This window comes from Achroia grisella, unplaced genomic scaffold, assembly GCF_030625045.1.
Source record: "Achroia grisella isolate CSIRO2021 unplaced genomic scaffold, CSIRO_AGI_Agris_v1 utg109, whole genome shotgun sequence".
Taxonomy (NCBI): Eukaryota; Metazoa; Arthropoda; class Insecta; order Lepidoptera; family Pyralidae; genus Achroia; species Achroia grisella.
The window spans coordinates 2,230,175-2,353,939 of NW_026712573.1; the positions used below are offsets into that span (position 1 = coordinate 2,230,175).

General features: G+C 31.5%; 7 protein-coding genes across 9 annotated transcripts; 3 read left to right on the top strand and 4 right to left on the bottom strand.

The window, feature by feature from the left end:
- Nucleotides 1-23,321: 23,321 nt before the first annotated feature.
- On the bottom strand, nt 23,322-39,042 carry LOC131845177 (protein hairy). Its single transcript, XM_059194213.1, has 4 exons — nt 38,768-39,042; nt 26,538-26,633; nt 25,525-25,813; nt 23,322-24,541 (listed from the first exon to the last, which is right to left on the bottom strand). Exons 1-4 carry the CDS (start codon nt 38,888-38,890, stop codon nt 24,249-24,251), a joined length of 801 nt encoding a protein of 266 aa, XP_059050196.1. The 5' UTR covers nt 38,891-39,042; the 3' UTR covers nt 23,322-24,248.
- Nucleotides 39,043-46,531: 7,489 nt separating this feature from the next.
- Nucleotides 46,532-58,240, bottom strand: LOC131844340 (putative inorganic phosphate cotransporter). Its single transcript, XM_059193202.1, has 11 exons — nt 57,921-58,240; nt 57,322-57,524; nt 56,524-56,604; nt 55,834-56,077; nt 54,535-54,749; nt 53,504-53,662; nt 52,856-52,988; nt 52,297-52,410; nt 51,711-51,841; nt 50,702-50,800; nt 46,532-49,608 (listed from the first exon to the last, which is right to left on the bottom strand). The coding sequence occupies exons 1-11, from the start codon at nt 58,015-58,017 to the stop codon at nt 49,534-49,536; spliced, it is 1,551 nt and encodes a 516-aa protein (XP_059049185.1). The 5' UTR covers nt 58,018-58,240; the 3' UTR covers nt 46,532-49,533.
- A 2,811-nt stretch (nt 58,241-61,051) lies between these two features.
- On the bottom strand, nt 61,052-63,250 carry LOC131844443 (transmembrane protein 19). 3 transcript variants are annotated; one of them, XM_059193357.1, is made up of 5 exons: nt 62,743-63,250; nt 62,411-62,659; nt 61,932-62,081; nt 61,521-61,841; nt 61,052-61,212 (listed from the first exon to the last, which is right to left on the bottom strand). In XM_059193357.1, the coding sequence occupies exons 1-5, from the start codon at nt 62,906-62,908 to the stop codon at nt 61,052-61,054; spliced, it is 1,047 nt and encodes a 348-aa protein (XP_059049340.1). In that variant the 5' UTR covers nt 62,909-63,250. The 3 variants fall into 3 exon arrangements, with proteins under 3 accessions (XP_059049340.1, XP_059049323.1, XP_059049331.1); XM_059193340.1 differs by having other exon boundaries at nt 62,519-62,674; XM_059193348.1 differs by having other exon boundaries at nt 62,519-62,659; nt 62,743-63,249.
- Nucleotides 63,251-63,452: 202 nt separating this feature from the next.
- LOC131844465 (transcription elongation factor SPT4) lies at nt 63,453-64,678 on the top strand. Its single transcript, XM_059193369.1, has 4 exons — nt 63,453-63,569; nt 63,884-63,990; nt 64,165-64,220; nt 64,549-64,678. The coding sequence occupies exons 1-4, from the start codon at nt 63,501-63,503 to the stop codon at nt 64,665-64,667; spliced, it is 351 nt and encodes a 116-aa protein (XP_059049352.1). The 5' UTR covers nt 63,453-63,500; the 3' UTR covers nt 64,668-64,678.
- A 485-nt stretch (nt 64,679-65,163) lies between these two features.
- On the bottom strand, nt 65,164-66,090 carry LOC131844472 (TP53-regulated inhibitor of apoptosis 1-B-like). Its single transcript, XM_059193381.1, has 2 exons — nt 65,556-66,090; nt 65,164-65,267 (listed from the first exon to the last, which is right to left on the bottom strand). Exons 1-2 carry the CDS (start codon nt 65,700-65,702, stop codon nt 65,166-65,168), a joined length of 249 nt encoding a protein of 82 aa, XP_059049364.1. The 5' UTR covers nt 65,703-66,090; the 3' UTR covers nt 65,164-65,165.
- A 32,316-nt stretch (nt 66,091-98,406) lies between these two features.
- On the top strand, nt 98,407-107,819 carry LOC131845681 (uncharacterized). Its single transcript, XM_059194775.1, has 3 exons — nt 98,407-98,547; nt 105,433-105,572; nt 106,415-107,819. The coding sequence occupies exons 1-3, from the start codon at nt 98,476-98,478 to the stop codon at nt 106,530-106,532; spliced, it is 330 nt and encodes a 109-aa protein (XP_059050758.1). The 5' UTR covers nt 98,407-98,475; the 3' UTR covers nt 106,533-107,819.
- A 2,579-nt stretch (nt 107,820-110,398) lies between these two features.
- LOC131848008 (uncharacterized) lies at nt 110,399-116,440 on the top strand. Its single transcript, XM_059197749.1, has 7 exons — nt 110,399-110,458; nt 111,181-111,325; nt 112,013-112,108; nt 112,904-113,020; nt 113,679-113,827; nt 114,722-114,899; nt 115,651-116,440. Exons 1-7 carry the CDS (start codon nt 110,399-110,401, stop codon nt 115,848-115,850), a joined length of 945 nt encoding a protein of 314 aa, XP_059053732.1. The 3' UTR covers nt 115,851-116,440.
- The last annotated feature ends 7,325 nt before the right edge of the window (nt 116,441-123,765 follow it).

The window sequence follows — 123,765 nt, forward strand, 5'->3', positions numbered from 1 at the left end:
CTACTATCACGTACCAAATAATGTAAATTGAAATTAAAATTTCATAACTAGAGATACTTTGATGTATGAGAATCTTCTAGTGATAGCTGATTGGTCCTACCTCGGTTTCTATAAAATGTGTTTAATGTAATACACACGAATTTATGCGTAGGCTACGCAGCGTGCTACTTACTGACTTGTATGTCTGAACCATTCATCACTGCCGCACAATCCAAAACAATTTACTTTAACCAGACCGTGAAAATAGTACGCGACTAGCTTTTTGTTAAAAACCGACATATCGCTTGCTTTTTAAAAAAACTAAATGTTTGAATAATTGAGAGTAGATAAAGCTTTATTCATACTGACAGACGAAATGTTCGTATACATTTCGTCGCACCTTATGTAAATAATAATAAGATAAGAACTTAAATATCAATAATAGGTAATTAATGAGAGTTGCAACGCATATGCAATAATAGGAATAATAATAATACAAGTAAATAATAGTAGATAATAAGTACAATTATAAGATATTACGACAAGGAACAATTTTAGTTAATAATTTTTTTTTTCATTTCATTTTCATTCATTTCATTTCATTTTAGAAAAAAAAGTAAGTAACACTAATTATAATATCGACTTTTATTTCGATACATTAGTGTTTCATTACTATATATAAGTGTATGTTGTATATGATTGAAATATGTGTCTAATGCGAAAAATGTTACTAAAACTTTGTATCAGAGATTATCCAGAGATTACATAATCATCGAATCAGCACAGAATTACATATACTTTATACTTGAAAGCTGTTTCATAATAATGTCATCATCTAATATCATCATCAAGTCAAGATTCTGTATTGATTTTAATGTACAATGTTGGCTAAGTGGATACCCTTGTATTTCTGAAAAATAGCATAAATTTATACGCACCATCATAAAACGTACATTTAAAAGACAAATATATTAACGTGTACCATTTGTTTAATGTGAATAGGCCTGAAGGATTGTATTACTTACTACGTACGTGACGCGTCTCGCCCGCGCGCCGACGTTCCACCAATTCGAAATGTATTTGACCGCTGAGGGATACGTCCATTTGGCGGGTGTTTATACCCATTTAAAAGTCAATCATTGTCGTAAACGTACCTTGTTTGAAAAGTTGAATTTACATACCCATATAGAGGAGATGCACGATTTCAGCCACTTACCGTGTCATTATATGGGAGTCCTTTTATAACTTCCACAAACAAACGGCTCGGCGACGGCCGCTACCCGATACTTGAGCTCCATAAATATTGAATTTCTTAAACTTACGTATACCCAATACTGTTTATTATTAAATATATTTTTTATAATTTATTTATATGCCTATTTACATTTACGGGCACTGACGTTACCTAAATATTTTATTCAAATGATGTTTTAATTTGAACTATTCGACAAGGGACTATAGTAGATAAAAGAAAATAATTTTAAATATCTTCTAAATGAATAGTGTATTCCAAAACAGTATGGTGAATTAGCATTGTAGGGGCTGATAGCGTGTTCAAAAGCGCAAATTGAATTACCATCTATTTTGCATAAATGGTAGAAGCCACCGGGCGAACGAGACAGGTCGGTGCAGTGCGATGGCGGGCGCGCGCCTCTCCACAAGTTATGATCCGTAGTATGCCATCAATTAAATTTTAATTTTCGATCGCCAATGTATGGATCGGCAGCAGCGTAATTGGTCAAATCATCCCAGTGATTACTTTATTGGTCGCACGAACTTCGAGCCATAATTTAACAAGACGTGCGACATCGAACGTGACACAGATGACATTGAGATCATAACTGACACACAGATTTCTTTTGTAGACTCTACATATGATAAACAAATTTTTTTCAGAGACGATCGGTCTCCCCCGAGAACGACTTGACTAAAGCTAATAACTAAACAAATTTAAATAACTCGTTGCGGCCTTCCATTGCCTTTGACATAACCCTTACGCAGGATAGGATTTTGCTTTTCATTCCATCACAAAAGCGGCTGTATAATTTATCTCTTTCATTTGTTAGTTGACGCTTCTGAATTCATCATCTTGCTTGGATGCACAAGGCGGTGTCTTTATAATGCGGCCCTAAAATGACGAGATGCGCAGGTAGCATGTTTTTGCGGGCTCCACTCACTTAATTTCAAGTCGGCTGTTATTCTTTTGTTTATTTTGTGACCTCGCACGAGCCGGACACGTGACTTACATAAAGTTACTTACTCGTATATGTTAAGTTGCGGGGATAATGAGCGTTTTATGTATCGTCAGATCTTTATGCAAAGGTTGGAGGCAGTTAAGCCGGACGCATGCACGATACCGTGCATTATTGCACAAGATGTCAGCTAAATTAAGGGAGATGCAGTGATTCGTACGACGTAGATGAAGTCGGTGAGGTGGAGGCTGTACGTGCCTCGACTGTCGCTTGTTTATGGCGACTTATTGTTCCCTGCGTCGCGCTGTCACAAACTTTATTTATGTTTATGTAAATCCTACTTTAGCTCCAATGTCTTTAGACATTTTTAAGACTGAATATTTAAGTGGTAGCTTCAGTATATGTTACGAAGAATCAATAAATAAACAAATAATCAATTGCTCATAAATGTATATATGTCGTAAGAACCATCTAAATCCAGTTATCTTACAAATACATAAAAAAATCTTTAAGGAGAAATGATACCAAAAAACACCGATAAACAAGTTAATTTATAACGCCCCAAGCATTTTTTTGGTAGAGGTTAAAAACGAAACCAACAATCCTTTTATGAAATTCCATCAAGTATTCTAAGTTAAACGTTGCGGTAATTCGGAAATATATTACATAGTACTAGAACATAAAACTTGCCGGCTAGCAAAACATAAAGCAAACTGATTGCATCTTGAGTGCGTCGCGGTACGTGCCGCCTCAACTATTGTATACCTATAGCAATAATTCTTGGACTACTATAAAACTAAATAGGACAACCATATATTACATTTATCAAAGCGACTTTATTAGTTTTAGACTTTATGTAAGTAGAATTATGTAAGCACTTTATTACTTTTCTTTTTATTCTGTATTTTTAATAGTAAATGTGTAAGAATAAGAATAATGACATAAACAAAAATTATAGAATAATTGATTTAAAAAAATAAGCTTGTTTAAAAATAATATAATTGTTGATAGAATGACTATCTTTATTTTAGTAAAAAATAAGACTTTAGTTAAAACTTACTCTAAATTACCGTAATATGACACAGTCATAGCTATCATTTTTCCTCTATCTTCTGCACAATTCTGTCAATCGGATCTTATCCTACATACTGTTATTGACACCATGCATCAGTTAGTTGATGTCGAGTATCAGATAGGTAAAATTTTGCTATTGAAAGTTATTATTTTTGTCAATAGTAACTCGTAAGTAAATAGATTCAAATGTTTATGGACAGTCAAATTTTGTTTGTACATATTTTACCAAATGTCCGATATTTAATTATAATACATGGTAACACTACTATTGAATAAGATGCGGGGTATGCAATTGTACACTTTGATATCTGAAACCGCGGCATCCGATTATTGTTATGCAATTAAATAGTAAAAGCGGCATGTTTTAACTTGCAGATGAGAAATGTTTTATTTCTATAAAACTTGAAATACACTTAGTAAATTAAAAATACACTATTACTATAGTAGTTTTAAATTATAACACCAAGGTACTTTGTACAAAATTATCAGACGTCAAATAAATAGTTTTGTAAGATATCTTTCAGTTGATATGTGAGGTAGTGAAATAATAGGATATGTGGACTTCGTATCTTCTGAGTACTTTATCCTCATCTCGTCATCACACACACTGATGCTCAACATCGTATACCGTCAACCAACATTACACCACTCCATTATCATCCTTTAAAAAAATTGTACCTAAATTTATATATCTTATAATCTGTTTATAAATATTTAAATAAAGAACATTCTACAAATTTCATTTTGAAACTGCTGTAGTTTATAGCCAGTGCCATAACATCAATACGTAATAATTAGGGCTACAAATAAAAAGGAAAAGTTCGAATAACACGAGAGTGCCTTGTAGTTATTAACTCTTACTGCGAGCCCGTGGGAAAGTCCATAAAATTCTTTATGGAGTACGGAGGATGTCTATAAACTGTTTTGAAGTATAAAAAATATGAAAACCCTTCACTTATTACGAAGGAACTCAAGCAGGAGGAGAACTTGTACAGTTGATAGCAGTTGATTATGTGTAGGTATCTTTTGTTGCGTTCAGTACGAATTTCTCAAGTTCCATCAAAGTGTATTATAACTACCAGTAAGCCCATTTTGTCAGTAATGATGGTTATAATAACGTAAAAAGTTAAAACACAGCGCATTATTCTTATGGTATTTTATATAGCTACACTGAACACTCGTAATGTTTTGTGTGTTGCTAGACGTAACATATACTTGTAATATATACAGATTGAGTAAAGGGAGAGACTACTTATATGAAATTATAGTGATCGTTTAAAAATAAACAAAGCTGCATACCAATGTTTACAAAAACTTTTATAGATATGAAATTATGTTCATAGGACGCTAAGTTTGTTGATATAATTATACATAAGCGTTAAACTTAAAAAATTTGATAAATATTTAACATTAAATTATTATTTGACGGCCTCGGTGGTCTATCGGTTTAGCACGCCTCTATACTTCCGATGGTCGCGGGTTCGCACGGTGCAGTGCGAGGAATCGAACCCACCTCATCGTCCGCATTTGTATTCATGAATATGATTGTTTGTATTAATCTGGGTGGTTATGTATATATATTAGGTACGTATTTACAATAATCGAAGTATTTATATCAGTTTACTATAGTACCAATAACACAAGCTGTGGTTACCGTGGGACTAGATGGCGCTGTGTTAATTATCCAGGGTTATTATTATTATAATTAAAGTGTAGTCACTTAATAATGAAAATCGTACCCATATATTCAGTCCGACGAAATTTCTAAAGTCAGAAATGGAACAGTATTATTACCCACATAAGGGTATTCAGGTAGCAAATAGTAACAACACTATTTTGGCTTCGGCATATCCTTTACTAATAACCCAAGCCTGTAAAAAAAGGAATTAAAAATTTACTCCGAGACTTAAGTAGGAATAACTTTCAAGTCACCGCCAACTATATACAACTAATCGCGTAACTCAAACAGCCGTATTAGAGCTAGCATTGACGATGCCTTAAAACTGATCCGATTATTATTGAATAATCTATCTTTTGACTTCGTTTATTGTGATTGACTCTAATATACATATAATACATATGAACCTTAACGTTGTTTCAAATTAATTTTAAAATGCCTAAAAGTATGTCTCTTCCCTCATACCCAGGCAATAGATTAACAATTTTTATTTATTTATACTTAAGACATGCATCATTCATTAAATTTAGATCTCCATCTCATTCCTCCAGTAATAAATAATGCTATCAAAATCACTCTGTTAACGATTTAGTACGTATTACGTATAATTTGGGTGTATCCATGCATCGTCGATAACAGGCTTTTGAGGAAGTGTCTGAAGTATTGCCGTGAGAGGAGTAGGAAAGCAGTGTCGGTGCGGCACGACATGGTGCGGAGGTGTGGTGTGCCCGGCGGGGGGCGGAGGCGGCGGCGGGGAGGGCGTGTGGTGCAGGTCAAAGGGGCCGTGAGAACGCGCGCGCGCCGCCGGTTCCCAGCCACGCGCCGCCCGCGCGAGCTGCGCGCGACCACGCGCATACACGCTGCTGGTGCTTGGTCGTGGTCGTTAAAAAAGATGCTACTTTATAAATTTTATAAAAGAACTATCCCAATGGCAAAAAAATGCTGTTACCCTTCGCGAGAATTCGCTTGACATTTAATATTCTATATTTATATATAATTTAATTGTAATCCACTAATAATTATAATTTGCATGCCTCTTGAATATGAGGCGAACATTTGTACCTAACATTGATGGCGAAAGGAGATGGTCACTCCAAACTTACGGAAGGCCTTATGTACTCATGGATCTGCTTGAAAGCCAACTACTGCATGAAGCATACGACTTTAGTGCGAGGATTTCGAGGGGTTCGAGCCTCGTAACCTCAGGAATTTAATGGGGGATATTTACTAACATGTGCGAATATACAGATAAACCATAATCTACTCGCAAACTATCACAGTAAATCCGCCATTCATAACTGGATAACTAAGTAGGAAAATTACTATTGTTTACTTGTCTGTTTTATATTATTTGTTGTACATTACATAAGGAGAAATTAAATTTATACAAAGATAAATAATGAAAGCAATGTATGTATATTTAATTTTCTTTGCTGTGATAGACGTATCCTAACTAGAATTATTACAATATCGTCCAGTCAGCCTTCAATATTTAAAGGAAGCCTATGACTAAAAGTTCATATTACGTTGATTATGTAAACGATCAGAGACACTTATTTAATATATGTATATATGACTATATGTACCCATAGCAAACTCACCGGACTGTTTTGAAAAGATTTATGTTAATGACCATCATAGCTGCAAACCTATACACTAATATCTCGAAGGCAAAAGATATAATTGTCGGTCCTTAAATCGCTGATTATTCCATCTAAAAACATTATATTTAATGTTGATCAATGTGCATATTCAAACTCAAAAATAAATTATAGGTAAACGGTTTGACTTTCATAAATTAATGATGTAAAAAATCTACGTTGAAAAATAAATATTAATTCAAGTAAAACGGATAAGGTTTAGAAATGAGTGTCGGCAGCGGGTGTACTTATATACAGCGTCAGCGACCGGCATTAGCAGGCGAGGTCGCCGCGGTCGCGTCTCCGCGCCGCGCTCGCACCACCATACTCGTATACTCCGATACTGCACACACAAATGGAATTATGATGAATATTACAAACTACTGTGGCATTACATTCCTACGATGTAATTTTGTATAATAAAAAATATTAGTAGGTACTGACCGTAGATATGATGTACGAAATGTTGACCTATTAAAAGTCCAATAGAATTATACAATTTGTGGAGGTTTAAGCCCACAGTTCCGATTAGCGATAACATTAACGATGGCGATTGATTGATGAATGATTTTGTTAAAAAAAATTTAATTTGGAGAAGAAGAGAGAGAAATTGAAGTCTTGGTTGAATGCTATTCGTACAATTATTTTATTGCTAAAGAAATGTAATGAAGTGAAATGCATTAAGAGGTGAAATTGCATGTTTTGGCAATTGTGTAATGTACAGTAAGCAGATATGTGCGGTTGCCCGCACAAAATTATTTGAAACGCTGCAAGGATGTAGCATGGGAGATCTAGATTGACCTATACATGATCTGATAGGTCATCACTTATGTAATAATCAAGTATTAAAAAGTTTTGTACAATAAAAGACTCCTGGTAATGATACTTACGCTTTAAAATCAAGTAGATAAATTTACTCCAGTTAATTCAAACTTTAATACAAGTAAATGATATCTTGAATTGAACGAAGATATTATTAATTGAAGTAAATTTCTTGTTTAAAGGAAACGGTTTTTAGTTTAGATACTATGTACGGTCATCAGGATGGTTCGGCTATTATATAGTTTAGCATTCCCAAATTACGATTCCTTGGTGTTAGACATAAAATAGTTTCAGCTAGGTATTAGAATTTGTATTTGTTCAAATATAAATATTCTAGATAATAGGTTTCTCTAAGTCTAGTCATCTTGAGGGTCACTCAATCTTCTGTATCGCCGTGATGTCTCTGACGTTTCTTTGTTAGTCAAAATACTAATGTTCCAATAAAATTATGAATGATAAGAAATGTTATCTTCATTTACCTAAATGTAGTATACATTTAGGTAAATGAAGATAACAAAAATATAATACGTTTAATTTATTCAATTATTTTTATTTACTTAGATTAACTGTAATATTTAATTTTAATTATTTGAAGTCGCCGTTAATCAAAGGCAACTAAAAATACTCGCAAGATGTCTATCACATGCCTATGCAAATTATTTCCTCAATTTATGTGTATAAATATTACTTTACCAGTACTGTGCATTTGTGCATAGTACAACTGCGACGGGTATCATTTATAATTTATGCGCGGTCGTGCTTACCTCGCCTACCGCCCGCGCCGCTAGCCGTGCGCCGTACTACGCTTCTGTGATGCCAAATTAGGAGTTCCCCCCCCAAATTTGGGGGAATTTTGTAGCGATGGGGCTAATTTGGTCGCCACAAATGTTTCGTAGGATTTATGGGAGATTATCAGCACATTCATTATGTAGGTTTAAAAAATAAGAACAGTTGTCCTAATAAATGTTCGCCAGTGTTGCAAAAGGTGAGATTGCTAATAATAGACTTCTTTATTGGTAGCAGATTTTTATTCAAACCATACATTTCAAGGGATCTTCAACAAAATTTAGGTGGAAAGTTAGATAGTCAACTAGCAACACTGCTCCGCTGATGAGTCGTGACGCTCGTAGTCGACCGAGAATTGGATCCTGCTGCGACTGGATTCACCCAACCGACCAAAACTCGTTGACCCTTTAACATCTACCTCTCACCAAACACGACTTGAAGGTTCTCGGACCAGCGTTAACAGGTTATTACAGGGAAGAGATCGCCGCACGTGTGGCAATGCGTGAGGACTTCTCAGTCACGCTGTACAAATAAAGCAAAACTGAGCGGAGGCATTCTCAATGCAATGCTACAAGCGACGTACCTACGTCAGCCGTTACTGATTGATTTGTCTGTGCACTGTGTAACAATATAATAAAAAAATATTATTTTGACTTCCAGCACTCTATTGTTATCCTACATTTGCGCTGACTGATATATTTATGTGCCTACCGCACATAAATATTTTAGTGAGTATATTGATCATGAAGTATAAATTGATAATGATAGTACATGTCTCAATATGTACCCAAATCTAAAATTAGCCTTTTGCTTGATTTCATATTACTTACTTCACGTATTCGCCAGTAATTTTTTAAATATATTTCTGAGGATATTGTAGATATATTTTATAATTATTATTGAGATATATATCTGATGGGTTAGAAAATTTCTGTTACGAAATAATTGCTGTGGGTCTTGTACTTATCCATTTCAGGAGGCTTTCAATTCGACTGTATTTTAAAAAATATATGTAGGTAGGTATCTACACATTTTACGCGATACTTTGCTGTTTCTACCCAATTTCTATTAAAATTTGAAATCAAAATTCTTCTTTTTCATGATTTAGTAAATTTTTTGTAAATTTTAAATCTCAGACGAATATATCTTCTTAGTTAGTATAATTAGTGCTGTATGTGGTTATGGAGAGTAGTTAACACCAGTAGCATTGCGCAATACAACTCCTCAAATGGAATAGATGACAGTCCAGGAACAAAGTTTGCACCCACTCATTACGTTTGAGATGATTATGCTGCAGACCTTTGACTGTACGCCGTACAATTGAGAGAATTATCTCCATCGAGAGATAATGACGCGATTTACTTGTTATTTTCAGTGACTGCGCTTTATTTATTTTTTTTTACTTTTTTTTACAAAGTTATTGTTCTTTCAAAATGAAATAGCAACAGAAGATTACATTAATATTTGAAATTACTTTTAAAAGTCACATATTATAGATTTAAATAAGTTTTTTAACCGGCTTCAATAATAGGGTTTTCAGTCACTATTCGGTTATATTTTTTTACGCGTTATCTCGATGAAGCTAACTTTATATCTATTATTATTATTTTTGTTAGGATATATACAATAATATACTTTTAGTAGGGTACTGGAATTGTAAATAAATTAACAGCCCACCTTATAGAAAGTGGTAACTATCGCTTATAAACGTAATCAGCACGAGAGGTATCACAAAGTACTTACATAGTTACCACACTACAGAATATACACTTGTATACAGTACTTACTTGTAGTAGAGTGTTGACTAACCGTATCGAAAAGACAAATTTATCCGATATTTTATTTCAAGATTATGTTTAGTCTAGCAGACTAAGTATCTAATGTAATTAGTCATTGCCACCGGCTACGAGAATGTTTAACTTAAGCTAGAGGCAATGTAATCGCATCATTACGAAATTATTATTTCAAAATAATCACATCAAATTACATACCTATAAAGCTACTGAATGCGCAATGAGTGTTTATATAAATGGCTGCCCATTTATGCATGTAAACAGCGCTCATCTTGGTGAAAGGACTCATCAAAGTACCCCAAGGACACAATGGTCATAAAGATATGCATTAACTTAGACGTACTCATATTAAAAACAACTGGCTGACATCGCATATTGGCGAGAACAATATATCTAGTTCTAACGATAATCAAGGATTAATTAGCTTAATTTGCTGTAAATGTGGACGTAGCTTGTTTTAGTTAATATCAATTTTTTACATTTTTAAACTATTTTAATTTATTATCGAGACTTAAAGGGTTAGTGCATATGCATGTGCTTATTAGATATTGCTTATGTCATGAAAATAAATTTCAATAGTGTGCATATATTAAACTGTTTAAATAGAAACGTGTAAATAGATATATAATTTTATTAAATAAGCAATGCTATTTTCAGTGCTACTTATCAATGATTAGCTTTGATGATTAGATTATTTGTTAATTTATCGCCTTAGAGGTGGAATTTACCATAATCCTTGGGGATGCCCACGTCATAGTAGCTTTATGCATGCAAAGTCTCAGCCCGATCGGTTTAAAATTGACAAAGTTTCATATAAACTTTCTTCCCCTATTTTATCTCTTTGGATGTAGAATTAATTAAAATCCTTTCTTAGCGGATATGGAGGCGGAGCCTACGTCATAACATTTACCTGCATGCCAAATTTCAGCCCGATCCGTCCAGTGGTTTGGGCTGTGCGTTGATAGATCACTACGTCAGTCACCTTTGAGTTATATATATTTAGATAATGCATTATGCATGATTATATCGTATTCTTTACAAATTAACGCAAATATCAAGTCATACTTCCAATTTATCGAGTTATGTATATGAATACATGTATAAACTATATGTTTTAATTGTTTCTGTCTAAAAGTTTTCAAAAAGATGTAGAAGTGAAGACAAGGTTCGTTATTTTAATATGCCTTATTAAATAAAAAGCTATATCTAGGTCATTCTGATTCCTTAAACCTGTCATTTTAAATTCACATTGAAAGGTATTCATGTATTCCCTAAGGGAAAAACGATTCTGATAAAAAATGTTTCTCAGAGTGGTTCTATAATTTGTTGAGGCCTCGAGCACATAATAACTGTAATAAGACATACTGCGGGATCCATAAGTCACTGGACCCGCAGTAAAACCGTGGCCTCATTAAAAAAATACGCGAATTAACTGACAATATTAAAAGTTTTATAGCTCACAGCACAATATGCCGATAACAATGTAGCGAATGTAAAGTTCATGTTCAGTTTCTTATATAATTATCATTTATTTTATAGTGTTCACTTCCAGATTGGAATTACGATTTTGGTAGTAAATTGGTTGAAAGTATATTGGAAACTGAATTATAGATTAATTGTTTCTATTAAAATTTAATAGCCGATATCATGACGTGATTTAATATGGAATTATTCGAATATGTAATATATCTTATCTGTGTAAATTTTAGCGAATTAATCTGTATAAATTTTATTCGTTTAGGTAAAATATTTTTTCCATAAGCACTTTTTTATAATAAATATAAGAATATATTTTCGAACCCTGTAATTTCACTGGCGTATCTGTCTTTAAATCAGACTTATTTCTTAAAACCGAGAAGTTTTAAGAAATAGGTCTGATTTAAAGACAAAAAGAGAGTAAGAAGTACCTACTTCTTTTAAAAGTCAGCTACGTATCTACTCATGAAGATGAAGACTTTCTACAAAGTCAACCTCAGTAAAATACATACTGTTGAGTAAAACATAAAAATTTCCGTATGTCATACAGAGGTGCAGCTGGTCACGTTCTGCGATATTCCGCAGCTCTCCCACAATACTAGTCACGAACTTATACTTCACTTAATTAACGTAAATAAGACAGTTTTGCGAATGAAAAAACAAACGGAGAGTCGTAGGAAGGCCGACGTTTCACAAAACCGGATTTATGGAGTTAAGTGAGGCCCTCAGTCGGCGTCTTAGCTTACACTTTATGTCACTTTTTATTTTTAATTAAACTTTTTTATGTGACACTAATAATCGCAATTTAATCAAGCATAATTATTTTACAGTAGGACACGCGGTATTTGCACAAAGTGCAAGCGGCTAGAAATACAATTTTTATAATGGTGTAAATGGTTGAAATGAAGGCGTCGCAGACGGATAGATACCCGACTAAATGAATGTATTGTAATAAAAAGAGAGTGCGAATCTCCTGAGTTTGTACATACATAAGTGATAATCCACATTTGTATATATAACATTTAAACCTTTATAATTAATTTAAAATCCAATTAAAGGATACGATGTTACAGATTCTCTTGCACCTGACATTTAAAAAACTAAATAACCGTACCGATTTAGTATTTTATCTAAAATTTATATAGTTAGGTATGTATACAGTGAGATAATTGTTAGCTAATATCATTATTATTTTGCCTAAAATGGTCTTGACTAAAAAGTTAATAATAACGATTGTTATAGAGATCACGAATTATTTTGAAAAAGAAGTATGTCGTAAGTTTTAATTACTTAAAAAATACTTAAGTAATTTAAGATGTATATATTACATACATACAAACGAAACATCAATTGTTTCGTCTTTATAATATTAGTATTATCTAGATACAGTCAGATGAGATATAATATTAAATAATCGGTGTGTATTTGATTGAAAGCATGGGTGGAGCCATAACACTATAGGATCTATCTCGGGCGACGGAGGCGCTCGCACTACCGTAGCACCTGCCGCCGGCACACGCCGATCAGCTCGTGCTACGTGCAATATACCTACACATACTCGTATTACACTGGGAGTCAGCTACCTTCACTATACTTGTCTGTTTTACAATAGTATGCCCGAGATAGGCTACAACTATACTCATCTATAGAATGTTTTTGTTATAGAGCTAGCTTAGTCACAATCTAAAATTTATTATTAATATTGTCATTTAATCCACACAGTTACCTATAATAGATATACCTTACTATAAAGTTCAATAAAGTTAAATCCGAAATATCAATAGAGATTGAACTCTATAATCATTTTATAGAATTTTAATTATTCTTTAATATTGAAATATATTGCAAAAGTTTCAACACATTAATACATCAAATTTTCAATTCAATTAAAAATTTTAAAGTACTACTTATATGATATCCAGAAGTCATGAATGTTTCTTAATTAATTCTGAAGAAAATCCATTCAATATTGCTTTATATAAATTACATAAGGACTTAAGTCGATATATAACTATGAACTCGATTATAAATCATCATGTCGGCAGTATCAGTCAATATGAAAATGAATAGCATATTTTGAGCAAGAAATTTATCAAAAAATATAAATGTTCAGTAGGCGAGCGCACTTTGCTGTCTTCGTCCAGTGCCAGCGCAGATAAGCCGGGATGTGTGCATTTTATTTATTTTAACATTTTTAAGGCGGCGCGCGGCGGCGGCTCGGCGGCCGTATGCATGCGCGCCTTTAATATTTCTTTTTGTGCGCGCACGCCGGTAAGTCACGAAGTGGCCCGTACCACCTTGAGGGCTAAATAGCACCTATGCGACCTCATTCTTATTTACTGCCTACTGAAATAGAGTGCATCGGATAATAAGAAATCAAGAAACAAAATATGAAACAGATGCCATGCTTGCCGTGCATTATCTACAGTCTACAACAATCAATTTCATTTATCTTTTGCTCTCTATATAGTTTAATATAATTTATAAGAAGTAATACTTTGAAATATTATGATCTAGCTGTATCCGCGGTTTTACCCGGTGAAATTTATTGCCTATGTGTTATTCTGATGTAGGTATCGCTACATTATTGTAAAGTTTCGTTAAAGTCCATTTAGTAATTATCCATCCATTGACTCTCATTAATTTCCAAGCTTATAATATTAGTAAGAGTATACAGTTGATTTTTACTTATTTTTAAGATAGATTTTTTTTATGACACAGGGGACAAACTAGCATGCGGCTGACCTGATGGTAAGTGATTACCACCGCCCATGAGCACCCGCAATACTAGGGGAATTGCAAGTACGTTGTCGGCCTTTAAATTTATATTATATGAGTTAACAACAATACTTTTACATATAGTAGGTATATATACTAATTCATATTTATCACAGTATTAATAGCAATATGTTTTAACGAAACGAAATATCTAAATATAATCTGTATTCTGAAATTAAAAGTAATTAAATTAAATGAGAAATAATCGACATTTGTAATGGAAATGCTCTATAATGCAAGTAAAGATGAAATAAAAATCATCCCACAGTTCGATCGACTTAACTTTATATTGGCATATGAGCTAACTTATTGCCTCGAATCGACAGTTGTATGTAATGTAACTAGTATTTTTTTCTATAATTTAGCTATAACAATAAAAGCTTGAACAACTTATGAATCCATCTCCAGATTAGTTAAACTAAGTTATTAAGTTTATACCTACTTATTTATTTGGTCATTGACAAAATTATATCTACATTTAACTTCGAGTAGGTATACTGGTTATAATCTCTAAACTATGTAATATTATGTTATCTGTGCTCTAAACTATTGATGTAGTTAACTTACCAAAGTTAATTGCTATTGCAGTACTACACGAAAGAGTTAACTAGGCAAATTACAAATATTAGTAATTTAAGATAAATCCGTATAGGTGTTAATAGGTATTACTATACGCAATGTTCTAAATCTCTAATTATATAGGTATCTAATCAGTTTAAAATCATTAGAAATTTATTTCTAAGGCGTACATAAGACATATATAGTAGTTTTTTATTTTGATTATGAAAGTTATATTATGCGTCAAAGTTTCAACTCAAAATTTATACATACATATTTCAAAATAAATCAATGTAATCGCATTTTAGAAACCAACGTTAAGTACGGCTATGAAAATCACAGCGGGGCATGCGCAATTAATATTTACTAAGTACATTAAAGCGAACTACTTTATCCCAATAATAATTAGCATCACATAAATTTAGAATTTTATTAACTCATAAAATTTACTATAAAACAATTGTGGCCAGAATAAATCCAGCCAAAAGCCTTAATACACATTTGACATTTAGCACATTGTCACTATTTTTATACGATGTAATTTTATGCAAAATATATTTGGTCATATTTATAGTTTTAATGTGGCAATTATTAATGTTACAAAGTATACTCACCTTGTTTATACAATGTGCTAAATGACCAAGTCAGTGGTGTTCAAATATTCTTGCCATGGTTTTATTGCAAATCATATATTAATACGTAGTTTTATGTAATTGGAATGGCTAGCAAGTTGAATATCCACCGAATGATAATATTATAATAGGTCTTTTGTGTTGCAACTTATGTGTTGCCGTTCCGGAGGGTTAAGATGTCATGCCTCGTATCCTGTAATTTTATACATATTGTTATTCTTACTGGTCTTACTGGCAAATAAATGATAAATATCTTTATACTTTTAAGTTCATTTATAAGATATTTTGTTCAAACTATTAAATAAAAGTGATCGCCTTTTTACTTTTGTGTGTAACGAGCAATACAGGAACGTCTACAAATTATCTTATTTGTATATTAAAGTTAAAAATTTGAGTTGGATTGTAATTCTATTTCTTACCTAAGAAAGTACCTACCCAATTAAAAAACATTTTTTTGCCGAAAACTTTGAGGAGCACATGCTTTTGAAGAGTGTAGCTGGAACTCAACGAACCTCGATAAAATTCCCGTCTGGCCGTTTTATTTTAAGGCGCGCATTAACAGCGACGGTAATTAAGCATCGCCGCCATTCTGTACACAGGCGTCGCCCTAAGTAATGACTTCTGCAACACGCCCTATTAACGATACATATACAACCTTTACCATAAAAACAAAATTTTCTTCATGTTAACCATAATTATAATAAAATAGAACATTATATATATATTCCTTCACCTCTCTTATGCCAAATGAGGCGAGACAGAAAGTGTCGACTATTATCGACGAACAACACTTGATATGCCCACATTACTTCCCGTAGTCTATCGTCGTCTCTTGGAATAGTTGGGTTAGGTATTAGTGTTTTTATTATTTTACTAGCTATGCCCGCGGGTTCACCCGCATGAAATTTATAGCCTAAGTGTTATTTTGATATATAAGCTATATCACTATAAAGTTTCAACAAAATCCGTTCAGTAAAAGAGTGAAAGAGTAAGAAACATCCATATTCACAAACTTTTGCATTTATATTAATGTAACATTATGTTATCTGTGATAATAATAAGATATACATTATCCTAAGATATGACTTTAGATATGACAAAGAATATTAAGTTTCCAGATATCCTTGTTCTGTAACTTATAATGACATTGCCCATGATAAAGTATCGAAGACCAAGCATTCGTAGGTTGATTGAAGACTTTTAAATATGAATATTCTAAGTATAAGAATCGGATATGAAAACCACGCCAACTACGATAGCTTAAATTAGGAGAAAACTACTGAAAACAATTGACGCATAAGAAATAGATGTAAAAGGGATCACTTATGCTATAGAGCGATAATCCCAATAAAATATAAATCAACTGCCTTATCCCTTACAAGGAAAATGTAAAGATTTATCTTATCTATTTATCGCCATCTATTAATCGAAAATTGGTGCGCGTGGTTAAGCTTCTTTTTATTAAAATAAACAAATTTTATAAAATAAAAATACCCTAAGTTATTCCTTATAAAATTAGCTACAAAGGTTAGATCCGAAAGAGATTAGCAAGAACAAAATACAGACAGATAATTTTTTAAAATATGTAAGTTATGTTTCTGATGTATAAGTTATAGGTATACCTTATAGGTACATCATTACTATAAAATTTCATTAAATCCGTTCATAAGTAGTATCATTCACCTATCCATCACAAACTTTCGTCTTTATATTTATTAGTTTTATTTTATTGTTATGAATGAAATTATATGCTAGGTACTTTCACTAATTCTAAATTAATATAAATTCTCCTAAGTTTTATTTTTTATAATAGTCGTCAGCTGTTAAATTTTCACTGAAATTTCCACCTTCCCGCGTCCAATCTAAACGGAGCAGAGCCGAGGTTCGAACACCCAGCGTTGCTCTCAGACTAAAGTCATATGCGTCAGGAAGGAGTTGGCTTTCAGCCGCTCCATAAGTCCTTCTGTGGATTTGGAATGCCATCTATACTCATCCTCTATCGTCCGGTGAAACTGTAAATGCTAGCTGCGGAAAACAGCATTAGAGTAGCCCGAAAAAAAAATTGACGGAAATTGATGAAATTTGACGGGAACTGTCTAATGCAAAGATTTAAAATAAAATAAATGATTCTTAATTAAGCAATAAAAGGTGTCTTGTTAAACATAAATTTCTGTTTCCATTATCATTGCTGCATGGTACGATGTGAGCAAAAACCGAATTGCACCAATCTCAATTGGCTTATAAATTCAATTAATTTAAAAGGATTCGTACCTTTCGATCGACGCGGCGGCGTGCCTCTGTAATTGGACGACGCGATTAAAAGCTGGCATTGAAATCGATTCTTTCTTTGTGATCGTATATGTTAACAGCATGTTCGGAATGCTTCCAATAGAAAATACTACTCTATAGTTTTAAGATCTTCATCCCTGTTAAGGCGGTGCAAAACGTAGCTTCAAATACGACAAATAAGTACAAAGTCATATCATAACGGTGGCATGTTGTGATCTTTGAGATTTGGTAATGTAATAGTGGCTACTTAGTGCATATGTATTTTTTTAATCAATTAAAATTCAAATACGTACCCCTACTTACGTAGCAAGATCCTCTGACGCAAAACAGAATGCAGTGAGTACCTACACATTAGGAAACACATGTATAAGGAGATTAATTATGTGAAACATTTTTTGAGTTTATCTTACATTATGCATTATAAGATATATTAAAAAAATGGTTTAATTAATTGTTACGGACATAAATACTGTACCTATATGATTAATATAAAATTGTTTGTCATTAGTTACCAAACAATTAGTAAAAGTAGGTAATATTCTCTATTCTCCGATACTCAAGAAATTTCAGTGTTTCTTGTAATCTTTAATTAAAATATCTTTGTTTGTTACTCACTGATATACTCGTAATAATAATGTCGTAAATAAGCTTAGAAGTATAATGATAATTAACTCTAGAATAATTAAAAAATCGACAGGAATATCTCCTGAAGCGTTCAATATTTATTTTCGTTTATTACGTTTTGCAATGTGCTTCAAGGTCTAAAATATGGGTTACAGCTTGTCAAATCGCATCGTACTGACCACACGTGCGGGATCCGCCCGACGTGGGTGGTTTTTTGATTTTGCTTATTTTTTTATTTTAATACAGAAATGCTTACTATGTTAGAATCTGTATTTAGTTATAATACTAACGACAATCATCGTCATTCGTTAGACACCAAAAATCGCTAACTAAAACTAACTATTACTTACATATAATGTAGATATTAATAAATCCATAAATATAGGTCCCTATAGCAAACCGTTAACCTCCCACTGCTACACACGTATCTCCGTTCATAATAAACCAATATTAACCTATTATTACCGCACTTCTCAGGCGGTTTGGATGGCCTATTTTTTCTAATTCTTATGTTGGTCTTTTCGTCTTTGTTATCCTTGTGGCCTTTTATGATTCACTATATATGAATGGAAGCTAGGAACGGCGGTGGTACCTACTCTTTTCCCAACACGATATATCTACGACAATAAGCTCCAAATTATTCAAATTCAAACAAATACAAAATAATTTCGGAAGAATATTTTGAGAATATCAAAATATTCTTCCGAAATTATTTTGTACCTAATTGATATCTCAGAACTCAGTCATTAAGCTGATGTAATGTAAATGTCGATTCAAAATTAAAGATAATCAATTTTAAAATGACTTAATTAAAATGTCTTACCATAATAACTAAATTTTCTCAGCGCATGAATCGTTCGACAGTTCCTGTAGAAATTATAAGTTTGGTGCCGGAGGTTGTCGATTTTGGCTCACTGGTTCAAATTGCCATTATTAAAAGCCCCAATTGAAGACCACCCGGGTTCCTTAATATGATATTATTTCTTTCAAATTTAAAAGTGCAATCCAATATGTTCCATCTGGGAAGATTCATTCTTTCCCGATAAATGCGTAGATAAGTTTCTCCGTATGCTTATTACAATTTCAAGACACCAAAAGGATTGTATTGATTGTAAAAGGAATGTAAATAGATTATGGTTGAATGTACGTTATATATATAGTATATAAAAAACCAGTCGCGAACTATGGTTAGTAATATATAAAATCTTATATTCTGCAATATATAAAGTTACACTTCTTGTGACATCATGATTTATTGTTTCTGGAAATTTATTTAAGATTCAACAACAAATTACTGGATACCAAAAATTACTGAATCCTGACTGTCGGCTATGATTGCAATTCGAAGTATAAGGACCACAAGAGGGCCTCCTTTTGTTTTTTTTTATTTTACGATACTATTGTGGGCTGAGATAAATATGAATAGAATAGAATAGAATAGAAAATCATTTATTCAAATAAACTTACATTGAAGCACTTTTGAATAGTCATTACATTTTTTTTAATCTACCGCTCGTTCGGAAGCTGTCTCATCACTTTATTCTCATTTTATTATTATTTTACATTTTTAAGTTTAAGAATACAAACCACCAATTAGCACTAATTCAATTAAATACTCAAATAGAAAAAATATTGAATATATAACCAACTGGTTAAACAATTAATAAGAGGAAATCAGTGATTTAAGAATATCAAACTATGTAATATTAACTATGTAATATTATGTTATCTGTGCTTTAACGAAACGACGCGACAATGTTATACAAATGCTAAATACATTGTCATGAAATCTCGAAATTATATCCTTGTTAATTCGATCCATCCATCTTAGTTAGCAACATTTGCATTTATTGTTAAGAATACACTTGCACTTTTGTTATAGGACATGATATTTTACTCATGTCTATCTAATGAGTGTTTTTTTATTTATTTAATTTTAGAAGAATTTTACATACCTAATATTCTTTGTTACAGATTTCAATAAAAACATTATTAATATTTTTTCTGAAGTTGTCTTTTTTTGCTTACATAATGAAAAATTCGTTGCTTTTATTTTCCCTTCAGTTGTTTCAGCTCTATAAAATGACTAGTGCCGGGTATCTCAATCCACGTGATCATAAATGTAATTAGCATCTATATCTGCAAAACTGAAAAAAAATATCCACCATTTTTGGTAGAGGCAAATTGGACGCGCGGCGCTATTCTCAATATTATATCGTGTCACATGTCATAATACTGATTAATTGCCTCTCATTGCAATGATATGGATAAAAAGAAAGAACAGCAACTCGTAAGCAACGACCTTTCGGTAACGAGATGCCGTCACTCAGCCCGCCAACCGTGCAATCCAATGCAACGAGTAGGTGTAGAGTAGATAACCTTTATGTTTTCTCTATTAATTATTCCAAATTGAATTGTGTGGGTACAAAAAATAACTATATTGTATTTTCAAATGGCATTAATAGAAAATACGTACGTAAATACGTACTATGTACCTACTGGGTACTAACTTGAGTATTCTTGGGATTACAGGGTATAAGAAATTAAACCGTGGCAGATTGCTGTCGTCCGTGGCACATTGATAATTTATTATATAATAATGGTATACATCTATGTATGTTAGTCTATAAGGTATATATAATATGGGCTATTAGTCACCTGAAATAAATACATAACAAATAATTCACTGGTCTCATTTTATAGCTTTAAGCAGCTAACAAGCTTTAATTGCTTAAAACAACGAACGATATGTAAAATTACAAATATAGTCTCAATAAACTACTTTAAAACTCTTTAATTTGTGTTTCACAAGTTAGATACTTACGTCTCTGAATTGTGTCCGAAGTCCCTGTCTACCTGGGTGGTTGAGCAGATGTTGTTCAAATTAATAAAAATCACTTTTCGATTACACTTGGTCGTTAGAGGCCGATACCAAATGTGTGTTCACGTCATCTCATGAATTTTAATGAAGATCGCGAAAACATGCGATTTGCAATAATTACAGCGAGTTGGTTAAATTATACTGCTCTTCTTATTGACTTCGCCGTGCTCGAAACATCGCTAGAGTTTAAAAATCTCCATTGCTGTGGTTTACGGCTACTCAACAAGCAGGCTGTATGTTTCCTAGCTACATGTAATTTAAAATCCATAGCCATAAAATAACATTTTACACCTTGAAGTGTATACTATAAAAATCTCCCAAAGTAGGTAATTAATATATATCTATTTTAAATTATTAAAATCATCTTTATTGTGATAATAAAAATAATAACCTAAAACAATTGACACAGCGCCATCTAGTCCCAAGATAAACAGAGCTTGTATTATGGGTACTAAACGATAGATAGATTACTTAAAAATTCTATTAAATACATACGTAATATACACAGAAAATACCCTGACCAATAGAAACAATTATGCTTACGTGGGAGGAATCGAACCCGCTGTGAATTATCATCAGTACAATAAAATATTAATATATATAGGTATATATACAATTTAAAATATTTTCAATTTAATATAACTTTATATATTATTGTATTAGTAAATAATTGGGTGATATCTACCTATATAAACGGAGGACGCAAAAATTAATTAAGTAAGAGAAAAGATTTTTTCGGTTTGATTGAGTATTTTATTCAAAAGTTTGTTGTAATGGGAGACAACGCCACCAGATAATTTTATGTATTTTTATTTATAATAATCAGATAAACACCTTAATATTTTTGCAAAATATATAAGCATATAGTACAATTTAAAATTATTACTGTGTGTGTGCCAATTACTGTGTTCGACATACATATAATACCCACAAACAATTACTCTTTATTATTAATAGCCAAATTATAAATAGATACTTAAGGGACTAATCGTTCAAGAATTTATGAAAGTATAAGACTACCAACGGGCAAGGACTTGCAGTCTAATAATAAAATTAGTTCTGGTGTGTGCTGTGGGCCTACTAATTAACATTACTTGAGAGATTTATTTATTTTATAAGTAAGTTTATTTTATATAAAATAACTAGCTGTTAACCGCGATATCGTCTGTGTGAAAATTAACTTTTTTTATTGAAATAAATAAAATTTCTAAATAAAAGTAGCCTAAGTTACATCTTATGACATTTGTTATCTACGAGTGAAACTGCCTGCAAGATCGGTCCAACTATTTTAGATATTAGCAAGAACAGCAGACAGACAAAAATTTGTGAATTATTTTTTTAATGTAAGTGCCGTATATACATTCATATACATTTGGTGAAATTAAATTAGAAAAATATAAATTCCTGGACATCGCACCAGGTTTGACTGAAATAATTACTACATATTGCCTAATAAACCTAACTTATTATTTTAGTACTCTTATCTAAATAAATTATAAGAATAAGGATCGGTAAAAATAATATTGAAACCAACCAATAATAATTTACTCAAAGGTATATTTGTTTTTACATTAATGGCGTATTTTAGGTACATACATCAAATAATTCTATATTTCACAATAGGCGCTCTTATAATAATATCACGTTATTTCTCTTAAACATATATGCAGACGGCAAATTAATATAACTGTTTAGAATTAAATATAATTAATGTTAGTCATACAACATTGCAATAATAAAATATATAATGCGATACAAAATAATCCTATGAATAGAATTTAAGTGTATGAATAATAGCTGGTGCTAATATACATATCTTTCTAAATGTTTTATAGAACAAAATTACACGCTCAGAGCAAACTAATATCTATATTATATCTAATAAAAAAGAACTGAATGCCCAAACGGTAACTGGCAAAGGAAGACTATTACGACTACTTACTGGGTTTTATAGGTAACACTATTTTAGATATTATTGCTTTTTACGTCGAAATAAAATATTTTTATAATGAATTTGAATTTCGCGCATGATCAAATTAAATCAAAATAGTATTCATAAACACACTCGCTTCAAATTCTAATGTTACGATAATATAAATTAATACAGAAATGTAAATGTACCTCCAGTAATGCATGTAAGTGGGAATACCATTGATTTCATGTTATCTGAGATGAGGTTTTGTTTAGATTCCATTTGAAGCTTTCATTGTATCGGAATTAAGCATGCAAATCGAAACACGGATAACAGAATGTGTAATTTCAACTATAATTTAAGAATATTAAACCTTATATTCAAATGTACACTGCTTTTGACACTCCTTTTAATTAGTATCAGTGTGAGTACTTACACCAATATCTGTTCCGTAACTAAGCTAGGACTATTTATTTGTACAAGAAATTGTAAAAACTAATGTATTAGCTATTAAAATAAGAATATCTTTGTATTTAGCCTTATTAAACGAAGTGAAAAACTAAGAGATATCTATACTATATGGAAGACTACACGATTTTGCTGTATAAGGCACACAGAATTCTTCTATGTGCTATTAAAATTATTATAATATCGGTTAATACATAAATATACCTATGCATTTAATATCTTAATACACAAAAATAAAATCTGACAACTAAGTATAAAAATAATTATAATAGTGGTTTGCTAAATAAACATGGCACTAAGTTCTAAACGAATAATCATAATGTAATACAATAACAACATAAGTGTCTGCTCTCTTATTACATACATAAAATACTGCGTCAGATGTCTTCCATAAATGTACACGTAGTAATCTACTTTCACTTATAATATAATGTAATTATCTCACTCATAAAATCTAAAGTATCACTCAAGAACTGACCATACAAGTAACTTTAATAAAATCGACTAATATTTTATATTTTCTTCTAGGTAAAATAATATTATGTATACCTATATGCTAGGAACTTTAATACTCTCTTCTTATCTTAATATACACTCTTGGCATTATGTACAATAGCTGAATTTAAAACTATATCACAGAATGCAATAAATGGAATGGAAGAAGTGTCACCATGGTCGCCAGGGTTTCTCTTCTGGCGGTGGTTTTCTCGTTACAAGAGCTAAAGGTGCACGCTGGGGGTCCTCGTTGGGGGGAGGTGGTGAGCCCCAGCCTGAACTAGCGGGGGAAAAGCATCTCGGTTCGGATGAAGCTGACGATGATGAGGCGTCTCTCGGTGACAAGGGTACTAATGTTGGAACAGCGCCGAGTGTACTGGCGCTGACACCAGCAGGTAAGACGAGGGCGATATCACCGTTTGCTAATCTTGTTGGTACGACACGAACGCCTGAACCAGGGCCAGCTGTAAATGAATTATCTATTTAGGATCTGCCAGTATTTTATGCTTATAATAATTATGATATGAGAGGCTAACTGCGGAAAACAGAGTCCAATATACAATGTATAATAAATTTTCAATTCTATAAACCAACTTAAATCTCTAGATTAGATAGATTCTTAATTCGACTGTATTTTATATTATATTGTGTTATTTCACCATATTTTCAGTTTTGTCCATTCAAAACAAGCTTACTTAATAAAACTTTGCCTTGCAATAATATGTCTATAATCATTATTTATATTATAATCTTAAACCCTTAACCTTATTTATTTATTTATTTACATCGTACTAAGTGAGCTTTACAGTCTCCCAATATGCCCACTTAGGCAGATAATATACAAATATACACAATTATAAACACTAATTACACGAGGAAACAAAAGAGAAAAAAAAACAATAATAATAATAATACCAAATCTCCATTTAACATACTACCTAAATAATCTACTGCCATCCTACAAAACTCCAGCAAATTACAAGTAAATATATCTAGATATGGAAAGCGACTAACTACACCGTTGAGTAGACTTAATGCCAGAGAAATAGGAGCCTGTTTGGCCAGCTCTGTTCTTCTCCATGGAACATCAAACAAGTTTCGTCTTCTTGCTTGTACGCAATTATTGGGCGCTCTTATGGATACTGATGCTAATACCGCCTAGTTACATTTTTCACCTCTCATGACTGACTACATATTCCATTAATGCAATCTTCCGTCTCACAGTGTGTCATATCCCACCATCCCCAACAAAAACATAGTAGGATATATATTAGGGTATGTGACTCTATAACCATACTGCCTTTGATATACATATGGATACATATTTAATTAAACTACATATTTAATTAAATATTTGATATCAAATTATTATATGTAATAATAATTTGATATCAAATATTAATAATAAAGTATCTGATTAAAATTTAAATTCAACTAGAATATTTACCAGAAATGAATATAGTAGAATGACTTGAAGTGGTAACATCTTCAGGATCAGAAGGTGGTGTCGGTGCTCTCACTGACCTTGCACCAGAGGCACAAGTCTCAAGATGTTTCACCAGGCGTTTCTTTAGCCCAGTGTCTAAGCCTGTGAATTTGGCAACCTCAGATACACAGTGTCTGTAACCCGCTCGAAATCGATCTGGCGACCCAGCGCTCTCGGAGCGAAGTCCTTCCAAATGTTTCACTGTCATTTCTAAGATGTCGGCTTTTTCTAACTTTGAATGTCGGGCTGGCTGCAACAATATATATGTAATATTATATACATTATTATCAACATAAAACATAATAAATGTAAATTCATTAATCATCATTAAGAACTGGTGTCCGTTGGTGTGCAACAGCGAACTTGTCAACTGTAGTTGAAACTGCATGTTTGATATCTTTTAACTGTTACTGTGTCTCTCAATCTTTATATATAAAAATTAAGTATCACGTTGTTTGTCCGTGATGGACTCCTAAACCGATTGCAAATTTGATTTGCACATTGTGTGCAATTTCATCTTGAAAGATAGGATAGCCCCAGCAACGCGTGGCCGGGTCTGCTAGTTAGTAATAAAACATAAGTAATAACAATAGATAATAATGTGATTGTACTGTTTATTTTTTTTTTATATACGTCTTCTAATATAGCTCAAATGTATAGATTATTATACCTAATATATAAGCTTTCTAACGTATAAAAGTATTACATAATTTTAAGCAGTAGTAATAAAAGCTACATTAGAGAATAACTTAGAAGATTAATTCTCGTTGCTTAATAATCGGCTTACTTCGATGTTTATTTAAAAGTATTCGACGCTTATTGCACTCAGACTTATTCTGATTAAATATATAATATTTATTCATAAATAAATGGCATTACATAGCAGTTCTTTGAAAATTAACTATAACCACCATATCCATGTATGCAAATATACAAATAGAAGAGCATAATTGTAATTATTACGGAATACTCACGTCTTTTTTCATGGCATCTAGAATGAGTGCTTTCAACTCGTTGAGACAGTTGTTAATGCGCGCGCGCCTTCGCTTCTCCATAATAGGCTTGTTACTCTGCAACAATAAATGAAAATAAATTAGTCAATGCAATCCGCTACAAATACATGTATACATATAATAAAAATGTAACTGACCGCTGTCAGTACATGACATATATAAGAAAACCTATTATTGAAGGACTTTCGCAACCAAAACAATGATTGTTAGAATTTTTGTTTGTACGTTAATGCACGCTACCCAAACGTCGGAAATGACTGAAACGCTTTGGGTGCGATGCTCACTAATTTATGTATTTATGTATACTAATTTATGTATAATATTATAATAATATAAATACACTATTTATGTGGTAATATTCATTTAAATTCAATTTTTGTTTTATACCAATTAAATTACACACTAGTAAGTTTTACCTGTAAGAAGACGGAAAATCATCTAGTTAGAAATATCAGAAAACATATTACCAACTAGCTGAGTCTAGAATATCAAGTCAAACAAATTCTTCCTCAGTGAAAGCCTATTGTATGGTATCAATCAATCACGCCAATGCTTGTGACATTCAAATAACTTCTTCAACCACATGACAATTGATAAGAATACAAAAGAATGCAAATAAAGTTAACCCACAGCTGTAAGAATCTGTTCGAAGGCAGATTGCTCACGTCGTTGCGTCGGATTTAATTTGCATCCGCTTACCTATGTTTAAAATCAAGTGGCTAGTGGCAAGGTCTTATTGAGCATTATCTAAGTTATATAGATTTAGTCTTAAGAATGTAAAAGAATGTAGAATAAATTTGTTTCCTACGTAGTCGAGTGCAAGCAGCCACCAGACTCTTTTCTAATGAGATTTATACGAGCAACACAGTATATCAATGGTATTTTTTCTACAGACCACAGTAACAATCTTGTTTCTTATCCCCATAAGAATAAGAAAAAACATGTTTCATAATTCAACTTCTAACATGAGGAGATCCAATGTCTTCAATAATGCAATATATCTACGATACTGAAAGAATTTCTCTTTTGTAATCGTGTATACTCCATATAATATATATTATTATGGAGTTTATATCTACGATAATTACATGATACATATTACACGATATTTTACACGCCTCCTGATCACGTTTCTACTGATCAGAACGTTGGTAACAGCACCGAAATATCGGGAGCCTATAAATAATATTATTATGGTAAATAATAAATATCACTTATATGTATACTATGTGTACGTAAACGTGTGTGTAAGTATTTAATATATTAACAGCAGTAACCCTTATTAACACATCTTAAAAATAAATTTGTAAATCTTGAAAATCTATTATGTCAAAATTAATAGTAAATTTATGTTAAAATTTACTGTCATCACGAGTGATGATAACAATACAAGTAACCATTAATCTCTCGTTACATGACGATGATGCCGCGTGGAGTTGGAGTGTGACAACTTCCAAGGTGAAGGTCACGGGTGGTCGTGATCGGCGCGGCGTAAGCCGTGACGGGGCGTCACGCGTATTCTAACCGCGTGATGTATACCGCAGGATAGCCTCCAATCTACTATATTTGCGGTGTTATTTTTGCATAACTATTGGGTTTTGTGTCTTATAAGATTTAATATAGACATTGAGGGTGTCGTGCGGTTTAATACTCCGACTTAAGTAACAAAAATCCACGAGTTCGAATCTGACCTAAAAATAATTTGTCTGTATATTTTTAAGTACAGAGACTATATTAAACCTAGAGACAGTGGTAGATAGCTTGCACCAATGTTGGATTCAAATATATCAAGCTAAATGTTTTATCATTAAAGTTGAGTACGTACGTTAAAGAGACCACAGTCGACAATGGTGGAAGACTCTCCTCTCCTTTTTAGATATTTGATATTGCGCTACTTCCGAATTATTTAAATACAAAGGTTACTTTTTCATTTTCCTGAATTTATGATGTCGGACTAAATTTGCTAATAATAATAAACAAGTATCATACCAATCTTAAAAGTAATGCCATATTCTTAGGAATAATAGTACCCTGAATATCTACTAACTGTTCTAGCTTATTCATCTTAGTAGATGTACTAACAGTAGTTTACTTGCCCGTTATATTCAGGTATAAATGGATGGTTTGGATAGGATGGTAGGTACCTATGTACAGTGAAAATAGTCTATACCTACTGTTATAGAAGTCCTTTCACCACACGCAGCGACAGTAAGTGAGTATTTATTATCTACTGAGTTCCCAAGTTTTTGTGACATCACTTCAAGCGTTGTTGTAACAAAATTTGAGAACTCGTTTAATAAAAACGTCGCATTACAAATATTTAACCTCACATGAACTGTCTAAAACTTACGAATAAATGCGATGTCTGTAAAAAGAATGACGAGACTTTTTTATTGCATATCGTTTTTATTTATAACGCATAAACACTAGGAACTAAACTATCCCAGACAAAACTCACCAACGTGACAGCTTACGTAACGATTTGGCGAGTCACGCTGCAGCAGTGGGCACGGGCAGATTGGATTTAGAATTACTGTCAGTGTTGCTATTTTAGTGGTTTCACCACTAAATCTAGTTTATTTGACCCCCTTTTGTTTCTCGTGGTTTGTAAATTTTTAGTGGTCAAATATTGGGCAAATAAGCATTTTCAAATTCTCATATTCCATTTTCTGCGAATAATTAACATCGTTTTGACAATATATCTCTTATGACACTAAACTTTAGTAACTTTTCAGAGGATTCCATATTAGGTATTGATTAATTTTGATAGAAAAATACCCTTTCAACTTTTCTGATATAAAATAACTTTTGAATAATAATTAACGTGTTAAATATTCTAAAATAAACGTGTATCTACTAACAAAATTTAATTTTGCGGATTTTCTAGTCCTTATTGGCGTTCTGCCCAGTGGGCTCGCCCAAACATCGCTGGCAACACTATGCTGTCAATGAGATACTGGCTGCCGTAACGTACGTAACGCGAGGCGCCGCCGAACGACGGGCGTCGGGGTCACCGGTCGTCACGTCACCGTCTGCCGCGAGCCGAGACCACGCGCCACTTTTCCGACGGAAATATATCGCGTGTTGACATTGTTTTTGTAATCGACTACAGGGTGACAGAGGTTGACTGTCTCATTTATTTCAGCCGGCATTTCTGCATGTAGGGTGCAGATTAGCCAGTGAAATTACAGACTAGGAGGCATGACAGCTTTATGCTCTGGAATGGCAACGCATGATTGGTATCCTGGCTACGGGATATCCGTATTGCAGTTCATCTATACAGACGACGGTTATGGTTTACCACTTGCCAACTAATTCGCCATTACAATTACAAAAAAATGGCATAAATGACGGCCAGCTTCATAGACAATTGTAACTGTCACTATAGAATAGAATTGTAAATGGATACCGCCGAATGTAGTTTAGAAGCTTGTGTTGCCATTCCTAAGTACTATACCCCTGTACTCGACAATTCTATTCTCGTATCTCATATTTTCGAACTGAAATGCAACGAAACAAGCTGTTTGACGACAGAAGTAGGAAACACTAAGATTCTAATTACGCAGACTATTTCGTAGATACTTTTACTCTTCTAGATACAATAATTAAGTACGTGTTTGTCACTTAATTCATAAAAGGATGGCACGGTTTAGGTGAATTTTTTGGTTTTAATAATGATCTTCAAACCATCCAATGGTTTGAAGATTATTAAACCCAGTATGTGGCTCTGTTTTTCTGGGCAGAGCATTGTCTGCCGGGTCCGTAAGTATATTTTTCATATACTGCTTTGATTATAATCTTTTTATAAACTGACGTCCAGACACCAATGGATTATAGCCATGTACATTGCATAACTTTAGATTATCTAATGAAAAATCAAGATGCTTTAACTGTCAATGTCATCCATCTTTATCCATCACGAAGATTATGATTATTGTTTACTAAATGAGTACAACGGAGTTAACGAGCAAATAAAATGATTGCGTAGTAACACCACGTGAACACGCGCAATATCAACGTGATTTGTTGACATAATGCTCACACACACACACACACACACACACACATATTAATAGGTACATCTCTATATAACATAATGACAGCATCGAGTAAGCAGAAGGTACCTACAATATAATTGTGCATTGATGTCATAATATTTTTTAAACTTTTTAGTTATAATTTTAAAACCAACATAGGCATATTGCGAAAAAAAGGTTACAGCCAGTATCTGATGGCATATTCGTATATAAAGACAGCAATATGAACATCACAGAATACATTACATCTCGCGTAGCATAACTTACCTAACGTCAACAAATAGGTAATTTGGCCATAACCCTGTGCCTTATGAGCGAAACTGACGTATGATCCAATAAGTAGGCATGTAGTCGACTGCACATTATTTCTCTGGTAGTGAGACATCCGCTGTCATTTAGATAATTTATTGTAATTTAATGCACTTGCAAAAGAATAAAAATGAGATTATGTTTACCAGCAACGTTATCATTTCAGTGTTCAAAGTTCCCAAAATGTTTCATTTCAAATATTTTAGGAACTTTGCAAACTATTTATATCGTTTACAAACTAGATAGGTTTTAAGAACAATTGGGAATTTGTCTGGAAATCGTATGGCATAGAATAATGTTTATTATCATACACATGGCACTAACGCGTATTTTAATTTTGCTACTAAGCATTTTTAAATTCATCTACAATTTTGAAGATATACAGAGGTAGAGTCACTCACAGAATATAAATTGAAATAATAATAAAAATATGTACGAGCATGCAATGCATATATAGAGGTATGAGAAGTAGAGAAGGTTCTAAGTTCGTCAGTATTATTAATTTTTTTATTTAATCATCAGTCTCTAGCAATAATAGGTACTTATAATAGGTTTATTAACTCATTTTTCAATTCGTTTTAACAATAAACTTTAGTATACCTCTAGCCAACCCAGTGTATCTTTATTGTGAAATTTGAACATTTAGTTCATATCCATAGCAGATACCGAGGAATTAATGAAAAAGAAAAGAACAATTGTTCATGTATAAACAATATTTGTATGCATTTATATTTTATTTACAGTGATTTTTCTTTTTTTTAATGATCTCATTAGGTGGTAGTGTGTGTTACAATGTTGAGCTGCTGTTTTTAACATTTTGATGATCGCAATTGGCACGACTGCGTGCGGTCTGGTAGTGCGCAGCGCACTATCAGTGTACCGGCACGTCGCGTCTCGTCGCGCGTCGCGTGCCAAGGCGTGGGAGCGGACGCCGCGCTTCCGGCACGCGCGCTGCACGCACGATTTGAAAATTAGCAATGATAAAATGGATACGGCATAGCGATAGATAAAGGACTTTCAATAGAATATAATAGCGAACTTTATATAAATACTATCGGCACGCTCAGTGTCGGCATTTTACAGGGGTGCTATTATTATAGGTATCTTTTTTTTTTAATAATATAAATCTATACCCGCTCGTACATAATTTTTATAGGTATTTAATTTTAAAGTTGTAAACGTACCACTCTGGTCTTCTATTTTCTTAAAATAACTAAATTATATTTAAAACGGCTATTTAAGCGATTCATAATTAATGATTAATCAATAAATTATATCAAGAACGCTCTAATTTATTTTTGCCCACCTTCAATCTGCAAAGCTATAAACTATACGTATACAATCACGGAGAGATTAAATCATTACGCTTATCCGTCTACATTTATAGTTCAGAAGAGCAGTTGAAAAGGGTACTGACCATATATAAAATAACTACTACGACATCTGTAACGAAGTTGCCTTGTCATTACTTCGGAATTTTTGTAGTTATTAGTTATTGTAATCACATAGTGACTGTAGTTGTTAAGGTACTGTAGTAGGTACCTAGTTACTCTTAATTATTATAATTAGTAGTACTGCATGTATTTATTCATTTATTGCACTTGTCTAGTATAAAGGAAATCTACAATAGTATAAACGCGACTGATTTTTTTGTTCATATCGCAAATTGCTACGCCCAATTTGCGATATAAACAAAAAAAACAACATAATATACTTGCAACCTAAAAATAACATACACACTCACAGACCTAGAAGTCAGTCTTTGGAAGACACCATCAAGTGCATACAGAGTGCTAAGTGTATCAAACATAACTAGTAACGACACTGCAGTAACGAGTACTCATTGGTATAGAAAGTGGCGTGTACAAGTACTGCAGTTATTACTTTTACAGCTCTATAGTTGAGCGAAGGCGGCGTGGGTGCGCTTAACTGCGCATTGCGGCGCGCCAACAGCCAGAGGCGGCCACCGCGGCACGAGCTAATCTCACGGCACCGATGATGTTTATCATTCGATGATGGATCGTCTACACCGTAATAGCTTCCTCCAGTCACATGCGTGTTACATCGCAGCCAAGCCGTAGTAATTATGTATTCATAACTGACGATCGTATCAAAAGATTATATCGTTTGAATACTGCTTCTCGTTTTGTTATCGTTGTTTATGTACTCCAATGAGTGAAAACTATTTTATAAATTGTAGAATACAATTGTGATATATACAGATAAAATTTACAGTATAATACATATGGCCTCATAATAGTTATTAATCACGAAGGAGACAATCACGCAATATTATAGATGAGAGCGGAGCCTATAGCCTAGTGGTTTGCTACACGGACTCAGGTCGAAAGACCGTGTGTTCGAATCTGACTAGCACCAAAATGTTAATTTAGATTTCTGACTGACTCTTCAGTGATGGCAATGCCGAACTATCCCCATCGAAAGTAACAATAGTTAAAGGGAAAGTAACAAAATGTTGGTATATTATAATTTATTATACTGGTTCTAATTATACGAGTACATGTGTAAGCACTATCATCAACAACGACGCGACGCCAGACCATCATGAATAAAGATAATTTTTCTGTGCTATAATCAAAACTACTCACTTTTGTCCACCACTAGCATTCAACGAAGCAAGTACAAAAGATATTTTGTTAGTTTAGAGTAGTATTATAGTATATAAGCGAAGGCAACAAGTAGCAACATTTTTTTAGAATGCACGTTTATTTCCAGCATTGATAGCTCATCGTGACATCGTGCATTACCTATTATGTGTTGGCTGGAGTGGAGCGTGGGCGTGGGGGCGCGTTCCCACGACAATTAGCCCACGGCGCGGCGCCCACGGCTGCCGCTGTGGTTTCGCCCACGCTGGCCAGCACCGCGCACCGCCGACGCCGTCTGACTCACATTGCCACGTTCCGTCTATACTTCTATATTGTCTACCGAGTTCAGGGCTGGCTAATTTTATTTATAAACAGTGAAATGTCCCGATTTCGCGCAGCTGCAACTAGGTACAGTTGGAAATTCTATTTTTTTTATTAAAATTGAACTCTTTATGGGAATACATTAAAAGCAGAAAGATTTGTTCATTCATAATATTCCTCTTTATAAAATTATAATATAAAAACTTTAGATCAATTTAATTATTGTTAACTTTAAAAATATTGTTGTGTACTTCCTAAATTACACTTGCATTTGGTTTACCCCCGTGGTCGTCCTATATTAATGTTAAAGTTCTGTTTCCTTTTAGAATCGTTTTCATGCACATTTACGTGTTCCTTACAAAATGTTTTTATCTTAACCTTTATGTTTTAACCCACACACTTGGCTAACCGAGTGCAAAATATCTCATTAAAATTATATTCAAAACTGCTTTATTAAACAGACTTAACTTTAAAATATATTACATTAAACAAAATAAGCATTAGAGCTGCGTAGAATTCAGAATGCTTTATTACGACTAATCGAATTTAAAATTAAACATCAATGTAGCAAAAAATAATTGAATCAAATTTATATACAATATACAATAGCATAATATTTACCATGGCATTGATGCCAGTATCATTTATAAACCCTATTACAATATTATCTATAAAAGGTCTATCTATCTATAAGATTTCCAGTTGTTGTGATAAACAGCGGTCTTTGTAGTGGATTCGTTATAAAATTACTACTAGCCATGGTATGTACATAGTTGATTTAGTTAGGTATATATTAGGTACTTAGTAATGTCGGCTTCACAAAAATGTAAACAAGCTTGTCACAATAACATTATCAATTAAAGTGGTTTAAACAATTTTTATAAAGCCAATAATAGAACTATGACAAAGTAGGTACTAAAGTGTTACGTATGTATTACCGCATGTGACTGTACTGTACTATTAGATAGGCCATCTATTCTGATCAGACAATAGATGCTCCACGTATCCATAAAAATATGAATGTACAAATGAATTGAATTCATGCATTATGATATGTATATCATAATCTGTGTCGTGTCTGTAGACACCATCATATACTGTAGATTAAATACTTGCCACCTAATATGTTTAAATGTGTTTAAAACAAAACTCATAAAAGGTATATAATTAGTCTTTATCTTGACTGTAAATAACAATAGTAAATCGTGTAGGGCTGCCAAATTTTAGAAACTTGTTTTTTATACAAACCAAAGTTTGATGGAAGATAGGAGTTAAAATATCTCGTTCATTATTAGCTGCTCCAGTCTTATATATCGTATTATTTCGAACTGGAAGTCTTCCCCATCGTCAGTTACCAATACAATAAGTTCGCTACTTTGAACAGGATAAAAAAAGTAAATAAATATCTATTTTTCGTTAATTTAATGACTAATATACTGATCTACCCTATAACTAATCTATGAATGAGAATGTACCTACTAAAAACATAACATGCGGTGAAAATTTATATTACTGAAAGTCTAATTCTCATTCGAAATTGTTGTTGATGATGTACTTGTATCGAAAACTAAAAAAATATTATTGGTACAAGATTTATTGTTGGCAACCCTACAATCGAGCTCAACTAGTGGGCGCCGCGTTATCATAATCTTCGAGATAATCCGAACACAAGTGCGCTGTAATTGTCCTCTATTTGTTATGAATGTTCGCAAATAATCCAATGTTGAAGTCAAAACATTCAGTTTAAAAAATACATCTAGTGGCGCCACTTAGTCATGATTAAAAATACTTTTACACTACTTTTTTTTTAGACTACAGAATTATACACTACATAATATTATCTTGAATTACATACCTAGTCTAATCTAGTTTCACATTGCCTAATATAATAATAAATAATATAATTTAATATATTAATCCTATTTTTTCTTCTAGTGACATATTGAAATATCCTTTTATCGAAATAATAATGAATGAATGGAACAAACAACTAGAATAGATAAGTTTTTTTGTATATAATTATACCTACCTACAATATATTTATACTAATTTAAGTAAAAAACGTAATACTATGATAGTTTATCTGCTAAATATGTTACTTAAATTTAAGTGTACAGTATTTGTTTTTTAATTAAATTATGTATTACACATTTTTTTAATTCTGTGACAAAAGTTCACAACTGCCATTTTACGAGTACATTTTGTTTTCATACAAAATTCAACAAGAAGTCAACCTGCCACCGGCCGTTCCCGGAATGTATGATCGGCTAGTTCGACTTGGCATTAGGGAATGATCCCGATCTCGCGAGATCTGGATCAATCCCGACGCATCATATGACGAGATCGAGATTGACAATGAAATAAAAAATATAATCACACCAGATATTAATAACTAATCATCGCCTCTTTCAATGATTGCAGAAGATTTGATACGTGCTGCACAAAAATAAATTTATGTCCTTTTGCACGTATATACAAAAATGAATTTTTAGTTTGCATATAATTGCTTCGCCACGCTGTTGCCAACCAGCGTTGAGTGCATTCTCGGTACATTGCAACGGACATTAGATGCCGTGTACAGATAAATAATATTAATACCCTTTACTTTGTTTTAGTAAACATTGCGTGTCAAAATCACTCTTTTTCCTAATTCCCTTGAAATAAGCTTATTGTTTTGATTACCTAATTTACCTACGTTAATTTCCTTACAACCTGATTATTATTTAGTTGGTAAGATTAAAGAATAAAGGTTTTTATTTTCTTTCGAGTAATATGTTATTTTAGTTAACCTCACTATCACAAACAAGCAGTTATTAGCTTTTTCAGTCATCTGAATTCAACATTTTTTTTTTAATTTAGACGGGATCGAAAAATCGGGATCCCGCGGGATTGATATTTCTAATCCCGCGGGATCCCGAATTTGCAATCTCGAGTCGAGATTGTGCATCCAATGTTTTGATAGATAGAAATTTTATGTACAAAAATGAATTACAACGTACTGTGTCGGTCATACCACAGATAACATAATATTACTCAGAATCTCGACTTTGTGTGTGATCCAAGTAGTAAACAGTCTCTGAAATGTGTTTTTGTTAAAATTTGAATAGACCTGAGTTTTATTTAATTTTTGGACAATATAGTGTTAAGAACAGATTTCCACAAAAAGCCATGAAAAATGTAACATTTAGACCCATTATGTAAAATGTCCTCTCTAACTAATTCGTTACAACATGTAAATTTGAATCCACCTCAGTGGTGTAAAAATTTCAAACCTAAGTACCGGTTTCTGTGTAGGTACCTATCTATTCATTAGTTTTTTTCACTCTGTAGTAATTGCGTCATAGTACTATCTACCTGTTTGTTATTGCGCATCGTTTATTCGTCTACAGCGCCGTCAGCTCCGTGATGCCAAGCTAACTTTGTAACATCACGAATAGGCCACGCGCGTGACCTACTAGTTTGCACTCTTTGCGACAGCCTGCTAAAACTTCAAAACGTGACACTGTCACATTCAGCGAAATAAAGTACTTACTTATAGAATATAAATTATGTCTACAGTGATGATCACGATCTGTCTTACCTACTGCAGTACTATTTTATAGGTTCCGTACTCGTTTACATTTATGGAATGCGTATATAATGACGTCAATTGTAAATCAATTAGGTTTCATTTACTTCACCAAAATAGACTACCTGGTGGCAATCGGTAACCGTCACATATAATAAAATGCAATTTAAACATTCGATACGTTCCTGTCAGAATGATGTCCATTTAATTTTACTAAATTTCGGAAAGAAGGACTACGACCAATGAAACTGTAAAAGAAGTCTGCAGCTATAGCGTCGGTCAAATTTGAAGGACCGTCTGGGTGAAAGTTGGTTCAGTAAACCATTGACAACCATCATTTGTTTTTTGACTCTAAGATATTGTGAACAATAATTTATTGACAATTATAGTATATTATAAACGAAATATATCATACAAGTAATCTATAAGGAACTTTATATAAAATATCGTTCTGCGTTTTACTCAAGGAAGAAGTAGAAAGCAATTTTACGAAAATATGTAGAATGGTGACAAGAGGTTTCTTACCACATTGGTGGTATATTCGTTACATTGGAGAACGGCAAAGTAAATGTTGTATATGTGTATGGTTATAAAAATATGTATTTCGATCATAAAAAATTATATTAATAAATTAAAATTCGAGGAAATTTAACCTTGAGGTCCTCCCTAGACTCCATTATTTATATATTAAGTTAATCTTTTTCCTCATATTATGTATGTCGTCGTTATGTATAGATTAATCCTTTTAATTCAGATTAAGTTAATTTGATTGCAACATTGATAATGGTGATTATGCCACAATGACATTTCACTTTATTAAGGTAGTTTAAAGTATTTTATAGTATCATTTATTTTAACTATGCATTACTAAAAAAACTATTTATAATAGAAATGACAAATAGTGCAATTTTTATTTTAGTTTGTTCTTATTATCTCTTTGACCATGCAATCATAGATTAGTACTATTTACTATTTTTTATGTAAAACTTATATAAAAATAATAAATATATACCAACGTACATAAATCGAAATTGAAATTATAGGGTCAAAATTAAAAAAGTAGCGCGTTGATGTCTCCAGTATAGACAAAAATGTTTTTCCGTAATTATTATAATTTATTAAATATTATAATTTAATTTATAAAACATATTTGATATTTTTATAAGTAACTTTTGATACGTGATACCTAGCTACTAAATTTAATAAATATAATACATACAATATATGTAACGCATTATTTTTAAAAAGTATGTACCTATATCATAAATAAAATAATCAACTTCTATATTAAAAACTTTTAAAAACATATTTATAACAAAACCTTTTTCAAAATGTTAATACTTTACTCACCCTTCTGTTATCACTGTTCTTCTTCTGATCTGGCTGCGCAGCCGGTGGGCTCATATTCCCGTTCACCACCATCACGGGATTGGAAGCACCCTGCTGCAGGCTTCCAGAAATACCAGTCACCATATTGTTTATTCACTCAAGTTCTATACCAGTCACTGCATATCGATATCCACTAGACCGATCTTCGTTGCACGAGAGTTCAGCGTGCATGTAGCAGCAACAAATACGTATAAAGAGTATCGCTGTCGACGCACGACTGTCGCGAGTCGCCGTACAAACGCTCGGCGCCCGCTCGGCCTCCGCTCGGGCTCCGCTCGGCAGGCCGGGCCTTCGGGCACGCGACCATCGCACGCACAGCGGCCTCTCGCGTGCCTCCGCATTACATTAGAAGGTTTGTTTGCACGTGCTGACGGGACTACTAATCTGATTGTTTTGAAGATATCCGCTTAGATAATATCACAAGTCAAAAATATATATTTTTTGATAACTATAATGATTTTTAACTATGTAGATGTCGTGGTGTAGTGGTTGAGTTGAGATTAAATGTGGCTAACACTAAAAAAGGAGTTTGTTAATTTATATTTCTAACTAACTCTCCGGTGATGGAAATACCAGTAACAAACAAAATGTTATCAGAAATAATGCTGTAGGCTCGCTGATTACCTACTCATCCCGTAAGACTCCACCTGGTGTCCGACTGGCATATATAATATGTGCACAAGCACCAGTGAATACACCATTCTGTTATAACTCTATAATAAAGAAAATACTACCGAAAATTATTACAGTTTAGTCAATATTGATGCATAACTACAATATTTATATACGCATAGACGTATTCGAATATCTTTACATACTATGAAATCAGCATCTGCTGTCTGTTCGCTTATATCTTTTAAACTACACAACGGATTTTAATGTAGAATTTAGCAATAGCACAGAAAATATAATATTGATGCAATAATGCAAAGATTTAAGAGGACGTTTTATATCTATAATACATACACACTTGGGAAGCCTGGGCGGTTTGCTAGTAATCATCATCATTACATAGTATAAAACAAAGTCGCTGTCGCTGTCCGTCCCTATGAATGCTTAAATCTTTAAACTACGGAACGGATTTTGAAGCGCTTTTTTTAATAGATAGAGTGATTCAAGAGGAAGGAGGAAGGCACGGGTGTACATGTATAATACATGTACACCCGTGCGAAGCTGGGGTGGGTAGCTAGTATATAAATATGAATTTATTGAAAGCGGTTCCGAATTTATAAAAATATCACTTATATAACTAAAATATTCTAAACAATAGACATACTAAGTTTGAAAATAATGGACAAACGCGCTCATTTATTCAGATACGGCTAACGCTGACATCAGTTGCGACGCGGCAAGCCTCTAATGTATTGACAGTGAGCATAAATTTGTACGCGTCTGCCGCCCACATCAAAGCGGCCGGCGCGGCGCGGCGCCGAGACGCAGCCTCTTGCATATGCAAGCACTGCTCTTAGGCCACCCGCCACATCTATTCTGCATAAGATTTTATTCAAATTTCGTATTGTCTGTATTCTTTGCTAACGTCGCCGTTAGCGGGCTAATTATGACCATGTCGACCTGTTACTATTTGAACAATTTGTTGGAACTCATAGTGATGAGGGGAATGCATTACAAACTTGTAAAATTATACATTTGTTTGAAAATAGCTACAGTTTCTTGGCTATTCTTCACAGCTGAATATGCATTACGGATGAGGCGATGGAATCATAAAAAATAAGTATTCAGAAGTATATATATTATGTCTATTTTAATAGGTATTATCTATTGCTATTCTGTTTAATTGCACTTTTTGTTGGCCATATAAAATATATTACATAATATAGTATTAATCTAAAACTTGCGAAAATAATATTTATTCATTGTTCCGTGGGCCATCAAATTTGAGTTTACGAAGAGTAAGCATTTTATACATAATATATGTAATAATCTTTCACATTTAAAAAAGGTGAGGTTGATTTGAAATAACTTTAATATATATATATATATATATATTATTTTTAATTTAAAATGTAAAAATAATAATTGGGATCTGATGATTCGACTAAATTATCTATCCAAATCTTAAAAATCGGGATTTTTTTTATATTGGCCAGCCGATTCGTGTCTTAGCATGCTGTGTGAATGTATTTTTCTTAAATTTGAACGAGAAAAAAATTGTAACTTCGTAGAAACTTTTTTGTTACAAATTAGTTGGTAGGTTACATAACTAACTGTAATTTTTAAATAAAAAATCAACTGTTACAATTAACGGTCGATGTATTTTAAAACAACCGCTTTGTTTCTTTGGTTTCATCCCAAAAACCGGACAAACAATGTATTTGCTCCATTTTACTAATTTTTACAACGCAAAAATAGAGCGTTTCTTTGTTAAGTTTTTATGATATTTTTAACTACATTCTACCTTGTCAACCGTATTCTAAAGTTGTTTACTCTCAATGTACCTACAAGATACCGTTATTATTTTCATTTTTAATTTAATACCTCCTAAATTAACGTCCAATTAAGGGAATTAATAATCACGAAAAGAAGTTGGCATTTCTGATTACTTTGAATCAAATAAATTTTGAATTTAGATTTAATTTAAATATCATATATAGGTAGATGTAAACTTAAAGAAATATGTCTAATAGGGTATAAAATTTTATGTTATTAGTATTTTTCTACATATACATTCTCAGTTAGCAAGGTAGTTTCATAGAACCTAAATTTGTCTTTTAATTAATTAATTATTAATTTTAATTCAATATTTAATAATTATAAATGTAATACATGTAACTAGGTATATACATATTGTGTGTGACCAAGTGTAGGTATATAAACACAGAGAGAGCAGAAAGAAAACAAATAAAGTAGACACACAACAATTCCAAAGCTAAATCTGCCATCAATTCGACATGGTGTTGAATACGGAATTTCTTTAGAAGTGTAATTATGGTGGGTTTCCAAAAAGCCGCGTTGGTTTCGGTAGCAATAAAACTTACGTTATGAGACAAAAGGGTTTGCCATCGAGCTGCGGGCGATCTTCCCCGAACTAGTGTTGCGAACAAACAAAATGATTAGTCATGGTGCAATTTGACGGGTATTTTTATTTTAAAACTACTAATAGATATTATATACACTCGCTTCTGAAAGTAACGATTATATGTCTAGACAGGTATATCACGCGCAGCGAGTATTTATAGCGACAATCCTATAACCCATATATTATTCACTATATATACCTACTACATACCTATTTTATAGTTCTATAATTAAATAGTATACTTCAAAATGAAAATAAACACATCTACAAGCAGTGACCCACTGAATTTAATCACTGAGCAAATAACCTATAGATATAGGTACGTTTAATTTAATAAATTAGATACATTTAATTTTCAGGAGTATCTAGTTACATTCGCAACTAGACTCCATGATTTCTATAATCCTTATTACTCAATACTCAACGGTTTAATATACTGATCTGTTTAGTATAACTATGTAATATTATGTTATCTGTGGTATAACTTATTATCGATGGTCATATGTTCGATTCCTCGAACGATACAAGCATTTGTATACATGGGCATGATTGTATATTATATACACATATTTAAAAATAAAATGGATGAAGTATTTCTATCAGTTTTTTAGTACCCATAGTACAAGGTCTGCTTTTTTCGGGTTTGGAACTAGAAAGCGCTGCGTGAATTGTGCCGGCGTATTATTACTCCTAATAATAATAATAATAAAAATTAAACCGAAAATTAAGAGTTGCATACAAAACACGAAACTAAATACACCGCAGGTACCTAATACATACTGTTACAGACAACTTGTCTACCATTCTTTTTATAAACATTTGTATTATTTTGATACTTCTTTTTTATATGTTACTTTCGACTTGTTTGTGGGGCCTCTAGGGAATTATACATACCTATATATAATATACAAATTATTACTTGAATGTACGGTGAGTAGATACCAACCTGCTACGGCAAAAACGCCACACCAAATTATGTTAATTTATTTCAATGAACCATAATCGATCAGATGATCGGTTATTTGATACCTCCATACCTACCTTATATTTTTTGGTTCTCTGATGAATGAATAATGTTTTTTGCTTAGTGAGAGTGATCAGTTTCACTGGATCAGAATGAATCAATTTTTTTAAACTGATACTCGCATTACTTCTGTACTTTGATATTTAATTTCGATTATCCTACCAATTTTATCCAACCTGCGAAATAGAGTAATTCGAGTAGATCAATCTTTTTTTTTTATATATCCTATATTTTTGTTATAAATTTTCAGATTGACCTTTTACTGACTAGGAGGTAGCTATTGTACCTACATAAAACAAGAGAAGTATATAGCAAATAAGAGAGAGTAATGGGAGAAAGGTAATCAGTAGCTGTCTGTAACTATACGTCTACTACTACCTATTGACCGCGGCTTTATATGCGTACAAAGGTAGTGGATGAAATCAATTAAAAATTAACCGAAATCAAATTTAAGCTTTCTAGACTCGCTAGTTTTTGTTGTGCATTGTTAAGTCAATCTGGACAATCAATTTCATAAGTATAGATAAAAAGAAATAGCAATTTCGTCGTGAAGATAAAATATTAAACAAACCGTTATTTCTCATTGACGCAAAGGACGCAATGATAGGTGGTTTTACAAAAGAAACGTTGTTATAGGCGAACGCCATAAACACTTGGCCGTTACGCTTTGTTAGTCTTATTTGGGACATGCCTTTGGCGGCTCGTAAACTTTTTCTTGAATTTTATCGCAGATCGCTTATTGCTGTTGGCGTCCCTTCCACGGGTAAATTGACGGGTTGAGAAAGGCTGCAAAAGGACAATAGAAGCCAAAATGTTTAGCAAACACGCGGCCGAAACAGCGAAAATACTTTGTTAACAGTTAATTGCAAGGGTTCGCCAATAACAGCACCATTGTTGAGAACTCTTTTCTTTCATTACGTTTACGACGTCGCAGAAAGGTTTGGAGCAATTTTTGTATATTTTTGACTTTTTACAACTGTGAACTTTCTCAAAATATTGGACAAGAACCGTGTTTAGCAACTCCCAGTATTTATTACTCAAATTATAATCAGTTACACGATGCATTCTCGGCTGTCAGTAACGTTATATTTTCATGAATTTCATTTCATCTAATCATGAATATAGATTACCTTTGATTGCAGACATTACATTACGAAGTGTTGAATAATGTCGCACCTGCCCTTTTTTAAAGCGTTTTACAACACCGTTTAAAAATCCCTCGTAATTATACGTTAAGCGCAACTCGTTACCCGATAAATGCGTCTTCCTTGGACAAAAACACCACTCCGGGGCGAAAACAAATATTAGTCTGGCAGGGTCGTTCACACACGATAATAATTACGACGCAGCGCAGTGTCAAGATTGGCGCCGAATTTTAAGCGTTCCCTTTCGCTCAAGAACAGTAATTTACTCCAACGCTGGGCCCTTTGCACACTCGATGTTTTTTAGCTGTTCACAAAAAGACAGTCGTACATTGCATTTTTATATTTGCGAGTTTAAAAACGTGATAGTTATATTTATTTATTTACTACTAGCTATATCCACTTTATTCATCCCCTATTTGGCCCTTCCAGGTTATTTTTTGAGATATAATGTAGCCTATGCCCGACCGCGGGATACAGTCTATGTTCATTTTTAATTTCTTATGTTATGTTCTGCTATTTAGTCACAAAAAGGTAACACAAACAATTATAATATTATTATTATATGTATTCAGACTTTCATCATTTTTAGCACATATGAATTAGAATATTAAAATTAGTAGGGATAAGCTTATAGTTTTATAGTTAGCAGCATTAGACAGTTGCAACCACGAACCGGCGTAAAAACTCATGTCAAAACTTGCTATTTATACAGTTTAAAAAGAATTGAACCAAAGGATCGTAAAAAATGCTGTTACTCTTTGCAAGAATTGGCTTAACATTTAGTCTTCTGTATTTACAATACATGAAATTTATTTGTAAATCACTAAGAATTAGAAATTGCATGCCTCCTGAATATGAGGCGAACATTTGTAAATAAATTATCTATCTTTAAACTAGCAACGATACGTAGGTACAGAAATATAAAACCGTTTATAACAATTATTAGCAACTTAGTAGAGAAACCAACCCGTGTACGACAACTTAAATTTGTAAAACCGACACATAATTTATTATAACAACATGTGTTATTACGTATACGTGTTTTACATACTACATTTCTTTCACACTTCGTTTAATAATTTACTCTCGGTACGTCGTCCAATACTGAATAATAACTACTATTTTGTCTCAAAATTTATTTGCTGTTTATAAAAATACATAATTCATTTCATATATGTTAAATGAATAATGAAAATATTGCTTACAATTATTACAGGATATATATTGATATTTATCTATATTTATATATCTTTTCTACAAACTAACTTATACAATAAATAGGGTATACAATGAATGAATGATTACCACCTACAATATTTGAGAGCCGCAAAAACTGAAATATTAGTACATATATAAATCAGACTTTTATTTATAAGTACTATTATAAATACAATACAAACTTGAAAGTCGCACAGCGTGCTATAGAAAGAACTATGCTAGGAACGTCTCTGAGAAATCAAATCCCTAGCGAAGCAATTCACCAGAGCATTAAAGTCACAGGGATAGCTCAACAAAATTGCAATCAAAAATGCTTTTCACTCAATCACTGGAATAGATGAGTTTTAAAATGGAGATCGCGATTCGGTAGAACGTAGTGAGAGGCCTGCAGCTGTGTGGAGCAACGACATACGAAAGGTTGCGAGTAACAGCTGGAAGAGAAGACCAGATGGAGACCGCAAATCTGCATACGTGATGTGGGACGGCCTGCAACTAGATGCAGCAATGACATACGAAAGGTTGAGGGTAACAAGTGGAGGAGAAAGGCTAAAAATTGTGCCCAATTACATACCTTGGAATATACCAGCAAGGACAGTAGGAACTGATGATGAACGTCTTTAAAATTATTATTCCGATTTAAGACATCTTTCTTCAAGAAGAGGAGTTTTATCAGATTTTATTATTATAAACCTATATTTAATACCGTTAATTGACCATAAATAATCTGATACAAAAATAAGGTTAGGTAATGTAAATATACTTAATGAAAACATTTAAATTATAAGAGAAATAAGGCAGAGAATTTATACAAAAAAAAAATCTATTAATATCACAATGTAGTCAGTGTATCAACACAGCATACTATTTTCGTCTCAATATGACCAGAGAATTCAACTTCCGAATCGTCACTATTAATTACATTAATATTGACTACAACTGATTACTAAAAGAAGCTCTGGATTCAGGAGGAGCAGGAGATTCTTAAAAATAAATGTGCGTTGAATGTTTAATACACATATTTTATTATAATTTAATTATACCCCGTCAAATTAGTATGCGACGCTCTCTAGAGGTTACAGTGTTGGCGGCAAGTGGGTCGTGCGTATACAAAATGAGTACCTATAAATATGCCACCTTGGAGAAGTGCCGCGTACAAAGTTGATGAACTATAATAATTACATCTCATTAAAAATAAAATAATAAATAAAATTGCTTGCATAAACAAATTATAACATCGTATTAAAACCTCTTTATATCTCGGATAACAAATGATCACATAAGAATACTGTTAAAAATATATTTCTAAAGAAGCACCTTACAATTGTAGAAACAGGGGCATAGATATATATATTAATGTGATCAGTAGGTAGTATAGTGATTTAACACACTGTATCGCTATTGGACAAACTTGATTTCGAGTCGATACAAGTATAATTAATATTCGTATGTATAACTAAAGTTATATTCATAAATTGTATATCATTCACAATAATAAACTTAAGTCTATGAGTAATATAGTACCCATAGTTTGGTACTACATCGCGCTGTATAATATGTATATATAACGAATATACATGTAATACTTAACCAAGTATTAGTCGAAGTAGTACATCATTGCGAATATTATGTTTGTTGTCGGATTTGCCGTAATTAGCCCCCTTAATGTTATTTACAGCTTCAAAAGCAAGTTAGTCTCTAATTTCAATTAAGAAAACAAACAAAATTACAAAATAAAAAGTACCTAAGTAGTTCAATAAAAGAAACTTATTTATATACCGAAGTGAGGCAACATTTTCAAAATTAGAAATTTTCAATATAATTGAGATATATGTATGTAGTTAGATATATGTAGGAGTAAATAGTAAAATTACTACAGAATAATATATGTATAATATTGATATTACACTACAAGATATCAGATTTTATGTACTCAAAATAATTATCTTGACAATTGTAATTGAAAATGTTGAACAAGCTTGGCAAAAAATGTAAAATTAGGTTCACTTATTTGTTTGTATTTCATATATATGACAATCCTATAATATATAACAGTTAATTACATTATTTACAATTTGAATATTAATAGACAAATATGAGAATTTAAAAAAATACTATCATTTAACATTAATTTTCATAACCTTTGGCCACTATTTTGGCTCAAACATATTAATATAGATATTATTATCATTTCTAAAGCACCGTAGTCATGTTTCTAACTGATTCAAGCTGTAAGTATAATGCAAGCACCATACACGTATAGCAAAGAATATTATACGCAAGTAAAAAATATTTTATACTCTGTTACGAGTCATGGGCTAGTGGTTTAGAATGTGGACTTCTAAAATCCGAAACAGCATAAGTTCTGATGCACATAAATTGAAATAGACACAAAATACAGTATGTCAATTTTAATTTCTGACACTTCAGCATTGGTAAGCATTGGTACTAGGGTCGGGGAAACCATGTCGAAGCCTCGAAGTAAGGTAATACAATACTTGGGTCCTCACTCTATATGAACAAAAATAGTTGCAAACAGGTCATTTAAAGCTGTATATCTACATATTTTGAAAAGAAAAGCAAGAATATATTTTAATAATGACGTTGAGGATACAAATTTACCAATTAAAATTTCAGCGTGTGAAAACATTTTCAATTTCCTTCATGCGAACGTTGGGCTCCAAGTCGCTAGGCCCTAGGCTCTGCCTATTCTCTCTAATACTTAGTCCGGCCCTAGAGAGATACGGATTTTGCATATACTTTGAGTGTTACACTTTCATGTACAAAACTTGCTTGTACTAACTACACCGCAATAATTAAATAATAGAGAGTATATTATGTCCGACAATGGTGATATATTTATCATTTCTATGACTGGATCTTAAATCATAATTAATACCTTTATGGTTATTTATCAATCAAATTGATAGATTATTTATATCAGATTAAGATAATATGCATTTGATTCATACGATATTAACTATTAAAAACAAAAATGTATAGAAAAGTAGTATTCTTTATAGATTATATTCCTTATTTGTTAATAGATTCATATACACATGTAATAGCCAATCACCGATTTATAATATGATACCACTTTTCTTTTGCGACTTAACATTTCATTTAATTATCATAAAAACAGTTTGATTAATTAACAGTTTTTTTTAAATGAGACACATATTGTCTAGCTAAATACAAATCTGTAATCCATTGAGATCATAATCGTAAGCAGTTAATACTAATACTGGAATCATCTTTGTACGAAATATTGTTAGTCATTATAAGGTTCATATAACATTTCTATGAACCCATTGAAGTGGTCAAATTCATGAAATAAAGTTTACATTCTAATTTTTAAAATTTACAAGGAATGCTACTTGATAAGCAAATTATTATTTTGTATTTCAAATTATTATAAACAATGACAATTTTTTGTTAGTTCGACGCTGTACAATTTGAACATTAGTTGCTTAATCAAGGTAAATACAAAAAATTTGGCTAATCACTATAATACAATTTCATCAATACAAAAAATAAGGCTTAATACATAACTAGCATAGTGATCACATTTGGAAATATTAAATAATTTTACTAACAGCCATGCATAATAATAATGAGTAATATGTCATATAAGATATGATAATTTTTATATAGTACCTAATACAGTCACTTTCTCATTAAAATACAATGAGTGCTATTTATACAAAAACTTTACAACCAAATATAAATGAAGATTGACACAAAATTGAAGCTAAAAAATTTTACAAGCATACATTTTTTGTGTAGTTAACTGGAATGGTAAACAAGCTAACGGAAGCTCGAATATGGCAACATTACATCATTATATAACGGTTTTGCTATTTGTTGCCATTCCCAATGACTAACGAGTCATGCCTCTACGCATTCCATACACATAATATTATTAGATGTTAACAAGGCAAATCGCAGATTCACAGTAAAAGTATCATATTATAGTAAAATAAGAATAATAATTATATAAAATATAGATCAAACTCGTATCATACCTTGTTGTTGTTAACATACAAATACCAGCAGATAGAATAAATCTCTTTCTAGATGCTAATCACTGACATTAATTTGATCTCGTTTGCACTTAACAGTGATATTTCCAATTTTATTGGCATCGATTTTGTGATCTACTTGTACATTATATTTGGTTAAAATTATTGCATTAACTTTTACTCTTCCGTGAGAATTGTCAAATATTACCCTGGCACACGTCACGAGTCGTGATACACTACACTAGAGTATCATCGGTGACAGCTGGGCAGAAAATTGACATGTCCTATGATTCGGGGAAGAGGATGCTCTCTACTGGCGCTGATGCTGTCATGTCGTCGTTGTCAGGTCTAGACCAGTCCTGGAAACAATAACAAGGTGAATAGAAAACAGTTAAACAGTCACATTTTAGAATTTATAATATTGTAGTAGTATGAATAATCTTAACAAGAAAGAGTCTGACGGCTGAAAGCTATCACAAAAAATCGGAAAGATGATATGAAATTTAACAAGAACATAAAAAAAATCAAAAACTATTGAGAAGTTATTATATTTAAGTTATACAATATACATATTATTACATATTTCTTTTTAATACCGCTTGCTGTTTGCATATGTATGGAAAACATGAGATGATATCCTCATCTCATATGTTTTCCATACAAAAATAAAAAAATAAATATAACAATGTGTTTTAAAATCATTACATATTTTAGACATATAACCTATCCTACTTTTTTTATCGTACTTTCTATTACTGCTTTATTGTGTACTTAAGAATGAATATGAAACGACACAAGAAACTTAATTAGGACTAGTTCTAGTAACATTTACACATAACTATAATGTTTTACTTGAACAAACGACAAACTGAGACATTAGACAGAGAACAAAAGTCACAGATGTACTCTCTAGAATAGACCATTTAAAATGAAGTTGGACTGGGCATATGCTAAGGTGCAAAACAAACAAATGGAGCAAACAAGTGACTCCCTGGTATCCTAGGGACGGGACCAGAAGACAGGGTCGACAAAGAACACGATGGAAAGATGACATCAACCTGACTCTGGGACCGTTATGGAACAGGGTTGCGGAAGACAGAGCTCAGAGGAGAGAGCTGGAGGAGGCCTATGCCAAAAGGCACACAGAGTTTCTGGACATTTTGTAAAACATCAAATGTACCCCAACTTTTGGAAAAAAGGACTATTATTATATAATATGTACAACATGTATTTGGCAATTAAATTAAAATAACGAATTGTTAACAACAATACATATAAATAGGAAGGTATGGTGACACCTGAGATACAATAAAATTCTATACTAGTTCAGGTAACAGAATTATCTCTATATGTTTTAATGTATTTTAAGAGTTATGTACAACACCTAATATTAAAATAAAATATATTATTATTAAATCTACACGAGACTTAGGCAAAATTATTAAACGATACCTGTTCTTCAGTGCTGGCAAAGAATAAGTAGAACAAATTAGCAGCAAGATCAATGGCTGCAGCCAGATAAAAAACTTCACGCCATTGACCAAGAGTTTGCTGAAATAAAAAATAGTATTATTTTAACGTATATATAATAATGATAGTTTATCTGTTTGCAAAAGCGGTGTATTATTACTCCGCATATGGTACAGTCAGTTTGAAAAGTGTTTTAAAAGTTAAAGTAGGAAACATCTCTCTTTGCGAAGAACCGCCGCCAATTTTTTCAGAACAAGAATTAGGAAGTACATTGATCTGTGACTCCATTCATTGCAATACGAATAATCGTAAGAAAAGTATTAAAAAAAAGTGTAAAAAAGACAAGGTAATCTTGATTAACCTTGATTTTTTAGCTTCGGAGCTTGACTTAATCACTTATTGTCTAGTAAATATTGCCGGCGGAGTTGCACGAGTAGAATCGTTAAGTGGAAATTGTATTTTATAAAATTTTTCCTTAACGAATACGTCAGGATCTAATGCATTGCTATCTAAGTGGAGAGATCTAAAGAAAATCATTAATTGTTTAAATAGTCATGACTTTCAAACTCGCCAAGTGTCACTTTATTTGCTGACTGCATCATCAGTGATAGAAACACCGATAACAAACCAAATTAATCTGACGGTGATAAACTTGACTATCTAACAAAAAATTCTAATAAGCCCGGCAAAACCTGAGCGAGTCAGATGATGCGTTCACCACGACAACAATTAATGACCCTGACTACCCCCATCTAAAATAACAGTTATGAAGATAGGAGAGAAGAGGATTGTAAGTGAATGAGGACTGATAACTGTATTGGTAGGAGGAATGTACCAGGTATCATTGTGTTAAATTCCTGGTAAATTGTCACAATATTTACATTCTCCATCAGTGTCTCGCCTGCGTAAACCGTTAGTGCACGATTCCATTATCATCCATAAAAAATATGAAGATATATATATAATATATATAATAAACTGTTGTCTGTACCTGTTCTGTGCTAATAATGTGTCCTATAACGTAAGGCGCTAAAAAGCCACAAATGTTACTTGCTGCATTTGTGATGCCATACATAGTGCCGGCGAACTGTGGAGACAGGTCGATGTGATTCATTTGGTTTCCTGCAAGACAAACAATAGTACTTGTATGTTATTGGCTTTTTATTTATTTAAGGAATAAAATATCCTTTACATAAAAATTCTATCATTTCACACAACATATGTTGTTTCTTTAATTCTGTACTCAATTAGATCAATGATGTATGATAAATTTTATGTCCATTAGGTATTTAGACTGCGATTATTATAAGAAAATTGTTAGTAATTCAACTATGCCATTTCATGAAAATTTATGGCAATTACATATACATGGATATATAAAATAATTTGATTCAATTAATACCCACAAACCACACGTTACTAGATTTGGTATGAGAGTAAAAATGTCTTTTTTATTTATCAATTCTTATTTTACGAAAAATAATTATAAAAACAAGTTTTATAACAATTCTGATTTATCACTTATTTAGCAAAAACTAAAATAATGTAAGTAATTAAATTAAAGTAATAACACTAACCAGCATATACAGCACCACCAAAAGCAGATGTTACGCTGAGTAAGGTCATGACTAATACTCGGTCACAGCCTGCCCATGCGATGCCAAGCAGGCCTAACGCGGGAATAAAGGCCGCTGAAACAATAACATAATAACATTCATCGTCAAATTAACACAATATAATGATTTAAAGGTTATATTGTTTACATCCTGGGCACTTCTGGACAGTGCCATTAAGTCGCAAGCTAAGCAGAGTAGTTATGGTTACTAGACAACTGAGATAATTTTTTAACTTATATACCTTTTTTGTAAATATATAGGTATATAAGCAACAGCCAGACCAATATAAACACTCATACTACTCATGAATACCAATGTATGTAAAAGGGGCATTTTTAATGCCGCAGAAATAACCGCTTTCATAATCCTGGAAACAGTGGTCTAAAACAGCGAAGTTACTACGAGTGGAAAATAACAAGACACCAGAACATCTATGTCTAAATGTGATGCAAAAAGCGGAAAATGAAATTCACTATATAGTTATTCAATTTTTTTTTCATAGATATATGTACCTACTCACCAACAGTATTCCATAACTTCATACTGGTTAGTCTTGAGATCCATCCTTTCGCCAATAACCAATCGGCGAACACACTAATCAAAATACCCGCGATCCATGACGTTAGATATGGTAACGCGGAAAGTGTGGAATTCTGCAATTAATTATATCTCAATTACCATACTATATCAAAATAAACACAACATTGAACGGCTAGACCTCTTACAGCGGCATTTTCACATTTTATAAACTAAAAAAACTGAAATATATATTTCAGTTCCTTTTCATTAGAAACAATGCTAACGATCGTGAATGATATCGAAATAACAAAACTAATAAGATTAATTTTATTTGTAAACAATTTTGGATACTTACCCATATAATATTATATTGGGTACATTACATATATGATAGTTTTCAATAAGTAAACCACAATGTTATTCACAGACTACTCAAGAGCTGGGACAGTTTAAGAATAATAATTAAATGTCGCCACAATGGACAATAGATATTATAATAATAACAATAATACAAAATAAAGAAAACCAAACTAAGCATACTCTCTTTCTCTTTTTTACATACCCAACTCTCACCATATAACAGTGAGAGGACAACACTGAAATTTATTTATATTTGATATAAGTTTATTGATACTGCAATAGTACTTACAGAAATAATGTCGAAATGCAAGATATTGTTCATATAAGTTGGCAACTCAGTAAGCTGGGTGTAGAAAAGCCATGACTGGCCGCACTGTGCAATCAAAATAGCCCACAGTGGCACACATGTCAAAAATTTACACCAAGGTATTGACATTGTATGGTCCTCCTGAAATTAGAAATTAAAATTTTAATAATCATATCTCTTTCTACGTAAAATCATCAATTATAAAATCTTTTTTTCGGATTACTCTAATGCTATTGTCTGCAACTGGGCTTTATAGCTTCACCAGATGACAACGAACGAGTGCAGATGGTACTCCAAACCCGCAGAATGACTTAAGGACTTACGACTGGATAACCGCTAGGGATTCGAACGTCGACTCAGGCCGTCGTAATTTCGGTCCCCATTTGAATTAGTTTAGGGATCGATCGGAGGGGTATAAAAACAGTACAATAACATAACAAGCACAAAATTATATTATGTAATTTTCTTTTACATTTTCATGATGACGTTTGGTTACAATGAGTGCGCGTGAGGCTATTATATTTCATAGTGCCATTTGAATAGTTTTGTAACTTATAAATACTTTAGTTATATCAATTTATTACTTTTTTTATCTTTTTCACTATCCCTAATCAGTCATTGAAATATAAGCTTCTCTGTCTTTTGAGTGTGCGAATAGTGTCCACCCCAGCAGCAGGATGAAAGAAAGAAACAGTCTGAAGATTATTATGAAATCATACTATTATTAAAAAAGTTTGTGACTGGATAGACAGATAGATGAATGTTTGTTACTCTACTACTGAACAGATTTTGATGAAACTTTACAGTAATGTAACTTATACATCATAATAAGAACACATAGGCTATAATTTAAAAAGATATGTGAATTGTTAGCAGAATGATAAATATCAAGTGTGATGCTGGCAAAGTTGCGTGGGTCAGGTAGTATTAGGTACATATTGTCACTTTCTTTTAGAGGCTTACAGTTTTGTTGTTCTAATAGTTGAGTAGTTTTAATTAATTGATACACTTACCTGAGAGCCAATTGAGGAGGTAATGTACTCAATTTCTTTTGGACATATTCTTGGATGTGTCCGGGGAGTATCATACACTAGCAGCATCCATGCTATAAACCATATAACACCAAGTCCTCCAAACAGATAAAAACATAGTGGCCATCCCCCACCAAAGTCTAAGGTACAAAGCCACCCAGATATTGGTAAGGATATTACTGTTCCTATATTAGATCCTGGAAAGATAATTTAGGTCCAAATATAATACTAATAATACTTACTTACTTACTACTTAATACGGACTTAATTACAATTTTAACTTTTGTTATGAGGCATATAATTTTTCCCATTGACATGGATAATGTAATAACAATAAAGAAACTTATTATAAATTTTGTAATGACATATTGTAAATTAAATAATGTAAATTTAATATTGTAATGGATGAAAACTGTGATCGGTACAGCCTATGCTGTAAATAATATAATTGACGTAGTGGAGTAACCTGAAACAGTCATGCTCGCTATAAAGTTCAAACTTGTGGCGGCGTGGTGGGCCGGGTCGATGTGCTCCCTCAAATATGGTTGAGTACAATGATGGCTGTCTCATACGTCATACTCGTGAACGGGTGCTGCTTGTGGGGACTGGTCTGTTCAGGTTGTGAACACTGATTACATTTTTTGTTCTTTGCGATATGCATATGCTGGTGGTCACTCTATTCTCCCAAATTTGAATTTTAATAACTGTATTTATCATAAACATGTTCCACTATTATTTGAAAAAAATTACGAGCTGAGTTTCTTGTCAGTTCTTCTCATCTCGATATCATTCCGAACTGACGGTAGATTTGACATATCATAAGAGTCTGTAATAGACCTACATGAATAAAGATATTTTGAATTTGAATTTGAATTTGAATATAAAAATAACTTGAATGAAATGTGTAAAGTAAAGTGTGAGCGAGTGACTAACTGAAATCGAATAAATAACATATCCAGTTCAATAAATTGTTTAAATGCTCAATATTTTGAATTATTTACATCATAATTAATATTATTCATCACAATACATGTCATACAGGATTAGTCAGATTATCAGTTCTAGAACACACTTTCTGAAATAATATCATGCAGGATCAATTAGTTATTAGTAAAATGTTACAGTAGTAGTGGCTTAGTAAACCCTTTTAAAAGCAATCCTGTATATATTACTTATGAAAATACTATGTTATTAAGAAAGCAATATAAGATGGCAAATTCATTCCTAGAGTGATGTCTTCTACCAATCTTATTATAATTAATAAAATAAAATAAAACTTACCTGCATACACATATGCAGCAAACTTTGATCTTTCTAATGGTGGTATCCACCGAGCTAGCATAGCATGCATCGCTGGATATGTTACCCCCTCACCAAGTCCCTCCAATACTCTGACTACAATGAAAAACTTGAAGTCCACAAAGGCTGCAATTGGGCTTAATATTGTGAACAAAGCAGTTAATAAAACACCCACACCGTAAACAAGCTTCCCTCCAAATATTTCAGCTATCCTTCCACCAGGAACCTAAAATTGAGAATAAACAAACTTAGAGCTTATTACATCACCTGAATTTTTTTATTAACAATAATGGCTATTTTATTAACTTGCAGAAATATATTAAATTTATGCCAAATAAAAATTACAGTCTCCTCCTGGGACATGTCTGCTCTTCTATATTCCTATGCAAGATTAGATTTCATGACAAATCTTTGTGCAAGTATGACATAGATATAATAAACATAAATAAATCACTCAAACACAATCACATAGATAAATCACCATCAAAGTTGTTGGCAACCATTTAAAATAAAGAAGAATACATTATTATTTTCTTTGTAAAAAGACTCAAATTAATTTATAGCTTAAGTTAAAATTCCCATATTTTAAAATAAATTAATTATATTTCAGCCAATTTTGGAGTACCATAATTGGGATTTAACACTAAGTACAAACTTTAATAATTATTTTACCTGAGTTAAAACATATCCATAGAAGAATGAACCTAATATTATGCTTTGTTGTTCAGCAGTCCAATTAAAATCACCAGGTTTCTGAAAAGTATTAACAAATTAATATTATTCATTTTTATTAGGTATTTAATTAGTATACTATTATTATGTTATAAACACAAGTACCTAAATAATAACATTTCTGCTTGTTATCACTTAGTAACTCACTGACTCAGTCTTATAAATTTTGTGTACACATATATTGGAGATGAAAAAGGCCAATAGTAATTTTAAATATGATTAATTAGTATGTTCTAATGACACAACAAATCATTGGAATTAACAATATAGAACAGAACAACATACAAATCTATTGCTTAGTGCTTTGAGATTATAGTATAAAGTAAGTAGTAGTGAGAGTAAAGTAATGAAATGTACATTATAATATATATCTTTTAGGCCAAAAAGTATGTTGGAGTGACAGTTTGCACAGGTCTTAATGACAATATTTAGTTTGTCTTACTGGTCTTAATTAATTGCATGTTCTGCTATGATTATCTTGGAGTATATAAATAACTGTGTCCCATACTGAGTGGCAAAATTGGGTGAGTTTGTATACCAGTGCAAATTACTACACAAATTCTATGATAAAAAGTCCTTCTACACTTAAACTTGTAACTAGATATAAGTTACAAGTTTAAGTTTAATACTGTGATATTACCTAAATGACACCATTACAAGAAAAGAATTCCATTTCTGATTGTAATTATACAATCAATTCAAAGAATTCTTTTCTTACAAATTATAGTAGATACTCACTGAAGGTATTGTGTTGTTGGTAGGTTCTATAACTGGGCAGACATCTAGCCCTGTATCATTTGATGGTGTTGGTTGAGTAGAATTAATCATGGCCACAATAGCTACAGATAAATTCACTCTCATTGCATATACATTTGCAAATCCCAGGAATCCCATAATGCCCAATACTGTCCGGCTTTTGATCCATCCTGTTGTCTCTTCAACTATAAGAATATATATTATATAATTTAATAAACACAGTGACAGTAAAGTGGTTAGTTACACTGTGTAAACTTATTTCAACAGTGTATGAACACATTTCCTTAGGATACAATTATAAATTTCATATAACATGATAGTTTAATGAATAACTTGACAGTTATGTAAATATTTAGATTAGATTATTAAAATCATTAATAATTAATATTGACTAGAACAACAATAAAACAGAGAGAAAGAATAGCAAACAAAAGCATAATCGGTCAGAAAATTTTATAATTAAGCTAGTATAAATCTTAATAAATATTGTATGCCAAATATATGCTTTGTCTCTACTGGGTCTGGGTCCTTTATCTAAACAAATGTAGTCATCAAAATACTGATATAAGTAATGTATATACCAAGTTCGTTTTCCACGAGATTGCGTTGGCTACTTGTAACATCATTTTCTATGTCTGAATTAATTATAGGAGTTTCTTCTATTGGTAAAGACATCATAAAATCAGATGAAAAGCATTACTTGCTGACACTTGTAATCTTTCATGAAGTTGTCTGAATCAGCAATTTCTACACAATTGGTACAATAGTAAACTGTTTAACAAATAGTTTGGAAAATCTACAATCAAATTCACAGATATAAATTTTAGTATTTTGTTGCTTTATTTAATTTTAGGTGTAATATATCTAAAACAGGGAAGTAAACATTAAACAAAAGATTTATAACTTTTTTTTTTACTTTTTCACGACTCTTGTTCCGTAGGTTTTAAACATCGATAATTTAATTTTGAGATGTCGATTTTCATCGATATATTTTCCTTTTCAAAATTTGTTAATATAAAATAAAATACACATAAAACGACTATTTTTCTAATGCACTGTTGTCACAGAAATATTGACTAAAAACTTTGAAAAGATCAGCTAAATTAAAATTTCACTTTTTAGACAACTGAGTTACTTAGTACTATTTATTTAAACTAAGACTGTAATAGAAATGTATTGAGTCAAAATCTACTTAAATCTTTATCTACAATATATATAAAGAATTAGTGTTGATAATGCCTGGCCTGGCTCTACACGCACAACGGCCCGAATGAGAGGCCAATTGCGGAAAATGGAGTCCAACATACCTTAGTGTTGATACTAAATATAATATTTCATATTGCTTATATTCGGATAAATACTATTTTAGACATATAATTCGTGCCTAACATTGCGTATGTTAGCCAATTAGTGATAACTGACTACTCATTTGTAAACGACATTATTGTGTAGTTGCATACACTGCAACCATCGCCTATATACATGAACAGCATTACGGAGATGAAATTAACATATAACACACGTACCACTAATGCTTTGCAATGAAGAACGACTAAAATGTTAGGCATCTTATCCCGTAATTTCGCGCAAGAACTTCATAATAAACCAACAATATATAAAGACAAACAAATTCACTTCAGTTCAAACTCCGAGATTTCGATCTCCGTTTGAATGGAATAGAGGATTGAGAAGTACAATGAAATATTTTTTTAACAAATATTTCTTCCGAGACATTGTCGATACCGATATATATCGTTTACAATTTTTGACATCCCTAAATCTTCTATAATAAAAAAAAAACACCACAGATAAGAAAAAACAAAAAAAACTTAATTTATAGTCTTAGATGGCAGCATTGTATTATAATCCGAATGAATTTATTGTCCATAAATGAATAACGTAATATCTGGCCTCTTTAATTATAAATCATACATCATACATGCATGTACGTAATAAACTATAATTAATTATCATCATTTCTATATTTTTTAATATAAAATACAAGTAATGTAAGTAGGTAGTATTCAACAGTAATTTTTTTACTTTTTACTTTCATCAAATATGTCATAGTCATATAGTTAGGCAATTCTATTTTTGGGACACACTTAGTAATGTAGATATCAACATATAAGATTTTATTATCTCGGTCTAGTTCCGTTTCATGATGAATAATCATAATGCCATTAGCTAATAATTATTCTTTATCATTACTCTTATCTGCATTCACCGGTCAGTATCCATATATACATACTACCTTATTATATGTCAGTTAAACGATATGCGTATGCTCATTTGAAAACAACCAACAATTACTAGTAAAGTGACTACTGTGCTAATCATATAACATGTCAGGTCGACCTCCAAGCAGTCCTTGCATAAATTTCAGCATTGAAGAACTCACTGACTTGAGTTCTTCAATGCTGATCCTATCATTCTCTAATATTTTTCGTAGTTAATTTCCGCTAACCGAACAAATAGTTCACGAGCCAAGATGAACAAACACCAACAACCAATCACGGAACCGAATAATAAATGAATACTTCACAGTTAAAACAATGAATGTCACTTTTTTTTAATAACCTGTTCCATAAGTAATGTTTGCGTACATCGACCCAACATATTTTTGTAGGAATTCATATGTTAAGAAACACTGACAAAAGTGGTCAGAATAGAAGTATATACAAAAAAAAAGGAACTAAGATGAATATTTCAAATATTTATTTCCAAAAAAATAGAATTTGTCAGAGCATTGAAACCCATAAATAAAATAAGTATTTAAGTACTATTATATATAACAAATCAATAAAACTTAACAAGTTGAGTTGCATGTTAATCAGAATATGATAACCCCGATAAAACTTTATGATTAACCTAAGGTTGTCATCCATCAGACATTTCCTTGATATGTACATGTCTGGTATTGTCTGAGGACAATCAGAGAAAATGTTATCAAAGTGAATCAATTCAAAAAAAAATTGAATAGTCCAATAAAACATTAATTTTTAAACAAAGAAATTTGAACTTTTTGTATGGCGTCGACAATTTATGTGATGTTGGCTCTCCATTATATAGTGTAACTTTCCTTGTATTTATGCTAAGTTACAGTCTTATTAATAGTAGCAAGTATTAAAAACAATTTTAGATTACAATTTAAAATTTGATTAGTCATCTGAAAATTAGATGCACAAACAGTTATATTACCATCAAATTATAAAATAAAATGTTGCAACAAATAGTCAACAACTAGAAGTAAAATGAAATGAATGTTTATGAAAATGTTACATCTGTTACAAGAACATGTAGCACTACAAATTAAAACTAAACAGTCATGGACATATCACATAGCATTAATGAGTCTGTAATTAATTTCTAAACATGTTAATTTGACAATAGTTTAGTATTTTCAATATTTTATGAATATAAGTATTCTATATAAAAATAAACCTCTCACTTCTATGAAGAATTATTGAAATTAATAGAATCAGATTAAATTAATAAATTATTTATATAGATATGGAGAAATTAAGAAATGTATAAAATGATGACCATATATTAATAAATTATGATGATGGTGTATAGAAAATACTTGGAAGACCATATTAAATTAGAACATAGAAAAAATATGTTATTACATCCATATTAACATGAGCGAAATCTGGTAGTATACAAAATTAGAAATGTTTGTTAAAAAATTCGATTTAATATGAATTTATTAATACATCGGCCATAAGTATTTGCTGATAGTAGGCATAAGTAAACCCATGATAACAGTTGATATCAGATTAACACTATGATTATCCAAAATGTTTTTTCCACTGATGTGTTTTACAGAGCCACTAGAATGTGACACTATTTTTCCATTTTTATCCATACCTGCAACAAAATATTTTAGATTTAAAAGGCAGCATGTAAATTATAGTTAATTTTCGAATTTAGCCTTGACAATCTGATTTCCCCCTCCTGAGCCAAAGAATCAGGTTTGTCATGAAATTATCTCTATTTATTTATTTGGTATCATATGTTAAAAATATAGTGTGATATTTCACAATCTACAGCAAAATTCTTCACCAATTCATAAAATACTACATTCCTATGATTGTTACATGACATTTGTTTTGTGATGTGTTTTTTAATACAGTTTTTCTATATGTGTTTAATAATATTATATGTAAAATATTTACCGGAGTACTGCAATGTTGCTCCCATTAAGGAATCTATAAAGCTACCAATTAATCCACCAAAAGTGCCATATACAAGCAATGGCCACTGAGGAGGAGCATATGTTAAGATGGATCTATCTGAAAAGTACAATATGGCTATGTAATAGGATAAACCTATTATAAATCCTCCCAGTCCACTGAAAATTGTTCCCATTAAACTTATTCCTCCATTGGTTCCCTTAGGAACTCTTTTTAAAGATGTAATTAAATATGGTTCACTATTGGAAATCACAGTTCCCAATTCAGATGCCCAAGTGTCTCCATTGCAACTGGCAAATACACCTGTAAATAAATTGGTATTGAAGATTCATATAAAATATTTAATTTTACTAAAGCTATTTGCACAAATCTATAAAATTAAAACTTACATACCAAGGATACCCATGGAAAGCCATGAAGCTCTATAATCTCTTATAAAATCTATTGGTTTTTCAGATGCTCCAACATCTATTAAATACAGTAAACCTAGCTGAGTAGCCATGCCTCCATTACACAACACTTGAATCCAATTTCTTTGACCTCCTGGAATGTAAAATATACATTTATATTCCTTACATATTTAGTTAATATAAATTTTCAAATAAATGTTGTATAGTAAGTAAGCATTATTGACTGTGTGATCTAGTATGGTTGTGGGTTTGACCTCGTATGATGCAAAGACTTATATTAATGAGTGTGATTATTTGTATAGGTCAAGTTGTTTTTTATTAATACTCTGTATGTATTTACAATAAAAAAGTAAATAAATATATCTGTCAGTTGTCTAGTACCCATAACACAAGCTCTGGTTAACTTGGGACTAGATGGAGCTGTGTTAATGGTTATTATTGGATTTGCATGTAAGAACATACCTTCTTTAAATTCAGGGTCAAATTTGCGTTTCAAATGTGGTCTCAGTTTTGTTGCTTTTGATGATGAAATGAAAAACGTAAATAATACCGCAAGAAAGCAGTAATTACTTAGTGTTAAGATGAACCCCACTCCAAATCCAAGTATTGCGCCACTTAGGCTAAGGCTTTTTTTTCTATATCCAATAAAAGTAATAACCAGAGGAATAAAACAAGATGCCAACCAGCGTGCGGGTGAAATAACTACCGGTTCTGAAATAAACATTTCTGCGTTTAAAAATAATAGATATAATTTGCAACAAAACTAAACAAAAATACCAAAAATAAAATTGTACCATCAAATCCTTCATTTCTGATAATAAATTTAGAATAAATTAAATTAATAATCCACATGGACATGGATAAGGGTATCGATATTGCACATATGAGTACGGTTAAAATATGTTCATTCTTGAGAAATATTGACTTAGAATTCGTAGATTCTTTGCTAGTTTGTGACATTTTTGTTGAGTACACTTTTTCGATTCCACAATTTACTGAATAAGATATAACTACGTAATTTTCAATAACTAATAAGATTTGTGTTGTACATGTGTACTATAAATTTATATCACAGCTGACTTCTTTAATTGTAACTGGGTAATATAATTAATATTATTTTTGTTTGTTCACATCTTCAGATTTGTAAATAAATAAAATTATTTTTATCAAAAAAACAAAAATAGGTATAAAAGTGACTATTCTTGACTTGGAGCACTTGTTTTATTTGTGTAGATCTATGCAATTAAGAAATAAACACTTCGTCAAATCGTTATTGAAAATTTTATACTTCAGTCTTCGTAAAACTTTATTTCCTCATTGGTTACTCTATGCTGAAATTCGTTAGTACTTCACTAAAAATGACAGTTGACAGTGACATTAACTACCTAATATTTTAGCTTGAAAATTTTAATAAATTATATTGTTAATACTATACCATTTTTTTGAGCCAGGATATCAATTAACAAAAAGTAAATCTAAGTTTTGAATCTTTATATTCCTTTATATTCATCTATTGTAGAAACTGCAACGGTGTAAACTCGTAACCTCAAATATGTCTTTAGAGACGGTACCAAAAGATTTAAGAGGCTTACGTGCCTGTTTAGTTTGTTCTTTAATAAAGGTGAGTATTACAAGATTTCAATAATTATTTAATATCATCACATTTTATATTTTCATTCTGTGTTAAATGATAATCAAAGTAAAACTACACAGTGTACATTATTGACTGTATATTGATTGAAATTAAAACCTTAATTAAACAAAAAACAATTTCTAATGTTGATTTGAAGTGGCTGACATAGGGATTTATATTTAAAGAAGAGAATAGAAATAAATAAGATTTATTACTGAATCTACAATACTTGAAAATACATAATACTAAAACTATGAAATAAAATTACAGTGATAATAATGTGGAATAATTGACATTTTCAGACATTTGATCAGTTTGAATATTATGGATGTGATAACTGTGATGAATTTTTACGAATGAAGAATAATAAAGACAATGTTTATGATTGCACTAGTAATAACTTTGATGGGTAAGTAACAAAATAATAGTGTTGGTATAAGACAATAACAAACTTCTGCAACTTTCTTCAACTGGTTTCAATGTTAACAAAAAGGAAAACTGACCCTCTGTCACATTGATAATTTTGTGTGGATTAATAGATGTATATTGTTGATAGCTATCATATGCAATCTATTGTTTTTAGGATGATTGCAGTTATGAGTCCTGAAGATAGCTGGGTTTGCAAATGGCAACGGATAAGTAAGTATTATAATGATGTTATAAAAAAGTAAATAAATATTAATAATGCACTAATATAGATATAATAGTCATGGCCAAAAAGTTAGTTATAACAATAGGTGTTATATCCTAAGTGAAATTGTCATTTTTATCACTACAATTATAAAATAAACATTGCCCTAGATGTTATTGTCAAACTAAAAATGAAGAATAATCATTAAGTCATTGCTTATTTTATCTGACATAGTACAGTAGAAGCATCTAGGTTTTAGTTTTGTCATCATATTATCTTGTTTTCCATAATATAGGGTAATTAAAGCTATTTTATATTTATTTTTACATTTTCTAGGTCGGTTTTGTAAAGGAGTATATGCAATATCTGTGTCTGGCCGTCTACCTGCTGGTGTGATCAGAGAAATGAAAAGCAGAGGCTATGTGTACAGACCCAGAGATACAAGTCAGAGATAACTTATAATCTTATTTAACTCTATATTATATAAGTTATCTTTAACACAATATGCTACTTTGAATATAGAATTCATTAACAAATGAGTGTCATTTTCTACTGTTGCCTATATACATACATAAAATTGGGAAGAAATATTAATGAGGTCATTTATGATTGAAAAGAAATATATTTTGCACAACTATATTTTGATTATCAAGTTATAAGTTATCTCATCTATAACATACAAAGTAATGCATACTGGTGGAATACACTGACATATAAATTAAATGCAAGCAGTATTAGATCACAAATATTAAATGTAAAGTATTTTAAAAATGTTAGGCAATTTACATGTTATTGGAAACATACTATACACAAAAATAAATTCATTCATTACATAAACTGTCTACTTTTTCATCTTTGTACTTTAATTTGTTACGCTCCTGGCATTTGAGGTTTCCATTGAAAATGTTCCAACATGTCACTGGATTGAGAGCACACATTACATTGAATTGGTGTCAACTCGTACTGCCATCTGTTGGTGTTTTGAATTCATTCTCTGTGCCTAGTATATCTTTATCAACTTCCTTAAAGTCTATATTCTGTTGTTTCATAGCATTCTGAAAGAAATTTTTATACTTCTTTAAAAATGTTATATTTAATTGTAAGTACTGATAAATTTGTGTAATTCCTTATAAATATTATATATACATTACATGGGTTACAATTTTTACTTAAACCTTAAATTTAGTAAATCTATAAAGTATACTGTACTTATTTGACAAAAATAACAAGAAAAGTGACTACTAAATTATGATCCTATTCATAAAATTAGTTTTATGTTTTAACAAATTAAATTAATACTATAACAGACACGCAGTTATATCTATTGATCCTAATCTACATACCTTAACGCATTCCTGATAAATTTTAAAGATACCGGCGCACATTGAATCGTCATGATTGCCTTTTAAAAAGCGCTCGGAAAACCAAGTGTTGAAACAATCATCGTATTTTTTCTTAAGCTCAGTACACTCCTCTCCAATACTATTCATATTATGATAAGACGTGCGAAATTTATTCAAAAATAAAATCTAAGAATTATATTCTTCGGACTTCACTTTGCCACTGCGTTGGTTAATAAATAAAAGTAATAAAAATATATGAATTAATCAAAACAAATTAGGTATTTCTATATTATAGTTTTATAAATATTATTACGTAACAAAATGTAAGCAAATACCGAAACCTAGCAATAAATGGACCAATGCAAAGTTAACCAAAATCAAATATATATTCAGTCAGGTCAAATTGCAAATCAACACATCTGCAACTGACATTGACAATTGAATTGACATAAAGGTGACTGATGTACCAAAGAGTCAGCAGCGTAGTTAATAATCTGAGCCTGATTTTCCAGAACAATACGAACAAAGAAAACTATATTAAACAAGTATGTAATCACCACGTCTACTTTTTAAAAGTAGGGTTGCCAACTATGCTCATAGCATTATGAAAAATGCCATGAATACAGTTGTAAATATCTTACACAATGGTGTATTATTTTAGAAAACATTTGAACTGTTTCCTAAAATACCTGAATTTTGATGGCGTTATATTTTTAGAAACTGCAACAGTGTATTATTGTGTTTATAATTAAATCAGTACTTTAATAAGATTGAAAAAACGTCTTCTTTTTTACCATGAAACTAGTGCGCCCTGAACAAACTAAAAAAAAAATAAGGTAAGTAAGGAACAGAATATTCTGACATAGATACAGTTGACAATTTTATTTATTCAAAATAACATATAAAATAGTATCTGCCAATTTTTAGAGTGAGAAGAAATCACTAAATTTCTTAAAATTTTTAGAGCTGTAGTGTAATCCTGTAGTGTGTGTGTATGTGTATGTGTCTGGCTGTAGTGTGGTACTACAGCCAGACAATTATTTATATCTTCAATATATAATTATATATATGTTTTGTTGCTTTTGCTGTATCATTTCTATTTACCTACTTAATTTTTTTTAATTTGCGCACGTGCCTTAAAATTAACATTCATAGATTGAATAATCTTTTCGACGAAATGAAACTTATTTAGAGGGTCACATTCTTAGTATTCCTTTTATCAAAACGAGTCGTTAGTGTTTTATTTACGTACTACAATGCCATCTATCAATCAAATGTATCAATTTATTAAATTTCTTCTACTAGTATCTCCTTCCAAATTAATCTAGTTTAAGGTAGATGTCCAGCCGCCTTACAATTTGAAATAGTCACCATTACTTACCTAGTGACAGCAACCACTATATATATAGAGTCACGTACACTATTGACTGTGCTGTACGGTCAATATATTACATATACATTGACCGTACAGCACATATAGTACAAATACATACTAATAATAGATACAAATTCGAAAGTGCATGTGTATGTCATGATTGTTTTTAAGGACTAAACGGCTGAATGGATTCCATTTAATTAATGAAGTGTTGTGGCCGGACTTCGGCTTTCTTTTATTAAGAAAGCAACGAGATAATAAATCTAATATTTATATAAAATTCTCACAGATTTCGTGTTTATAGGTACTCTTCCGAAACGACTTGACCGATTTTCATGAAATTTTATATGTATATTCAGTATGTCTGAAAATATGTTTATAACTAATCTTTATACCCCAAAGTGAAGTGAAGGGTGGCTCAACCCAAATATTTTTTATGTATTTTCGACAAAATTTTTCTTTTTTTATAAGGTAAGGTAGGATAAGGTAGGGTCAGCTAGTAGTATTATATAAATAAGTAATACTCATAATGTACATGTACATTTATTTTCACATATAGGCGAGTTCATTCTTTTATTTATCTATAAAGTAGGTAAATAGTACTGATGTGAAGGATGTAGAACAAGACGACGAGCAAAGAAAACGGCACCGGTATAGTCATAAAATATTGTGTAATAATGACTTATGTCATATAAAAACAATATAATATTATAAAAAACATAGATAATAAAAAAAGGTATAAAAATAGTTCGCAACAACTGGAGAGACGATCAAGCTGATGGCCCTAAAGTGGCAACCGTCGGTCGTGTGTATACCTACATGAAAAGGTCTCGCAGACATCACGTCGTCATGTGACGTCGCTATGTCTTATCGCGTTGCCATTCAGATTAATGTCTTACCATCGAAACCATCGTGATAAATTCCTAGTGAATTTATCACGATGGGCTAACTGACCTGACCTCATGTTCATCTTATCATCCTCCATTGGTGCCCCGCCAACGTATACCGTTAGCGCAGGTGGGTGCACCATTCCATTATCATCAAAAAAAAATAGCATTAGAGTACTTAGAGCGAAAAAAAACCACAGTAATAACTCATTCGTCTCCGTGGCGGCTGAACTAGTCGATATAGAGGTATAAATGTACAATACGTAGACGATTTCGTTATTTTGTCGAAATTCAGGTTAAATAATCACTCCCAGAATCTTTAGCATGTCGATATGATTGTGCAAAATCTTTGTGGCAATCTTAACATAGGAAAATTACATAAATTTAATTTTCACATAAAAAGGAAAACAGATACTGACTTATTATTATATTAATAATTTAATACAAAATAAAACTTTGTATCCGTTTTTACAAAAGTTGGGTACGCGATTGAAGGAGTATGAAATTTGACGCATTTAAAATGTGCAAGAAGTATTTTTTTGGCGTACTCATACAAAAAAATACAATAAATTAATATACAACAAACATTATACACTCTACCAAGCGTTTGCGTTTTGTTGACACACTCAGCTATATATAAGTATTTAGCCTAACAATAGAATATTAATTTAAAAAAATGTTCGAATTTTGATAACTAAGCACTATTTATTTCACTACTATATTACAATGGTAGGTACACACTATTGTATGGTCATTTGTGATTTTAGGAAATAGATATATAGAAGAGTATTTTGCCTGTTCTTATTGCATTGATAACAGGATACAGTCGTTGTAAAATATAGAAATATATAGACATTGTGTACCTACATTTATAAGGCCAATGCAGCACTAACAGATAACCAATCACATTATACGCGACTGTTCTCTGTATAAGTAAGGGGATGACAACACTAAAGAAACTTATTCTAAATTTAGTAATGACATACTGTAATTTAAATAATGTAAATTAAATATTGTAATGGGTGAAAACTGTGATTGGTACAGTTTATGCTGTAAATAATATAAATAACGTAGTGGAGTAACTTGAAACAGTCATGCTCGCTATAAAGTTCAAATTTGTGGCGGCGTAATGGGCCGGGTCGATGTGCTCCCTCTAATATGGTTGAGTGCAATGATGGCTGGCTCATCCGTCATACTCGTGAACGGGTGCTGCTTGTGGGGACTGGTCTGTTCAGGTTGCGAACACTGATTAGATTTTTTGTTTTTTTTTATATAGCATATACTGGTGGTCACTCTATTCTCCCAAATTTGAATTTAAATGAAATAGTATTATTGTAAATATGTACAACATTTAAAAAAGAAAATACGAGCTGAGTTTCTTGTCAGTTCTTCTCATCTCGAAATCATTCCCAACTGACGGCAGATTTAACATATCATAAGAGTCTGTAATAGACCTACATGAATAAAGATATTTTGAATTTTTGATGGACAAGTGTGATGGTCCATCCTGGAGAATGACGCAATTCACAGAATACGGAATTTTAAATTATTGACACGACAGAATGACTAAAATATTAAGTGTCAGAATATTTTTATTGAATATTAAAAAGCATTCATATAAATAACAGTAGCTTATATAAAATGCTATTTGAAATAATTTTGTACTAAGTCCAATCTATCTGACGGGATGGCTCGTCAGCTAGCAATACAAAAGTCGATGTGACCAATTTCCTTTCCGTTGAAAACTTCTAAAAGCCCAATGAACGTTAGCTGCGCTTCCGAAGGTGATTTGAGGAACTTTAACCTCGAAAATATTTTAATATTTTTTATAATGATAGACCTTGTTTAGTTTAAGTCAATTCAGTGCATTTGAAGTCATAATATAAATGTTGATCAGAATTAGTTTCAAGAGTCAGACGAAAGTAGTTATATTGTGTTCCAAGTGAAGTGAAATAAAAAGTAATTTATTCTTGTAGGATAATTTAGCCATACTTAGCTTATTGTGTAAGTAAATATACATCATAGTTACACAGCACTTATTTATTGATAATGGGAAGTTACTTCTATCTCTACATAGTATAAAATAAAGTCACCATCAGTGATTCAAAATTAAGGTTTATATGTATAATACATGTACCTACATCCGTGTGAAGCCGAGACGGGTAGTTAGATTTTGAATAACTTACAACTGTTGCTTATAATGTAAAATAAGGCAATTAGTAATATGAAAAAAATGTCTATGGGGTAATTATGTTGCCATAAAATTCACACAAATTTCAGTGAATGAACTTAAAATGATCGGACGGGTTAGAGGTCGCCTCAACTGTTTACGTCAAATCGGACAGCTGCGCGACACGACGACGCCGATGTCCGGATGCTTAAATAGAAAAGCTACTTTAATGTGTACTCAAGCGCTGAAATAAACAAGCATCTACCACTAGTACCTAAGTGTGAACTCGAACACTTAAAATTTGTAAAAGTGGTTACAAAACTCATAACAATATCGAAATATTTGTTCAATAAGTAGGTACGTAGTTTAAGAAGAATCACATTGTGACGAAATATTTATTTCGTATTCCAAAATTTATTAATAACTTTAAAAAAATAAATGTATAAAATCTCACTTATTACGAACTCTATCCGCAATAGTTTAAAAAATTTGCTTATGGCTGTAATTTGACAAGTTATTTACATTTAATTAGATTTAGATTGGGATTTCAAATTGACTTCTATAGAAAGTACTTGATAACTTCCCCAATTTTTTTTACGATTTTAATAACTATTGAGTACCTACTTGCATGTTCTTAATCATATAACATATAATACATTACACGAATAAATAAGTCAACGTGATCCTAATTGTATTATAAGAATAGGGATTATTATTACAGATCCACATAGCATCCGGATTTCATAATCAAAAAGTAGTATTTAATTTAGTTTGCAATTTTAAATGCTATATTTAAATGGATCTATAAAACGACCTCAGATTGAGGGGTCGTAGATATTCTCAATGCGCAGTCTGCCTACTATTGGAGAACATTACTGCGCAGTAGATTATTCATTCGACTCCTAGAACTGAAAAATGTATTATCATAATGCGCAATTCATTGAATTTAGTCTGATGTATTACTCAGTTTTATCATGATAAAAATTCGCAGTCCATGACAAAAAATCTCGATACACCTGGATGTTTAGAAAAAAATACCGCTGTCTAATACATTTTAATATAACCATTCAAATATTTCACGTTTTAAAATTTAAATAAGGTTTATTTTAGTTTCATTTATGTTAATGGATGAAAACAATCCGAGTTTTGCTGTATGCAACGATTATTATATCTCAGATTTAAGTCTTTTATAGTATGTCTTACTTAGTTAGTGTTAGGTTCCACGATAATCCAAATAATCCATTCATTTATCGACTTCGATCGAAGTAATTTCAGGCTAATTTATTAATTAAATCTATTGATTAAACATCAAAATTTAGTATGAAAAATGGAAAGGCTTTCGCAAACAAGGAAAATCTTTGGACTACCTAAGTTTTTGTCCGTTGTAATAGCATTACAAAATTGATAGCTACTTCACATTGAGCTACAATGTAAAGTAGGAACAGATTTTGTGTGGAACACGTCAAGATTAAATATATTTTTAATATAGGCAGCGTACGTCTTTAGTTTCTTTCATGTTATAGGTAAATCACTGGGACGTACCTACCATTTTTTTATTCGAATCTATTCAGATTCTTCCTCATACCATTATTTCTCTACCTAGCTACCTAGATTTTGTAAAAGTTCTTTGCATTAGAGGTGTCGGCGTTACATAGTTATTTATATGTGTCCCATAGGCGACTTAGGAAAATTTGCTACTTAACATTATCACTAGGTTTCCTTTATTAACAATCCCCTACATTACGTCCTGTGTTAGGTATATGAAAAAAAAATTGGCAACCAAGCATACGGCCCATCTACTACGGTAAATGGTTACCGTAGTAATTAATTTTTGTGTTTCAAATATGGTACGTATCCCCATATTCCAAATATTTTCAAATGTTGTTACGTCTTTCTAAAGTGATCTATTTAAATACACATTTCCTGTATGGTTAATCTGGTGCCAGTGCCAGAGTTAACAATTACGGGTCCACTAAAAACAAAAACTAACAGATTTTTGTCATCTGCATCTATATGCTGGCTCCTCATTTATTAACCAGACTTGGTCTTTAAATTCTGTGGTCTAGACAATGGAATCCGACCCTAATTAGGGGAGATCTTAATCGAGATGTTTAAATAGTTGTAAATGTGATGAGTTATCTTTACGCCTGTGGGACATCAAGGGATATTTTTTACAGATTGCTTATAATATACCAACGCAGATGAATATGATGATGATAAAAATAGTTTCAGGAGCTGTGTTCAGTTATCGTAAGATGCCGTTTGTTGGATCTCTATTTTTATAAAAACTTATTCCACAAGACAAATTCAAATTCAAAAATCATTTATTCATGTAGGACATTTTAGCCGCCTGATGAACGTCAAATTTTTACATTCTAATTTTATTTTTTTTCCCTACCGTCCAGTTCGGTATATAGGTCCAATTGAGAAGAACTGGCAAGAAACTCAATTGAATTACTTTTTTTTAAAGCCAGTTTATTTACAATGTATATTTATATAGGTGTCTATGTCTAACATTAAATGAAAATTCAGTGCATGAACAACTATTGCCATGCACACTCGTCATTCAAGTAATCGTTTAGTAAGTAATAGGCTTTGCTCAGTAAATATGATTTAACAGATGTTTTCAATTTATTTAAGGATAATTCCAACATATCCTTTGGTATTTTATTGTAAATTTTTAAACCTATTCCCATAAAAGACCTATTAACTTTTTCTAAACGATACTTGGGGACAGCAAGTTTGTCTTTAAATCTAGTATTAATATTATTAATATTGCGGTTTTTTGGAAATAAGTCAAAATTTTTATGAACATATAGGATATTTGAATATATAAATTGAGAAGCAACGGTGAGAATATTTGCCTCTTTGAATTTCTCTCTTAATGAGTCACGACTCTTCATACAGTAGATCGCTCGAACGGCACGTTTTTGTAATATGAATATATTTTTAATATCTGCCGCTTTTCCCCATAGTAATATTCCATAAGAAAGTAAATTATGAAAATAACTAAAATAGACCAATCTAGCAGTATCAGTATCAGTGTACTGTCTAACCTTACGCACGGCAAAAGCTGCTGAACTTAGTTTCGCTGCAAGGCTTTGAATTTGTGCACCCCATTATGTTTTATTATCTAGTGTGATTTCTAGAAAGACAGTAGATTCTATAAATTCGAGAGATTCGTCATTTAATTTTATGTTGCAATTAGTATTAAAACTTTTAGACAGAGAAAAATTAACACATTTTGTTTTTTTAGCGTTTAACATAAGATTGTTAGTTGTATACCAGTGCAGGAGACGCCGCAAAGCACTATTTACATCGTCATAATTATTAGTCATTCTATTAACTTTAAAAATCAATGAAGTATCGTCTGCAAATAATACTATGCCGCATCTATCCTGCATGGCATATAGGAGATCATTAATGTAAACTAGGAATAAAAATGAACCGAGAATAGATCCTTGAGGTACACCCATTTGCACAAGTGACCCGTCAGACGTAGCGTTGCTAACCTTCACTTTCTGTATTCTATCAGATAGATAAGATTTTATTAAATTTAAAGCATTGTCTTGCCATAAAAAGCAAGTTTTTTTAGCAATGTATTATGATCAACGCAATCAAAAGCCTTAGAAAGGTCACAAAAAACACCTATCGCATCCATTTTAGTTTCCCTTGCAGCAAATACGTGTCTAAGCAACTCTGCACCTGCGTCTGTAGTTGAACGACCTTTGGAAAAACCGAATTGACTATTGTGGATTAAATTATTTAAATTGAAATAACAGACAAGTTGCATAATGATTATTTTTTCAAAAATTTGCTGAGTGCTGGGAGTATAGATATAGGTCTATAATTTATTGGGTCACTCCTATCTCCAGATTTAAAAAGCGGTATGATTTTACTAATTTTCATTATGTTAGGAAATTTACCTTCATCTATACATTTACTGAAAATAAAAGCAAGAGACGGCGCAATAATTTCCATTATACTATCCAGTATTTTAACAGATATCATAAGTATCCTCTCAGTAGATCCTCTGTTTTTTTATTATTAAGCTGTTTAAATATTTTCATTATTTCTACTGATGTTGTATGTCTAAAGTTACATAAATACAGCTGATGACTTGCTAACATTGTCTGTTAGTAAAGTTTCAGCAGCAGACGGGGAATATTTTAGAGCCTGTGTCGTAATTAATGGAATATTAATAAAATAAGATTCGAATGTATCCGCGACCTCTATGTCGGAATTTACCAATTTGTTATTAATATTTAAAGCTATTTTGCTATTTTGAAAATTAACTTTTCCAGTTTCGCTATTTATTTACAGATACTTAAGTTTGACAGTAGAAGTGTAAGTGTAAGTCTAAGTGTTTTGGTATTTATATAAAAAAAACCATTGTTCCAATAACAATAAGCACTGAATTATTATAAAGAATTAACATTTTTCATTATTATTTTCTGTGTTTATTACTAAGTACTCAGGATCTCATGAGAGAACACATTCATTAATACGAGATGTATAATTTTGCGGTCTCTGCTCGAGATTGCGGATTATTGTTGTACATTTCATTTGAAACCAAATATTAAATATAAATTGTTTCATTAAACAATTTAATTTACTAATGTTATAATCGCGAAAGTTTGTGATGGATTTTTGTTTATTTTTCAGGCAAAACTACTAAACGGAGTATAAGCGCAGTGCTAATATTTTTCTATTTTTCATTACTAATAGTAATGAAAAATATTATATATTACCTACATCATATAATATTACAAATGACGAAGAAATACTATCAAATCGACTTCTACATTTTATTTTTATTGTTTATTTTTTAGCGACTTCAAAGAAGAAGGAGGATTAATCTTTATTTTGATCGCTGTGCATGTTTTTATGTGTATTTATAGATGTCTTCGCCAAATGTAGACCGGACCTATTTTCAAAATTATGTTTTTATTTGATTAATATTTTCCTCTAACTTAGTGGCCACCTATTGCCCCCAAGTCAGATGAAAACATTTAGGTACTATTATTATGAGACGAACTATTATTATATTCATTGCGGAAGACCACCCAAATCGGATGGGACTAATTTTAGGTCTGATTAAGGGATCCTAGGATAATAGAGAGAAGTTGAATATTAGCAGATAGTAAATAGTCGTGGTAGTAAATTAAATATATAAACAAACAATACTGTTGTCTGTTTGAGCTTTGTAAATTAATTCGTTCTGGTATTTGCGTCTGGGAATTATTAGTTGACTATTCAAGTCGGTTTATCATAGCTTGAACACGCGTAAAATTATTGAAGTTGAAATAACGACGGGAGAAGGTGTTTACACATAATCCTTTACATAAATCCATGCAATTTCTCAGTTTGTTTTGGCTACAACTATATGATATCATATATAGTTGTACGTGGGCGGCGTCTGGTGATAAACACGAGCACCGCCTTGGTTCGCTGATTCGCTGTCCACTCGCGAAATAAGTGTAGTATATCAACAAGATTAATATTAATAACAAGTATTCTTAATATTTGTTCATTACATCCTACGATAATGTATCATGGCAAGAACTGTTTCAATAATAGTTATTGTTTGCTATCTGACGTCAGATTTTAGGTATATTTTGAAAGTGTCATCAGGAGCATTTATCTATACATGTAAGTTAATCTACTCGCCGTCTTTTGAAGGAAAATATATGACAAATCTCTATATATTATATATTAATCTTTATTCGACGGCATTGGTGGTCTAACGGTTTAGCACACCGCTTTATTTCCGAAGGTCGCGGGTTCGATTCCTCGCACAGTAGGAACATTTGTTTTCATGAGTAAGGTAGTTTGTATCAGTCTGGAAAAAAAATCTATGTATTTATATCAGTTGTTTATACAAGCGCATTATACCAATTCACAAACTTTGCTTATCGTGGGAATAGATGACGTTGTTAATTGTCCAGGGTTATTTATTATTTTATTTATACAATTAATAAAATCCAAAGCAAGGATATTTTTATGTTTATCAGTTTGTTTGTATGTTTACTCTAATCTCAGAAACGGTTTCAAGGATTAAGGTGTTTATTTCACTATTATTTTGTGATAAGCTATTGTTTTTTATTTCAATGTATTTACAAATAAGAAAGTTATATGGGCACGAAGACGCGGGATTAGATAGTAATATATATCATTCTTTATTATGAATGATATATTATAATTAACTATGTCTATTAACAGTATTTAGTATGTAATTAAATTGTATATTTGTTATAGTATAAACTCAGTTTTAGTATTAATTAGAAGTCCCATATCACTACTTTAATTTTTGTGAATGCTATCAAATTATACCTATATTCTTTTTTAAATCTATAATATTAGGTAAGTATAATGAACTCAAAAAAGACACCGGAAAAATAAATCCCTAATAAATTTAATGAAAATTCACTAGGAATTAAACCAATACTTTAAGATTGCAAAATAAAACCATAAATTTTTGTAACATTATGTAAAGGCCAATTTATAAAACAAAGTCTGTTTAAATTATAAGTAAAATATTAGTTATATGCTAAATAATTTTGTCAGAATTTCGTCAGGAAAAATATTAGGTATATATACTACATTTAAGTATTTTACTATAAAAACATGATGGCAAAAATACAAGTAGTATACTTGTATTTTTGCCATCATGTTTGTGAGGAGAAATAAATAAATCATATTATTATTATTATTATTATTATATTATAAAAAAACCACAATATTTTAATGGGGATCACGAATTGAATTTAAATAAACTACGAGAATTATATTAATACCTAATTAATATAATTCTCGTGGTTTATTTAAATTAGTAACTAGATATGAATCAAGCTATGGGCACTATGAAATAACCATCATGATCTGACGCCTGAACTTATACGCAGTAGTAATCGCTTAGCAATTTAAATAAATTGAAATTGTAGGTATTGTTTTCATGTAGGTAGATACTTATGACATTTGTAGTTGCAAATTGTACTATTTAAGTTATTTATCTGTATAAAATAAGAACCAATCACAACAGTTTCGCGTAATCAAGCCCTGGTCGTTAATACCTACCTCCTTAACTTACCTACCCGTGCACAGCGGGGTGACGGGATTGTTAGTAATGTGGACTAATAACCCCATTGCTAGCAAAGTACCAAGTCAGGTTTCCCCTGGAATCCATCGTGGGAAATTCGTTTGGAATTTCCAGATGTTGGGCTAACTGACCTGATCTCATGCTCATGTTATCATCTTCCACCGGCGTAAACTGTCAGCGCAGGTGGGTGCACTAATCCATTCTCATTTATTACAAAAAAAATCCTGCACAGCAAAATTTATATTAGGGATATTCGGTGATACATCCTCTTATTAAAAATATATGCAGACAGATCTCTATCTATTTGTGCCGGTAGATAAAAAACTTGTATCTATTTAGTGATGTACGTAGGTATTATATATACATACATTTATTATACTGTGTACACACTTCGCACATCGACATCCTTTTAGAGTTGTATCCGAAAATCTCAATGTATTTTAAGGCGATTTGTACGAACCTAGATAACATAACTTTTAACTGACTCTCCAGAATAAACATAGATAAGGAATAAAGATGGCCAAGGCGACTATCGCTATAATAAATTACGAGTACATAAAAATATTTTCTAGTCAACTCACCACGATGGGCCAACTGATTCCATGCTCATCCTTCAATTCTTAACTTGTGCCCCGCCAGCGTTAACGCTGTTAGTGTAGAATGTACTTTTCCATTATCATCCTTTAAAAAATAATACAAGTTCTAATTGGTTTGATACTGGATGTGGTTTGTCTAGCAAAATGCCTAGAGAAATTGCTAAGTTCATAATTATAATTAGAAGATACCCATAAAAGCCTCCGATTTATAACTCGAATATACCATATATATACTAGTATTGTTATATGTGAAAATGGCGCAAAATTGAAGATATATATATGTCGCATAATATTCTGTACGTATGACGACGATAAATGCATATGCGGTTGCGGTCGCGACCGTCGCCCTGCTGTCTACGATCGTCTTACATCTGCCACCTGAACTGATCTAGGTTGTAATGCTGCCAAGTTTTATTAGTTGCAACTTCTATTACTGACCGTTTCACGGGATAACCTGGTAGCTTAAAAATTACCAAACCACATCTACCAAAATTACCAATATTTTTGATCTAATTGATTAATAGTGGGTGTAGAATTCCAATCAAATAAAAGTCTGGTTATGTTGAGTCTACTGTGGTGAAATGGTATTCCTGGAACTGAGCAATATCTTTCAGGTTTGTAATGAAAAGTTTAAAAAATAATTTCAGATATAATTACTTCTGATCTCGGTAGCAAGATACCGTTATCGTTCAACTGAAATTTTAGATTTTACCCCATAATGCTACGTCTTCTACATTTCAAAATGTATTAATTACTCTCAGATTTTAGATTTTCAGATTTTGTTGTTCATTTTCTCATTGATGAACGCCCCCTATGCTGTTAGAGCACATTTCTTGTTTGTTAGCTTTATATCTTTGTGACAATTTCATTTTATATTATATTTAGTATAGTAATATTCTGGCAATGCGCGTGAGCAGTAACTCGATTATTACTACTGACGTATAGAAAAGAGAAAAACAATAAATAATGCTGTCATAAATCATTTGTACGACCTCATGTGTCATATATTTTTGAATACGAGTTCGAAGCAATTCCATTCAGATGTTATTTTATTAAAATAGACATGTAGAATTGAGAGTACAGAATGAAACGGCTGCGTTGTTTTATGTAACCTGTACGTAACAGGTGATCTGGTAATTATAAATGTCTAATCGACGTCTACCTAGTGTTGTCTGGCGCTGATCCCGTGAGCCGACCCAAAAACCATTGGCAGTCGTGAACGTAACACGGAGTTCAACGTCCTGTCAAATGGAAAGCAACGAATTTAGATGGCTTGATTAACTTCTTATATAATTAACTAACGACCTGATACGACATCGCCCGGAGGAAAATTGGGAAATGTTTCTTATAAATTAACTAGCCGACCCGACAAATATTTTGCCATATAATTAATTAGTTATCGACCGCCCAGGATAGAAAATTATTAAAGTACTAATATTGCTGTTAATAAATAGAAATAGGGGTTAAAGGAGTACAAGGCCGTAAATATAGGATTGTATGTTTTTTTTAATGCCGAATCATACAAATATATAAAATTTGTCCAAAAACTAATTAATATATATATTTTGGTGGCTGGATCACCTTTATCTCACTTAGATAAAAGTGGAAGTAGAAAAAATAGTTTTCGTCATATTCTAAATATACAAACAAAATTTCAGAAGAATCGGTCAAGCCCTAAGATCGTAACCTACCTAAACTTTATGTACGTATGAATTTTCAGTAATATTAATAGATTAGACGACAGTAAATTAATTTCATCTTACATTATATAATAATAAAAATAATAATCTCAGGACAATTTACACAGCGCCATCTAGACCCAAGTTAAGCTAAACTTTTTTTCGTAAATACATACATATACATATATAGAATATACCCATTTGTATTCCTGAGTATGATTGTTTGTATCGTGCGAGGAATCGAACCCGTGACCATCGGAAGTAAGGCGGTATGCTAAACCACTAGACCACCAAGGGCGTCAAAATATGTATATAATATTATATGTAATATATATAGACTGTTTTTGTATATTCTATTACTATATACCTTATGTAGTAATAGAATATACAAAAACAGTCTTAAACTGAAAAAATGTATTTAATTGTTTACCTACTGGTGAACAATATAGCACAAATTCTCTAAAAAAACTATTAGATAATTTAGTTATCGATTGAATTGGATCGTAATAAAATATCTTGTGTTTCTATGACTCATAACATGGTAGACTTTCAGACAGACAGTAATAAATCATCAGTTTTACTGTCTTATTGTTGTTTGTGAAAGCGGGCCCCGCGTCGTAATGTTCACTTTTTTGTGGTGTTGTAAAATTAGGATTTGTTTGGGTGCGCTTTTGAAGGACTGCGGAGATTAGCGTGGCTGTTGGCATCTCTCCAGGCCCTAAAGGAAGCCAGCTGGTGTTCTCGTTAACAGATGCTTTATGCGGTACTCCCACAAGTTTCTAGTCCACCGCGGCTTGCGTAGTAACTAGTTTGGTGTGGATCATAGTAAATAAGTAATGTAAGGAAAGCATAGACCAAGATGCCAACATTAGTGAGTCGACATGTGCGGTAGCTGGTGATGGTCACGACGAGACGTAGTGGCACCGTCGTGATCCCGCGCACGTGCGCATGGCAGTCTGTCCTAATCTCAGCTATTAACTTACATTATTACGATGGACTGTACATTCATACTATTCTCATGCAGTAGAATAGTGAGTGCATAACCTGCGTCTTAATTATTACCATTATCAATCATACTAAGTAGTTAATACGTATATTCTCTATTGGGCCTGTGTTTAATATATTTTAAAGTGAACAATAAATGCATAGGTAGTAAAAAAGTAACTAGATGTTGCAGGCTTGTTTATTTTTCTATCCCTATAAACTTAAATGGCGAAGACTATCTATAATCGTTAAATAATGTTCTAAAAAAATCTGTTTTACTTACATTACTTAGTACCCACGAAATAATGTATGTTCACACAATTGAAATTAAACTTTTTATAGTTTCGTAAATAAAATACTATGTATGCCGGCGACTGCGTCTGCTTTTGTTAGGTATAGATGGGTTATGTCTGTCTTCATTATAAAATCTATCTTCTATGCACTAAACTAAAGTTGGTCATATAAAAATGACTTTCAACAATATGGTAGTCATTGATAATTGTAAATATTACTACTTATATTAGTCACATTTACTATATATATATATATATATATATATATATATATATAAATATCCCCTTGGGCACTTTGTGGCTCAGACGTGCCGTATAGGTAGTTTTTTGTTGATCCTTTTTCACTTGTTGATCCGGAGGCCTTTTGTTGATCTAATGCCAGCTGACGATATATAAATGTTGATCCTTTTTGAGCCACAACTGTCACGACGAGTAATAATAATAATTAAGCGATTTATACACGATTTTATACAAATCCACCTTTTTGGCATTCGACCACTTCTTGATCCAATTCAAACGGGCCAATCAGGGTGCAGCATTTGCCAAGGGCTTCCTCATTGGCACGTTTGGACTACTACATTATGGCTACAGTAACTTAATAATGTCTAGCTAGTATTTCAAGAATAATAGTCTATCTAATCTAAATATTTATAGAAATCAGTCTAGAGGAACGTGACTCCAGATCAAACCTCAATACTTGTTATTTTTTGGACGGGAATTTTTCCTTTAGTAACAACGTTACTGAGCGAATGAAGAGAAGACGTAACGGCGGATCCAGGGGGAGCGTCATGGAGGTCTTGGGAGTCATGGGGGCGTCATGACTCTCCCCCCTTACCCCAGGACTTAGGTAGACCACTAATTGAACTAAAAAATAATGAAACAGCAAATTTTTTTGCACGATCGGAGTGTTGGTGCAGTAGTATTAATTATAATTAAACATTGTTACTTAAAATATAACAGTTAAAGTACTATAACACTAAAAGCAAAATAGGTATTTTCAAAATACTTTTTCAAAATAAATTACCCTTTGAGTTTTTGTCCAAACCTCAGATATTTTATTTATTTTAGGTATATCAATCATTACATAGTTATATAAAAACAAAGTCGCTGTCGCATCTAACAGTACATAAACAAAGAAAGAAGACTTTTTGGCTCTGATACCGTAACGGCCTATGAATTATGAATTTATTATACCTAATCTAGATATTTTATATTCGCAATGCTACGTACATTGTAATATCCGCCTCCATTCATTGTAACGGTGGAGGGACTAAATAGTTGAATAAAACTGAATAAGCAGTTGCTCCACTCTATAGGTACTGCGTCGTCGTCGTATGCTGTTCATTTTTTCACTCGTTTTGGCGCCAAGAGAGGGTCACATAGTCGTGGTCAAGTTAAGAACTTATAATTTAATTTTGATAACAATAGATACAAGTAAAAAGTAGGTATTATATTAATGTACGTAAGTACTGTACTTAAAAATATTTATTCTATATTGTACATTTGAAAAACTTATCACTTAAGGACTTGTGTGACATATACACGTACATACTGCCATTTTCTCTTAAAGACATCCAGAGAAGCTTTAGATTTATCAAATACGCGGGGTGCACCGACCTTTGACCTTATAACACCTGATTCGCGCGTAACGAATTACATTGCTACTTTTTGGTATTTTATAGTGGATATTTCACTATAAAATATTATTATTTCTTTAGATTATGACATAATAGCATAGTTTACATGATTTTAAGGGAAACATACGATAAAAAAATTCCCGTAAAATGTAAAAGATAAAAAATGGTTATTGTTGGTTATCCTTGAGAGATAGACATATACCATCACGGACTTTTTGTTGACCTTATTTTGATACATCTCAAAGCACTAGACAATACGCATTTTCATTAAACAGTATTGTATTTTTTTTATTTATTTAACTTTAATGCACAAAAAAAATTGTACATGTGGCGGACTTAATATCTTGCCGCGTTATTTACCAGGCAACCATGAGTGGTGCAGCGAAAGATTATTGGCGGTGCACTAATATAAATAAGAAATGTCAAAAAAAGATTTATAAAGATAATAAAGATAAGCAAAATATACATTTCTATAAAAAAATAACAATATACATACATAAATATATAACCCATAAATGTATAAATAAATACATAATGATCCGATAATCAAATTATAAGTACAGTCTCAAATTGAAAGTAAGAAAAACAGAAAATATAGAGAGAACTATAGGGATATAACAGAAAGATGTGAAAAAAGGAGGACAGTAAAAAAGTTACAAATTTAAATAATGTTCCCGCAATTTCTGTTTAAATGAATTTATTACATTATTATATATATTAGGCATACGACTAGCCTTATGCTGTTACTTTTTTTTTAATCTATACATCTATACATGTAAATAAAATTGGAGTGTCTGTTTGTAATATTGAAATAACCGTTTTTTACTACCTGCATATGAATATAAATACGGTACATACACCAAAATAACATATTTTACAAGTTTTGTCTGTCCGTCTGTTTGTTCCGGCTAATCTCTGAAATAGCTGGACCGATTTTGACGGGACTTTTTTGGCAAGTAGCTGATGTAATAAGGAGTAACTTACGCTACTGTTATTTTAGAAAAATAAAATAAAATTTCACGCGGACGAAGTCGCTGGGGCCAGCTAGTCTATAGATATACCGAGATTTAATATTTAAGTTGCTATTATGTTGTTGACAAAATTTTACTGTAATGTTACTATTACGTTATCCTACACAATTTGTATTATTTTGGATGAAAAAATAAATAAATAAATAATAATCTATACATATAAATAAAATTGGAGTGTCTGTTTGTAATATTGAAATAACCGTTTTTTACTACATGCATATGAATATATATAAGGTACATATACCAAAATAACAATTTTTATAATTTTTGTCTGTCTGTCTGTCGGTCTGTTTGTTCCGGCTAATCTCTGAAATGGCTGGACCGATTTTGACTACTTTTTTTTGGCAGGTAGCTGATTTATAAGGAGTAACTTAGGTTACTTTTATTTTAGAAAAATAAAGTTTAATTCCACGCGGACGAAGTCGCGGGAACAGCTTGTTTTTAATAAAAACGGTTTATTTCATAGAAAAAACATCTTTTTTGTGGTACTTGAGAATGTTGAAGCCTGTTGTTTGTATTATTGAAATAACCGTTTTTTACTACTTGCATATGAATATAAATACGGTACATACACCAAAATAACATATTTTACAATTTTTGTCCGTCTGTCTGTTTGTTCCAGCTAATCTCTGAAATGGCTGGACCGATTTTGACGGGACTTTTTTGGCAGGTAGCCGATGTAATAAGGAGTAACTTAGGCTACTTTTATTTTAGAAAAATAAAGTTAAAAACCACGTGGACGAAGTCGCGGGAACAGCTACTGTATAATATATTAGAGATACCAACGTGTTTTTTTATTGATGACTAGCTGTACACGGGATTTCGTCCGTGTGGAATTTCACTTTATTTTTATAAAATATAAGAAGTTAAATTCCACGCGGACGAAGTCGCGTGTACAGCTAGTTGTCGGTAGTCTAGCGATTTAGCTAGCACACCGCTTTGATTCCTGCTTGGTGGTCGAGGGTTCGATTCCTCGCACGCTGCAAACATTTGTATTCATGAGTATGATTGTTTGTAACGGTCTGGGTGTTTTCTATGTATAGATAATATATATGTATTTACGACAAAAAATCTTTGTATTTATATCAGTTGTCTAGTACCCATAACATAATCTTCAGCTAGCTTAACTTGGGTCTAGACGAAGCTGTGTGAATTGTCTTGAGATTACTATTATTACTATAATAAATCTTTTCAAATCAGCCGATGTTTATTTTTGCCATAATACGTGCTGTTACCATGTGATAATATTACGTACTTATTACTGTTTTAAATGTGATGCGTTCATTATTTGTATTTCCTTTGAATTAAAGACAAATGTATATATATATATACATTTATATAAACTTGCACACTTAGTTGATCCAGCCACGATCCGTAGATATTGCTGATTCCACTGTCTCTCTCTTTCTACCACTATAACGGTAGCGTGGCGGAACGGCAACATGTTGCCGTTCCGCGTTCTACCACTATCTTTGTATTCTAGTATGCGATGTTGCCGTTCCGGCCGAGACCATGCGTTGTTGCCAAATGTATTCGTCGATAGTAGTAGATACTCGATATATATTTTTTCAACAATTTCTTGCAATAGTGAATCCGTATCGGCAAAATTTTTTAAATGTACAAAGATTTTTTGGCTCTGAATATATTTAAAAATCATTTACTTGTGTGTTGATGAATTTATATACTAGTAAATGAAGTACCTAATACTTGTTTTGATTTGAATAGGTAGCGATATTATGAATTTATTATACGTAATCTAAAGATTTTGACGAAATAAAAGTAATTAGTTATCTGTTAACCTTGACTTCATGCTGGCACCAGTATTATCAGATGATGAACATACTCTTCGAAAACTTACAGCAGAAATATCGTGTTTGGACTCATTAGATAGGTCTCGATGAATAGAGTTTAAAAAACTTAAAATAAATGGTAAATTAGAAATAATGTATAAATACCACTTACGTAAAATTCAACCACTTTAAACTTAATAATAATAATAATTAGGAAAAGAGAAAAGCTATACATGCACTGAAAGTAATTGATGCCTTCCACACAATATTTTCAGTATTAAACAACTCTGTTTGTTCAGTAAAAGTGTAAATACACCAGTGTATTTACACCTTGTTTTGTTTGCATATAAAATATGATTAACCTTTAATCATATTTTATATGCAAACATTACATATACAAACCCTAAAGTTTTATTTCAGAATAGCCAGCAGTTTTCAAGAAATAAGTCTTTGAAATTGTACGTGTAACTTATATATATACTAGTTTTTTCACCATAACAAACAACACCAATATGGCCTAGTTAGTAGTTTACCTGTGTACCAATTAATAATAATAGTAATCTCAGGACAATTCACACAGCTTCATCTAGACCCAAGTTAAGCTAGCTGAAGATTATGTTATGGGTACCAGACAACTGATATAAATACAAAGATTTTTTTCGTAAATACATATATATTATCTATACATAGAAAACACCCAGACCGTTACAAACAATCCTACTCATGAATACAAATGTTTGCAGCGTGCGAGGAATCGAACCCTCGACCACCAAGCAGGAATCAAAGCAGTGTGCTAAATCGCTAGACTACCGACAACTAGCTGTACACGCGACTTCGTCCGCGTGGAATTTAACTTCTTATATTTTAGAAAAATAAAGTGAAATTCCACACGGACGAAATCCCGTGTACAGCTAGTCATCAATAAAAAAACACGTTGGTATCTCTAATATATTATACAGTAGCTGTTCCCGCGACTTCGTCCACGTGGTTTTTAACTTTATTTTTCTAAAATAAAAGTAGCCTAAGTTACTCCTTATTACATCAGCTACCTGCCAAAAAAAGTCCCGTCAAAATCGGTCCAGCCATTACAGAGATTAGCTGGAACAAACAGACAGACGGACAAAAATTGTAAAATATGTTATTTTGGTGTATGTACCGTATTTATATTCATATGCAAGTAGTAAAAAACGGTTATTTCAATATTACAAACAACAGGCTTCAACATTCTCAAGTACCACAAAAAAGATGTTTTTTCTATCAAATAAACCGTTTTTATTAAAAACAAGCTGTTCCCGCGACTTCGTCCGCGTGGAATTTAACTTTATTTTTCTAAAATAAAAGTAACCTAAGTTACTCCTTATAAATCAGCTACCTGCCAAAAAAAGTACCGTCAAAATCGGTCCAGCCATTTCAGAGATTAGCCGGAACAAACAGACCGACAGACAGACAGACAAAAATTATAAAAATTGTTATTTTGGTATATGTACCTTATATATATTCATATGCATGTAGTAAAAAACGGTTATTTCAGTATTACAAACAGACACTCCAATTTTATTTATATGTATAGATGTATAGATTATTATTTATTTATTTATTTATTCATCCAAAATAATACAAATTGTGTAGGATAACGTAATAGTAACATTACAGTAAAATTTTGTCAACAACATAATAGCAACTTAAATATTAAATCTCGGTATATCTATAGACTAGTTGGCCCCAGCGACTTCGTCCGCGTGAAATTTTATTTTATTTTTCTAAAATAACAGTAGCGTAAGTTACTCCTTATTACATCAGCTACTTGCCAAAAAAAAGTCCCGTCAAAATCGGTCCAGCTATTTCAGAGATTAGCCGGAACAAACAGACGGACAGACAAAACTTGTAAAATATGTTATTTTGGTGTATGTACCGTATTTATATTCATATGCAGGTAGTAAAAAACGGTTATTTCAATATTACAAACAGACACTCCAATTTTATTTACATGTATAGATGTATAGATTAAAAAAAAAGTAACAGCATAAGGCTAGTCGTATGCCTAATATATATAATAATGTAATAAATTCATTTAAACAGAAATTGCGGGAACATTATTTAAATTTGTAACTTTTTTACTGTCCTCCTTTTTTCACATCTTTCTGTTATATCCCTATAGTTCTCTCTATATTTTCTGTTTTTCTTACTTTCAATTTGAGACTGTACTTATAATTTGATTATCGGATCATTATGTATTTATTTATACATTTATGGGTTATATATTTATGTATGTATATTGTTATTTTTTTATAGAAATGTATATTTTGCTTATCTTTATTATCTTTATAAATCTTTTTTTGACATTTCTTATTTATATTAGTGCACCGCCAATAATCTTTCGCTGCACCACTCATGGTTGCCTGGTAAATAACGCGGCAAGATATTAAGTCCGCCACATGTACAATTTTTTTGTGCATTAAAGTTAAATAAATAAAAAAAATACAATACTGTTTAATGAAAATGCGTATTGTCTAGTGCTTTGAGATGTATCAAAATAAGGTCAACAAAAAAGTCCGTGATGGTATATGTCTATCTCTCAAGGATAACCAACAATAACCATTTTTTATCTTTTACATTTTACGGGAATTTTTTTTATCGTATGTTTCCCTTAAAATCATGTAAACTATGCTATTATGTCATAATCTAAAGAAATAATAATATTTTATAGTGACATATCCACTATAAAATACCAAAAAATAGCAATGTAATTCGTTACGCGCGAATCAGGTGTTATAAGGTCAAAGGTCGGTGCACCCCGCGTATTTGATAAATCTAAAGCTTCTCTGGATGTCTTTAAGAGAAAATGGCAGTATGTACGTGTATATGTCACACAAGTCCTTAAGTGATAAGTTTTTCAAATGTACAATATAGAATAAATATTTTTAAGTACAGTACTTACGTACATTAATATAATACCTACTTTTTACTTGTATCTATTGTTATCAAAATTAAATTATAAGTTCTTAACTTGACCACGACTATGTGACCCTCTCTTGGCGCCAAAACGAGTGAAAAAATGAACAGCATACGACGACGACGCAGTACCTATAGAGTGGAGCAACTGCTTATTCAGTTTTATTCAACTATTTAGTCCCTCCACCGTTACAATGAATGGAGGCGGATATTACAATGTACGTAGCATTGCGAATATAAAATATCTAGATTAGGTATAATAAATTCATAATTCATAGGCCGTTACGGTATCAGAGCCAAAAAGTCTTCTTTCTTTGTTTATGTACTGTTAGATGCGACAGCGACTTTGTTTTTATATTACTATGTAATGATTGATATACCTAAAATAAATAAAATATCTGAGGTTTGGACAAAAATTCAAAAGGTACTTTATTTTGAAAAAGTATTTTGAAAATACCTATTTTGCATTTAGTATTTGAAATACAAAAACAAAACTATTATTGTTTTTAGAGTGACATTTCTATGAATTCACTGTCGATAGCGAGCGGTGGGATGGAAAAAGATAACCGTTTATAAATATATAATAAATAGCCCTGGACAATTAACACAGACTGATACTGAACTGATATAGATATTTTTATTTTGTAAATACATATATAATATACATATAAAACACCCAGACCGATGAAAACAATCGATGACCGATGAGTACAATTGTTTGCACCGTGCGAGAAATCGAACCCGCGACCATCGGATGTAAAGCGGTGTGACCACCGAGGCAGTCGAAATATATAAATAATCTTATGAATTTAATTTATTCTAATTTGTTTGTGTGCGCGGGGTGCGGTGTACGGTGCTCCCCCTTGCCTCCACCGTTGCTGGAGCTTGCATGTATGGAGCATTGCGAATATAAAATATCTAGATTAGTAAATTCATAATTGATAGACCGTTACGGTATCTATATATATTCGGATTAAAATAAGTATCGCAGTAAGGACCAGTATATAAAGTGATCAACATAATTAATTGATTTTTGAAATATATATACAGAGCCAAAAAGTCTTTGTGTATTCAAAAAATATCTAATTTGTTTGTGTGCGCGGGGTGCGGTGTACGGTGCAGGGGGACCCTGCCTCCACCGTTGCTGGAGCTTGCATGTATGGAGCATTGCGAATATAAAATATCTACATTAGTAAATTAATAAATTCATAATTGATAGACCGTTACGGTATCTATATATATTCGGATGTAAATAAGTATCGCAGTAAGGACGAGTATATAAAGTGATCAACATAATTAATTGATTTTTAGAATATATTCAGAGCCAAAAAGTCTTTGTGTATACCAAAAATTTAGCCGTTCGGAGCCATTCAGTCACGAATTATTAGTAAAAAAAGTGTCGAGTATATCGTACTATCGACGAATATATATGGCCACATCGCAAAATAGAATGCGACGTTGCCATACCGCCTGAGATATACGCGATAGAGGTCAAGTTATTCAGTGCAAAAGGTGGAATCGGCAAGTGTTTAGGTTGTGGCGTGATCAACAAAGTGCCCAAAGAGGTGTTTATATATATATATATATATATATATATAATATTCCACCACTCATTCGGAACACAGACACATCACAAGAAAAATGAGTAAGGAACTTGCGTGTTGCCTACTGGACTTGGTACAAACGGAATACAAAACCTAATAGAAACAAGTACATAGCTTAAATAGTATTATGTGTATTTTAATATGAACTTAGCTTATAGGTAAACGCAATATCCTAAGTTTAAAATTTCATTGAATAAAATATATAGCACTCATTAAAACTGCGAGTCTTAAACTAGAATGAGTTTTTTAAATTTATAGTTTTGAAGTCGTTGTTGAAAGAATTTTATATCTATGGATACCCGGTACACAAACAAGGACGAAGATAATTTATGAGTATTTAAAACTATCTGAATAGAATATAAAATAACTAAAAGTTATTTACTGATATTTCTATTCGTGTTTTTTTATACTACAATGGTGGCAAACCAGTATGGTTGTCGTAGCTTCCTGTATGTGTATACAGTACTTAAGTGAACACTAACCCACAAAAGGAATTGGAATCGCAAACAATTTTATACTAATCTTTACTTAAAAGTAATTATCGTATTATGTATTCAAGTGTCATTTTCGATTAATAAATATAATAATAATCCGCATTGCATTCAGGCTGAATTCAATGCGGACAGCGCTGTGTTGCTGTGTGACAGTTATTTATTGAATAAATTTGGAAATTAATTATTATATTTATTAATCTAAAATAACATTGAATACAAATTACAATAATTACTTTTAGATAAAGATACGTTTATAGCTGACAATATTTAGGTTTCTATAGGTGAAATAATTTTTAGTTCCTATTTTTTCTCTATATACAAAAGTTCTAAATCATAAATAAATAAATAAACTATCAAAAAGTCTACTGCCCCTATACACATCACTGTTTTATGTGGAATTCAAAGACTAGACATAACTGTTAAACTGCCACGCGTAGAATTTGTAACCACCGCTAGCCCATGATAATGACTGTGACCATGTGACAAACTGGAAACCACTTTTGATACTTCTTTTTTAACCAAACGGATTTCTATATATTTTGACGTAATTAGAGTAAAATTTTCGTAATCTAGTTAAATTATGTATCTTTTTTTGTAGCATAAAGAATGAATAAACTAATAAAAAGTTTTTAAAAATTATTCTATACAAAGTTTTATTGTCAGCAAGTAAAATAGAGTAACATGGGCTATATATGTATATATAGATCGATTATCATAGTTATCTATAATCATAGATAATCCTACAGATAATTATGTAGCCTACTTTATTGTTACTGAATAAATCAATAAAAAAATAAATACTATAAGTAGAATATAAATATATATAAATAGAATAATATAATTTGTTCTGCAATACTATTTTATTTATAACTCAAACATTTTGTACCGCAATCAGACATAATTTATTGTTGTAAATCCTTAGAACTGTCTGAATACATATGCGGGCCAAACCTCCTGTAAATTATGGTTAAAAATAGTTGACTGTAAAAATATTTTTTAGTAGTAGTGTTGATAAATTTTCGTCTATTCATATGACATATCAACAAATTGTATGTATAAAGAGGCAAATTTTGTAAGTTTGTTTGTTCGGGGTAATCTCCGGTTCTACTAATCTGATTTTTCCAATTATTTCACTGTTGGAAAGGTATATTGTCCTCGATTGGTATAGGCTACATAGCATTGTGTTAGGATTAATAGGAGCGGAGCAGCAATGAAAAATATGCCAATAAATATTTATTTAAAAATATGTATGACGGAATTATTCTCCTTTAAAAGTTCTAAAAAATATATTAAAATGTAAAAATATTATATATTAAAGTGTCATATAACATAATTAATAAATGTACCTCACAAAACAGGGCACTTTTTTGTGATGTACATTTTTATTTATTTTTTGATTAATTACAAATAAATTATTAATTAAAAATACAAAGTCAATAATTATATAACATGAAATATGAATAAATAAATGATATAAAACTAAAAACTTCTATAATATTATACATACAACTATAATATTCGATTGAAATATTAATACTGTGATATATATATGTATTTTATTGAGGAGGAATTATTTTAGAACAATATTTTAATTTTTTGTACATACAAGGCTGTACATAATTATAAGCTGCATATATAGGTACATATATGAGATGATATTATATGATTATGTTTGAAGTTGAATACAAAAATATCCCACCGATAAAACGCTTCGCTATTATGAGAACTCCGTTTATATCAACTGTTATATGGCGGATAACAGCTTGCATTAAACAAATTATATACACTCCATTGAACTTAGACACCTGAATGCATTTTAGTCTATTCTTAGACTGATCAACTCTGTCACACCTGAAATGTTGAAAAATATTATCTCTGCCTCACATACCTATCGATGATCACGACTTCAATTTCCACACACTATATTTTTAATGTAAGGTGGGTGAACCATGGAAGGTCATGCTCCTTGTAAGCCCAATTATTAGAAAGAAGGACAAAAAATATACCGTCATGAGTTTCATTGGTAATCAATGAAAGTCAGATGGTAGTCAGAGGTCAACTATCTATGTTGTGGTGAACGTAATACTTGACATGTAGTCCAGACAAATTGCGTATTTGTGGACTTATTTTTATATATTGGACCATAACAGTTCACATCTTGGTTTCATTTAAAATTTTACTGGACTAATGCTCACATTTCGCTTGTTAAATTTGAATCCATCGGGCGAGCCTACGCCGGCGCGCGTCTCTCGGATTACACTTTTCGTTCATCGTCAGAAATATAAATTGACAAAAAAGGTTTTCTTTTGTGTCGGCCGGATTTAAACTCATGACCTCTTGGGCGTAATTCAGAGTAGTAAACCCTAGGTCACAGCGCTCTCAACATATAGACTTTTAATAATGGAAAATCATAGAACATTGTAAGGCCTTTCATGGCCCATCCACCTTAGCTAATGTAATTCTTATGAGGTATATCTATCAGTTGCTAACCTAATAAAATAAACTGTTTAAGACTAGATGGCGATGGGTAATAATATGTTATGAAAAAAGTTCTCCTCGTTACTACTTAGGGCGTTAAAGGAAGCCATATATGAAAATCATGTACAAGATATCTATACACAAATATTTTGGTTGCGCATTGATCAAAATTAAACATAATCTAACTAAGATGATTTTCTATGTCAGAGATGATGAAAAAGTTATGAACACGAGTTATTGTAGTTGTGGTGACTAGGATTTAGGACCATTGTTGTTACTATCAATGACAAATGCAAAAATCAGGTAAAAATGAGCCTCCGTGTAAAGTCTCCTGAAAGCCAGGACTGTATACAGTTAATCCATACTTAATTTGCCACTGTAATCTAATAGACTCGAATTTATCTCATCCTCAATCTGTCACGAGAGCTGCTCAAATGTATCCTGGTAGCGAAAACAGGTTCACAATTCCATTATCATGTACCAAAAAACCTTCCACGTTCTACTTGACCTAATACATTGGAAGGGTCAAACTCTATCTTATGATTCGCTTCACAGATTCTGATAAATCATATGTACCTATAATAGTTTTTAAGCTGAGTTGATACCTACTATTATATTTGAATTATATTATCGGATTAGCTGTTATACTTTCTCGTATGACGTAGGTAACAGACAAATATGCGCAACGTAGTAATAAATAGGTATACTAATTATATTTATTATATATCAATAAATATAAGACGAATAAATTATGTAGGTAATTTATTGATTTATCAAATAATGGACAATGAATAACAGGTACGATGTTGGTTTATATTTTTATTGTTGCGATAGGTTAGTATTCCTAAGAGTAGTATTAATCAGTTAACAAATAACTTGGTTTAAATTAATAATTTGTGAAATTCATCGAATTCTATCTAATGATGAGTAGCAAAAAATATATGCCTACATCATATATTATTTAGGTTAGGTACATATATAATATACTTGTATTTAATTTATTATCAATAATTGCGATATTGTCAGAATAAAAGTTATGTATTTCTAAATTTAATAAATACAATTAATTTCATTAAGTATAGGTAGGTTTTTCAAATTTTAATACACAATTCCAGTACTAATAATAAATGAAAATCAAGTCTTTTCCTTAGAATTCGTTTGGACTAAATTTAATAGGAATATATTGTTTTCTTTTATAAACAAGTACCTAATATTTGTTACGAACTATTTTCTAAGTAGTAAGTCTTCACTTTACTAAGAAGTAAGTCTTAATTCAGTTTCGACTAATTTGTAATTAAATTTCCGCCCATATCACATTCTAATGTTGTAAAGATAACATGTCACTTAGGTCATTACTATGTAGGTACTACGTACTTGCTTCTTTTATTATTAACTAGCCGAGCCCGCGACTTTGTACTCATATATTTTTTTAGTATAATCCGATTGACATAAAACATAACACAAATTTTTTAGAGAAACTCACCACAATGTTTTGGGTGTTGATGAAGTCTTCAAATAATAGTATAAATATATATCCTTTATATACAGACAGTGAACACTTACATTTTATTATATCTATAAATTGGTATTCCCATGAAATTGGGTGTTATCATTGTTTATAATTTGTTGTTTTGACGTAAATTCGATAAACGTCACACTAGGTCACATCATTGGCGAGAAGTTGCGTCGTGAAAAATGTTTCTCTATTCGCCTATGATCTATCTCGTGAAATTATCTATATGCGTAAAAAATATTATTATCAGTATCTATGAAGCAAACAGTTTACAATTTATTCATAGTTTTCTATCTCACAAATTAGAATATAAACTAGGGAGTTCATAAACTTATGGTGACATCCCTATTTACTTTAATTACAATGTATTGTAACATAGTAATATATTGAATCAATTATTCAATATATCCCAAACTTTTTGTATTACCAAGTAACTACAGTGTTTATTGCTTACCTTATAAATACCGTCGAAAGTAACTATTTCATGTATAGTAATAACATATAAAATAGTTATTTTATTATTATTATTATTTATCTATGTGACCCCGACGTGATAAAAATAACAATAAGAAAAATTTGTAAGTTACACTCGGATAATATAAATAAGCAGGTCAAAGTTATTATTGCAATACTGCGCAAAAATCCTGCCGTGCTACTGACCCCCAGTAAACACAACTGCCTGCTGGATAAAGACGAAAAATTGAAACTGGAAAAATAAAGCAAAAATTGTCTACAAAAAACATGCCGACGTCATTGCAAGTAATACAAAAATGTTAAATATATATACTATTATTTATATTATATCATCGCAAATATAGGCTTACAAATACTCCTATTCTTGTGCATAACCGACTCTAACAGTGGCTATAGAATTTTGGTGGACACCGACATCGATGAATAAAAAACAAGCACAGACCAAAGAAAGTATTATTCGCCGCAAACAATTAATATGAGCAAAGAAAATGTTATCAATATATATACATTTTTTTCTCTCAAGAATATCTATGGGACACAGTCACCTAGATACATCAAAATAATAATTGCATTTAAAATCAATACTGTTCTAAACTATGTCACCCCATACATTTTCCTACTGTTATTTAGTATATAAGATCAGTATTTCTATGTACACATTTCAGTTTATCATCAGTAATATAATCTCGACCAGCAACATCTTATTCTTCACAAAATAAAACCACTTGTCAGTTTTTTACTGAACAGAATATTAATTTAGTTATTACCGTCGAAAGTAACTATTTCATGTATAGTAATAACATATAAAATAGTTATTTTATTATTATTATTATTTATATAAAAATAACAATAATATGTTTGTAAGTTACACTCGGATAATATCAAGCACATGCTGTTGCGCGATGTTTCTTTTATATTCATTTCATAATCGAATGGTGTGCCGCCTGCCGTGTGTGCTGGCGGGGTACCAGTGACAGTTCAGGAGATGAGATTCAAGTTAGGTCAGTTAGCTCGTGGTGGTGAATTCACCAAGAACTGACCACGATGGTACCCAGGTGTATCCATTAAGGGTAGCCAAATAGAACGTAAAATAGCGCGCGCGAGCCGCTATGCGCCATCTTCAAACCAATCCAACGTACTTCATCCATGCTTGCTTTCACTCATGTTTGTAATAAATAAGTAACACTGTAAAATGGAGATCTGAGATTTAACTATAAATAAAACACTCATTACAGATTTATTCATAATTTAAAAATATAGAGTCCTTTTGGAAAATAATATATAGGTATCTAAGGAATACTAAATAAAATTTTAAAACAAAATTCATGTATTTATACCCTAAAATCCCGCGCGAAAGCTTGTGCTCAAAAAATAGATAAAAACAATCAATCACATACAACACGCGCATACTTTCTTCACGTTAGATTGAGCGCGCTACTGATTACATAAAAATGCCGTTATAAAGGCATACAATTCAGGATTCTTGGCTTTAAACGTTCTAAACAGCCTGAAATCGGAGACAATACTGACAGAAACTGTATAAAGTTATAATTTAATTAAAATATTAGGTTTTTAGATTTTCATGTTATAGTATAGAATTTTGTACTTAATATATTAACTATTATATTATATATATTATATTATAATATATTAACATTAACGGGTCTTATGTAAAATGCTGTGCAGTGTGACGTCTATTATGATAAAATGTTCCAATTTTTTTCTGATTTAGGTACTTGATGACATTGGGCACATACACGGTACACTCATACAAAACCGAAGAGTCTCGATTTTTTTCTACAAAAAAATGTATGTAATGTGTAGTATCTCTATTATAGATACAATAGTGAAAGATTAACTAGACAGTGGCTGTGCAGTAGGTATGACGCAATACTGCGACGTCAAACATCATCAGTCTCTTGGACGCATTAATATGTTTTATATATCGGACACTTAAAATAAACATCTATATTATTAATAATATTAATAATAGTTTTCTTCATTTCATTACGCAAATAACAAACAATATGATATACAAGTTACAGAATTACATTACACACAAATGAAGTAATATGTACTTTGTTTACTATACCATCGTAAATAAAGCGTAATAATTTTGTAAGTGTAGAGTATGTAAGCATTGTAATGTAAGACTGTAAAAAGGATTACTACGAAAAATTCTTACATGACATATTCCCATGTATTATATTTACATCTGCCTAATTTATTCTATACCTAATAGTCATTGTGTGAAATTAATGTATTATATATACATATCTATATATAAATATATAGGGCGGTAAACCATAAAATGTTAATAAATGAAAATTGTAATTAATTTTAATGGAGATAGATAAAATCAACAAAGGCACGGACCGCTGTCAGTGGAAATAAAAAAAAAATTACAAAAAAAAAATTAATGCATTAATTTATAAAAGATTATATAGCATTTTTTTAGATCCTGATATCGTAAGTAATCAGGTATAAAATACTATGAGGTCTATATAAAGTAAACTTTAGTCGAAAAACGTTTGGGAAGGGAGTAGATATTATTTGATCATACTTGTTTGTATATCTACCTCCCTTTAAGGGATCTTGTGTGAAATTAGTTAAAATAATTATAGTGATCATTAGTGTCTGGACACTGAATAAGTCCTTATTTGGTATCCAATTCTCATTTACTGTTTTAGTATGTATCTATGTATTAAATTCTGCTTTAAATTGTAAAAAAAGTAATATCATCTTAATATGTAAAATAATTGTACAAATGTTGAACAAGTAGGTATACGGACATACTTATATCGTGTATCAGAGTAAATATAGATATACAACTTTATTATCCAAGAAGGCAGGGAAGGCAAGAAGAATCTAAGCTGTAGGTATATAAAATATCACACATCTACATCTATACCTACTATTAATTTATCAAATTATTGGATACTCTTATTAGTAGCAAAATGTACTTAAATGAAAACCACAAGAACTTTGTGGCCTAGTGATTTTCTACAACTAAAACAGAAAGGTCGTGAGTTCGAATCTGATCTGACACTATAATAATTACTTTATGTTCAATTTTTACTGACTGACTCTACGATGACGGAAACACCTATAATATACAAACCAAAAAAAATATCCATGAGACGGTAGTACAAGCTTGCCACTGGTATATTGGATTCAAATATACGTGTTTGTTGGTGTGTTGAGTGTTGCATTCACCATGAGGTTGACTGTTGACTACCCCAGTTGAGATTATATTCGTACGCAGATTATGATTATTATTATTTTAAAATTGATTATTATTATTATTATTTAGTAATAGTGAGTTATATCTAAGGACTAATTCTGTGAAATCGCTTTTGTTTTCTTCTTCTGTTGTATAACTTTGGTAAACCTACATAATACATTGAAATAAATGCCATACTTTAATGAATTTCTTTACACCAAATAATAGGTCATATTTATAAATAGAAAAGTGTAAATTTATATTTAAAATATGTAAAAATATTGTAAATACACCCTTTGAATAAATCATAGTTAAAGTTGGTATTGTTCAGATATGAATAAGAGCATTGTTCGTCATGGTCAGATATGTACCTACAATGCTAAATATGTTTACAAATAAGACTCGCGCCATATGTGTTATTATCTAAAATCCATTCATATAATGTAATTAATTAATAATAAATTCCCTCGTTATTGTAGCTTGATTTTGTAAATCGTGGAGATCGGTCGAGGGGAGGTGCGCGGGGTACTCGGTCTACATATATAATGTGAGCGGTTACTCTCTGGCGACACTTCGCTACGATCCCTCTTAGTGTTTGTCTCCACACCTCTTATACTCAAATACCCGCATATAGTGACAATATGACGCGCGGGATACTGTTATTGCTCGCGTTTTGTGCTTTTGCCGCTGCAGCTATGGTGAACCGGGAACGGGTGAGTGCAATATCCAAGCTTTATATAAGTAAGAGGCCAGTTGGGACTCCATAGCATTTTAGGAATATAAGGTGTTACAGGTCTAGTGATGTACAGTTCATAAGTACCGACATATTTTAGAAGTAACATTTCACAAAACTTTGGTTAATACTGCCCTAAAAGACTATGAACTTAATCGTCATCCGGACAATGCTCCTTTACGATTATGTTAATTAGCAATAATTCTACAAGACTTATTTGTCTCGAATTAATTACCCCCAAATTATATTGTGACGAGAGTCGAATGTGTAAATAATATCTACTAGGTCGATAAGAGTTGTGTTTGCATACGTAAGTATAGATATATTACTTGAAGTGAAAATAAACAATAATCTGGGGTCATACTAAGTACTAAATATGACACACATCTATTAATTGCTGTCGGTTACATTAAGTTCTGCGTAATTTTTTTATCATCATGCTCATTGATAGGTATTTATTTTAAGGCAAAGACGAGCGTAGGAATAGAACGGGAATAGGTGTTATGAGAAGTAATAAACCTAAGGTCGTATAACGCAATACTACGAAGTACTATTAAATATTTAGTGGCTATATCTAAAATATATAAATAAGATGGAGACTAGTGTAATTCACTCTATCTTACTTTAAATGCGAACATCTAAACATTATAGAATTCAGTAACCTTGGGGTACCAAAAGATTATGTACCCATTTTTTAGAGAAATGTATTTGAGTTATCTATATTTGCAGAAAGTATTATTTAAATTTTATATTGCAGTTTATAAAATGAAAAGTTCGTTACATTTCTGTCAAGTAAATTTATTATATTATTTAAAACTCAAATATATATGACTTGCATAATATTTGAAACTAAGTAGTAGCGTAAGGAGTACTTATTTATATATATATATATATATATATATATATATATATATATATATATATATGTATAAACTTACTTAGTGTGTCATGTAACTTTAATATATTATTTATGTAAATACTCCATTTTAAAAGATAAATTCAGTTTACCTATTACATATACTCATAATTTTATTGAATTGAATAGTTTACGTTGATTCCATGTATGAATTTGAAAGAATAATTTTACCCACAATGTGTCGAATGTGAAATGTCAGTAAGTAAAAACGATACGTGTGCAATTTATTATGTCCCGTTTGTCTAAACAGAAGGGGACGCAACTTCCAGGTTAAATTCATTTAATAACTAGAAATAATTAAAATTAGACTACTTCGTAATAAATGTATGTGTTTATTCACCAGGTGGATGAAGTGACATCTGTTTGGATGTATCGTGAATAATAGATTTTATTATATTACATCTGAGAATGTCTGGTGTCATTAACAATATATATACTAAAGTAGAAATTGTTAATGGGGGCCCAATAAGTAATTAAAAAAATAATAGTAGATAATTATTATTACCTAATAATAGTTACAATAGTACGTAGTATAAAATATATTATACATATGTGTAATGTACCTATATAGGTAGGTATTAAAATCTATACTATATTTTAGGCTCATTTTTTAATTTGCCTAGAGAAAGGTAATACACTATAAAAGAAAAAAGTTACACTGACCGCTAAACAAACTAGCGGATGATACGATCGGAAGCGGCGCGTGATAGAGGGTGGCCGTTCTTTTAACATTTACTTTAAATGCCTGTTAAATCGCAAGGAACCTTAAACAAACAACCAAAATTAAGCTCTTAATTGCATTACTGCATATCGAATTTGATCGGTTCTTCAAACAAAATTTAAATGTGTTTATTTTTATGGGCTTTATTTTTATCCTAGCTGTTTCCTGAGGCTTTTTTGATGTAAAAAATATGTTAGCTCTCGTGTTACAATCTACCTTCAGAACAAATTTAATTAAAATTAGTTAGTAGTGAGAATGTTAATTTTATATATAATTTTATTTTAGTGTTTATAATATTATAAATATGAAAGAGTGTTTTGTGTATTATATTTTTAGTGTGGGATTACAGACGGTTGTGATGAGTCAAAAATACCGTCAGTTCGGACTGTAGTTCAAAGCAAGAAGAACTGAAAAAAAACTCTACCCTCACTCTTTTCAAATAATATATTATACCTATTAGTATAATAATATATAACTATTATAATTAGTAGGATGATTACAGCATCCTATTAAGTTACAAAAATTAACTAATTACAATAATTGAGACCGTTACTTGTGTGTTAGTCTCAAATTGAATCATCTGGCTCACATTTATGATTTTTTTTTATTGTAGCGAACTTCTTGATTGGTTTTTGTTATATTTTTTTCAATTTTATAACCTTCTTTTTTTTGTAACTCTCTATAGTATTAGTTGCATTTTCTTTTATTTCTATCTTCATGAATCACTATTAAAAGGTATTATTGAAGAAATTTGTAGTTGATTGATTTTGACACTGCTTTGCATTGCGTGACAGCGAAATTATAATACCGAAAAGTAGACGATAGAGTGGTCGTCTCGACGAACATAAATAAACATACGCAGACGCTTTTTTAATATTATAAATAAAAACTTGTTTACAATATTTTTATAGAAATTTCAGCACGCGAATCCGACTCTCACTTGATTTGTTTTTTTTACTTTTATTTACACAAAATCCTATTTACGTACTCGGAAATATATATATTTTTTAAAGGCAATTCTTGTTTTTAATTTAGCATTTCTTTTTCTTTTTATTACATTTCTCTTTTTATTCTATCGTACACAATGTTACAGAACAATCCCAATCACTTAAAGTAGTTCGTTCAGAATCGGGTCCAAAAATCGATATCAATTGTTTGTTTATACGGACTACATTAATTAAAATCAAAATCAATATCATTTATTAATGTAGGATATTTTAGCCGTTTATATGACTTAGAACGTCAAGTTTTTTGTATAAATATTTTTTTCCTACCGTCCAATACAGTATACAGATTCAATTGAGAAGAACTGGCAAGAAACTTAACTGTATTTCATTTTTTTAAAGCCGGCTTATTTACATTGTATACTTATATAGATGTTTATGTGTAACATTAAATCGAAAGCTCGTGCATGAACAACTATTATAATGCACCATTTAAGTAATCGTTTAATATGTCTTAAAATAATTGCTTAATAAATATGCTTTAATAGATGTTTTAATTTTACTTTAAGGTATATATATCTTGGTATCTTATTAAAATTATATGCCCATTCTAATAGAGATGTTTCTAGGACTAAACGATATTACTATTAAAATACAAAAACATTTAAGAAATACTAATATTATTAGCTACTTATTTTACGATCTGGACTATGTTCAAAGTTTTATTGCGTGGGCACGTCTGTCTCATCTATTTCATGCGTGAGGGTTACCCCTTTTGTGTTACGTACATCGCATGATGACATTGTTTCCGTTGTAGTATTCCTGTTTCACTTACCACCAGGTAAACTGCCAGCATTGATAAAAGACACCGCGGGTTTTGTTATAACACTTGCACTGTTTAAAATGTACGTTAAAATGTAAAATGACATAAATAAAATTAAATTTTCATATCTTTTTTCATTCATTCTTTAATCATGTAGGTCTGTTACAGACTCTTATGATATGTCAAAAACTATCGTCAGTTTGTAGAGCATTCGGGCTAAGAAGAACTGACAAGAATCTCCGCTCTTATTGTTGTCAAATGTGCTTGTACAGGTATACAAAAATACAGATTCATTTCTAAATTAAAAATTAGGTAGACCACTAGCGTCTGCTATTGCAACTTTGTCAAAAGAAAATAATAGTGGCATTCGTTCACGAGCATGACGGATGAGCCAGCCATTATTGCACTCAATCATATAAGCTAATTTAATATTAATTATAATACTATGTTAAAACCTTTAAATTGGTGTAAGTAGTAAGGTTTAAGCAAAATAGGTCGTCGATAAGTAGATTTTCTCTCATTGTTATCTCTCATTCTAACTTTAAATACTATATACTTCACCTATGGTGGTAATGGTACTTCACCTATGGTGAAGTATATAGTATTTAAAGTTTACATTGCAAACATACCAAAAAAGTAAATTTATACTTTACATATTATTTTAATTTTAATATTTAGTTATCGTTATAAGTTGATTGCTTAATACTTATTTGTTCCTGTACAATTAGAATTCACTTTGGTTCAATTTCGACCAAGTGTATATGAGTTAAATATAATCGGTCCAATAATATACACGTGCAAGATTTTCTCGTAACGTACTTATACTACTACGTTGTAAGAAAACAACAATAAAGTAGTTTTCCTATCATCATCGGATAGATTTAAGAATTTTCTAGTAAATTATTTTCTTATAAAAACTAAATTATATGACATATTTGGATAACAAATACAAATATCATATTATATTTCTTTATTTCCATTGTCAATAATAAATTTGAATTTAACTAACTGTCTTTTTTACATAAATTCATTTAGAAATCTAGTATGACCAATCATTGTCAGATGGATTGTGTACTTACTATCGAAAAGAGTATTTAAAGTTCTCGTAATCGGTATGCGTGTATATTTATACCCATTCTTTTGCGTCTATGTCTTCATCCACTTTCAATCTTCCCATTACTTGAAATGATTGATATTGTATTACTATGATTAAAATTATTTTTATCATTTCAAAACAAAAGAAAGGAATGAAAAGCAAAAGAGAATTTCCCTCAGGAATCACGTAAGGCGTTCAGAATCGTTCAACACATTTAATTTGGGCCCCAAACACTTACTGGAATTACGATCTGCCCAATACAAATTTGGCAACACCACAAGATTCTATTTCTGATGACCGCACGCTAAGTGACTCACATTCCCCGTGCCTTGGTTCGCCGGAGGCCTAACTCCGAGTAGGTAACGTGACTGTTGGTCAACAAACATGTGGTCAACGACCGTAGTACCTCATACAGTTCCTGTTTGTTCTTCCACGTGTTGATCTAACTCAGTTATTAGTGTCGCCACCATTCAATTCATTCATGTTTGAAGTGGTGCGGTTCGGTGAGGCGCGGCGGATACGTTCAAGGGCGCGCGTACTATCGTGTTCCTGATAACCCATTAGAGGTTGGATCCTTATAAAGTAGTTACATTCATATTACTTACATTGATACAACGTAATTTCTATCCATCCCTTTGTCTTACAATAGAATAGAACGATGATAAGTTTTTTAAGGCGATGTTTTTGTTTATAGTCGTCTGCTTGGCGAACGGGATCATTTGTTGTCACAGTCATGGATCATCAGATAACTATATCAGGAAGTCGTATCAAAATAAACTTGGCTTTATAAAGAGTTTATATATATTATATGTATACTATAACGTAAGTTAATTCTCTGAACCATAATCAGCCTGTCATACTACCATATATATATGGTACTAGCTGTACCCGCGACTTCGTCCTCGTGGAATTTAACTTTATTTTCGGAAATAAAAGTAGCCTAATTTAGTCCTTATTACATCAGCTACCTGCCAAAAAAGTCCCGTCAAAATCGGTCCAGCCATTTCAGAGATTAGCCGGAACAAGCAGACTCTGTCAGTCTGCACACAGACAGACAAAAATTGTAAAAAATTTTATTTTAGTATATGTACCATATTTATATTATGTAAATATAAATACGGTACATATACTATGTAGTAAAAAACGGTTATTTCAATATTACAAACAGACACTTCAATTTTATTTATATGTATAGATTATACCATAGTCACGCTTTGTAATGTATTTTGTCTGTGAGGATATTTGTATTTTTATAGGCAATAGTTTATACTTTGTTGTAGTTGTTCACTTCCTTCCCTTTAATAATTCGCTGTAATAAAAAATATTATCGTAGAGGCAGATCCCACATCATATGTCACCATAAACATTGAAGAAAAAAGCTTAAAAGACAGTTAGGTCATTTGTGAAACATACGTTAACAAGCTGTATGCTTGTACAGTAAGCGGCTTATTGGCAGAATTAGGTGAGAAAGAGGTTTAGTATGCGTGTGTACGTATAATTAATCTTACAAACTGTAACATTCTTTCGGAGGCCATTTAATTTGTTATTGTAACCCAACCTTTTGTTATCCATCTGACTTGGATTTGATACTACAGTTGTAACTTACACCATTTATTATTGTTTACATCTTCTATATTTTCTCGTAAATATTGGTGTAGTTGTTGATTAGATTTGTAATTATAAAAAAATACATACATTGTAAACTTCTAAGTAGCAATATTGACGCACTGATTCGAACTTTGAATGTTTAGATAGTGAGTTCGTCGTAACTGCCCTTTGAAACAATTGTTATCTATTACTTGGTAGGCTGTCATGTAAGAATAGTTAAAATCTCTCACTCCAATCATAGATTAGATATGATCTCCATAACTGACTCTAACTATATACATACGTCTAAATTAAACTTCGATGCCAAATTATTGTTTACTTTCACAGATAGATAATAATATGTATGCATGGAAAATAATAGTATAAGAAATTGATAACTTTAATTTACTTACCCATGCAAATATTATGTATACAAAAATTGAAACTGTCGGTCTTATTGTTGTCCTCATCAGTACCTAGTACTTAAGCTGACACCGTGAACCGGCGAGTAGCAGCTATTATTCGCACAAAAGTGGATAAAATTTATTCAACTGCATTACCTGAAGACAGTGCATGTATTATTAGTAAAATAAATACTAATTTGAAATAGATGATATCAGGAATATAGTTTACGAACCTAATTTATGGTTGTTTGACTTTATCTTTCTCACGAAAGTTCTCTTAGTCGCATTCATCAACAACTCTTCATCTTATTAAATCACCATCAATATTGTTATAACTTGTATCTATATTTTTTAATTATTATTTAACATTGCAGAGAGCGGTAAACACGGAAGATCAGCAGGAGCCCTCATTATTAACATCACAGCGACTTATATGCGAACCACAAACGCCATGCGCCTGGTCCATTTACAAACCGGGCCCCAAGTACTTAACACTCAACTTAACAAATACATAGTAAGTGAAGCTGATTACTAATTTATTATAACCTACTATTACTATAAATCAAACTTGGTTTAGGATTATATTTCGCTTTTTCCCTCTAATAAAAGTACCAAAACTACCGTACTCTATTCCCGTAATTGTCTTTTGTATCTTTAGAAATCCTGACATATAATAATACAGAATACAATTTATGACTGAATTTTATTTCTGAATTAAGGTTGAGTTTTATAAGATTCTGTGAGAGAAACGTCAATTTGAATCAATTTATTTTCGTGTTATATTGTATGTATCATTTTTAATTGTAAATAAATGTTAGGTACTTCTTTGCTACAAAATATAGTGAATACACATTTAGATTTTCCTATAATAATTTGGTTTAGTACATAACAACACATTCAAGAATTAAAGAGCATGATGGAAGATCGCGGAAAGTGGCAAGAGCTCCACCGACAAGAGCGTAGCTCTTAAATTATGAATGAATGAATGAACATAACATTGTTGATGTAGGCATACAGTTTTAGTCGTTTCTGTTTATTATTGATACTCATATCTTCAAACAGATCTCTTGTCTCTTAGAAGAATTAGCTTAATTAGATACTTTAAGGTATTTTTTCATGTAATAACTAGTTGTATATCCCATACTTGATCGTGTGAATCCGGACATAAGGTATAATATATGTAAGTCTATGATATAACCTAACTGCTTACTAACTGTAATTCGAATCTGTCCTGTAGTATACTATAGTAAACAACTATAGTTTATACGTGAAAGAGTAACACGTCTTTTTACAAATTTTAGCGTTTATAATATTCATGTCGTAGTATGTATATAATGGGAACGTTGTTTGTTTCAGTTGTGTGTGCGCTACTGGTACTGTTTGTCAGATCCACGAAGATGACACATCAGTGAATGCGTACATCCACCGTTGCCGGCCGCCGCCGCAAGAAGAGGCTGAATATTCTGAGAGATAACGGGCGGACATCACACTGGGATCTTACAGCCCAAAGCAACCTGACTGACGTCGCTTCTTCAGTTCCTCAGCTAATATTAATTCCATACTGAATAATACTAAAAATGTCTACGTAACATATTTCATTTTTAATCATAAGGAATGATTACTATTATTACTTGTATTAATAGTAGAGCTCATTCGATAATCGGACGATTTACAAAACAGGCATTGACTGAATAGATATATTATGTTGGTGATTCTATTTGACACGCGTCTAGATTTGCTGAGATTGATTATAAATTGTTTATAAAAGAATGCCTACTTCGTCAATCAATTTTAACCACACAATATATTTCTTGGTATTATTCTTTGACTCCGCCTTTTAGAATTCACTTAATTTTATAAGTTATTATTAATTTCATATTCATTACATTAATTTAATTTTATACTATTATAGAGTACTTATTAGTTTTTATTGGTATATATATAATTGTATCCGACTTTTTATGGCTGATCAATAATGAAAAAGCGCGTCGTTTTGAAGTTCCTATTTTTTATGTAATATTTCAAACAACAAGTTAATTATACATAATTATTTAATTATAAGAGAAAAGCTAGATTTTTATAGTGTTTAACTACTTCTTTGACATAATAAAACCGTATTATTAGTTGAATTAATTAGACTCATTCTGTAAATCCAATGTTGGACAAATAAAATGCTACAGATAGAACGTTACTGTCTTTTTTTGCTGCATGCTGCATTTTATTGAACTACACCGTAGATCAGGTGAACATTATATATACCTATTGCTCTATATTAATGCGTAGACACACAAGTAATGGCAATTAAGTCCTTCAAAACTTTGCGGTTTGATTAAACTGACCACCAATTTGGGCAATATTTACCTAGAAATTCAATAAACTATTAAAGCAATCGACTGCGAAAGAACAATATATCAAATATTTTTTTTCAATTCGTAGATACCTATTTAGGTAATTAGATAGGTATCTAACCGTAACCTTTTATAGGGTTGATTTCAAGGGCCAAAAGCATAACTTTGCCAATACAGTTTTGCAGTTAGAAACAATCTGATGGGTTAGTTTGTTTATCATTCAAATTATATAAAATAAAAACATAAACTTGCCACATTACTGATATCATTAGTACTTTAACTAAAAGGTTACTTTGTACTTGGGTTGGGGTTATACATAATGATGTTACCCATGTGATTTTGTAACGTTAATCCGGTCATTTTACGTAGATATAATTATAAAATTCTGCAATATTTTTTGTTATTTTTATTTGTTTTATTAGGAATATAATTTATTATTATTAATGCCAATTGTTATCTCAACTTTAAATAACTAATTCTCATTAATGTAACTAATGCTCTCATTAATTACACCAGAATAATGGTTTGTGCTACATTTAATCAATATTCAAAATACATAACATCAAATACTAATCAAAATTAAAATGTGTGAACTATTTGATTGATGTATTATATTTTATTAATGAAAGTCCTTGAAATGTAAAAAACAAATTAAATATAAAATTCAAATACTTGAAATTGTTGTCAATTTGACCCCAAATTGAAAACAACCCAATCTTTTTCAATTATATTATGTGATCAGAATTAGAAAAAGATATTAAGCCTAGTTTGATTAATTTTCTATTCTACCTACCGCTTAATTTCAAAATGACACAAATTTTATTTAGTTTTACTAATTCGTACAGAAATGAATTAGTTCCCTTAAGGGAATGAATACATTTTTAAATATCTGATAACCTATTATCGAATGTAAACACATTCATATATAAGAGTTATATTAGATTTACGAGTGACATATAAATTAACATAGATAAAATTAAGGTATTTTGTTTTTAATAGTATTATATTATACTATATAGTATTATAGATCAATACTGTATAATCTTGTTTGGTAACACTAAATAGAGGTTTAGAGATAATGTTGTGGAAAATACGTATCAAATACAATAACAGAACCGTTGTTGTTTATTTGGGTCGGTCACCCCTAAAATCAGAAAGCGTATTGTATAACGTAAACACCCACCGACTAGTGCTGATTACATTAAATTATTTACTATGTGAAATTTGGTATTATGGATTATTATAATCACGTAAGACCTAATCATTTCAACAGTCAGTCTAGAATAAACGGCGATTAAACGGCTGAACTTATTTCTTTTAAATTTATTAAGATAGAGATTTTTAAATTAATAGCGTATTATAATAGAAATGGAATAGGCTATATTTCATGTTTTTTTAAACAGATGAAATCGCAGATATCACTAGTAATATATTTCTATCAATATATTTTAATAACCTGGCCAATGTAGATTTTCTTGAAATAATGGTGGGTAATGTAAGAAAACAAATTACGTTTTTTAATTACTAAATTACTGGAATATACCCTCCAGTAATTTAGTATACAACGATAGCAATTAGTATGTACTTTTGTATGACTAATGATGTATCAAATATTTGATATTATTTGGCATGGTAATTTATGATGTATTTGTATACTAAGAATCCGTTCCGGCTTCGCCCGTATGCTCATGACTCGTATAAATTTTGTATGCATTCTGGTTGCTTCTAGAAATCATCGTTATAAATTCCCAGTAATTTTCGCCATGATGAACAAACTGAAATTGACTTCATACTCGTTTTATCGTTATTCACTATGGCCTCGTAACCTACCGTTAGCACAAGTTGGCGCACTATATTCAATATCGATTATACAAGGTATGCCACTTGTATAAATCAATGGGTAATTAAACATATTAACCCATTCAGTAAATCTACATCCTACATATGCATATAAAATTTTGCATTACTCTAGTTTTATGTTAACTTACAAGGGTACATAATATTTAAGATTCAATTTATCTAAATAGTCATGATATATACAAATTCGTACATTTGATACAATAAACTACTATACACCGGGGAAAGAGGATTGATAGTGTAACGTGGACTAATAACCCCATTGATAGCAACGAATTATGTCAGGTTAACTTCCACGCGGTTCGTCTTGGAAAAATATTTCCTTACCATCCATTAGAAAAACTACTGTACTTTCTTCTTTGTCATATTTCGTTTTCTATACTATGGACTAACTAGTCTAAGTTACGTACCATTAATGCACATACATTCCTATATTTCCAGTGCATTGTTAAATCCGTAATAATATCTATACTTAAGTGTGAGCGATTTCCAAGTAGTTTAGAGATACCTATTCGAAAATTACTTGAAAATCGTTCGCCGCTAGGAAAAATGTAGTTACCAAGAACCTACTAGGTAACTACGTTTTTCCCTTTCCATTTATCTAATATTTATCCATTAGGTACCTAGTTTAATGCAACTTGTAGCCTAATATAAGCATGAATGAGTACAGAATACTGAAAAAAGGTTTCTAAACTGCTTAAACAAACGGAGGAAATAGTGTCACATTGACATATTCCATATCGAGTTAAAAAAACAAAAACATATAAAGTAAATACCATTTCGAATTAATTGTTATTATTACTTTTTAATTTGTCCTATAGACAGGCAAAGGTCAAACAGAAATAAGAGAATACCGCCTACTTGATAACTTTTTGTGTTTGAAAATTTATTATGGAATCTTTAATAATTTTGTTATGAGGGTAGATTAATATTTTTTTCGTATCGACGTTGCTAAGTCGACCATGTTTGAACCTCACATAATTTGTATAAATATAGGACTATACGTCTCTAGTATATATTGTGCACGATTGAACTAGAAGGTTCTTTCTAACACCGGCACCGTCTTTATTGGTTGCTCTCCATTTTCAAATTTAATTATTATTTTTAAATGGATTCTATTCCTTATAACTTCACAATGGAAGATTCTAAACCAATATTTACTACTGCTACTGACACTAAAGCAACAGCAACAAACGTAAGTTTAAAAATCAGAAATTTATATTATCTTTTATTTTTAGTGACTTAAAATTATTGACAATGCGTGTGGATTTTTAGTGTTCATATATTAGACGATTTTAATTAAACAAAGATCTTGTTGGTATTTTGTAATGTAACATTACAGAATGTATTTTTCAATCACAAATTAAGTTCGACTATTCTTTTTGAAATTTGTGTAGGTACTTTACCAGTAGGTACGTCAATGTTGGTAATAATTTTGAACATGATTGGTGGTAATTTCTTTGTTCCCGTATCATTGTGTGCACAAATACTAATCACATAATATTATTCACTCCTAATTTTTTTTAATAATACCCACAGTAATTCAAGTATATTTTGTAATGATTAATTTCTGAAGGTTAACTAATTACAGTATTAATCTATACCTAACTATATAATATTGTATTATCTGTGATCTAACTATACTCTTACAATGGTATACCTAACCTTAGAAATGTTTTAGTTAAAGAAAAACTACTTGTGATTTTATTAAAGTTTCGATTGAATTTTATGTGCGTCCTTTTCGTATGTGGCACGATTGTTTTGAAGTAGCTTTTTTATTAAATACCGAAAGGGCACAAACCAATAATAAATGAATTATTTTGATCTACCCTACATTTGAATTGATAAATTGCATATATAATAATACACTGTGCCTGTACTTTATCTCCATACCATGAACTTGTTGTGCCTATTCAGGAAAGTTACACGCCTGCCGATAATAGAAATATGTCCAACGGTCATGATAGCGTTTTTTCACCTTTGGCTTCATCGTTCCAATCTCGTGGAGGAAACGAACTAATGAATATCCTGTCGCAGCAAGAACCTCGTGCTGCTGATATAGGTAAAAGATTTAAATATTTACTTTGTATTAAGCAGTATGTATGTAATTCTCACTGACTGCGAACAGATATTTTGAGTATGTATGAATGACTGCGAACAGAATGAATGGAAGACAAAAATATATTACGCCGACCCCAAATAAATGGAATAAGAAAGAAGCAAATGATGATGTATGTAGAAATACAGGCGTTTTTAATTGACAGCAACTCGAAGACTTTCTTCAACAACCAGTGCCAGTTCTTCGAGCTTTATGGGTCGGCTAGTCCTCTTTCTTCAGTAGCATTCACTGTCGCCACACAACCTGGAGTAGGAATGTTCTCTGGTTATATACCATTTGTAAAGATGACCATGCCCTAACACCACATAAACACCTTTTATTTTTATAAAAGGAAAATACCTTTGTGAAGTAGCTAATTTAAATTTAGATACTGCTTAAGTATTTTCAAATAAAATATATTAAGCAATGAAATAACCTATCGGTACTTCAGAGATGTGACACCATAATCGACCGTAATGGCAAGACATTTTTTACTTTGTTAGAGGAGTACCATGGGCATCACGTAATGACAGTAGTGCTGTATATATAGGTGACGGTTGCCCTTACCATCAGGCAGACTACAGGCTTGTTTCGCATTTCGTCTAATTATCAATTTTTTTTTATAATAGTGTTTGAAATTTTTATCACCAGCACCATCATCAGCTGACATGGAAATGATGATGAATTACCGAATGAACAACGATTTGTTATTCGATGAGACTGATCAGAATACCGGTTTCTATATGGGTAAGTTGCAATTTTAAGATATTATTATTTTAATTGGAACTTCGTTCTTGTTATAGTGGATTATTAGATACTACTATTAAAACAGTTATATAATTCTATAAAAGTTTCTAAAATTCGCGCCTGCCAAGTTGGATTCAAATTGCTATCCATTTAGCTTTAGACAAATTATACGAGTATTCCCGAGGAAGGTCTAGTCCTCGGGAATCACAGTTTTGATTCAATTGTTTTTAGGGTTATCGCGAACATACAAATAAACGCGGCAAGGTACTTGTTTTTATCTATACATACCTATAGCTAAATAAAACTAGAGTGTCTGTTTGTAATATTGAAATAACCGTTTTTTATACTACATGCATATAGATATAAATACGGTATATGCACTAAAATAACCTTTTTTTACAATTTTTGAACGTCTGTCTGTCTGGCTGTATATTTATTCCGGTTATCTCTGAAATGGCTGGACCGATTTTGACGGGAGTTTTATTAGTAACTGGAGCTGATGTAATAAGGAGTACCTAACTTAGTCGCACTTTTATTTTAAAACAATAAAGTTAAATTACACGCGGTCGCAGTCGCGGGTACAGCTAGTAATATATAATATATAGACGACATGTGAACGTATCAAGTGATGCCTTTACTACAACGTCAGCAGTTGACAATACCTTTGATAACCCCATCTGGGATAACAGGTTTAAAGCTATGTTTATAATTATATTTCCATGGATTTGCTATTATTTGATAACCGCGCTATAAAATATTTAACGGTTGAAAATATATTAATTCTTAAATCTACAGGTACCAGCAGAGCAGAGTCTGTAGGATCTATGCACGCCAATACGTGGATGGAAAATTCTTCAATAGCTGCTTCTAGAAATGGTGAAATGACAGACACTTTCGATTTTCTTGTCAAAAGTTAGTACAAAACAACATATGCTAAATTTTATATTAATTCTCGACTATATAAATTATAATAATAGTAGAAGTAATTTAATACTGAACCCTATCCCGATGCTATGTATTCATTTTATTTTACGCAATATTGTATATACCTATATGCAATGGTAATTTTAAAAGCCATTTAGATTAAAAATGTTAAATGAAATAAAGTAACATAAATATGAAGTACTTACTTTAATCAAAAAACAAAGTAGAGATCTAAAAATAAATTTAAAACTTTCATATTATATTAGTCATATTAATTATTATAGTTTTGAATTCCAATTCCCAATTCGCTTCGGTAGGAATTTTTTTTAATTTGAATATCTGTTCATCGCTGGTTAGGTAGGCTAGGTAAAAGTTTATAGAGATTTTATTTTTGCCCTAATATTAGGGTCCTTCTTATTTAACCCCAAACATGACAGATATTTACGAGTATGTTCGTTATTTTTCTAATTGAAGACAAAATGAACACCAAAATAATTCACCGAATTTAAAATTCCTTCACCTATAGAAAACCAAGTTATTAGCGAGTAATATGGTCTATATTTCATGTCGTCACTTGTAATTTACCTTGTATTTTAAGCTACTAACCTTTAACCATTTTTAATTAGTACCTATATTTTTTATGTAGGTCTTTCATCGGCCAACAACTTTGTATCGATGTTGTCTCGTGAACAACTCATGGTGCTACGCTCAATACGGCCAGGTGTCCTCTACGAGTTCTTACAAGAAGTGGCCAAAGTGCGCGGTGATAAACGTATACGGCGTGCATTGCCTAATGTAAGTTTATTTATTTTACTTGCTCTTTTGTGTATTTTTGTATAACTGAGGTTGACAAAGTTCGTAGTATTTGTAAACTCTACCCTATATGTATATGTACCTATTTTTTATTAGCTTACACTGTTATCCGGTATGGATAGGGAAATAAAGCAATTAAATTATCTCAGAAATGGTAACGCGCAAGGGTCACCCTAGGTGTCACGTGACGATGATATATCTCTGTGGTGTGTTGTTCATATTTATAAGCGACGGTTCTGTCAAGTGTGCCGCCAGTTCGGTCTGTCCATCAGTACTCTGTACGTTACGAATATTGACAATTTAATTATAACCGAAACAAAATAATGTGGTTACTACATTCACGTTGTTTTCAAAACACTGACGTTTGTTGCAACTTTCTTTTCGCATAGGGTTGAGAATGTTAAAAGAACCAATATCACATGGAACTTGATTATATTGCAGGCTATAGTTATAATCTACAGCGCTACAAAACCTGTAGCGGCGCGGTAGGCGCGCAGTACATATTGCTATACCTAGATCACACACAGATATACAATAAACATAATAATATATATATACACTTCATTGATGCCTTGTGATCCAATGAACTTTTCTTGATCATCGCCAATTAAAGCACGTACCTACGTCGTGTCGAAGCTTACCATAAGACGACCCAAATAATAATAATTATTTATTTATTTATTTGCTTGCTACATGGTCCAGTTTCGGATCTTACTAATAGAAGTACATAATATGCAGCACTGCGTAGAGGTATGCAAATATTGAAATGAAATGAAAGAGTTGTCTTTACATGTAGGTAGTTAAAAATAGGGTAAACACAAAACTACCTCCGGAGCCACTATTACATGTTAAGAATGTAAATGTTTATTTTAAAAGGAATGCGCATTTTGCAAAAATAATGGTGAAAATGAAGAATGCTATTCGTCGCATGCACTGAAAGATTGGCGCGGACGCGTATTGTGCCCCGTGTTACGTGCATTCCGGTGCCCGCGCTGTGGTGCCACCGGCGATCGCGCGCACACCATCAAGTACTGTCCCGAAAATATGGATACAGGTATTTTAATATTATATACGTCAATACACAATTCCACATTGTATTTCATTGTTGAAAGTAATATGAAAATGTTGTATTAAACAGTACCTACAAACTTTGGTATATGATGAAATTATCTGTTACAAAAAAGGTAGGTGCCCGCATGTAGGTAGTATGCCGATGTACAAGATACTGCTTGCTTATGATAACTAAGCTGTTCTCTTATGTCAAAAATTATATTTGTAATTACATAATTTATACAAAGTGAAATAAAAATACAAACTGAAAACAAATAGATATAGGTACTACTATTCAGTTGACTGCTAATGTTTTGTCAACAAATTAACAGATTTTGAGGATTCCTATTCCTTTTGCAATACATACGGATTATTCCAAGGTTTAGTTATTAGTTTTATCATCTAACACGATGTATGGTAGAAGTATTTTTTGCACCAGATATAAATTGTAAAAACTCGTCCGCGTGGGTACCTCAATCTCGTCTATATCAGCCGCCAAGCAGTTTGTTCTGGAAGCTGTGTTTCGATTGTAGGTCGCCGATCACACAGTATAATTTGTAGGACGCAGTGTAATTACAGGATAAAGGACATTACGTCTTAGTCCTCTTAATTGGCAACGTCATTATTATCATTGTCTATGATAACGTGATGGCTATAGATACTATGCATTTATAAGCGACAATTACCACTTACCATGAGAATGCCGGCAAATTGTTTACCGTATTTTTGGTTTTGCCGACCGTTTCATCTTTCAGTTTCCGAGCGTTCTATGGGAAGTCTTTCATCAAGAAGGCGCGTACCGCCGTCTCTGCTGCTGGGCTCCCAGGGTGTTGGTCAAATGACAACACAGCCGCTGTCCGGTCCGACCACGCCTGCGCCGCCCGCGCCATCGCCGTCTACGACCGCAGCTCAGCTTCCACATTCGAGCCTCTGGTCATCCTTCGGAATAAACTAAATCATCGATTTCATTACCGACTAACGTGAGAGAATACCGATTTGAGAAAAACGAAGTAACTCAATTGTAATTATTGTAAAATGAGATATAAAAGATTTGTGTCGGTACAGGTCTTATTATACACTAGTATTTTCTCACTGAATACACACCGATCATAATGACTATCGACTTGTATCTGTTTCCTGGAAATTAATTACCCCCCCATACGTTATTTTTAACAAATAACTATTACACAGTTACTTTTATGTAAGTAATACATACATTGTTTATAATATATTTGCATAGTGCAAATGATTAGATTAGTCCATGGATAGTTACACTAAATAATTAAGTATTAAAGCTGAAGCATTTCTAATTCTATTGTTACATTCGGTTCGTTTTACTATTTTTCAAATAGAAAGATGAATGTGTTAGTAACATCTCAAGTAAGAAAATGTTCAAATAAAAAGTATGCGGGTCATACTGTATTTGAAATAATCTGATCTGAATGAGAACAGTTTCAGCTTCTTTTTTTTCTTAATCTATTATTAATTTTTCATTGGGTTTTAATTCAAAGCAATATCAAAATTATTAATTTTCACAATTATGTATCTGATGTCATCATTTTGTCATACATAACAATACAAATTTTAACAAATATTCATTTTTATTGATTTATTGTGAATACTGATGATCCATTCAATTATTTAGTAATATATACTTTATTCGCCTTCATACTTCTGCAAAATTAATAATAAATAACAATACAATTTACATGCGAATAATTTTACCAATGAAAAATTTCTTCCTTTATTATTTTACTGGTGTTGGTTTCAATTGTTATTATTAGTTTTAAATAAATTTTCTGAGCATTCTGAAGTGTTTATTTTCTACTTCTATATATATATGACTCATTTTAGTTCACTACACCTCAAAAATATAAATGGGCACTTTTTTTAGTGTCGGGCAGATCTAAATTACGATGACACGACCTCTGTATCTTATCGTTAGTCGATTCCCGACGAATAATCTATTATCAACCTAATAACGAACGTTCTTAGAATATTCAGTTTTAGAGAGGTAGACTAAAAATAATCATAAATAGCCAAGCACCTTACTGTGTGTTTCGATTTAAGGGTGAGTAAGCAAATAAGGTAGTGAATTACAGGATAATTGGTATGACATCATAGTCGACTCAAATAGCAACGCATGAGTAGTTTCACAAACATCACATGGTAAAATGATGATATCTGTAGATGATGTGTAGTGATGATATGTGTAGCGCTGTTCGTATATATACTGTTTACCATCAAATAAATCACCAGCTTATTTGTCCTTCGCCATTATACTCAGAGATGCCTGATACCCAGTGTCTGCTATTATACTCAGCGCGTCTCAGCATAATATTTTTGGCTTTAAAATAGAGTCTAAATCAACAAGATTTAAAATAGTAAATTGAATGAAACATGTTATGGTATTTTAACAAATTTATTCCAATACATCTATTTTATTTATATCATACATTAACATTGTAACGGAGTATTTGACTTATTCTGGTATAATATCAAAGTATTTCATATACCTAAAAACGTAATAAGATGCTAATCAGGAAGAATTTCATATTTTTAATAATAATATTATCTATAATATCTAGTCTTTAAATCGAAGTGGTATGTGTGTCATTACAGCAATGGCACATTTTCTCAATAAAAAACAGAGTAATTTTCGAATAAATATTGATTAAAAGTTGTGTGAATGTTCAATAATAGACGCCTTATTATCTTTTTTGGTGAATAAGGCAAAGCAGATTTTGAGCAATATTATTATACACGTAGGTAGAAGAGTATTAAAAATATTTTACCTACATACGTAATAATATTGTAACGAACAAGAATACGGTGATAGAAAACTTTATTAAAAATTGACATCTTGGTCGTCGAAAATATTGGCTTGTCAATATTGGTACCTGAATATATTTCAAGCATTATTCAATATTATTACACACTAAATATTTTGTGCATTATTATTGAAGGGACGCTTTAAATATCCTACGATCTTATGATCGTTTAGCACTATTGGGAGCAAAACAGTAATTTTTGCAAATGTGGATTTCGTGCTGACTATACCTGCATATTACATTAACAAAAATGCGACAAAATGTCAAAGTTAATGTAACCGCCATGTAATTATATCTATAATATATAAAGCTGCATTACGGTGACTCACTCACTGATTGACATAGTTGTTCTCCCAGAAGGAGCGTCCGGGGGTCGAGACGATGTATCAAAAAATGTTCCTTTGGCTAGCGTTATACCTAAAAATTAAATTTGGGAAAAAAGATGGCGTCACAAAGATGGCGGCTAACTTATAGTTTCTATTATGAATAAACCGGATCGATTCCGTTCAAAGAATGATTTGTAGATTTCCTTTCGGGTATGTTACAACAGAATATGAACCTTTCCAAATCGCTAAAATAGATATTAATTAAAAATTAAAATCCAAGATGGCGGTGAAAAAATTGCAAAAAACTGGTTGAAAATATTCTAGGATTTCAAAAACCGAAATTCCCAGGGTAGTTGCTGGGGTGCTACTTTGTCTACAACACAACACCGGTTGTAGGCAAACAATGCAATTGTAAAACTCGCAAAATAATGGACCCGACCTCTAGGGTATCAAAATTAAATGAAATTTCGAAAATCCAAGATGGCCGAAGTTACGTGTGAATTTGGTCCTAAAAATCCGGATTATTTTAAAATCATTTTTTAGATATGGGCAACCCCGCAGCGATCGGCTTCTATGGGGCGATTGATAGGTCTTTGTAAATGCATTGCCAGCGATAAAAAGAATTTCCGAATTTGGAAAAATTTGGGAGAAATGTCCCAAAAAGTGGGAATATGATTTCTTAAAATTTTTTCGGCATTTTTGACAAAAGAAGCATCAAGGCCTATCGAGAAACATATAAAGGGTTTTAGGTGGGTTTTGTTGGAATTTTCTGGCAACACCCATACATGGTTTGACCAAAATAGAATATTGGAATGTCTCTCCAAAAACTGAAATTCCATTACTTGTGGGGATACTACCGATCCCTATTGTAGGGCATTGGGATGAAAACCTAGCCTCTAGGATAAATTATGAAATTTCAGAAATCAAATATATGCCAAATGGGTTATTTTGTTTTCGAAAAATATTGAGACAATTTTCAATTTAATATATTTATATAAATGGCAACCTCAAAGCTTGTCTCTTCCTACGGACTTGGATAACTCTCAGCAGGAAGGTTTAAGACCTACAAAAAATTTCCCCGATTTTGGGTTAATTTTGGAAAAAACTCCCATAAAGTGGGAAAAATTTTTTTTGACATTTTACATGAAGAACTCGTTTTGGTCTACCACAAATCGTCCCCTGAAGGGTTTTAGGTGGATTTTTTCAGAATTTGCTGGCAACACCCATACATCATCGGACAAATTTTGAAATTGAGGTCTAGCTTCAAAAACTGAAATTGATAGGGTACCTACGAGTATGCTAGCTCAACGCACTGTACGGCGTCGGATAGCCGAAGGACCCGGCCTCTAGGGAAAATTATGAAATTTTAGAAATCCAAGATGGCGGCAGAGATGGGGATTTTTGCTTTTCGGAGAAAAATTGGGATATTTGTAAATGTAATTTTAATCACTTGGCAACAATACCCATAGCCAGTCGACTTCTATGGAGAGATTATGTGTCTCAATACAAAGTATTACAATGGTATAAAAATTTTCCCCGATTTTAGGGTAATTGTTGAGATAGGTATAAAAAGTTAAAAATTTTTTCAAATTCAAACAAAAGAATGATGAAAATCTGTGAAAAACAATCCCCCTATTGATTTTATTGACATATTTTATCAGAATTATCTGGCAACACCTTACATCAGTATTCTTAGAGAATAGTACTAGAAGGAGTCACCGAGGCTCTATACAATGTATGAACGAAATGTTTCTGTTGTTAAGGTGAATACGTCAAAAGTATTAAAAAGTAAAAATCTAAGATGGCGGCCGATATATAATACTTAATTTATGTTGACATTTTTAGGGACTTTTAAAAATTCAATTTTATGCCACTAAACCTTGCACGAGTTGACTTCTATAAGCAATGGAAATTGCGTAACCGTTGGGAAATATTACCTGGTCCAAAAAAATTTTCCCGATTTTGGGGTATATTTTAAAAGTAAAAAAAACGTGGAACTTTTTTTCGTCATTTTAAAACAAAACAGTGATCCATTGTTCCAAAATTATCCCTCAAAGGGCCCTAGGTGCTTTTTGTGACAAAATCTAGGCAGTCAATGTTGCAACAATGATACTGATTTAATTTTCATAGTAAACCAAATGTACAAAAGAACTCCAAGGTGTATGAAGTATAAAAAACATAATAATATATACATAATAACAATTCATTATTGAAACATACATATGTAACTGGGCTCTGTACAGTATATGGATGAAATGTTTCTATCACCAGTGTATATGTTAAAAGTATTTAAAAAGAAAAAATCCATAATTAACGTAAAATTAGGATACTTTATCTATGACGACAATTTTAAGAAGAAAATTCAGTTTTTGACCTATCATATAACATTATTTGACTTGTATAGGAATGGAAACTTCGGTGCAAAGTATTAAACTAATTTTCATAGTAAACAGTACTGAGGAATAATTTAAAAAGTCACATTATTCTGCACAATGTATGGACAAAATGTTTCTGTCACCAAAGTGGATAAGTTAAAAATATTCAAAAATCAAAAATCAAGATGGTGGCCGAGTTTAAATATTTTATCTGATATATTAGGAAATATTTTGGGTACCTGGCTTCCCTGCAGCGAGTCGACCTTTATTGACCATGGTAGATTTCGGTATCGAAATATTATCTAATCTACAAATTTATCCCCGATTTTTGATAAGTTTTGCAAACCCAATACCAACTTGCACCTGGATAATAAATGTTTTTTTCTACATTTAACATAAGAATTGGGATCTATAATAAATCTCAACTTAATAGTTTTATGATTTTTTTTTTAATAGTTGGCAACACCATGCATCGATTTTCGTAAAATCAATATTTTAGACGACAAATACTAAATATAAGTCTCTGTACAATATATGGATAAAAAGTAAAAAATTTTATGCCAAAAATTTACCATATTCTTAATTTATAAGACAAGTCCAATATGGGAATTTTGTTTTTTGTATATCAAACAAAATAATGATATATCTGTCAAAAATATATCCCCTTATGGGTTTTTCGTCATTTTTTGTCAGAATTGTAAAACACTTTTCATATATATTTTAATTAATAATACAAGAAGCATAATAAGTCTCTATCATAATGTATGGACGAAATTTTTCTGTTACTAATTAAAATACGTAAAAGTATATCGTGACATAAATAATCCAAGATGACGGCTGAGTTGGTACTTTTTTAAATTCAGTTTTCACTACTCATTGTCACTGCAGCGAGTTGACTTTTATGGAGCAGTGGAAACAAGTACAAAGAAGCCTACTCTGGTCTAAAAATTTTCCCCGATTTTAAAGTAGAAGTAAAAAAAAACGTTGAATTTTTTGTTTCATCATTTTAGACCAAACAATGATGCCGATCTGTCAAAAATAATCCCCAAGGGGTCTTAGGTGGCTTTTGTCAAAATGATCAACACCATATAAAAATTTCCATTGTTAACGGTACTCAGGAACTACTAGAAGGATACCTTGAAAAATCTGTACAATGTATGGATTTAAATTTTTCACCTGAAGATGTATATGTTAAAACTATTTAAAAAGGAATCATTCAAGATACGGCCGAGTTAGATGTAAACTTATATCCCGATGACAAGTTTAGGGACGTTTTAAAACTCATTTTTGGGGTAAGTATTTTATTCCTTACACGCACCAGTTACTTCTATGGAGCAAAGACGTTAACTATTATATAGGCTACAAATTTTCCCCGATTTTTGGGTAATTTTGCAAACCTTAAATGTGGGAAATTTTTTCCGACATTTTAACACCTTTAAAATGTTATTTGATATCTATAATAAATCTCATCTTTATAGTTATTATGCAATTTTTTTAAAATTAGGGGCAACACCATGCATAGATTTTCGTAGAAAGTAATATTTACTAAGGAAATGACCGAATATTGCAAAATACAATATGTCTCTGTACAATATATGGACGATAATATATCTGTCGTCATGTAATATATACGTCATATTTATCAAAATGGAAAAATCCAAGAACAATGACTTTGAACAAAATTTGGAAGATTTTTTTATTATGGTACATGGTAACCACAGATAGTCATCGCTTTTATGGGATGGCATTGAATCTTAGTATTGCCAGCGCTAATTAAACTTATCCGATTTTAATATTTATGATATTTTAATTAAAAAGTCATTTATTTTATTATTTATCATAGGTCCTAACGGCCCGTATTATAAATAATAAAATATAAATTATCAAAATTGTTTGGAAAACTTTACTATGAAAACCGATGTAAGTTGTTACAACGGTTTTCATAGTAAACTATTAGAAAGACAAGTTGACAATGTATGGACGAAATGTTTTTGTCACCCGGGTAGCTAAGTCAAAATAAAAAAAAATAAAAAGTCGAAATGGTATATAGAATGGTATAGTAAACAAAAAGGTAGCTTAGTTTAGGTTTTGTATTATGATTTCTACATTAAAAACTGTGAACCCAAATTAATATAGTATACAGAAAGGTAGGTAATGCAGTTTTGTATTGTGCCCATTGCAATAAAAATTAAAGGCACAGGTCGAAATGGTATATAGAAAGGTAGGTTAGGTTAGGTTTTGTATTGTGACTCTTACAGTAGAAATTATGCCCTCAGAATAATATAGTAAACAAAAAGGTAGGTTAGGTTAGGTTTCGTATTATGATCTCTACATTAAAAACTTTGACTTAACCCAGACTAATATAGTATACAGAAAGGTAAGTTAGGTTAGGTTTTGTATTTGACCATTAAAATGACAAAGTATTTTTTTCTCTACAGATGGTACACGTGAAACAAAAATTCACTGTTACAATAGGAAGTCACCTAATCGTATCAAAACAGACAACTCTACTTGCCAACTAAGTCTATTCGAAAAGAAAACCGTCTTCACAAAAAAAATCAACGACAACGCCTCGCGGGCCTCTTGAGGCCCGCGCACACACGCACCCTCTAGTTTTTAATTATAATATCTTATCAATTATACAAAATCATTGCATGAAACAATAAAACTATAGTTTCTATTATGAATAAACCATAAAACTATGCTCTTCTTGTTAAAAGAATTATCCTTGTAGATTTCCTTTCGAAAGGTATGTTACAACATACATTTAGGGCCATAATGTAGAACCTTTCCAAATCGCTAAAATAGATATTATTTATTATATTACACATAACATAAAAGATAAAAGAGAGTTAGACGAACTAACATCTTCAAAATTCAACCATAGCTGATACCGGAAATATATTCATATTATTTCAATTTAATACATTTTGGCAAAGTCGAGATAACTTGCTTGCTGTAATCATTATATTCTACTTTGTCTACAACACAATTTTACTTTTATAATAAAGAGCAAACAATGCAATTGTAAAACTTACAGGCAAAAAATGTAACAACACATTTAATTCCGTACGTATCAATATGATTAAATATAATTTCGTAAACAATTAACAATGATACATTAACCTAGACTTACAATTATATAAATTCATCCAAACTGTGAGGCTGCGTATAAAATTCTATTTAAATTGTATACTCATTTGTAAATGCATACGCCGAGTTACAAGAATTTAATAGAAAAATTGGCAAGTGAAAATTGTCATAACACCTAATACATACCGTTATAAAATCTATAATTCATAAAACAATAATAAAAATATATGATTTCTTATATCATA

Excerpts from the sequence above, each read along its gene's own strand:
- LOC131845177 (XM_059194213.1), bottom strand. The coding sequence starts at position 38,890 with ATGGTGACTGGTATTTCTGGAAGCCTGCAGCAGGGTGCTTCCAATCCC. Across the intron at positions 25,814-26,537 it reads TAGATGCCATGAAAAAAGAC|CCAGCCCGACATTCAAAGTT; the intron begins GTGAGTATTCCG and ends ATATTGTTGCAG. Across the intron at positions 24,542-25,524 it reads TTCTACTATATTCATTTCTG|CTGGCCCTGGTTCAGGCGTT; the intron begins GTAAATATTCTA and ends ATTCATTTACAG.
- LOC131845681 (XM_059194775.1), top strand. The coding sequence starts at position 98,476 with ATGACGCGCGGGATACTGTTATTGCTCGCGTTTTGTGCTTTTGCCGCT. Across the intron at positions 98,548-105,432 it reads CTATGGTGAACCGGGAACGG|AGAGCGGTAAACACGGAAGA; the intron begins GTGAGTGCAATA and ends TTAACATTGCAG. Across the intron at positions 105,573-106,414 it reads CTCAACTTAACAAATACATA|TTGTGTGTGCGCTACTGGTA; the intron begins GTAAGTGAAGCT and ends TGTTTGTTTCAG.
- LOC131844340 (XM_059193202.1), bottom strand. The coding sequence starts at position 58,017 with ATGATGTCTTTACCAATAGAAGAAACTCCTATAATTAATTCAGACATA. Across the intron at positions 53,663-54,534 it reads CCTCCTCAATTGGCTCTCAG|GAGGACCATACAATGTCAAT; the intron begins GTAAGTGTATCA and ends TTCTAATTTCAG. Across the intron at positions 52,411-52,855 it reads GAAGTTATGGAATACTGTTG|CGGCCTTTATTCCCGCGTTA; the intron begins GTGAGTAGGTAC and ends TTATTGTTTCAG.
- LOC131848008 (XM_059197749.1), top strand. The coding sequence starts at position 110,399 with ATGGAAGATTCTAAACCAATATTTACTACTGCTACTGACACTAAAGCA. Across the intron at positions 110,459-111,180 it reads CTAAAGCAACAGCAACAAAC|GAAAGTTACACGCCTGCCGA; the intron begins GTAAGTTTAAAA and ends GTGCCTATTCAG. Across the intron at positions 113,021-113,678 it reads TTTCGATTTTCTTGTCAAAA|GTCTTTCATCGGCCAACAAC; the intron begins GTTAGTACAAAA and ends TTTTTTATGTAG.
- LOC131844465 (XM_059193369.1), top strand. The coding sequence starts at position 63,501 with ATGTCTTTAGAGACGGTACCAAAAGATTTAAGAGGCTTACGTGCCTGT. Across the intron at positions 63,991-64,164 it reads ACTAGTAATAACTTTGATGG|GATGATTGCAGTTATGAGTC; the intron begins GTAAGTAACAAA and ends TATTGTTTTTAG. Across the intron at positions 64,221-64,548 it reads TTGCAAATGGCAACGGATAA|GTCGGTTTTGTAAAGGAGTA; the intron begins GTAAGTATTATA and ends TACATTTTCTAG.
- LOC131844472 (XM_059193381.1), bottom strand. The coding sequence starts at position 65,702 with ATGAATAGTATTGGAGAGGAGTGTACTGAGCTTAAGAAAAAATACGAT. Across the intron at positions 65,268-65,555 it reads TTTATCAGGAATGCGTTAAG|AATGCTATGAAACAACAGAA; the intron begins GTATGTAGATTA and ends AATTTCTTTCAG.
- LOC131844443 (XM_059193357.1), bottom strand. The coding sequence starts at position 62,908 with ATGTCACAAACTAGCAAAGAATCTACGAATTCTAAGTCAATATTTCTC. Across the intron at positions 62,082-62,410 it reads TGACCCTGAATTTAAAGAAG|GAGGTCAAAGAAATTGGATT; the intron begins GTATGTTCTTAC and ends TTTACATTCCAG. Across the intron at positions 61,213-61,520 it reads AGCAACATTGCAGTACTCCG|GTATGGATAAAAATGGAAAA; the intron begins GTAAATATTTTA and ends ATTTTGTTGCAG.